This window comes from Triturus cristatus, chromosome 12, assembly GCF_964204655.1.
Source record: "Triturus cristatus chromosome 12, aTriCri1.1, whole genome shotgun sequence".
In the NCBI taxonomy this organism is placed as follows: domain Eukaryota; kingdom Metazoa; phylum Chordata; class Amphibia; order Caudata; family Salamandridae; genus Triturus; species Triturus cristatus.
The window spans coordinates 650,591,721-650,735,899 of NC_140595.1; the positions used below are offsets into that span (position 1 = coordinate 650,591,721).

The 144,179-nt window shown below is 43.1% G+C and overlaps 1 long non-coding RNA gene across 1 annotated transcript; it reads left to right on the plus strand.

The window, feature by feature from the left end:
• Nucleotides 1–21,630: 21,630 nt before the first annotated feature.
• Nucleotides 21,631–99,442, plus strand: LOC146776475 (uncharacterized). Its single transcript, XR_014972159.1, has 4 exons — nucleotides 21,631–21,815; nucleotides 71,616–71,666; nucleotides 71,764–71,867; nucleotides 98,468–99,442. It is a non-coding gene; the product is annotated as an uncharacterized LOC146776475 (long non-coding RNA).
• Nucleotides 99,443–144,179: the final 44,737 nt, after the last annotated feature.

Here is a 144,179-nt window from a genome sequence, read left to right on the forward strand (position 1 = left end):
GTAATAATATCAGCGAGAGACGATTGATCGTTGCAGCAGCATTGACCAGAGACAATCAGAATAAAGTCACCTTTAGCAGTAGCTGTCGGCAAAAAAGTGTGAGGACAAGGGTCTCCTCCAAACGAGCCTCGGTGTGAGAATGATGAATCTTCTTCCTAACTAACTAGGAACACTCATTAATATCAAATCACACAATAATGTAACAAAACTTAGTACTTGTTCAAATCTTTCCTCCAATGAAAACCGCTCATCCGATGGTATCATCAACATCCATTGCATCTTCTCCAGATTCCTACAGTAAACATTGCGTAAAGTATATCTAATTATAACAGCCTATTCATTATGAATTACAGCAAGGTTAATTGTTCTATGAATGATCTAATGTGGTGTGATCAAGCTAAGGAAACATAATCTTGAAGTTAGCACATTCTCTAGCAGGATGCTGGTGCTAGGCAAAATGTCCTAAATAAATGTCTACTTAGTTATAAGCAAAAGTTGAAAGAAAAGGCTTTTTGGCCTAAATAAAGGGTCACATTTAAGAATGATAGCCTAGTACAAAAAAAGATTCTTCACGTTATTTTCATATACATTTAAAGCAGCACATTTTCCCTACGTGTTATTTTTCTAGGTGAAAAAATTATTTCATCAAAGCTAAAATGCATTCTAAAGGGATTGTTAAACACATTTAAGCAAGCACATTTTTCCTGTGTCATTTTTGTATGTGAAAACATATCTCCAAGAGTTTAAACACATCCTAAAAGTTTAATTCTCATATGGTCTGCAAGTCGAAATTTGTGTTTTTTTACTCATTCCTTACACTGTCCAACTAATTAATAAGAACCGTAGGAGGCAAGTCTCAAATGTTGAAAGTCAATTTCATTGACTTCTGCTGGAGTGGAGTTTCCATTTTATGGCTCTTCTAAGACTCTTTATAGTGTTCAATGGACAATCAAGGGCATAAAATAAACTTCTTGAGCTGGTTGTGAATACACTATGGGCCTCATTTATGAAAAGTGACGCATCACTGCGTGAAAACAGTGATGCATCACTTTTCACTGCGCCCTCCCTGCGACTCCAATGATGCGTCATATTTACAGTATGACGCATCATGTCGCAAGGAGTCATAGATACGTCAGTATTTCTGACGTATCTGTAGGCGCAAAAGTGACGCATTGCTGGAGTGTGTCACAAAAGTGACGCAACTCCAGCAATGTGTCCTTTCACATGGGGCAAGCCCCATGTGAAAGGGCCTGCATCAGTCTTACGCCTGCTGTGAGGCAGGCGCAAGATATTGACGCATTTTCACCCTAGAAGTGGCGCAGTGAAATCTCGTAGATTTCACTGCGTCACTTCTACGATGCTTACTTACGTGGGAACGCCAACCCAGAATACATTATACCTGACGCAGGTATAATGTAGCGCAGGGGTTTACAAAGTGACGCATCTAGGTAGATGCGTCACTTTGTAAATATGGCGCATCATGGCGCATGTTTTACGCCACTGGTGCGTCACAAAAAGTGACGCACCGGTGGCGCAAAAGTGACGCAGGGGCTCATAAATGAGCCCCTATGTATTTACTTATTTCCGCAGTATTCTGATTCTAATGAGCATATTTTTGGACGAAAGGTTTCATGTTTTGGCGGTGCCTTCATGGTTTAAGCTGCCAGACTAGCTTGCATCCTAACCACCTTTGAAAAACTAAGCACTACAATTAATTTCAGAAATCCTTAAGACCTGGCTTTTCACTCTTATTAAAAGATTCACAACATAAGATGGTCCTGCACTAAAGACAATATTATATTACAAGAATCTCAGGGCAAGATGACACGAGACAGAACATTGTGGGAAACTAAGAAGTGAAACATTGATTTATCTTTTCACAAAAAGCATAATGGAAGGTTGAGAAAATCCCACCAACTAAGGTGTTAAAGCCAAAACAGATCATTAAAAAACTCTGTGATAGACCTATTGCAACATCATTAAGGTGTATTGGTAAATAAGTTGGAAAAAATAAAGGTCTGTTTGTGAAGAGCATGTAGTGGCCGCTCGTTCAAGGCATTGGCGCCTGGCCTTTGGAATTCCCTACCACTCTCTACCCGTTGCATCTCCTACCACTGGATTTTTAGAAGAACTGTAAAGACTTGGCTTTTCTCCAATCACTAAGCGGCCTCTTCTTCCCACTCTACTAGACAGTCAGCGCTGGGACGCCCCGTTGCTGGGGCAGCCTCGTGCTTTATAAATATTGTAACATAACATAACATAGTACAAGTGCAAACAAGATAGGTCTGGCAGTACTTGTTGTGAGCAAAGTCAATGTAACTTGGGACCCAGCTCTTACATGCTGTTGATGGCACTATGCAATCCTATACTGGAAAGAACAACTATAGTATCATGCCCCACCATTTCACTGGCATTATGGCAAACAACAGTTACAGCATCATTTATATCTGTGGTGTTGATCCTTTGAACTTCTCTGCAACATCAGTCTGTCATAGAAAGTGTGGAACCAAAGAATCTGGGGCATGATATAAAGTTTGACAGACTATCCTTCACCCAATTTGGAGATGAGCGAAGGCCCAGTGGTCATCTCTGTACATTGAAAGGAAATACCATTGTGACCAATGTCCGCACACCCTGGAAGTTTTCTCTCATGCTGTGTAGGTCATATATTTTTTTCCTTTCCCTTACCACCAGGTTTTTTCAGGCGGTGACTGCCAGAAAAAAAAGACATTACACATTCCATCCTTCATAGGGCAAAGATTGTAATGTCCCTCCTCTGATGGCCACTACTTCATCAGGCTTTAGGCAGAAACTTTCCATCGATGCAGACCAGTTGCTGGTGTTTCTGTATGGTCAAGCTGTATGTGCGAAGTGAGCACTCATTCATTTGTCACTATTCAATTGCCAAATATAAGTCATCTATAATCGGTATTGGCATTAAGTGCTGGTTACATTTAATTTAATCAACTGTTAATGATATTCATTTATCACAATTCCAAGTCTCAATTAATTGTAGATCACAATTCTTTTGACTAATTGACTGACAGATGTTTGGCCAAGGACAATGTAAACCCATTAAGTTTTTTCCAAAGCTGGTAAAAGACAAACATTGATAAAGTGACAACAGTCACTCATTGTCTTTTGTAACAAGAAATTCATATTATAGTAAGCTCTGTATGTACCCTGTAAAAAGTCAATTTTTTAAAACTGACAGGGGTGATCATTTACTAAATAGCGAAAGAGTAGTTACCACATATTCTGCATTATTTTAAGAAATTGTGTCTATATAAGAAGTATTATATAGGCCAACAAAAGTTGTCAAATGAGCAATAATTTTAGCCAAATATTAGATATGGTCTAAATTCTATTTAAAAGTTGTGTCTGTACAGCACAATTTGTTTAATACAAACATATATTTTTGAAGGGTCCAATGAGCCTGAACAAAAAAAGTACTATTAAAATGTAGGGCCTTTGCACCTATAAATGTTTTAATATGATATTTTGAGAATATTGCAGCAGAAGTGGGCCCAACATCGACTCCATTAACTAAGCAACTTCACTAAGATTCTATACTCTACCCACAGATGCATTGGTCCTCATCGCAGTGAGGGGTGAGAAATTAGGGTTCCAAACTGTTGCTCATCCAATGAGGACCAATAATTTGTAGCCAACTCACAGATTAGTGATCTAGTGTAAGTGCACTACTCTCAGAACCATGCTCTAGATATAGAGTATTGCAATTGGAAAACCAAACCTTCTAAAGAAGTTCAATCTAACAAGAATCATACAAATCAGTAGCTCTACTGCAGCTACACAGAACAAGAGCAAAATAACCTGATGTCCTAAAAAAGATATATGACTGTCTCTATCATGCATTAGAAATCAAATATTTGTAAGCACAGTTTCTGTGGAAAGCAAACAAGCAAGCAGCAGGCCAGCACAATGCAGCAACAAGCAGAGTGGCAGTTTCTACTCTTGATCCAGATGTTTTCTAAAAATGTGGGGTTACAAGTCCAATACTTATATGCCTTTTGGCCTTTTAAGTAGGCATACTTCAAAGGATAGTCTTTGTAGTGCACAGATCCTGCCTTGCCCTGTCTTGGTTCCAGACACACTACAGGGGTTGGAGATAGCATTGTGAGGGCAGACACAGCCATATTCAGGGGTCAGAGACAACTCCTCCCACAACTCTAGCTCAGGAAGGCCCATCAGCCTGGTGATGGACAATCAAGATATGAGGGTCACACCTCAGCTCCCTTTATGTGACTGACTAGAGTGAATGCACAAACAGCCCGACTGTCAGTCTGGATGAGACGTTGATTCCACAGGCAGACAGAGGCACAGGATAATGAAGCAAGATATTACCCAATTTCTAAAAGTGCCGTTTTTAAACACACAATTTTAAAAAACACCTTCACAGAAATATGTATTTTTAAATCCTGAGCTCAGGGAATCCAAACTCCAAATCTCTATATCTTCCCAATTGAAAGTCACACTTGTAAGGTGTTACAATGTAGCTCCAATGATGACCTATGGGAGAGATAGTCCTTGCGATAGTGAAAAACGAAATTGGCAGTATTTCATTATCAGGACATGTAAAACACACCAGTTTATTTATTACCTTTCACAAACACTGCACCCTGCCCATGGGGCTAACTTGGGCCTACCTTAGAGGTGCATTACATGTAGAAAAAGGAAAGGTTTGGGTCTGGCAAGTGGGTGCACTTGCCACGTAAACCTGACAGTTTAAAACTGAGCTCACAGACCCTGCAGTGGCAGGTCAGAGATATGTTTGCAGGGCTACTCATGTGGCTGGCACAATCATTGCTACAGGCCCACTAGCAGCATTTGATTTACAGGCTCTGGGAACACACAGCACAGTGCACTTTACTGGGAACTTACCGGCAAATCAAATATTTCAATCATGGATAACCAATCAGAATTACAACTTAGACAGAGTTCAAAAACCAGCAAAAACAAAGTCCAGCATACAGGCAAAAATATGGAAGCAGAAGCAAATCGACAGGGGAAAACACACTAAGGATGCCAGGTCTAACACTCTCCATAAGCGTGCATGTGTTTTTGAGCTGTCTCCCCGTGCATTCCTTGTCTATCTCTCACCCAGGTGCTTCCGGCCCCCACCCACGCTCATCTACCCTCTCTGGCCTGTGTGCTTCTGTTACCCCCTGTTCCTCTCATTCATCGGTAGGTGTCTGAGCTGTCCCATCACTCCATTTTGCGCTCAATCTTCTGCATGTTTTTTTGCCCCTTTGTCTCCTCCACGTCTCTCTCCTTTATTTGCGTGCCTCTCCTCCCCACCCCTCCTTATGTTGCAGGTCCCCGCTCTCCCCCGACCCACTAAGCGGGCCATATTACATTTTAAAAAAGAACAACATGGTGCCGCCGTTGGGCTGTGTCATTTTGTAGGTGCATGAATGCGTTTAACACATGCACGTTCCGGTAAAATGTCATCACTCAGCAGCTGTGTATTTGTGCCTTTTTTTGCTTTTTTTGTAACATTCTTTCATGCTGTACATTCAGCATCTGTTTTGATGATGTACAGCAAGTACAAAAGAAACTAGCAGAGCCAAAATATCTCTAAAGCAAAACGTATTGGATTTGCCAGTGCTTGTTTATAAATTATTACATTTTTTAAACTCTGCCGTTTCCAGCCCCTTCAACTTATTCTTGAGGGTCTTTTCCATCCTTGCTGTCCTCAAATGTACACTATTTATTTACATTACTCAAAGCTCATGCCTACCCAAATTACCAAATTTCTAAATAAATGTACATGAAGCAGAGGATATCATAAGCCTTTTTGAGATATCACATTCTCTGGATGTAGTTTCAAGTGTTGCCACTGAAAAGCTCAAAGCAGATTATCCATTGCCAGCATTGCTTAATTTGTAATATAAACAATAAGTGCAGAAGCACACAAGGGTTTTCTTAGGGCGGTCACTGTTGTAACTGTTGAATGCCAGAGCTTCTGAGTAGCAGGACTACCTAGTGTTGATACCACCTCATACCACTTGCTTCCACCACCAATTCCTGTCTCTTTATCTCAGTCTTGCAAGTTCTTTTTCATCCCCACTTCCCCCTTTGCCACTATTTACCTACCTGTCTCTTCCCTCTTTCTCCCTTTTCTGCCTTTCTCTCTCTTGTTCTAGGTCGAAGTCTGGGTCACAGTGTGGGAAAATGAGTGCCTGTGCTAGCGCTTGCACCCACCGGCACAAATTAAGCAGTGGGAGTGCTACAAGGATCGGTTTGGGCCAGGGGTGGCAAGAAGTAGAAGAATTTTGTGAGGCATAAAAATAAATCTATAGAAAATTCCAAATTTAGCCCAGGTAGTTGTATGCCTGACCTCCGAGTTGAACAGATGGCAGGAACTACAAGGGTGAGCCGCGAAACCTGTCTTCTGTTGCCAAGCTTTTTTTCAAATGCCTACATTTTAAAATGTTGTAATTTATTTTTGATACTGAAAACAATTTCCAAATAAAGTGCTCATGTTTCTTAACTTTAAATTGTGGTCATTGGAAAATGGCTTCCACTGAAGTGCACCTAAAATTTCAGCTGCTAATTTCTGAGTGCCTGATGACAACTCCTGATAATTTACTTTCCAATCATCTGTAGCAGGCACACTTTAATTCAGGATATTTTTAGCCTGTTGCAGCGTGGGACATTAAAAGATGGAGCATCCCACAGTGGACCAGGCCTGCAGCGTGTTTCTTATGCAGTAGGTGATGGATCTGAGAAATATGAGAAATAGGAAGAATGCTTCACTCATTTCCAGAAAATGTGCCAACTGCACATGAAGCCTTTCAACACAAATCCGTGGAACAATGTCATCGACGGAAACAACAAAACACAGCTATCACCTTTCGCATCTCAAGCTGTTTTTCCTTGGCAACAAGTTGTGCTCCATGAAACAGCAGATAGCCATTTGTGCAGAGCAAGTTTCCAGATTCTCGGCTCTGATCATCATCACCAGGAACTAGGACTAGAAATCAAAGCCTAGAGGTAAAGAGGTAGATTTTCAAACATTTTGCACTGGGTTAGCGTCACAGAAGGTTTTGGGGGGAATTTACTTTCAGGTTTTTGCCCTTGAAAGTACCCTAAAACTAGTGCAAAGCAGCATGCAGCACTGCTTTGCATTACTTAGTGCCCTGGGGACGTCACATGGGTGGTACGTGGCCGTTCTCATGGAACCACCCATGTCTTTTTCACTCAAAACTCTGTTTACAAAGAATTGTAGATAAGGTTTAGTGCCAAAAGTTAACACCACTTCAAAGGAGGTGCTAGCAGGAGAAATGTTGTGATTTCTCATCTCTTTCCAACTTTGCATGCGTGCAACACTGTGCAGCACACATACAAAGTGGGAAAAGTGTTGAAACTTGTCTTGGCATAGTATTTTGTACAGGATGGGTGGCCTTCCTGTACAAAACCTATGCTAGGCTCAGGCATGCACCTTAGCTCTATGGCGCTAAGGTGTGTGCGCGGCGCTCGGATGCTGAAATTAGCAGTGGCGCGAGGGAAAGGGGAGGAGAGAGCCATATATCTGTAGATATGGCGCTCTCCTGCTCCCACCATGCCATGCAATGCAGCGCAGCCTCTTAGGGGGCTTGGCTGAGTGCCTTTTTAAAACATCTGCCCCAAAGTCTACTCTTTGTCAAGTTAAATTAAAGTATTCTCGATTGGCAGGAGGCTCGGTTGAGGTGTTTCATTTGAGAAATACAATTCATCTGCATTTGCAAAAGGTAACTTTGAGATAGCTGCAACCTTAATTCTCTTGAGGGCATATTATCAAGGACCATGTTAAAATGCCGCTAAAGCGGCGATAATGGGCTTGATAATATGCCGCAGAGAATTCCAATAGAAGCCCATATTGACACCAGAACATGGGCTTCTATGGGAATTCTCACGGCGATAATTTTAACGCCGTTTCTTGATAATATGCCCCTAGGTTGGTATAAAAGATGTGAAGGTCAATATAGTTCAGATGGGGCTCAATGACAAACATAGACAAGAATTGGGTTGTTTACATTGTTTCTTTCTCTCTTCAAAAATATATGAGAAACTGTATGTGACTTTTCTGCCATATGACAACAAGCAGTTACCTAGGCAATAAGTTTCGTTTTTGAATAATGAAAGCGTTTTTATAAAACTTCACAAACACACACAGTAGACTGGCACAGCTTGAGCGGTAGTATTTATTGTGTCCATCACAAAGTAGCAGTGCACGATTCTTTACATGAAGACACATGTACACACACACATACACACAGGCATATATGTAAAAAATTCAGCAGGGGCACCAGCAGATTAAGGATCACAAACACACCAAAGGAGTATGTGTGTGGGTAGGCGGGTTGGGGAGAGGAGATAAGCTATACCCAGTAAGAAGAGGAGGTTGTGTTAGAACTGTACATATCACTCGTAAGTAGACATGTTGAGTAATGTGTCTAGTTCTGTGGGTCTCATTTGGAGTATTGCGTGAAGTTTAGTATGCCTCACTAGCAGCATCGCTACAACATTTGGTGGCCAAATTTGGTGTTTCATGGCCAGTTTTTCAAGTCACATTTGAAGTGCTGTGTCTGGTTCTGGACCTAACTAAATTAATCCTTTACCGTAGGGGGAGTACACTGTTTCAAGTTACTAGAATTTTGACATTGTTTCATAATTCTATAATTCAGGTGTACTGCCTAGATAAGTTATTTTGTTTTTGAACCATTTCCCTGTTCTAGGAGTACCTATTATTTACAGGGGGCCCTTATTTATACACCTGGTTCTGGACCTAACCACAGAAGTATTTTTCACATTCTAGAAGCCACCATGCATTTTGGGAACAACTGAAAATTCTAACCACCTAGGCAACTCATAGGTTAGCAAATAGCCTCTTATAGAAGTGCAAATTCACTCTTGTGATTCAGAAAGTGTGAATTTACTCTCCTAAATGGACTTTGTCGCTCGTAAAATTAAACTGGTCTGATGCAATTTAGAGAGTAAAGAAGTCTCCTGACAGGTGCATCAGTGTTTAGATCAGGCACAGCTGCAACATTTAGTGAACACCCACAAATGTGAAAGTTTGGAGATCTACACAAACCTTCTAAGCCAGTAGTTGTCCATCTTAAAAACAATCACACATTTATTGTTCTCATAGGCAGGAGAATATCCATTTTTGGGGTGCATTAGGGTTGCAAACACAGATCAGATTGCCCCATCCAATACAGTTTTATAATAAACAAAATAGTTTTTCAAAGCACAAGCGACGGGTTTGAAAACCGAGAACATATGCTGAAAGACCACATAAGAACATAAATCAACAGTGTTGATCTTCTCAACTAGAAAAATCTGAAAACGGGCATCAAAATAACAAAAAAATGTACAGCTTGGAGCTAGCACACTAGAGAGGATCAAGAAATAAACTACAACAGCATTGACTTTATTCCAACATAGGTATGATTTAGCACAGCATGTGCAAGTGGGGTTACTGTGAAATAGCATGCTACTTGCATTCAGAAAAATACCTAAACCAGATAAGGGAAAAACAATCTATTTCCTAAACCGACAAAACAGAATCAGAGAACCCTTTTGCATGTTTCAACAACACTGCAAACACCATCTGAAAGTCAGTGAGGCTACACTGAACTGCAATAAACTAGCATGAACACCCCCATTACTCCAATACATCCTCATAGGACCTCTTCGCCACTGCCAGGACCTTTCCTGTCTGTAAACCTCTGAGAAGGAAGTGCAATATATTGCTGAGCACGATGACCAATGACTGTTACTCCAATTAAATACCTTTCATGTAAAGCTGGATAATGAGGCCGCAGTTGGAGCAGAGATATGGTATATAATGTTTGCACTGGAAAGATGTACATGTATTATTCTGGAATACTGTATATGCAGTCATGCTCGTTGAAATGTTAATATGAAAAACGAGATGCCTTTAGAACTGTGCCAACATTCATGTATTCTGCAATTTCTATGCATCGTTACATGCAATAATCTTTCAATATCTTTGTTGTCAATTTTTTGGCTACGGTATTACAGAATCACAATATCACCTACTCAATAATACAGAGTAGAACCTTTCTTAAGTGGATATATCAGGACACTCCAAACAATCACAAATGTTCCAAAGACATGCTAAATTTGGGAAAGTGAGGTAATCAGGTGGGTGCAGCAGTTTGTGGAACATTAGTTTGCACCCACTTCAAGTGGACTTCACATTCTCCAGAGCCTCAATATTGGAAATGACCATCTTTTGCAGGTTTTCCACCAGACGTTTTGCCTTCTTAGGCTGAAGCTGTTTTTGCTGGCCATAGGACTCGGCACACTTTATTCCTGCTAACCAGTGGTAAAGTGCTTGTGCTCTCCCTTTTAAAGAGAATACATTTTATGTGCTTGTAAGCCCTAGTACATGGGACAACAAGTACCCAATACCTGTAAATTAAATGGTAATAGGGCATTGTAGCACTCATTGTGCTGTCCACTAAAGTAGCATTCTAAAACATGTCTACAGGTATGGCATTGCAGCCTGGGTGGGCAGTTTTAATCTGCCATTTCAACATGGCTAAATACACTTTTTGCCAGGCCCAAACCTTCCTTTTAATAATGATGTCACCCCTAAAGTAGGCCATAAATGACCATTAGTGCATGGGGCATCGTATTTACCGTAGGAAAACACTGGTTTACATTATAACAATTTATGATGCTTAATTTTGGTTTAGGAGCAGCTAGAAAAATGATCCAATGACTTAAGTTAATTGTAATTTAAAATCCAACTTAATGTTAAAGTCGGATTTATATTATTATTATTTTTTTTTTACTTTTAGAATATTGTGATTTTCCTGCCTAAGCCAAATGTTCCTTTCTGCCTGTGTCCAGTGTCCCCTGACTGTTGAATGGCTCCTCAATGGTGAGATGTGGATGTCTCCCATACAGGGGAAACAAGGATTTGATATTGAGAGGTGTTTTTCTTCCTTGAACAGTATGCCCTGGGGTTTGTGGTAAGACCATTTCTAGGCTACAATGAGTGCCCACCCAGTCACTGACAAACATAGCTCACACGTAGGTCTGCCTTCCTTGGACTTCCTAGTCAGCGTGTCTCCAACCAAGTGGGAGGGAGGAGCTGCCCCAAAACTGGTTTCGAGTGACCCCTAGGGATGGTTTGCCCATTATCATAGCCATAACTTTGGGTTGGTATAGAGACCTCTGACCAGTGGAAGAAGAACTTTACCATGTTGGATGAGATGGAGAAGGGCACTTTCGGGGAGCTTACAGTAAAACGCACACAATGACCTGCAAAACTGGGTAGAGCCACCCCTGAAAATGTTTACCCCATTGGATAGGGAGTGGTCAGGAGTTTCCCCCACCCGCAAGTTGGCACTGGGAATAAAAGTGGCATCCCCAGTACACTCCCAGAACACACCTGGAGTGGTGAAGATTCAGAAGCAGAACTGCACTGCTGTCTAAAGAACCTGAAGGAAGACTGGACCTGCTTGCCTTGAAACCAGGACCCCAGAAGTGAATCCAAGGGTCAGTTGGCTGACCTCCTGTTTGAGCTAAGGTACACAACAAGCTTCTAGAGGCCTTTCCTGTAACTGCCCAGCTGACCACTTACAACTGGACATACCCAACTGCCGGCCTCTGCTAGAGTGATCCTTGAACCTGAAGTGCTGTCCCCAAAGTCCTGAACCCTTGGCTGGTGTCAAAGTGTACTCCTCCTAAAGTTTCCTGAAACCTAGGACTTAGAAACTTTTATCCAAAGTTTGCGCTGAGACCCATTGGCTGGCTGGGCCCAACCTGTCAAGCTGATCCAACGAAGATGCATCACTGCTGCGCCAAAGATTCAGGTTGCTCCCACTACGTTCTTATCTGCAGCAACAAATCCGGTCCAGCGGAATTTCGCGGATAAGGTGTCCAGCCTTGTGGAGACCTCTTTGGCTAGAGCTTGCATTCTTGCCCCGCTGAAAGAATCTGAGTTCTAAAAAGAGATTAAGTCCAAAGATCGAAATCGTTACTGGGTGAAGGTGAGAAAAGTATCCATTTGACAAGGGACCTTCTCTGGGAGAGAAATTAAATTTCTCCCACTCGGAGCAGAAGTCAGTGGCTTCACCTCATCCAGCAGTTATCTGATAACATGGAGCCTTCTTTGGTTACAGGCTGCTGCCTTGCCCCGCTGAGGATTTTTCACTTCTATCCCAGAGATTAAGGACAAAGGTGAAACTTTTCGCTAGGATGAACCTGGTCTTTGTATCAGACCCGCGCTCCCTCACGGTTGCCCTTACATTTTGTTTTTGCCCTAGTCAAGAGCACCCAGATGACTCCAGTTGACGCTTAACTTTCTCAATATCAGAACTGTAGTGTTGTGGTACCTTGCGAGGTCAAGGTTTTTGCAAATGCAACATTTTACTGTCGAATTTAGGTGCAAGGGTAGAGAAGTAAGGAAACTGAAATATCTCTCAGTAGGTTACTTAGGCCCATCATGATTATTTGCAAACTGGCACACCCAGTAAGGAAAGAGTTCTCTCTTTGGTAAAAGTACAAGTATCGTTCCCTGTTTGTAATGATTTCTTTAAATGACAGCCCCTGAGATGCACTATTTTAGAGGCAATAGATATATGTCTATTGGACTTGTAATCATGTCTAACATGGTGCATCCCGGAATGTACATACATGTATCATGTTGCTAACTTTACAACAGTTTCACTTTTGAGTACTACGGTCTTTGTCATTGCTTATTGTAACACTAACCAAGAGGCAAGCACGGATATAATTGATTTGTACTCAGAAAGAAGTCTGTGTTTAATTTAAAATGAAATGTGTCTTACATAAAGGTTCCCAGGTATGGAATAGACCAGAAATGAGACACATAGAACCTTTGTTCTATATTTCTTATGCGATGGAGCGCATGCGCCAACGAACATGTACCACAAGAGCTGACATTGCACCAGGAAGATCTTTCATGAACAATCAATACTTGTCCATGTCCACGTCCTGTTTTAGCATCTTCCTTCCTTTTAAATATCCCGTCCTGAACTTTGCAGACAGCTCGTCAGCATACTGGCATTTAAAACGACGCGAGACATCTTTAGAATGCTGGAGGAAAGGGATCACTACAATGTATACAATTATTCCAGAGTACACTGTGTTTAAAAGCCTTGCACTTATTATCAGATTACACCTTGGTATCTAGCGCAGAATCAGATACCTTGAGAAAGTGACACAGTTATGACAAGGGCATTTCCCCTCCATCTCAGAGCCACAACCGCTCATCCTCCATTAACAAATGTAAGGAAACAAGCGCACAGAAAGGTTTCCTGCTCCTAATTACCGTGCAGAAGTTTGAATCCTGCCTCTTATCCCGATGGGACATATATGTGTAAGTGAATGAGACCAGCTGAAGACTACTTCCATTAATGAGTGAACTTAGGTCAAAAGTTACACATTAGTATTGTCTTCACCACTGTATCCGCCTGGCAATTCCTGCTGAAACCCCCTTCGGAAAATGAACTTATTTCGCAAGTGTAAGTTCTCTGGAAGGTCATGAGCAGCATTATGTATTTTTTCCTCGTGCTTGCATTTCCTTCTCGTGAAACGCATTGTCATGTGTGTATTTGAATAATCAGGGTTTTCGTTTAAGCAGTGCTTAATTTGAGCCAGTGGTTTCTGGTGCTCAGCACCAGTACTTAATTGTCAACACCGGTGCCTGTGACAGCAGTTTGCCACTAGGTGGCACTGTCTAGCTAATTGAGAGATGACCACAACAACAGTTAATTATAAGTTCAATATACATTTAAAATTACGATTACCTGTTGGCCAAGACATTCTTATAATGTTAGGAGCCTGGAATAGTACGAATTGTCACACTTCTAGGACTGTGATGGTTAGTAGTTGTATTGTTACTATCATTGGCAGCATGGCAGGGACAATGCGTGGTGCAAGCTGCAGTGGCCTCCTGATGCAAGTCCTGGCACTTATTTTTTTCTTAATTAAGCACTGTGTATAAGGTATGTATGTTATGAATTAGTTATTCTTTAGACTGTGATAGTGGGTGAGACACAATAAGGAAATGCTCACAATGACTAGATACCATAAAAGATTAGCCCATTAGGTATGAATTATGACGCACAACCACAGTGTATCACTTCCATGGGCGTAACGCAGGCCCCTGCAACCTTTGCCATGCAGGGGACTCCCAACCCTTAAGAGGGTTCCTCATCCCTTCTGGGGCGGCAGGGCATTATGCCCAAAATCAATTGATATTTGTGACATATGGGAAACTCAGGGGCCACTATCACATTCTGCAGGAGACCCGATCATATTGTGTTGCGCCACTGGCCACTACCAACGATTGCTAATGGCATGGTCCTCAAAGAGCAATTTACTTGGTAATTTAACAAAAATCCCAACTACCATGAACAACACTGGAAGATAGACAACAGTTGGCAAAGCATGCACAGCATGGATTATCATCAACAGTTACCCCACTTTTAGAGCTCTAGCCTATTTGGCAACTGTTTTTCAAAATTAAGAAAAAAAACACATTTTTGTAATACCAGCTGGAGGATTGTCCACCTTAGATTTGAGCTCAAAATAGTTACATTGAGGTTGAACACCTCTTGTATAGTGTGTAACAAATCTGAGGAGACTATTGTTCATATTGTCTGCATTTGCCCAGCTCTGCAACCTGAATGGAGAGCCATTTAAAAAAGAAATGACTCTAGACAGAGGAGATACAGTGACCATCCTCCAAGGCCTCTCTTCGGCATTTCACTGTCTCACACCCAATCCTCATTCACTGCCTACATGACATCGGAATCCAAGGACACACACTCTGTTGGATCAGGTCCTTCCTTATTAGAAGAATCCAGTCAGTCAGCCTAGCACCGTGCTCCTCAGATGCCCATGACCTCACCTGCAGAGTTCTGCAAAGAATCCTCCCTGAGCATGACCCTCTTCAACGCATACATGATCCGTCTAGACAGCATAATTTGCTCTCACTGCATCAATGTCCTCTCCTATACCGATGACCCACAACTTATTATCTCCCTCATGGACAAGACGCCCATTACTCAGATTAAGTTCAATGCCTGCGTAACTGAAATCACTCACTGGATGAAGATGAACTGTCTGAAGCTGCACAGTGACAAGACCCAAATTGTGATCTTCAGGAAGAACCCTTTGGGCAACAGAGCTGTGACCAATACTCATCTCCACTACTCATTCCAAGAAGCTTGGGACTGTCACCGACAGTAAACTTGACATTATCACACAAGTCAATGCCGTCAACACCTCATGCATCCATACCCTGAAGATGCTGAGGAAGATTTTCAAATGACTTCCAATCAGCACACGAGAAGCTCTTGCACAAATCCTTGTCACAAGCAAGCTAAACTATGGGAACATTCTCTATGCCAGGCTCAACAAAAAACTCACCAGAGGGCTGCAGACAATTCAGTGCTCAGGGGTCAGAATCACTCTCATTCTCCCACTCTGCACTCACATAACACCACACCAGAGGGATGTCTATTGGCTCCCTCTACACAAACAAGCACAACTCAAATTCCTCACCCACAGTTTCAAGGCACTCCATAACACTGGCTCAGCATACATCAGTAATCGCAACTGCTTTCACAAACCTGCCAGACACCTCCGCTCCTCTGTACTCTCACTTGCACACATCCCAAGCATATGAAAACCCAGATGGGGTGGTCAAGCCTTCTCCTACATCACACTTAAAGCATGGAATGATCTAGTGCTACACATAAGAGCCTCCTCCTCAATTCTTGAATTCTGCAAGAAGCTAAAGTACCTTGCTTTTTGAGTAGTCTCACTAGGCCCTAGGTTTGGCAAGACTCACAGCTGCTCAATGCCAGGATACTCTCCTGGGTGATACTGCATTTTACAAATCTGAGTGACATAGAATACTGGACCTCTGGCAAGACTGCTGCAATGAAACTACACCACGCAGATGCATGAGCATTCCTAGTGCAGCCAAATGCCCACAATGTGCAGCACATAAGGCGGTAAGGACAAAGGACATTGAAATAAGAAGGACTTTGATGTGATCACCCAGCAGCACTACACACCGAGTAATACCCCACTGTCTTGCGCCATATGTGGAATTCTCCACAACAGAGAGTGCAAATAAGACTCACTATTGTGAAAGATAAGGCGAGAAAAGGGGCTGCAGCCCAGACTAATATTCACAAGTACACCAGACAGCGGAGGCAGGTGGAAGATAGTCTAAGGCTGCCTCCAGCCAACCCAGACCGCACAATGGAGGACATTCTTAAAGCCATCCATGAGCCAAAAACCTCACTGGAATTTAAAATGCAAATAGACCTAAACCTTGTATGATCAGACCACCAAGCTGTTACAGAGAGGATATTCAAAGTCAAACAACAAACAGAAGACGCAGCAAATATGGTCTCTACCCTGCAGATGAAAGTGGACAATCTACTACACAGAACAAAGATTTTTGAGACTAGAGGTGATGATGCGTGAGGAAGATCGTGCAGCACTAACATGAGAATGGTGGGCCTCACAGAGCAGATGGTGGGAGAATGTTTGGAACATTATCTGAACAATTGGATTGTGAGAAAACTCAAACTAAAGGGGCTATCAAATTGACAAACTCTTTCTTGTTGGAACGAGCTTATAGAATACCCCTGGCCTCAGTGAATGGAAAGCTAAGTCCAAATTACCTGTGTGAGACCACTGTATGTTTCAAAGGTGAGCATTCAGCTTACTAAGCCATCCTGTCAGCTCTGCGACTCTCATAATATTCATTTTATCCAATGCAGTGCAGTGATTTTTTTTACGTAACCTGCACTTTAATAGTAAATATCCTTAGAAAGTTGGCATCTGTGCTTATAGAATACGTTGGCTAAGCAAATAATCGCCTTTAAAGTGAATCCCTTACATTTGAAAAGGTCAGGCTGAGGCTAAAATTAAAGTCTGGATATATTAAAAGGAGGGATAGATGGCTTGAAAATGGAACAGTAGCTTTCTCTAGAAGTTTATTTACTGCCCAGAAAATGACCCTTTTGTGCTACCTTGAAGGTAGCTGCCAACTCCCGTTTTCATATAAGTTTCCTCGCCTGGGTTCTTTCATCTCTCTATCCCCAGGTTTCTCGGATACATGCCAAGCCACATCTGCAGCAATTGACTCTGACTAGGAGGTTTCCACATTGCAGCCAGTTCAGAGAGCTGGATTGGTGTGAGGACCTGAATAAACTCATTTAATCCAAACACAAGCTCCATCTGAAAGCGGTAGCATGAAAAGGCCTCTTCATGGGGTGTTTTCAGACTCACTACTTCATGGATCCTTTAGATCAGACCTTACTTCCTGTACTAAGAATCAAAGAATCCATTCGCGGTGGTGGCATATGGGTTTATAAGGCCCCCTGCATTAATAGGGAAGGAAGCAATATTATTACATTAGTTCCCTGCAGTGCATTTGTGAAAATTGTTTGATATGAAGTAGTGCTTAATTTGTTTAAAAAAAAAAAGTGCCTGGGCCCTCATCAGGAGTCTACTGTAACTTGCACTACCCATTGCCCCTGCCAGCACTGTCAATCACAGTACCAACACAACTAGAAAGCATCACACTCCTACAAGTGTGACAGTTCAGACTATTCCAGGCCCCCAAAGCTATAAGAATGGTTGTGCGGTGAGAATTACCCAATATTAATGTATATTGAATTAATAAACAGTTGTTGTTGTGCTCATCCGTAAATTAGGCAGACAGCTCCACCATGTGGCAGCTTGTCATAAGTGCTGGTGTTGACAATTAAGTGCCAGTGCCCAGCACTGGAAACCACCGGCTCAAATTAAGCAATGATTTGAAGACTATCAAAAACATGTACTTTGAAAATTGAAATCTCAGTGCTCTGATGCACATGCATAAGATCCTCTGACAACATGATTTTAAATTGCCAACCCCTGAAAAGAAGGAAACTTCTCCTCCCACCCAATCTTTCATCACCAACAATAAGGGATCTGGACTGTCCTTTTTTGATGACATCTGGATGAGTGTAAAATCTGTTCTGACATTATTCATGAGGTGGCCTCTTTAAATAAGGGGGCCATGCTAAATGTCTTTATGCAGCTATTATAGTGAGCAAACTCTTGCTTCAAAACATCTTCCAAGTGTTTCATGGCCCATTTGCAAGTTATGCAGCAATGAGTTACTTCACAGTGTTTTGGCAAAATTGAGGGGCTGGGTACCCTCAGTGCTTGATTTGGAAAAAATGAATGCCAGTGTCCAAAGCACGCTGAATACCAAGGCTGTGTAGTCTTGAATCCACGTCTGGTCTCTTGAATACACTGCCAGACACTCCCTCCCACTTTATATCTCTCTTGCAGTTCGCGCATTCTTGGTTTTCCGTCTTTCTCTTCCGCATTTATCCCGTTTGTGCATTTTCCCATCTCTAGCCCTCTGTAAATGTCTCAAGAGGGAAAATGGTGCCGGTCCCCATAAATGAGTGCCGGTGGCTCCCTCCGGCAACCACTGGCTCAGATTAAGCACTGGTTACCCCACTTACCTGACCTCAGCTTCAGATTGACGATTTGGGCTTGAGGATAGAAGGCGGAGCACAGTTGCCCCAGGTACTTAATGCACACCCTTGCAGTGGGCACCCATCTGCGTCTCTGTCTGGCCTGGTGATGGAAGCCTGCTGATGCGACATGTTTGGGTAATAATGGATCTGTACGTGTCAATGCAAAGTAAAAAAAAAATGTTTTAAATACACGCTGTAAATTAGGAGTGAAAATGTAAATCCATGATCCACCTCTCATATTGCATGAGCACCGGGTTAAGCGTCTGCATTGCACACAGGCACATGTCTGTCCCCTGCATGCATTGCTTCCTCCGCTGTACTTGTCCAGCATTGGGATGTCTAGTGTGAAATCTACATAGAGATGGAAGTTGGTTCATGGGGGAAGATGTTAGGGACCGATTGCAGTGCATACTATTATGAAAGAGAGACACCCTTCTAACTACACCTGACAGACCTCTTTACATGACCTTAAGCACACACCTTGTGAAGGATGTCAAGATTTCTGTGCTCAACTCAATTCCCATTTTGCACACGAGCAAATCGTATATGTTATTTAGGGCTTATTTAGAGCTGAGACTCAGAACATCCCTCAAGATGCCTCCTGGGTCGGATGTATGTCGTTACAACGCACACTTTTACAACGCATGCACTTACAACGCATTTTTTACAACGCATAATCCATTACAACGCATGACATTACAACGCATGACACTACAACGCATTTTTAAAAACTACCTTTACAACGCATTTCCATTACAGCGCATACTACCTTTACAACGCATACCATTACAACGCATAATATTAAATTGCATTTAAGGTAAGTATTAGATAGTATAGGGGTAAAAGTTACTTTTCTAACTCCAGGGGGTGCAACAGTAGGGTAAGTGTTGGATAGTATAGGGGTAAAAATTACTATTCTAACTCCAGGGGGTGCAACAGTAGGGTAAGTGTTGGATGGTATAGGGGTAAAAATTACTATTCTAACTCCAGGGGGTGCAACAGTAGGGTAAGTGTTGGATGGTATAGGGGTAAAAATTACTATTCTAACTCCAGGGGGTGCAACAGTAGGGTAAGTGTTGGATAGTATAGGGGTAAAAATTACTATTCTAACTCCAGGGGGTGCAACAGTAGGGTAAGTGTTGGATAGTATAGGGGTAAAAATTACTATTCTAACTCCAGGGGGTGCAACAGTAGGGTAAGTGTTGGATAGTGTAGTGTAATATTATGCGTTGCAATGGTATGCGTTGTAATGGTAGTATGCGTTGTAATGGAATGCGTTGTAAAGGTAGTTTTTAAAAATGCGTTGTAGTGTCATGCGTTGTAATGTCATGCGTTGTAATGGATTATGCGTTGTAAAAAATGCGTTGTAAAGATAGTGCGTTGTAAAAGTTGCGTTGTAAAGGTTGTTCCCCTCCTGGGTCTAGCAAACCTGTAGGTCTTAGGCGAGGAGCCAGAGCTGCCCCCTCATTAGAAGCCCTTCCAGCACTTGGATGTTGGCTGCTGGCCTTTCAGCTTTGGAATGTCAGGACTTCTGACATTATTTTAATCTTGTTATGACCAACGTGCAGGCAAATAAAGCCGAATGTGCTGGATGAAAACCCCTGTGCATATGGGACATTCGTGTTTTCTTTTTCATTGGGGGGTGGGGGGGTCTGAACAATAAAAGGAACGGAAGGTGGGTAGCCATGAAATGGTAGCCCACTTGACTTTGCATTCTTGTCCAAGTGCTCCGACAATGTGAGTTGGAGAAAGAATATTCCCAGTAACCGCAGCACTCAACTGTAAATATGGTGGTCCCGATGTGACAGGGCGGGCAGGCCTGGGCAGCCCACCAGCAACCAAATACAGATCAGAGAACTAAGATTTGTGCTGTGGGGCCAAGTCATAAGTTTTCATCGCCACACTAAAGACAAGCATTGATAAAGCAAATAGGTTGCACTTATGAGAGCTATTGGCTTTGCCAATGTTTTGTAGTCGTGGTGTAGAGCAGTGCGGATGCAAACTAATTTAAGAAAGCGCTATGATGTAAACAGTACTAATGCGCTTTTTTGTTTTTAAAGTGCATTAGGGCTGGATGCATCACAGTCTTTATTATTATTATTTTTAGCCATGCTGCGCAGGAAAAAGTGACGTACCGCCGGCGCAAGGGGCTTGTAAATAAGCCCATTAGTTCCTCATTTTGACTGAGCTGGAAATCTCGACTGAGCATCAATTGGAGTATCCACCCAATAGGAATTGCAACTAGTGTAGTAATGCACCACTTTTTCCCTGTGTCAGTAGTCCCAATGCAAAAACGAATGAGAATTTGATGGGAAAATACCTCCCATCTTATTTTTGCAGCTTAAATCAGGGAAAACCTGTATCATCGCGATGTTATTCCCCATTTCTAATTACTGGACTTGAACTGGGAATGTAACACTTCACCCTGTGAATACTGGATACAGCAACTGGTAGTATTGCTTTTCCCCAGTTGTGGAATTACCTCCCAAAATAATGACCACCTCATCATGAGGTCTTCAGGTAGTAATGCTCGGCTGTTAAAAGACAGAAGGCTGAGGCTTTTAGAAATGCATGAAGAATAAGACAATATCAGCCCCGGATGCAACAAAACTGTGGTACACTATCGGTCCTGTATTAGTTTGAATTGCATAATGTAATTACTTTATGCATTAGTAAAATATGCAAGTTATAAAACGTGCTCGGGAGCCGCCTTTCACGAAAGAGCCCTCCTGATTTCTGCTAGACCTGCTGCGGTGCTAGTTGCAAGTTGTGCCCAGCAGCGTCACATGTCACAGGCGGAAGGACAACCTCTGTCGTATCTTGACTACCTCCCATTGCCGTCCGAGGTCTCGAGTGGGTTTGTCTGTCTGTAATGAGGGGAAAGCTTGATTTCAGTATCCTGTGAGACAGGAGCTTCAACGAGCAACGGAAAGAAGTGACAGGGCACTGCTTCCTGTGGGCTCCCCCCAGAAAAGGAAACTCCCCGCGCTGATTGACTCATTTGGCCAAGTGGCAAGTCCGGAGTCTGGGCTCGCGGCCAGGACCAGGGCTGTACGGCCTGCCGCACGAGCCCCTGTCTTAACTCTCCCTTCCATCTGGTGGCAGGTCCTTCCGGTCTGTGTCTCTGCCGCTGGGACAGTAAGGCCAGGGCAGAGTAGGGCTGCTGCTCTCTGGGAACGACAGCAGGGCCATGGCCGGAACTGGGCTACTGAATGCAACAAAGGGCCGTCACGGAGCACGTGGGTACGACATAAAACAACAAAATATGTAAATAGCTATCTGTGTTACGGGAAAAGCATGCAATACTAGTTGTATTCGCCAGGATGGAGCAAAGTTTGGATGTTCACCCTTTATAAGTCTTTTTTTTACCTTTACCAACTTTTGTAACTTACCGCAGTCATTGCTTTTTTTTTTTTACAGCAAATAAGGTGGATGAAGAATATATGCAAAACATAGCTTACAGCAGGTGAAAAAAAGCCCGAGCAAATCCCATTTTTACCAGCAGATTTTCCCCAATTTTTTGGGGGGCGGGAAAAGTCTGTTAGAGAATATCGCACAGCACAAGTCTTGTGTACTGCACGCATGTTACATAGCGCTAATTTACACGGGTTTTGTGTCTTTCACTGCAATTACAGCCCACATAATTCTGCAGCTCCGAATGGGATGCGAACGGTGCGCCTCCTCATCACTGCATCCCATATGATCAGTAGCTAGTCCGCGCGCAATCTTTTCCCTCAAAAGCGCCTGAAAAGTGATTAGCCACAACTGTCAATAATCAACATCTAGCAACAGGAGACACCATACAACTGGGCACAACACTCGCTAATTCTGTGCTACTTTTTACAGATCATTTTAATTTGGCGCTTACTTTATTTTAGTTCTTTCAGATAACCTATGCTTGACAAAGAGTATATTTCTTATATATTAATAACATCTGGGACATAAGGTGCAGTATATATATATAAAAAAAAGAAGACATGCAAGGTCTAATTGAGGTCAAATTGCAATCACCAAAATGGGACAGTGAAGTGAAACTAGAATCATTAATTGGGGCAGTATAAATAAGCACAGTTTCACACATTTAGGTTACACATTTTAACATTTTAAAGCTCATACTGATTTCCACTTTCATCATGCAAATATCATTTTGATTTGTTATGCAAAGAACAGGAAGAAGCAGCCATTCTTGCATGTACAGGTCTGTACAAAAACCCTAAATGAAGTAAACAGTTCCAGGCAAAAGTAAACCTAAATAGAACACATTTTCAAATGTCTTAAAAAACTATGAAATATTCCTTAAACTCAGCACCAAAGTGAGTAGCGCCCATAAAGATGGTGAACCAGGGTGTAACAACACCATAAAATCTGGAAATTGTTTAACTAAAAGAAAATGTAATTTCTGGAAGTTAAAGTTTTTTCAGTATGTGGTAGAGCGTGTGACATAGCCAACCAGACATCAAAGGAAAAAACTTCTCACAGAGACTATAACACAGCGTACTTTAGGTTAAATGTGTATAGTGCCCTGTGTCACAACGCTTGCTTCACGGTGCTTTTAAAGCGTAATGAAATTGATCATTAGTGGCACTTTGTATCAATCAATCAAGCAGGGTTTTGTGAAGTGTGCCACTCACCCCTAAGGGTCTCAAGGCGCTGGAGTGGAGGAGGTGGGGGGTGTGAGCAGCTCCGTTGGGGTCATTCGAAGAGCCAGGTCTTGAGGTCCTTCCTGAACTAGTGCAGTGTCAGGCTTCGTCGGAGGTGAAGGGGGAGTTCGTTCCAGGTGGATGCTAGGTAGGAAAAGGATCTTCCACCTGCTCTGGTCCTGATGAAACGAGGGACGGTGGCTAGGGCGAGGTCAGCTGAGCGGAAGTTTCTCTTGGGGGCGCGCAAGGAGAGTCGTCGATGAGAGATTGGGGTCCGGTGTTATGGAGGGCTTTGTAGGCATGTGTGAGCAGCTTGAAGGTTATTCTTCTGCCGACGGGGAGCCAGTGGAGGTCGCAGAGGTGTTGGGTGATGTGGTTGTGTCATGGGATATTGAGGATAAGTCTGGGCGCGGCGTTCTGGACGTTCAGTAGTTTGCAAAGGAGTTTTTTGTTGATTCCAGCATAGAGGGCGCTGCCATAGTCAAGTCTGTTGGTGATGAGTGCATGGGTGATGGTTTTCCTGGAGTCGGGGGGATCCACTTGAATGTCTTGCGAAATATGCGGAGGGTGTTAACGCATGCAGAGGATACGGCGTTGATCTGGCAATTCATGGTGAGTTAAAAGTAGAGGATGATGTTGAGGTTGTGTGCCTGGTCCGTTGCTTTGGGAGGGTTTCAGAGGGCGGGTGGCCCCCAGGTGTTGTCCCATGCGGAGGGTTTGGAGCCATGGATGAGCTTCTGTTTTCTCTGAGTTTAGCTTGAGGCAGCTGTTGCTCATCCAGGTCGCGACAGCTTTCATCCCTTCTCGGAAGCTGCACCTGGTGACATCGGGATTTTGGTGAGGGAGAGGATGAGTTGGGTGTCATCGGTGTAGAAGATGATGTTGAGCCTGTAGTTTCTGACAGTGGTTGCGTGGGGGGCCATGTAAACGTAGAAGAGTGTAGGGCTGAGGGAGGATCCTTGGGGTACTCCACATCTGACCTCTGTTGATTCTGAGAGGAAGGGCGGGAGTCTTGTTCTCTGTGTTCTGCCTGAGAGGAAAGATCGTATCCAGCCTAAGGCTTTTCGACGAAGGCTGCTGATAGGTCCAAGAGCATGAGGGCTGCCATGTGGCCTTGGTCAAGGAGGGCATGGATGTTGTCGGCGAGGAGGGCGATCTTGGTGCAGTGGTTGCTGTGAAATCCGGATTGATGGGTGTGTAGGATGCTGTTGGTGTCTATGAAGTGTGCTAGCTGGGTGTTGACAGCCTTTTCGCTGACTTTGGCAGCAAAATGAAGCAGTGAGATGGGCCTGAAGATGTTTAGGTTCATAGGGTCTGCGAGGACTTCTTTAGGAGGGGGTTGACTTCGGCACGCTTCCAGATGTCAGGGAATGTGGTGGCCTTGAGGGAACAGTTGATAGTTTGGCGAGACTCTTTTGGAAAATGTGCTGCGGGCAGGGGTCAGAAGGGGCTCTGAAGTGAATGCTCTTCATTGTCTTTAAGGTGTCTTCTGTGGTGAGAGGGGTCCGGGTGAGAAAGGTCTGTTGCGTGGCGTAATTGGGGGTGGGAGTTGAGGCGGTGCCGTGGCCTTGGTCGTCAAAGTTGTCATAGAGTGTCTTGATCTCGAGGTGAAAGGAGCTGAGTTTGTTGCAGAGGTCTTGGGAGGGAGGGACGTCGGTTGTTTTGCTGTTGGGCTTGGCGAATTCTTGTATGATTGTGAAGAGTTCCTTGGAGTTGTGGGCCTTGGAGAGGAATCTGTCTTGGATTAAGTTTTTATTGGTTGCTTTGATGAGTTGGTGGTGTGCTGTGATGGCTGTTTTGTAGGCGGAGCATGCTTCTGGGGTTTTGCTGTTTCTCCATGTCTTCACTAGTGATTGGCAGGAGTGCTTGGATTCTCAGAGATCTGTGGGGAACCAGTTGGCTTTCTTGTTGTGTTGTCTCGTTGTGTCCTGGAGGGGGTGAGAGTATGTAGTACATATACCACCAGTTGTATGTTTATAAACAGTTTCCTCTAGAAGTAGGGCTTGGCTGGTGTGCCCAATCTCCATTGGCCCATTCATCCACCAGCCAATCACAGTTAGAGATACCCACAGTGAGGGTGGCATTTTTGACAGAACGTACTTCCACAAACACAGCTGGAATCCATTTGGTGACAGTCTTTAATTTCGGTTCTTCGGCCATCTAATGGTGGAAAGACAGCTCTGCTGGAATTATTTTTCATAAACTCAAACTCAAAGAAGGGATTTATTTTGGAAAAACTTACAACCATAACCCCTCATGTGATGAACATTTTCTCCAAGTGTGTTGCAGATTTTGATAGCTTTTTCCTGCCTAACAGATCAGGGCAGGAAAAAGCAGCGTAGTAAGCCCTGTCATAAAAATGGCATACCTTTTGATGCCACAGAGCTGGCAGCTCTTAAATGCCTTACCTATGAGGAAGGTATTTCTGATGGTAGATCCAGTTTATCATCTGCACTTGTGAAGATAGTAGTTCCTCCTCCTCTAAATGAGATGGGGAATGGAGAGATGTGTGTGTGGGGCATCTGATAATTTATGGGTGATACCCTACTACCGCTGGCTTCTACATTGTGCCAAAGTCTAAAACTTTGGAATGAGGATCACACAGCACCTCATGATCCTCAAGATACTTTTAAAACCTTTTGGAGACCAGGGAAGCTCAATTGCTTTCCGTCATTATCACTTTGTCCTTGATAATAATGACATTCAGTGCTTAATTTGAGCTGGTGGTGGCTGGTGGGCGCCATGAGACACTATTTTTACTCATCAGATACTTACAGACAGCAAGAGGGGGAAAAACACACAATTTGGAGTGAAGGAAGAGAAAGATGAAAAGCAACAACAGAGGGAGAAAGCAGAAACATGCAATAGTGAGATAAAGGGGCATGGAGTGTCTGGTAGCGGATTAAATAGGCCTGAAGTGGGTTCAAGACAATGCAGCCTTAATTTCTGGAACACAGACATTTAATAGCACCGGCTGCACATTTCTAAACAGAGCTTTGGGCACCAACACTCATTATTTTACAACTTAAGTTCTGCTGACATGTCCTTATATAGAGCTTTATACTACCGTTCTACTTTTACGTCATTTATCAGTGCTCAGTTTATTAATCTAGGAAAGCTGGAAGGATAACTTGGTAGTATCAAGATTATCCGTACATACATGCAGATCCCTACTGCAATGAGGATTTAATACATTGAGCAACCTTGCCTGCATGATATGGCACAATGTACTTTTTATGTATAAAAAGTAAATGTTTTATGACAGTGGCTTGGTGCTAATAGGATAAGATAGTTCCAATCTTCTCTCTGGTTAGGCCTTCTCCATATTGATAAAACTCAACCACCCTGCACAGCATTGAGCCCTCTAACCCAACCTTCTCTGAAACTTAGGTCTTGATCAAAAGCAGCAGATGCTGTGGCTCTAAGTAATGCGCTTGTCTACCAAACATAAAATATCATGCTAAAACAGTGACTTATGTAATGCAAATCCTGTCTAACACTTGCTACAGGTAGAGCACCTTTGACGCTGAGATATCCATTGTGTCCTTCTGCAAAAAAAAGAAAATGTGCTAAGTTAAATAGCCCAACCAAGGTTTGTCCAATATCTAACTTGATTTACTTGGACAATTTCCTTGAAATACCAGTCACTCAATAGTGCCAGACATTGATGATACTAAATAATATCTTCAACAAAATCCAAGAGATCTGATTGGGAATGTGGAATGTTCAGTAGTGCCAGTGCTTGGCACGTCCAAGATCTTCTGTTGTAGTCGCATATTGATGTCTTCACTATCGTCCTATGGCACAAACACCAATTTCACCAAACGAATACTGGCACTAATATAACTACCGTCTTTATTTAAACACACCTAGGCTTCTGATGGTACTTCAAATTCTGGTTGTGTTACTTAGGAGATCTCGATGTTTTTCCTCCTGCTTGATGCTTACATGGGTCCACTTTCCTCTGTATTAGCAGTGTGTTGTTTCAAATACGATCAATAAGAATGAATGAATTAGTTTTTTGTGCCAGTTAATTAAATTTGACACAATTAGTCACAAAATAACAACAGCAATAGATAAAATCAGTTAAGAACATATGAACAGCAACCCCAAAATAGAACTATATTGTAAAATACATCTCTATATCAAAAAGTAAATAAATATGATTTACAAATATGGATTTTGTGACAGTGGCAGTAGTTGGAGTATTCAAGTTCTTCGCTGCCTAATGGCAGTGAAGGTCATGTTTACAAATTTCCCAAACCGTGCCAAATACATGGGAGCAGTAATAGTCATCCAAAATTCCAGTGTATCATTGCAGGAGGAAACCCCATTCGACATGAACATTGGTAAAGTGCAGCGTGCAGTTAAAAACTCTGGACAATAGCATAGCATCGCAGGTGAATTATGGACTCTCCTATATACTCGCAGAATCTGCAAGGCTTGCTGCCTGATGTTGCTGCCCACTCTGGTTGAATTCCTCAATAGCAAGGGCCACAAGTAATGCTCTAGGTATACAATGCCTGGTCTCCTTGGTTAGTGCTGACTTTAGGTACGGTTGCATTCTCATTTCCCCATATGATTTTATGATTGGGGTGGCATATGTGATGGGCTAAGTCAACTTTCGATGAAACTTGTGCAACTTGTTTCCTCAAAATTGATTTTGTGCTGGAATAAGAAACAGTGAGGGCCAGCAACATGTACAAAAGAACATCTAGATCAGATCAAGATATAGAGACCATGGATTGGTTGAAGCTGTGAAAATCACTTCAAGAGCCTTTTTAAGGTATCTGGTTTGGATTGTTGTATTGCATAATAGTACTTGAGGAAGCAGGCTTACATTCAAAGTCTTGTCCATGCAGGACAAACCTCAGGTGAAGTTGCGAGCGGCGAGTGTATTTCGAAAGGTAGAACAGCCTTCTAAAGGCATTGCAATGAGACTTATCCAGCACTGGAGAGAATGCCCTGGGGTAAGCGTGTTGACCATATGTCATATGTTGACCATATGTCAGGGAAGAGGTGTGGCGCCGTGGCCAGGGCGACTGACTCCGGAATCTGGGGATCACGGTTCGATCCCGGGCGCCGGCAGCAGATTAGCCCAGCACCATGTGACTCTGGACAATAGCTTGCTTAATCTTCCCGACGGCCCCCAGCGCCTAGAGACCCTTACGGGTGAGTGTTCGCGCTTTACAAATGTGGATATTATAAGGTTGGATAGCAACTTTGCCTGCATGATTCTCAGGACTTTCTCTGCTGAAAGGGAGTAAAGCTGGTGGTATTATTGGCGCATGGCAAATGTGACTGCCTGAACCTTCCTGCTAATAAGTTTAAGGTGTACACTTGGTTTGCTTGTGTCTATAAACCAGACGCCAAGATAATTATACTTAGATCTTTGAAAGATCGATTTGTTGCCCAGCCAGTCTCTCTTATTTGTGTGGCTTATAAAAATCATCACCTTTAGCGTGTATTTTATGGAGCTCATTAAGAGCGCACGGCAGTCAAACTCTTGTGTGATCCAATATGAGCAAGTCTTCAGCATGCTGGCTCATTGGAAGCCTAACGGGACTAATCTTTGGTGGGGTTGTGTTCACCTTTGCTAGTCAGCGAGCTATTGTTGCAGTGTGAAGGGTAAACAGCAAAGGAGCTAGAACAGACCCTTGCTTTAGGCCCCATGTGGTCAGGATTTGTTTGATCGCTGAGTTGTCCACAACAGTCTTAACACAGACCCACATTTTGAGTACAATTAAATGATTGTTCTAAGTAAAATGGTGGGTATGCCCCAATCTGCCAGCTTTGCCTAGAGTTTATTAGTATCAACACTATCAAAAGCGACAGAATAGTCCACAAAGCACGCAAATAGAGGTGGCCAAAAAGAAAGAGAAGCACTATAGGCCAAATGTGACAGGGCAACAGTATAGTCAATGGTAGAGGAATGCTGTCTGAGTCCAATTTGCTAAAAATGTACAATATTAGCTTCAGCCACCCATGCCTCAAGCTCCTGGAGCAAGATTTTAGCATAGATTTTAGCCTCTTCATTTAATAGTGTAATTAACCAATAATTTTCTGGGATAGAGTTACTCTCCTTGCTATGAATTGGTTGGAGGATGGATCCCTTCCAGGATAGTTGAACTTCTGCCGATTGAAAACAGTCCTCATACAAGGGAGAGAGGAAGTCATCCCAGAAGTCTATATTGAACTTAAAAAGTGCACTTGGTAGGCCATTGGTACCTGGGGCCCCATTGGTTCTCATGGCCTTGATGGCTTTATAAATATAATCTCATTTAGATAACATAGACCCTGTTTTCTATTCTTCAGTATCTGGGTCTGGTTCCTACCACCTGTGGGTAGCACTGTGGAGGACCAATGAATCAGGATCTGCATATAAGTTCTGTACATATTCCACCCATTTCATTGTTGGGGCGCTGTTCTCTCTGACAGCAGATTTATTATTCAGCGTACTGATCAGCAGCGGCTGCCCCTAGGGGGCACCAGAGCTTCGACCCTCTACCACTACTGCTCGGCATAGGACAGCTTTTATATGAAAACAAATGATCTCACAGATCGTTTGTTGCATGTAAAGGCTGTAATGTCAGGTTGACAGCAGAATAGGGCTCCACTACCTGTTTTGCATGTGTCAGGTGGGAGCAGTTACAGCCGGCCTCACACATACACAAAACATATCTGACATGCTGCACTAGCATCATGCAGCGCAGCATGTCGGATAAAGGGAGCTTCAGGGCTCGTCAATCACATGTCCTCTTGCCTTATCAGAAATTGGAATAGATAAAAAGGTTGTACCTTCAACCCTATTCCAGCTTCTGTTTGGTTGGGAGCTTGTGGGTCTGTCTCTGGCTGCTGCAGAGAGATGGGAGAGTCAAAAATCATGGGCCTGCCTCAGGTAAGGTTTTCTGAATAAAAATCTAGGGGGTCCATTAGGATGTAGGGCAGATCGCCACCGCCCGCGTGGCGGTGGTGATCTGCCCTACATCATTCCCCTTCCGCCACCCATTTACCCCCGCCATATTAGTATGGCAGGGGGGACTGCGGCGGACGGGAAGAATGTCTGCCGCTTTTCCGCCCGGTCGACGAGTCGACCGGGCGGAAAAGAGTTTAATATGGTGGCTGTGTCTGCTAGACACCGCCATCCATATCAGAATGCAGGCGGGGGGCAGCCTTTCCATGGCGGGAAAGGTATGCGGATCTTGAAATTGGGGGCCCGTTGCGGGCCCCCAGGATGTTGGGGGGCACATGGTAGGTACCTATGGTACCCCCCTGCATGTGCATGCACAACATGGCAGGCACTGCGCAGTGCGTGCCATGTTGTGCATGCATATGCACGACATGCATTTTTGGCATTGTGGCGGGTGATGCTGAAAGCACCGCCCGCCGCAATGTTAAAAATGCAGGATGCGCCCGCACTGTTGCGGGTGCATCCTAATCACCCCCACGGGACCACCGCACTTATGGTGGGTGGTCCCTTTTTACACCAGGATGGCATGTGGACAAAGTCTGAGTGCTGGATAGTGCTTTTGGGCTCACCACTTCCATAATGCAACAGCCACAACTAATATGAATGTAAAGCGAGAACTTATCTTGATTATTGCAAGACACAAGGGAAAAAAATGAATCCATTCCACATATTTTACCTGTGCCTTCCACAGCAGGACGCAGTGGGTTTTCCTTTTATTATTCAGCTTTTGTAAAGCCCTCTGCTTGGTTTTATCCTTACTGTATCTTTTACCAACAGCATTCAGGGCAGATATACTTAATTTTAATTCAGCAGTATATTAAAGTCCGTTCTTAAATCTGAATTTCTTAGTACTTAGTGGGTGATGGTTTCTCTGACCCTCCAGATTTCGAAATGACAAATCAGTGATAAGATCCCAGTCGCGTTGCAGATTCCCAGAGTTGACAAGTGTTATTGTCATTTGCTTCTTAAAGATGCTAAATAGATCCAGGCTTGTGTTTCCCAACTTTAGTCGCCTGACCAGAGGGGTTTTTTCCAGTCCTTTCAACCCGCCTAATATATTTAGTAGGTTGCACTTGGGAAAATCCAGGTCAAACTGTATTATGGCTGGTGAATGCTCGTTTTTTGTGCATTCCATTATAGTATAGGATTTACCTATGACCAGTAGAGACACACGTACAAAGGTGTAATCTGTCGTAGTAATGCCTCTAAATAAATGTATAGGAATATTAATAATTTTAGTGCTTGCTTGACTGTAGCGCGAGGAGGTAAGGTCATGGGTTTTTAACCAAGTTGGTATGTCCCCTGCTGAGGGGGGGCTAAAGCTGTGGTATGATTCTGCTCTAGTATCTAAATTACGTGTGTTAATCTCACCTGTTATAACTTTATTATCGATATGTAGATTGTACCCAAACCATGCTATTGATCATCAGTGGTATATTAACAACCACAGGCAGTCTATATACTTCATTTATCCCACCAAGAGGGTGCATGCATTGGTTCTGCTCTTGTGCTCGTGTTCTGTTCCTCTCACATACCCATAATGCATAGGCTTTCTGTTGCTTTCTCACCCCCCAGCTCGTCCATTGCTTAGCACACTTGTTCTCACCCTTGTGTTCTACCTCGCATCTACCCAACGCATGCCCTGTTGCTCACTCCTCCACAACTGTGTTCATTGCTTGCCCATGCCTTGATTTTTTCTATTAGATCTTTTTTTGGGGGGTGGGCGGGCGTCTGCCATTTTCTTCCAGGCTGCTCAGTTTTCAGAAAAAGCATTTTCACCCAAGTAAATATTCATGTTTTTAATTTACTGCTTCAAGTCGGGGACGCCTTCTTGGAACGGTAAATAAAAATAATAATAAAACGGGGCCTGTGTTACTCTGTAGGTGATGCTCATGCATGATAACACAGGCATATGTATGTCATCATCACTCATTGGCATACATACTGTCTGAAGCAGCCTGACACATACATTCATGTTCGTAAATAATTTTTTATTTTTTCTAAGTTGTGTCCTATTCGATAGTGCTTGCTTCACCCGAAATAATGCTTCGGAACTCTATAACAATGTAGATATGAATGCATGCAGATATTCATGTAAGTATTATGCCCACCCTCTCTGAACAGAGGCGGCTCTCAAGCTGGCACACTGAACACCAGAGGAGTCACTGTACTTGGCACCACACCGTGTGACCTTCAGCTCCGAGCACCCTGCCAGCAATTGGCGCCAGAATCTCGGCAGGGAGAGAGTCTTGGAAGAGTCTGGGATCGGGGTTTTGGTTTGGACCAGTCTTCAAAAAAAATATCTTTACCCAAAAACAAACAAGACATGGGAAGGAGAAAAATGCAGTAATTCACGTTCTTCTCTGAAATGACACCATGCAAGCGTAACAAGCAGCCACAAAATATAACTCCGCATAAGGCTAGTGCGCTGTACCTTTCCCACGGAAAATAGAGTAACGCTCTATTTTTTTATTTTTTTTTCTGTCTATTTCAGGCAATTCACCTAGTAGGACTTTTTTTCACCAGGTTTTGATATTTTTAGCAATTTTGCATTCATGTCCACGGAAATTAGACCACAGGAGCTAGGCGTGTTCCTAGGTCGAATGCGGGAAATGAGATGCACAAATAAAGGCTGTTTGGATGAAAAGGCACTGGTGATGTTCATTCGAGAGCTCAGCATGGGTGTGACGCGTCACAGTTGGGATACATATTACCGGAATGATGCTGCTGCCTTCCAGCTAGCAGTCATGTTCAGCCACAAACTGTGAGTTGATTCACGAGAAGGGAAAGTTTGTGTGATCATTGCTTCACCAAAATACATTTTCCATAAACGTCCATTCTGGCTGGCTTATTGGGAAATTTGGAAATTTCCCGAAAGGCTGGTGTCTGAGAAAGACCAGAAGCAGGGCCGGATTGGCAGTACTGGAGACAGTAAAAACCCCAGTGGGCTCAGGACTGTAGGTTGATTTTAGAGCAGGTTATCCTGAAGTACCCAAAACCCATTACAATTTGACGGCAGACATGAAGGGGAGGCATATAATGTTCTTACAAGTACATAAAACATGTCAGAAGAAGAGAAGTAAGGCTCTGTGGAAAACACCAAAAAATTCCAACATTCATGGGTCGTTCTGCCTATGAAAAATGTGGCTTTCGATTCATCGTATTTTGAAATTTGTACCGTAAAATGAATTGTGTATCTCGATGTTTAAATAGAAATGCCCCCAAACACTCATGGAGAGGAGTCAGGCTTACTCAGCATGTTCACGCAGAAGTAAAAGCGGGTATCTTACTAGGGCTATTATAGCTCCTAGTCAAGTGCATAGCAGAAGTATTGGGTCAGAGCCATTTCCATGTTAGGTGGCACGTTTACACCCTTCTATTCCTAATTAAAGCTGCGGTTGGTGCAGGTAAGCACAGTTGGGTGGTGGGGCGGTTCGGGGGCAGGGTGGGGATGGAGAGGGAAGTTGACAGACAACGGAATAGGTCAAATGAAACCTATTCCGTCATCTGTGAACCTTCCCCCCTCCCCGCCCTGCCCCGGTCCACCCCCCACTGAGCTTACCTGCATCTGTCACGACTGCTTAATAAGCGCCACTTCTGCTTTCTAATCACGCCATACTCCTGAATGAAGCGATTGAGTAAATCAAAAACATTGGCACTTATTTAGAGTCTGGTGGATGGGGTACTTTAGTCTTAAAATTGGTGGATGTCCCGTCCACTGTATTACAAGTGCGGAGTCTAGGGCACATAGAAATCAGAACACAGGATATGCTCCATGTTTTGATGGCACATCCTGTCTGCCAAACTCTAAATGAAATCCATGGGAGCATCAGCCCTGACTTGTTGACCAGACAGTTAAGTCACTTGATAGGAGGCACCATTTGTGCTTTTCATTGCATAAGGAACTTGATTCAATTTATGTCTTGTCATATTTCTAATAATTACAGAACAAAGCTGATTGTATGGCTCAGCAAACCCCTAGTGATTTTCTCGTGAATGGGGTCCCTCCTGTTGAGTATTAGAAAACCTTCGCTTTCGATGCCTCCTCCAATCACAGGTCCATGTTCTCTTTTCAACTCTTTCCTAAAATGGACAGAGATGACCAATTATCATACAGCTTATTTAGTTCTGGCCATTATTGGAAAGCCTAGGAGGCATCCTTCAGTGCCCCATAAAAGCACAAGAGTTGATGGGAACAACGAATCCCAGGCTTTATCTAATTGGTGCAGGTATTCTACCAATCAGATGAAGACTTCAGCAGTACAGCTGACCAATTGTTGCCTAGTCCTATTTGTATGTCCCTTAATTTGGATATCATCAGAAACCTTTGCTTTGGACATTTCCTTGGATTCGTGGACTGTAGCGGTTACGTGAAAAATCTCGAATATGAATGTTCTACCTCCCAGAAAAATTGTATATAGTCCTCTGGTTGCAATAGAACTGCTGAAACATGGCATCAAGAGCCTAATTCAAAATGGCCGAGAATTGCACTAATTGTGCAGTAAACCGAAAATGTCAGTTATATGGTATTTGTCATATTCTTCATCGCGTTTAATTATCACATATATAAAGCGCGGTTTACCACACTTCAAATACATCAGCACCGCAACACAACCCGGAAGTAATGTGCACATATACCACCAGCAAAAGATTGTTAGTAAGTCTGTAAAATAAATACATTTAACTTGTAAAACAGCCTTGAAATTGACTACTGTCAACAGAAGGGGCTGCAGTACAGGGATTTCATGTTCCAAAGGGAGCCTCTTAGTCTGAAGTCCTGAGCTTGTGGCAGCCTTCCAATGACACAGGAGTCTGATGAGATGTTTTTAAATTGTACACTGAAATAAAAGCCCTGCATTTTAACATTAAAGTACAATTAATGATGATAACCCGTTACTCACTGAATAGTAAATGAACTATTTAAAAAAAAATGCATATATTGAAAGAGTATACAAGTATGGGCGTGCTTTAAAAGCCTAAGGGAAATTTTTAATTACGACAGTGTAATTTGCACAATTTGGGGGATTTTGCGCAATGCTTGGTATGCAAAATTACTGACCATTAGGTCAAATTGCGTAATTATGTGACACACATTTGCGGTAAAGATTTACCACAAGTGCGGCATTTATGCTAACACTTTACCTCGAATGGACGCATACAACAGAACTCAGGTGGCTATTTACTGTGCTTTTGTATTTTGCATTGCATCACAAATTGACATTAGGACGCATTTGAGCTAGAATATAATGCAAATTATGGATTTTCATTTCACGTATTTATGTGCAATTTCACATAATTTTGCTGAAATTTTGTAATTATGTAATAGCAAATTACCCACATTTTGCTCCCCCTGCTGTGCTTGTTAGTCTGTGACAACCCTCCACTGCATGCATTGAAAATAGTATTAAATATGTATCAATTTAGGTAAAATGTTCTACATATTATGTCAGTGTATCAGATTATATCATTGTAGTCATTGTGCTGTCGACCTGCTGCTAGCTAGCCGCACCATTACTCTGGTGACACATACCCTCTCATTCGACATCTCTCTCTTACCCTTTGTGATGCTTTGTACACCCCTCATAGCTCTGTACTTTCCTTTGTGGTTCATAGCTTGATATCAAATCATTACTTTATTGCCGAAAATACTGAGGGAGTAATTTAAATGGACATTCCCTGGATATGAGCAGAAAATATTTCCCTAGAAAGTTTGCAGCCACCATTCATGTCATCTAGACATGGTACCTCGGGAGTAAATGCATTAATCTGCAATATAAAAAATAATTTAAGCATAGAGTTGTCTTTCTCCACTTCTGAAGTGTTTTTTTCTCCCTTGACTAAAAAAAGCCTTCTTTTTTGCCAATGCTAGAGATTTTTCACTTCCCATCAATTGAAATTGCAAACAGCCACTTCCTCACAACTTGTGGGCTTTGCCACAGCCCACATATTGGATTAAAATAACACAAAGCATAACTTTTTCTATCCTACCATCTCTTTATTTTTGGAATTTACCAAAAATCAAGCCTCAAGCTTATTCATCTGCCGTTCGTATACAGGGTCGCAGGGATTTGTTCATTGTATGTGGTGGACAAAAATACATTAAAATTGTGAGGCAAGAGGAGAAAGCTGAAAATGTACCAAAAGGGTGGTTAATGACACTTGGTGACCTTGGTGTCTATATTATAATGTTTGATAGTTGGGTAATAAGAGTAATGCTGTGGGCAGTCTGGGGCAGGGTTTGTAATGTTACGGTAAGTAATGTACTTGGCAGGCTAGATGAGCTATTCCTCATATCTGTCATCACTTTCTGTACTTCCATTATTGAGTTTGTTTGTGAAAAACATGGACTATATCCACTTCCTGTATGTCCCCTTATAAATTCCAATCTTTTCTGGACATTACCTCCCAAACCTGGCCCAGACCAAGAATATTTGTCAATTTTTCAAATTATGAAGTGTGTCTTTGGGAGCAAAAGGTAAAGCAGAGATTAAAGGAACCTCATAAATGTCATCTCTGGCATAGACTACGAAAAAAAGCGAATGAGGTAGTGGGTAGAGGAATCAACTAAACCAAGACTGGATGCAATACTATTACCCTGGGTTGATATACATAGGGCCTGATTACGATGTGGTCAGGAAGGCCATAGTCAGGCCTTCCAACCGACTCATACTGAGATCCGGTTTTACCAAACGACGCAGTACTATGCCCAAAACCCTTTACTTACTGAACGACTGAGTGGGATTTAACATGCATTGGATCGTGATCGTCTTTTGGGCAGCTCACTGTCGGGGCATTCGGAAAGCAATCCGGAATCAATTCAGAAGGAACGCTTTCCTAATGAGATCGAAATTGGCCCCATAGTTGGGATATAGGAGCAGAATAGAAGAACAAACATTGCCGAATGCAGTAGGTCTTGTCCATGACACCTTCTTTGCCAATGTTTGTTGTTTCTCTGAGGTCCTTGCGCTTGGAAGCACAATCGCCACCTTGGAATAGTTTTCTGAAAAAAAAGAAAAATAATTCCGAGATGGGAGCCTTGAATGAGCAGGCATGTGCAGCAGCCATCTTAGAACGAGTTTATCTCTTGCTGTTAGCAGAACCATTCAAGATGGCACCAAACAAATGTGCTCCCATTAGAAGAAGCATAGACAACGTAATGTATCATTTCATTAAGTAAACATGTATAATAATTGTATTATATCAGGAAGGTTGGCAAAATCAAAACATTTGCAGAAGTGTTGTGCTCATTACCTCAAATCAAAATGTGTGACAAGCACGTGTAGAGGCAGCAAAGGAGTTGAAGGCATAGCCAAAAATTGTCTGAGAATGTGTCCATAATGACAAAATTGTGACACCGTGGGGTGTGCTAGAGGGCTGCTTGTGTGGTATTCAAAAGGAAGGCTGAAAGTAGAGCTGCATCTTTGATAGACAGTAGATCATATGTATCATGGCTTCTAGAACATTTTAGCGGTAGTTCAGTAGAAAGAACTGATGTGTAGGGCTTCGAATGATGGCAGACTAACATCTGAATTGCCTCTTCAATGTGGTAGGACGTTGGGACCTAGACCAGAGTCAGGTGGCATGCATAGCCATCCAATGGCTACATTCATTTGTTGCACATTCAGCTACTTTTGGCCTTTTAGCATATTCCATTCTGGGACCTGTCATTTTGATTTAATAATCATTCGTATGATCTGAAAATCCCAGCATGCAAATTGTGGTTGGTCTAAGAAGCTGTGAATAGCTGAAAGTATTGCACTTGACATTGGGTTCTCAGCAGCTAATTAGACCAGTTTGGCCCCAGTGCCCTATTTCCCCTTGCAGACTGCAGCTCTAACTTGTGCAAAACTGGCTGGTTCCTGATAGAGGTTGGAAGTGAGGGCACGGTTTGTGGAAACATTAAGCTGCGAAGAGGTTGTTTCATGCATGGAGCAGGGCAGTATGCTAATATGCAAAAGGAAGTCTTACTAAGATGGGATCTACTGAGGTAGAGTAGAGCGGAAGAGGAATGCTCTTGTGGTGTAGATGCACAGGACATCTCAGCGAGATTGAGATAAGGTGCATCTCTAATACACGTGAAGGTGTGTGTCAGATGTTTGGGGATGCAACACTCCCCACAATCTGACATTGTTTCGAACAAGGCCCACTGTTACTTCTCACCCAACTATTCACACCTGTGCACCACCTGATATTCACATCTGCACATTGTCAGAGTAAGGCACACATGCCTTCACAAATCTTTATACAACCTCACACATCATAGGAGACCCATACACCTTTAATCTCCACACATACACACCACATAAACTCATATAGATCAGACACATACCCATACCTTCATGCATTTACCAACGTCAGTTCAGGCACAATTAACAACATTGGTTATGGACACTGAGCCCAGATCAATACATGATGCATTGTGTTCACTTTTACTATTATAAGACATTGTCACTCACCCACTCAATTCGTGGGCAGCGGATGAGAGAGAAAGGAGGCAACATACTGGAAGAGCCATGGCACACTTGACCAGGAAGTCCAGGCTTGGTTCAGCAGTCTGGGGGGATTGCACTGAGAAAGTGGGTTCTCTATAGTAGGCTCACAGTCAGAGAAGCTAAGTGTACAACCTCTAGGCTCCAAGAGTAACACAAACAGATCAAGAGTAGCCTGCAGTCACCAGGGCACTAAGGACACGCTCCCAAAGGAGTGTTGTCAAGAAATGCTAGCATCTTTGCATTCAAGCATCACCTTGGCATGTGCAATACAGAAGCCAGGCTGCACAGCACACTAACCTTGCACCACCCAGCAGCTATACTAAACAATATAATGTTGGAGCAATAAAGATGGCACACCCAGATAGCAAGTGATGTCACCCGCAGACCACAGAACAAAGAGCGTGCCACTGCATTGAATGCTTGGGCTTGGGTGAGGGAACTGGAAGATTAAGAGAGGCAGTTTCTTACCCAGGAGGGAGGTTTTCAATGGACCTTTATACCCCCACCTACGAGAAAGAGTAAAAGTGTCCCAGTCACCTGAAAGTTGTGAAATGTCTACAAGACTGAGTGACTCAAGGGGCATTGAAAGCCTTTTTCAATTGTGTCATTTGGCTTCCTAGTTAGGAAAAGAACAAAATCCTCAGATTGTTTTAAAGTTAGGGCCCTGAGCTCTCAGTTACATTAGGTGGCATGCTTCAATGTCAGGATCTCTCCTTACTACCAACTAAACTTGTTTCTTGGTGGGCTTACCAAGAGCTGTTTACATGAGTGGTTATGTATGTGTGAGCCCCTTGCCATCTATTATTCCGTGTTTGTATTTGTTGATGCATGGGCCTCCCTCAGTGTGTTATACTTGTACAAAGTGGTGAAATACTTTATTCAAAACCCACTCGCACAAGATTGAAAGCTAAGCTTTGGAAGGGGTTGGGGTTTTCTGTAACATCAACGTCACTATGATTCTGCCCTTTTTTGCTGCTTTATCTGTCACAGCCGTTGTTCAGGATTAGAAATAGACATTAGTTCTAGTTTTCTACTGTTTCCCTAATCTTTGTGTGTTGTGATGTTGAGGTGATAAGAAGTAAAAAAAAACGAAAAAAATATAGATGTGCCGCTGGAAACCAGTGTTGTGTAGTTCCTGTATTACCCATGCAGGACCTGCACGTTTGGATAACATAAACTGTGGGTTTGGTGGCAGACTGGTTCCGAGCACCCCCACCAAGAATGTTAACCTGTTTGCATTAGCTAGCTCACAGTGCCACAAGAATATCCTCTTATTGGGGAGATAATAGTTTCTGGCAACCTTAGACCATGACAACCCTGATCCCTCAGAATCATGGAAACGATGTACTACTTTTCGTTCAGTCACTCGTGCTCACTTATTCGGTCTCAGAGAGTTTACACAGAAGAAACAGTCGAGCGTGTTACAATAAGAATTTATTGCACAGTTGTTCTTCTAGTGTAAAATAAATGTGCTGCAACAACAGTTAGACAGTAGCAGATATATATGATCAGCAGTACAGTGAATATAAAAGGATAGTACAGTTCTACCATCTTGCAGTAATCATGAATACATACATGAATATAAAATGCATGATAAAAGGAAGCGCGTATACTCCGACGATGTCTATCTAGATGTACCTAAGTGTACCTAGCATGTGAGTAGGTGTGAAGCCAAGAATCCCTCTAGGTTTTAGTCTAACCCCATTACCTGAATTGAGAGAGTGTGCGACCCCGTCCTGGTCTCAAGTTGGAGACTTCGAAAGGGATATGTTAGACCGCTGTCAGCTGGAGCGTCTGCATGCAGGAGCCTCAGTGTCTCTGGTCATTGTTTCGGCCTGAAAGTCTCGGGTACCTTTAACTAATACTAGAAAGAGGTGCTGTATTTATACAGAAAAGTAACTAGGGTTCCTTTGTCCCTTGTTTCTTGTATTAGCCATTGTTGGGTTTGAGGATGACGTATGGGATGAACCTTGTACGTAGATATTATGCAGGTGGATGTAGCCCCTTGCCTAGTTCCCAAGAACCCATATGAATATTCATTCATACTGTGTCAGTCTAATGATGAAGTCATAGAATGCTATTGTTCGGGGAAAACCCTCCTTCTGCGTCAAGGACCAGAACTAGGTAAAGGTTCAATCCTAAAAGGCTTGTTACAGTGTAGTGTAGGGGAGGTAATGTAGGTGAACAGGTATGATATTACCCGGGCCTATATTAGGGTACCTATATGGAACATAACACCAGTGGCTCCTATTTCTACAAATTAAACATTTGTCTGGATAGCAATCAGGGGTCTCTATTTTAGGAACGTCTGTTACAGGGCATGAAGCCAGACGATGGAACAGGAATTGATCAGGGCTAATAGCCATGTTTATTTTCCATGGTTGCCACTCCTTAAACTTGTACTTCATATACCAGCCACTTCATTAGCAAATAATACGAAAGGTGAGACAAGCTATCAGCCTTTTGATGTAATTGGTGGATTGTGGGAATAGTCAGGGGGTTTGGATGTTACTTCTGCTCCTCCTAGCATTTAGGAGGTAAATTGGCGATCGTGCCAGTCCTGGGAGTCCTCCAAGCAAGAATGAAACACAGGTCTGCTTTCTATTAACATCTTAACAAGATATTCTTTAAAACAGTAAATAAGGCACTCAGTCAGACTGAAATTGGTTTATTCATATATGTAAATTGTTTAAGTCTTGCCTACAGACAGCATTGACTTTTGTTGACAAAATACCTAATGTGGACAGTGACAATATTTACAGTGGGCTTTAGGTCAGCCCATTGCTTATCATTGGTTGGCTTGCTTGTAAATCTCATTTGTTTGCTTCTTTTGTGATTGACTTCCTTCCTCCTCTTGTGTTTGTTCCTACCCTGGATCATATCTTCTTTAGCATCATTTTGATTAGATGACTTTTAGCCTTTGACAGCTCACATTCAGGGAACTACTTTTTCATTTCCTTTCAGCACTGTATCCAATTTAAGCTAACCCCAACTTCTCAGTTGGCTCCCTGTTCTCTGTTGCGCTCACCAATCTGCAACATTTACTTTTCCTATCTGCCTCCATGTTCCAGTATTGGTCCCCTTCTCCATGACAGCCTTTTAAAAAACATTTTATAACCAAGTTTATTTTGTTTATAAGGTGACACTATTCAACATTACAGCCAGAAAAAGCTGAGCATTTGGAGTCAAAACTGTACAAACAAGCATCTGCAATGCATTTACGTGAGTTTGAGCTATTGGCATTGTAAGTAACAATGCCTTTTATTTATGTTTTGAATTAAAACATAAATAAAAGGCATTGTCATTTACAATGCCAATAGCTTAAACTCTTGCAAATGCGAGACCTATTGCATTGCAGATGCTTGTTTTAAAGTATGTGTGTGGTGGGTGGGTTGCAAACAGAAGGTAGCAGAAGGAACACAGACGGGGAGAGTGATGGGAAGCAAAACTGAGGGTGCAGGTGTGGGGAAGCAAAAATGACCTGACCTCACTCCAACATGCTTCGTGCACCGTGGAACAAAATCAAGGTCTCACCTTCAGTGATGACCTAGTGACAGAAAGTCTTGGGACACCTTCACTTTTGGACCAGGATGGCGTCACAGCGGCAAGCAGTAATGGGGGCGGCTGGAACGCTATAATTTCCATGAAAATACAATTGATGAAGGTCATCATTCATGGCACAATCATGACAAAATACCTCCGAGCTAATATAGCTCCGAATGGCCTAATTGTAGCCAATGTCCCTCAGATTTTTCTAGAAGATGCCAAATTCAAGGAGGAATGGCCCTAGTTGCGCGGATATGCACTAGGGACTGGCTGGTTTTAATAATCAAAACAGACAAACGTTTGGCAGATGATCTGTTAATTAAGATCACCATAGCAGAAGGAACATTAAAAGCTAGCATTACGATCGCATCTTTTAAAACAAGATTGGCAGAAATATGCAATGAAATATCCGAAAACAAGGAATACCTGATGAAACAGAAGGTGACCAAACTCCAGAAATATGTAGCTAAATTCAGTAAAGAAAAAGTGTATCCCTATCTAAGAGAAGATTACATCTCTCACATGAAGACAATTCTTCTGAGGAGAGCCAGTCATCAAGAAAAAGGAATTCCTCCAATAGTAGCAACTTTAGCTCAGAGAGCTGGGGTACACCGCACAACAGAAAAGAACTACCTCACCTTTCAGTGAGTACTAGACGCGTAACTCATATGGAAAACCTCACCGGTAAGAATTTATTTATTTTTAGCCACAACCTGCCTTTGCTTACTCTTTTCTACACACAGGTCGTGAGTAAGCGACGCGCTCTGGTTGCATTCCCGTCAGCCTTAGACCTAACCAATGGGGGGTGAGTGCTTAATACATATTCCGTGAGGACAAAACACGGCTTTACTCACACAAATGATTCCGCAATCTGAAATCACCCAATTTAAATTTGAAGATCAGGCACTGATGATAAGATATGTTTGTGTTCTTGTGTTTCCTTGTCCGTCTATTTTATTTATTGTAACCACATAAGAATCGACTGCAATGACCACATGTATAAAATATCCACATAACCCGGGAAATACGCATTGCTGTAGTCAACCACATAGCAGCTAAAACGCAAAAATACTTAATTAAGAAAAGAAGCCATAGATGAGTAACTTGAGCACGATCCACCAGCTGTCAATGCGGTTTTAAAAAGCACGTAATTCTGTTTGTGTGTCGAAGAATTCCTCTGTGTCACTTATTTAATTTAATTTCAATTATATTTTCCCTTTCTCCACACTGTTGTTTTTTTCAAGTCTCACAACGATACAAGGTAAAAGCGAGTCTTCCAGTAGTGTAAGACAATTAAAAACGTTTCCTCTGATCAGTCCTGACGAATTGCTGATAGACCCCATAGGGGCTGAATATGGCAAGAAACATATTACCAAGATTAATAGCACGCATGCTATATAGGGCCATTATCTCCGATTAGGGCTACACTGTTTTTACTTAGGTTAGCGAGCTTCACAAATAAAGGCTTAGTAAACAGGGCTTCCCTAAACCTATTGTAAAACACTTCTATCACTCTACTACACTACTCACCACAGCCCACACACCCTCCCTCACCTTACAGCTTTATCCAAAAGTGCTCAGCTAAGGAGCCCCTTCGCGGGTGCCCGTCGGGCATTGCAGCGCCGCCCTGACGAGGAGCATGCCCAAATGATGAAGCATGACACCTCTCGGGGTGTGTGAGGGGACTTTCTCCATTGGGAGGTTATTCCACAGACCTGACTGTCACTATCTATCCTTAGGAACTGTTCACCTGTATATTTAAACTAGTGTTGTTAGGGAGTATGTGTGCTGGACCTACTAAAAAAGCTCCCGGTTCCTCTCTTTTTTGAGAAACATAAATGATGGCACAGTGGGGGAAGGGGCACGGAGGGCATAGGGAAGCAAACGATAGACAGAGCAATGTGGCGGGCAGGGGGAAAAAAGAGCAAGAGCAATGTTAAACTGGGGGTGAAAGCACACCGTTTCCAGGTAATCTGAGCCGAAGAGCAAAGAGCTGCAAGCTGCCACTTTGGAACTGGAGAACTGCTCAGTAAAGCGCTCCAATACCTTCCAGTCGGGTTCGTGCTTGTGGTTGCGGGAGAGCGTGTCCACAAAGACATTTGCAGCCAAAGAGTTTCTACTTTTTGTATCCATTTCACAGAGTAACTAATTGAGGAAGGAGGGTAAGAGCCCTTTGTTGAAGTCATGGTTTTTAGAAGGTGAGCAGAGGAGCAAACCTAAAGCATATTCATGGTTAACATAGATGTTTCTTAAAAAAATAAACATGCCAGATCTAGCGGAATTTACATCATGCACCTTTGACCTCCCTAAATGCATCGCTGAGTTGCCCCCTTCTATCTCCCATGGCCATTGAAGAGCTCACTGTTTGCTACTAGTTAAACAAGCCGGTGGTCACAACTGCATAAAAGACCCTTCTGCCCTCCTGCAGTAAGAGAAACTCATTAAAGAAAATTGTGCTTACAGACTAAAGAAGACATACCGTGTAATAACAGAGGTAAAATGGCCAGTCCTCATGGAAGGTTACAAATGAAGATAAAGCGGTACTAAGGAGGGACTAACAAGCCTAATAATGAATCAGAAGCTACCATTAATGAAGGACAATGACACAAGCCAATGACAAATATGGGCGGAGAGTGTGCGGGTCTTCAAGCACATACTCCAATATAGTATGACTCTCAGAGCAGGGCATGTGCTGCCCAGGCTTCACCTAAAAACTACCCCAAGAATTAATCTGTTCATGAGGGCAAATCATGATAGGACCATCACTTACCCCACACTTTATCATGTTTCTGGGGGCATCCCCGTGCCTCATAGATCATTTTTTCCTGCTGTGCGCAGTAGTTGACTCCTGTTCGCCACAGCTGCAATGAGGGGGGGGCAAAGGTTGCTTCCACAAGCGGGCCACATCTCGCTTGACTACAAGACAGGCCAAACCCACAGGAGCCATTCAGATCACGGACCTTCCAATTCCCCCACAAGTCCTAGCAATGCAGCTTGGGGACACAAATCAATTGGATTCCTCAGTACCTCTGTGAGATTCCATTCCACCCCCCTCCACAAGGATCTAAGCACCGTACAATCCCAGGCCATGTGGAAAAAATCAATGGCAGGGAGTGTGCAGCGTGCACATGTATCTTGGCCGGTCAGGAAAACCGTTGTATGCGACAAGGGGATAGGTAGGTCAATTGTAGATAGTTCACCTGTATCATATGCAAGCGTGCGGCTATTGCTATCTCACCGAATGCTATGGACACTTTCCTTTAGTCATCGTCATCAAGCTCATCGAAGCAGCCCTCCCACTTCCGCCGTAAGGAAGTAAAGCCGTCTGGGGCGTTAATAATCAGGGAGCATAGATATGAGAGATCGCCCTTTCCCCAGGCGCCCCATCAGGAGTTTGGCCTCGAGCGGGCTGTATTTAGGGAGCTGAGTGTGTGGGGCAATATGGGACTTCAGGGTGTGTCTCAGTTGGAGGAATTGAAAGAACTCAATGTTGGCCAAGGCATAGTGAGTCTTTAAGTCCTGGGAGGACAGCAGGCACCCTTACACATATCTCCCAGGTATGTGATTCCTATGCAGTCCCACTGATGGAAGCCCTCTAACCTCGAGAGCTGTTCAAACCTCGTACCCTGCCATAGGGGTGTCAGTTTAGTCAGCCGACGGTCCCATTGTTTAAAGCGCAATGCCACTCTCCAACAGTGTGTTGTCACTCGGGTGCGTGAGGGCAGGTGCCCTCCATACAGTTGGCAAAGGAGCCCCTCGAACCCCAGCAAATGAAGTTCCAGGTAGTAGGCAGGTTCATACCAGCCTCTAGTAAACCAGTCATTGACTGCAACTAATTGCGCTGGCAGGTAGTACAAATAGATATCCCAGACCCCCAGGCCCCCATCAAAGGGTGAATTCCATGCCAAATTGAAAGCCACCTTGTGGCCTTTCCCAACCCTAATGAAGGTAGTGAGTTTGGAAGTCAGAAATCGGAACCACCCCTCTGATATGGGATATGGGAAATTTTAGAGGTCATATAGATATCCGGGGAGGCACATCATCTTGAAGAGTGCACTATGCCCCATGGGATTGAGTGGGAGGCTGTTCCAGTGGCACAGGTCTCTATCAAGAGTCAGGGCCAGGCTGAGAAAGTTAAGGGTCCTGGTCAGGTCAGGGAGGTGAGATATGTGAATCCCTAAGTATTTAAAAGTGTTCCACTCAGCAGTGCCCTTAACCTCAACCAGGACCAGGTGTGGCCAGCACAGGTAAGAGCGGTGAGACGGGCTGGAGGGAAGTCGACAGATGACGGAATAGGAAAATTAAAATCACTTACCTTGTGCTGCCCGCATCGCCGAGTCGGCGATACAGCGAGCTCAAGGTAAGTGGTTTTCATTATTTTTTATTTTATTTTCCCTATTCTGTCGTCTCAGTTTCACCACACCCCACCCTACTCCTGCCCTGCCCCCGCGCTGCCCCACAGCCCCACTGCTCTTACCTGTACCCAGCCACGGCCGGTATAGGGCGTGTTACCGGAGCGGTGACGTGGGGCGGAGGAGGGGCAGGGTGGGGGATTGCAAAATGCGGCATACGGCCGATTTCAGCTAAGTTAAGGAAAAAAAATAATTTGCGCGCGCTGCATTGCCAAATGCGATGCAGCTCACGCAACGAAATTTGTTTTATTTATTTATTTCGTAACTTAGCTGAAATCGGCCGTATGCCGCATTTTGCAATCCCCTACCCTGCCCCTCCTCCGCCCCATGTCACCGCCCCGGTAACACGCCCGATACAGGCCGTGGCTGCCTGTACCGGCCGCGCCTGACCAGGACTAATTAACCCGCGTTATTGTGGAGGCCAGAAGCCTCACCATAGAGATGAAGAATCTCCAAGCTGCGGGGGCCCGTGGCCGGAGGGTATGAAAGGAAAAGGAGAATGTCATCTGGGTATAGTGCCACACTGTCCTCAAGTCCTCACCCCACCTCCGGCCATTTATCATTGCGTCACAGTGTATGAGGCACTCTAGTGGCTCAATAGCCAGGGCAAATTGTAAAGGGGAATGGAGCAGCCCTGGTGGGTGCCACTATTAATTCAAAAAGGAGCAGACAAGATGCCGTTTACCCGGACCTGAGCAATGGGGTTATTGTAAAGAAGTTGGACCATTCTGCAGAACGTCCTCCCAAAACCTGCTCGTAAGAGGACTGCCTCCAGAAAGTCCCATGAGACCGTGTCACAAAGCCTGTTTTTTAAAAGGGTCGATAGCTGTAATTTACTGCCAGACCGCTGCTTTATGGAAAGGCATTTGCACGCACATTTAATTTTTTTTATGTTCATCTTTCCAAAGTTTGTGTCAGCTGTGTTGGAACTGTAAATTATAAAAACAAGCATTGGCATAGCTAATAGGTCTTGCTTTTGGGACCTTATAAGTATTTAGTTATGCAGCACACTTTCCTTGGTGCAACATCAACCTATTGCATGGTTAAAAACGTATAAGGTCCCGAAGGCGAGACCTATTGGCTATGCCAATGCTTGTTTATATATCTGACTGTACTGGTGCTTCAACCTTACTCTACTTTTCAGAAATCCCCATACATTAAATGGTTACAGTGTTAAAGGCATCGGTGTAATTTCCCCAAAATCAGTTCGCAAATGCTGTAACATTACTAACGTTTTCTCTAATGCCACTGCAGGAAGTGACATCACGCCACAAGATGTCATCATCCGAAACAAAATTTCGAGGAAGCAGAATGATAATAAGTGGCAGTAAAAATCGGGTACAAATGACTAAAAGGGGCAAAAGCTATATTAAAAAGCACTTATGGAAGTTTATTTGAAGTACACTTCTTGACCCCTAGTAGTTTAAAAATGAGATCGCTGGTTAAAATTATTTAAAAGCACAAATATAACAGCAGTTAGGCACAGACAAAAGCTATGATTAACACATGAGGCACTTTCCTCGGCAGAAAGTAAATAAACAATTGTCCTTTACGGTGTCATTTAAGGGCAAAGCACACAAAACAAACATTGTTCTTTGTTCTAATCATATTCATAAAGCCAGGTAACTTCCTAGTCTTTGATTCTTGAAACCCGTGTATTTCTGATATTTTACATCCTGTGCAGAATATTTGTGGTGTGATTAAATCTGGGGGCAGCTCTCACCATACGTAGCCACGATGACGCTACTTGTAAGTAGCCGTCCATGTTTAGATATGTCTATCGATGGCGGTAAAAGTACACGTCAATATTGTGTTTTTACAAAGATAACACAGGGGAGCTATTAAATAAATGCAAGAGTGCAAAGTTTGCCTTTAAGTCAAAGAATGATAGCAGGCATGAGTGACAACATGCAGGGAAAAGGAAGTGGTGGAGGGGGGGAATCGATCAATCACTGGCAGTGTTGATATGCTCAAGACACGCTGAGGTGGGAGAGTAAAGACATGAAGCTTGAGGCGCAAAGAGATCAGTCATCTGGGGGCACGTTTCAAGCCTTGGAAGGAGTCAGGACTGCTGTGCAATGTTACACTTATATTTTATGTCGAAGCTCTCGTTCACTGGTAGGAGTCCAGAAATACAGCCGCGGGGTGCTTTCCCATGCATGTGTTACACCCCTGCCTCGCTCATCGTGATAAAAACCACAGAAATATGGCCCTGTTGCACCACAACAGGACAGAACTTCATGTCTTCAGAATGAAGGTGCAAAGTTTACGTGAAACCATAAAGCACAAGGATCAATATTATTAATATTATCAATATATTATTGTGAGGAGAGCTGTGCAGTGAAGCTGAACACTTATTTATGGCAGGAGCAGCTGGGAGCAGAGATGGCACCGAAGCTGAACAACTGCCAATGACACAGGCAGGAGAAAATAACAAGCAACAAAAAGACGTGCGGCCGTGAGACGCGCTCTGTGGTGGGGGAGGGGGAGGAGCGTTGAAGCGTGAGCAAGATGGAGAGGCAGAGCGAGGCACGCGCGCTTGTGCGCGTAACCGCACGCTCTATGCCTCACAAAATGCTGTGGTCGGCTTTTTGAAGCCCAGTAACTAAAAGTCTCGCCAGTGCGCCGCATGCGCTGGCTCAGGCGAGACCTAAAAAACTACAAAACATGATGGTTGCATCATGATGTATGTATCCATGCATGGTGACGTATGAAGGCATATACATCATCAAACTAGGCTGCTGTAAATTCCTGATGCATGAATGCGCATGTGTGATGGCAATACACTTTTTTCCTGAAGGTGTTCAGCATCATCAATACTAATTTTTTCCCTTATGTTAATACTAAACTGCATCATAAAAAAGCATTGGCACAGCCAGTAGATCTGCATTGGTAAAGCCAAAAGGCGAGACCTATTAGCTTTGCCAATACTTCTTGTATAATGGAATGCCATCAATTTCTTGTGAGCCTGAGGTGTGTCATGGAGTGATAAAGGAGGAAGAGAGTGAACAGTATCAGTGTAGACGGACTTGGGGGCAGATTTATGTGGGACTTGCGCCCCTTTTACGCCACCGTTGCGTCACTTTTGTGACGCAGCGGCGGCGTAAACCCTGCGCCACATTGCGCCCCATTTACATCATGACGCATCTATGGAGATGCGTTACGGTGTAAAGCCCTGGGCGTTTTGACACAGGGGGGGGGCGTTCCGTCGCAGGAACGCCCCTGAAAAGTGACTCAGTGAAATCTATAAGATTTCACTGAGTCACTTTCCCAACGCTGATGCGTCAAAACCCTGCGCCTGCTTGAAGCAGGCGTAAGGCTTGACGCACCATGTTAGGGATAGGGTAGGTTGGAACAGTGCTGGAGTTGCGTCGCGCTTGCGACGCAACTTCAGCACTGCGCCAACCTTACGCCGGCAGATGCGTCACGTATCTGCTTGTCCTTGCGCCACGATGCACCGCATTGTAAATGCGGCGCATCTGCGGTGGCGCAAGGGCAAACTTGCGTGACGCATCTTCCTTGGCGCATCCCTGCTGATTTGCAGGGATGCGCCAGGGAACATAAATCTGCCCCTTGGTTCTTAGCCTGGTTAGCAATGGGGTGTTTTTTCAAGTCATATTTTGGGATATTTTCTGAATTGGCAGGCTGGTGCGTGTACCTGATGTGACCTGGGAGAGTTGATCCATCTTGCATTCCATCTTGTGGAGAAATGATCTTCCAATCTGTGAGGGCTGTTTTTTTTAAAAACGTTTTTTAATAATGTCGGCAATTTCATGTACTGTTATCTACCTGGAAAATATGGAACCCACTGGTGCACCATTACAATTTTGCAGCGGCTGGAAAATGGAACAAATTGGTTACGCACTATTTCTGCTGTGTTAACCTAGTAAGAAATTGAGAAAATATGTTTTTCTTTCAATATGAGACCTGAGCTAAATTTGAGGGAAAATTAATTTGTTCCACTCTTTTTTTCTGTAAGCAGAAGAGATAATGCAAATCTGTGTGCTACATTTCTTTTTCTGTAAGTAGCAAATATAGGGTAAATATAGGGTATACTTAGTTGGCTCCATTTATAATCAAAGTTTATTCATGAACCATGGTTACTTTATTAAATCCAGCCACATTTATGTCTTATATTCTTTGCAATTATTTAATTAACCGTTTACTTTACTTTTGCATTATGCACAAATCTTTATTTAATGGGGCTCGAGCACATTTCACTTTTCATAAATCAGAAAAGTTTATGCAAAGTATATTTGCTGTGTTTTTAATGAACACAAAGGTTTCGTAACATACCAGGATGCGATGGGTAGAGGTGGATTGTTATGAAATGGTTTTCATGTGTAGATTCGACTTCAACTCCAGACTGTCTGCGGAACTCACACAGCTCTTTAACAGGGTCGTGGCTGTCTTTGTTACAGCTTTACTCACTGCTGGTGGAAGGGGAAACCCTATCTCCTCTTTTTTGTGCAGCACGTGCACACCCAGCTGCTTTTTTTCTTTTTATTTGCCGATCCAGCTCCTATAGGCAAATACAAAGCAAAAAAATGCACAAAAGTGTTTTTTTGGGAAAGCGGGTGGTGGAAAGCAACACGTGGGGAGGGGACAGAAGCAACACTGTGGTAAAGCAGGTGGGGGAACCAACATGGCAGGGGTCGCAGAAGCAATACAGGGGCTGGTTTGGGCTGAAGCAACAGCGGGAGGGGGATAAAGCATCACAAGGGTCGGGATGCAACTTGGAGAGTATGTGTCGAGGGAAGCAACACAGGGGGCGTTGGTGGGGGAGGAAACAGGTGGAGGGAGAGCAACGTGGAGTACAGAGGGTGAGGGAGAAAGGCAAACATATATATATATATTCAACATAAACAAATCTGAGATAATTTTATATTACAAGCAAAGAAACAATATATGAGTCTTCTTATGTATTCATCTTCTGATGTTTATTCTTATTTTCTTTGTAGAAATGTACATATAAGAATCACAGTGATGCCTTCTTTTTCCTTTATGTTCAGATTTACATACAAGTATCACAGTAAATCCAACACGTGTTTCGCGCACACTGCGCTTCTTCAGGGCTCAGTTAAGTAGCTAATCCCACTTCTTGCCTTGTATTTTGGAAAAAGTTCTCTCATTAGTAGAGTCTCCGATTCCTAAGTATCGGTTCCTTAATTATTCATGTATACTTGTTGCACAGCTAAAATATATCTTCATAGTCAGAGTGTATTCTTTATCAGTCCTCAGTCTACTGATCCTTGATAAGATCTCTCAACCTTTCGACGAAGAGTTGATGTTAGGTGGGATAGCCAAACTCCAGTTCGGTCTTTAGGGAACACATCATGACACGTGATAAATCACCTGGGGGAGGTAGTGGTGATAAAGGGTAGAGCAGGCTGAAAATGTTTTAAAGCAGTTGACGCTGGGAGCCAAAGGTGCGCAGGCAACACCCGAGTTGATCCGTGAAATGGCAGGGGAAAGCCTTGAAAAAAGCGGTTTATGAAAATGCTTTTAAACAGTCAATGAACATTAGTCACGGTAAGCAGAATACGGGGTTTTATGAACTGCGATACTAATGAAGGGTACAGCGTTAAACTCGGGGTCATAATGAACTCTATAGGTGTTCAGTTGTTGTAGAAATAGAGATAACGTAAAGCATTTCAGTGACAAATTATAAGCATGTAAGCATCGCAGTATGTTTAGATATCATGCATATGTTATGAGGTAGGAACGTGATAGGGTAAAAGCAAAGTGGTGTTAAAAATAAGACAAGCGTCGTAGAACTGAATAATGTTTTACAGTTAAATTAGAGGGAATAGTATTGTATCTCAAAAAGTCTTATTTGACTGATGGTTGTTAATAATCTTTTCCTAGATAACCCCTGACGAAGGGAAGTCCCGAAATGCATTGGGTGTTTGTGAATAAATCGTGACGTGTGGAAACAATTTTCTCCTGTGTTTATGTCGAAAAATGCAAATCAAGAAGTAAATGAGTAAAATAAATTGAAACAAAATAAGGATAAAACTGAAGAATGGATAGGAATACATATGGACTAAGAGTTGAATATGAATTTAATTTATTGGATTCATTTGTAAGATGGCTGTGCAGCTTGAACGGAGCCACAATTGGCTCCTCCCTGTTCGGTCTCATATTGCAGCGCAACTGGGCGGAGCGCGGAGCAAGCATGCACGCCGATAAAAGGATAAATTGGGGAAATGTAAAACATGGAGCAAGTGAAAATAGAACAGTACAGGTGTGCATCTCACCACCATTGTCTTTGATATATATCAAAATTGAGACAACTCACAAAACCAGAACTACCAAATGAATTTAAGCGAACCTTGGAACAAGGTCACCTGGTTTCAAAACACTATAAACCCCACTCTCCCTCCCATATCAAACTCACTCTGAATGCATAAAAAGGTTGGTAAAATTAGATTAACATGACACCTACCCACTTCGCTAAGCAAATCAACTGGTTGTACATCTGGGTCTAGACATTCCAATCTAAACTAACCCCACACAGAGTCGAAACATGCTTCCTCACTCTACACAGATCACGCGGGATACCAGCTAATAATCCTAAGCTAGCCCTTCCACCAATGAATACATGTTGGAATTGTCAAGCTTCAAAAGTTGATCCCACACATATGCTGTCCCTTTGCCAATACCCCAATTGAATATGGCTTGAAATTAAGACAATCCTTATTGGACTTTTCAGCACAGATATAACCCTTGACTCAGCAACTCCATGTGTGGCACTCAAGTGAGAATTAACTTACACCATCTAGCCAAACCTGGCCTCCTACAGATGGATCTAATATAAGCATAAGAGATAAAGCCATCCTCTTGGAATGGAAATCAGCAAACAAACTCTTCATTCATTCATGATGGGCATGGCTATGTTCCTACACAGTGAAAATAACATGACAATATACCAATAAAGATTTATCAACAATAATTGACCTCTATGAAATAACAATATCCCGATCAAAATAACTAGCAACACGTCAGATTGGAACTGCTACAGATACATTCTTAGTCCATCTGACCAATATATTTCAGAACTTTTAAAACTTTATTGCAATAACAAGGTGATCAATACTTCCAGAGAGAACAACCATAGCACAAAGAACCTACATACTAATAAAGACAGACTATACATTATTAATTATCTAATACATCTAAAATAATAATACCCACATTGAAGAGAAGAGACTTGGTCATCTTTAACCTCTTCAATGCCCGTGACGAGCTGGTCTCGTCATGGGCCGCGGTTGCGCTGTGCCCATGACGAGACCAGCTCGTCATAAACCCCGCCCGCTAATGAAACGGCCGGCACAGGGCGGGGAAAGGGGCGGGCACTGAAGGGGTTAAGTCTGTGTCACTCCTAAGTTCACTCTGTTCTTCCATGGCATACTATTATGTTATTTTTGTCACAGACTTTAAAATCGGAGAAAAAAGATTTGAAAGCAAAGCAATGAATTCTAATACCTCCTATCGCCACCCAGGCGCACCATCTACATCCCATATTTAAGAAAACTAGATTTGTGAAGTGATTATTGCATGGCTGCAACTAGACAATGGTATAATCTTGCACCTCATATAAAGGCAGTTTAATGCTGTCTTCATTTTTAGATCATTCTTGAGAACGTGGTTACATCCTAAGCAGTACACAAACTCTTCACATTTTGCAGTTCCCTTAAAAGCAGCCCGCCCTTCTGTGATTTATGGCTCGGACAGTGCAGAGAAGTCGAGTGGTGGTGGTCACAGCACTATCCAAAAGAACTGTTTGATTGACAAGTTGCTATTCCACAAACGAGACTTCAGTGTGTTCGTTTTAGGATCTCCAGTTGGGTGTGCTCCTATATTGGGGCCCAATCTACGTGTTTTAAGGCTTGTGGCTGGATGTGTTGTCTATTTCCTGGTGTGAGTGTGAATCTGCCAGCTGTATGTTCTACTTTCTGCATTTCCCTCCAAAGGGTTTTAGTTATAGCTTTGCTTAGAGAATCACCACAAAGGGAAATCGAAAGTGTGTGTTTGTGTGAGTGTGTGTCTCTTTGTGTTGACTTAAAAAAGCCAAATCAGGAGAGTAGTTTTACTATGAAAGTCGTGGAGGCAGAAATGGAAGGGCAAGGGAGGTGGGGGAGGTGGTAGGGGTAGGCCAGTACACAGGCTGGGACAAGGGAGTGATTACAGAAGGGGCTCACCAGTGGTTTCATGAAGTGATGAGTTGTTGCTTGAACACGCGAGTTGTCAGAATCTACCAAACCCTGAGAAGTGATGTGGGCTGCCAGGTTTGAACTGGGATGGCAACCCATTTTCAAGGCACTCGGCAAGATGCTTGGTATCAACAATTTCTTTATTTCGGTTGAAATAACCTTAAAAGAGTACAATACAATATTTAAAAACAATCATCATAAACAGGATATGCCGTTTAAGGGAAATACAGTTGGTACATGCATGGATACATAAAATCTCTACTTAGTAAAGGGTTATCTTTGAAGGGCACACAGTATATGAAGGCTTTAGAGATTCTTCCAAGCACAGTATAAATTCATCAGTCCTTTGGAGCAAAACCAATCATCCATGGGCGAGGTAATACTTATATATAAAAAATAAATATAATAGAGAAGTTAAAAATACCAGGGCATATTAAGTTAAAAAGAAGAATGTCAGAACTAATAGGTGATTGAGTCATGGTGATCTATAAAACTTTACACATATTACAAGTAATTAATGTGTAAAGGGGGCGTCCGAAAGAAGATCCCCCTTATTTAACAAATTTGCATTCAATGGATGAAACTTTAAGGCTAATATATATCAAATCAGTACTTGTCCTGATAATACCATTACATTTTTAAGCCATTTCTTTTCCTAACTATCGCTACAGCAAGAAGAAAACGACTCAGGCTGAATACTATAGTCTGTGACGTGTCGCCCTTGAACACTCTTTCCCCATCTTTAATGTGCCGAAAACCTAAGAGGAGGCAAATGGGTTTAATCCATTTTATCCTTGCCTGCAGATATGCGGGGCATATAAATAGAACATGGGCCTCATCCTCCCTAACACCCATGTCACACAATTGGCACATGTCAGATTTGGTACTGGACCCAAGTCCTTTATTACACGCCCACGTTGATATTCTAGATTTAAATTGTAAAATACCATAACGGTACTTTAGATACAATGATTTAGCTAGAGGGGGCTGAATTTCATCCATAAAGTATTCAAATTTACTTTCAATTTTTACATCTGAAAATTTAAGGGTCAATATTCCTACTGTAATAGACGATTATGAGTATATTCCCAGTACCTTGCCTTCAGCAATTTTTTAGAGGAATTGGTAAGGGAATCAGGATCTGTCCAAAAACTACGTAGGCCCAGCTTTGAAAACCAGTTTTCGATGTGCACTAACCATGCCAATCGGGTGGTGTTCTTTATTTGCATTATTTCCTTTAGTGCATCTCTGTAGTCCACTAGCTCATCGGTGGACCACAGACGAACCCAGTATAGTAGTGGGCGTAGGTAGGCATGATCATCCGAACAACGTATGTTCAAATCCCAAAATAAAGGGATTAAGGGGGTGCAGCCTGGAACAGCTAAAAGTTGTCTGAAAAAGCTGTTTTCTTGGACTGAAAAGGCATCTCTTACTACGTGGCCCCATAATTCTGCCCCATATAGGGTAGCCGATTGAGCTTTATATTTAAATAGCTCAATTGCAGGTGAAACTGCTCTAACAAGGCTATTCCTATACTTCCTAATTATGGGGGCTTGATTTCGTGTTAGTATTAACCTCAATTTTTCTATTTGTGGCTTCCAATTCATTTTAGTGTCGAGGGTAATACCCAAGTATTTGAAATTTTGTACGTGTTCAATCTTGGTATCACTTCTTCTCCTGCTTGCAGGTCCACATTTATAATCTTGAGATGCCTCAGCTATGTGCTCTGCTAGGGGTTTCCAACTTGGTTGAAATGTGTGAGGGGTGTTGGTGTTTATGACTTTGTCAATGATGCTGCCTGTTTTAATGTGATGTATACTCGCACAGGGACCCAGGGGGAAGGGGAGTTTGTTGTGCATTGGGATAATTCGATCATATTTGCAATTATATTTAATGAAAAGGATTGCAGCATGTAGAATGTTTTTTGATGGTGGCAGGTAAACAGCCAGATGGCATACCTACAATGGCCTGTACTCCCTCAGGCCACCGGAGGAAGGTTTACATCAATGGAGTAAATTTTACTCCATCAATGTAAACCTGGTGGTCCACCTGACTCAAAATTGAGTGGGTGGATGAGAGTTGGCATACTGAAAAACTCTAACTCGGGCCCTAAGTAACTAAATTGAAACACATCCATATTTTAAAGAGACACACATTTTTAAAGTCTCTTAGAGCCAAACCAGACCCCAGGCTCAGCTCTGGCTCGGGTCTCCTTATTAATTTGCCGTCTTGCCCACTTCTAAATCTGAAAAATAATCCTGGTACTCAAAATTGAGTGCCAGTGCCCATCACCTGCAACCACAGGCACAAATTAAGCACTGCTCAACCGTCATGAACTACTCAAACTGTCTTAGGTATGAGCTTATTTGTTGGTGGAATTCAAGCGTAACACCTCAGTGGAGAAGAGGGTAGTGATTCGTGGAGGCCTTCTATTGGTGCAGTGCAAAAATAACAAACAACTTTAATATCATGGCGTTGAAACAGATCTGTCAAAAAGTTCCATTGCAAAATGCAAAGGTAAAGAAAAATTCACCACATTGCGCCAAGAAGCCACATCAGTGAAGCACACTATCGAAACAATACCATAAAATAACACGATAATCGATCTAACATATTAACTGTTCAACCACAACCCCGTGTCGCATGAGATGAAAGCTTTAAACATGATACACACACTTTTTCGTGTCAATGAAACACAGCAAAAGACCTGAAAGATGCAGCATTATTAATTTAAGATTGACCCTCTCAGCAACGATGCAAATCTCTCATCTTTGTCTATCAATCACAGACCCGTTTTTCCCTCTAAAGGGCAGCTTCTCAGTGGGAATGCCTACACTAGGATATTTTGAGCCATGCGGATTTTCCTGACGTTTGTCGCTGCAGACGCGTCCTGGCGCTTTTAGACAGGAAAAGAGACAGGGTTCCTGCCAAAAGGCTAATAAAAAAACAAAACACAAATCCTTGTCATTGTTGTGGCGACAAAAACCCAAACACAACATGGGAAAGCCATTTTAGGGAAATGTTAACTGTAGGGAAATATCAACGATTTCTCAGAATGGTGTTCGCATACGTCACCATCCATCTTCACTCGTGAGGAAGCTGAAACAAGCATTTGCAATGCAATAGATCTCGCATTACTGAATGTTTGACCTATTGACGTTGCAAATAATAATGCAACACCAATAGCTCAAACTTTCAGGAATGAGAAACCTATTGCATTGCAAATGCTTGCTTTTATTTACAGATGGGATGGTGAGTTAAAGGAATCGAAATGTCACTTGTGTGAAAGTGCTTTTCTTAAGGTTGAGCAGCCGTCAGCAATTTGCTCTGTCTTTCCCAAAACAATGAAAATATATATTTTTTTAAATCAGTGAAGGGAAGGCGGACAACGGAGGAGAAAGTAGGGTGGAGCAATGGGGAGTGGCCAGGGGGAGGAAAAAAGCATCACACGATGAGGGCCCTGAATTTCAGGTATCAGGTTTTCGAAACGTGGATGTGGAGGAAAGGACATTTCACACTTTGGGGCCTCGTGTGGCCAAGTGCCTGTCACCAAGGTTTGAGTTTGATTTGCGGCCCTGAATCTGCAGCACAATATTAGCTCAACAGACTACTGCAGGTCCTTGTTTCTGGAGATTTTTCTCTGTGAGTAGATGGTTGTGGCTAGTGAATGATGCAGAAACAAAGAATTTTAATTCTACTTTCCTCTTTTAAACAACGCATGTTGCTACTAATTGGTAGATATGCTTCTATGCTGCCTTAGACACAATCATGCTCTGCATTTTAGGGCATCTTTAGCCTGCTTTGGAGTTTATAAGCAATGGCTGTTTAGAGGCGGAACCTCTAGACATATGTGATTCTGTGGTATTAGCTGCATATTTATGGATTTACCACATTTGCCACATATTCTGTTCTTACTCTCAGAAGCCGAGCCAAGGCTCGCCTCGACGGACCAAACCTACACATCCAGGGGCGGCAGTGGAGCCAATATCATGTGTAGGCATCAGCCAGTGGGGACAACCGGACAGACGCCGCACTGCTGCGGGGACCCCTCACCCACACTCCGCTATTTATTTTAAAACGCCTTGAAAAACAAACACAATAATCCAATCCGTGGTATTTGCTCAGGGGAGACCACCCGAGCACGAGACTTTGAAAAGCAGGTACAGTGAGGATTCCCGGCCCCTCTGACAACTGAAAGGATGTTTCAATACTACTCTCGTTCTCTGTACCCCGGCTCAGGTCTAGAGAGACAGCGCAACATTCAACCGGTGAACCATGCTGTGGAGGCATACGGGCGCTGCCGCCTTGGGCGAACGCATCATCAGATCTTATTTACTCAATAATTCTCTGCAAATGTCCAAGTCGTTCATCCCCGGGCATCAGGGGGTATTGGGGAGCCACTTACTTTATAGAAGATCATCTTGAGGGTGCCGTAGAAGCCCATGGTGCTGGCAGGGGTCTCTCAGAGGATGTAGATGCCCCAGTGTGTAGGTGCCCGGCAGGGTGCGCCCTGCTCAGGTAGGTCTGTCCCAGAGTCTGCAATGGACATGCTCGGGCACGTCAGAGGTGGGCGGGCGAGATGGAGCACCACAGTGAGAGCAAGGCAGCACAGGCACGGTGTGCGCAGCAGAGCTCGGGGAGGAGGCGGCGCCTGCCACAGGCTCACAGAGAATACACGGCTCAGATTACAGCCTACCTCCCACCGCCGCTGCAGTGGTGCAGTCTGGCTCCTGCCGTGCGCGCACGATTCACAGGGGCACTGGAGCAGATGGGGGAAGATGGGTCCATCTGAGGGCGTGCGTGGCAAAAGGCAGGGGGTCAGGGGAACGCAAAGAATAGAGCACTGAGGGCAGAAAAAGTGACGCACTGAGGGGACAACACGGAGTGTTTCGGGGAGGGGGTAGGTGACTGAGAAAACGCAGAGGACAGATGTCCCATGGCAAAACGCTGGGGTATGAGGGCACAATGGACTGAAGGAAAAACACAAGTGGCGCGGGTGAGAGAAAGCGCAGATGATTGGGCCGAAAGCAAGCGAGTGATAGAGCACAAGGGGGTACAATGAAGAGGAGGGGGCTGAGGGAATACAGACATGCGACAGAGAGGACTGAGTTTACAACGATTACAGAGGTGGCTATCGGAAATTACAACCTGGAGTGGGCCATGGGTGGATGGACCCAGAGCCCCAGGAGGTGGGCGGGGGTAGCACTGTGCACAGGAGAGCCGGGGCTGATGGCAGAGCACAGCACGGAGATGGAGAGGGGCAGACCACGAGAGGGGCCGAAGGGAAATTTTGGCGGTTGGGCACCAGGGGAGGTCGAGGGTTGACTGTACTGCAGGAGGGCTAAGAGCAGAACAAAGGGGGGTAAGATTTATGTACATAAATTTAGGTGGCATATACGGGAAGCAGAAGGCACAGGACAGGATGGCAGAGGAGAGTGAGAACTGTGAGCGAACACAGTAGAGTTGAGGTCATAGGGAAAGGGAGCATTGACAAGGTGGGCAAGGACACAACTGTGGACAGAGCACAAGTAAAGTCGAGGGGCAGATAAAAAGGGGTAAGCGGGTAAAGTAATGCACAGAGGACAATAAGGTAGAGCAAAGTGTCTAAGGGTACAGCATGGCAAAGGAGGGGTGACACAGAAGAGCACTGAAGCGCACGCGCCAGAACAAAAATACCCTTAAAAAAAGCGGCAGTGAAAGCGATCGCGAAAGCGATCGCTATTATAAAACAAACACGCCTGCGAGTGGTGCTCGCGCCACTGCCGGCCATGTGGTTTCAATTATCGCGCCCGTGTCTGGGCACCTTAATTGAAACCACATGGCCTTTCGTGCGCGTAATAGACACCAATGGGAATGGGCGGAGCAAAGGCGGGACATGTGCCCGCCTTTCCCAATTGCGTACCTTATTTTTGTGAAAAAAAACACGCTAAAGCCAATGACCACCGGCTAAAGCCTGACCACACGCACGACCGTGTGGTCAGCTTTCAGAACCCCGTACAAGAGGTCTCGCACTGTACGAGCAGTGTTACGCACTGCAACGCTAGTTGCGAGACCTAAAAAGAGCATACAATGTGGCTTTCCGCGTTCCTCGTATGGTATTTATCCAAAAAAGCACATTCTTTGCCGCTCACTGACATTTTCTGGGAAGGTGACAGCCTGCTGTATTGTGGCATGTGGGGCCCACGTGCCGCTGAATTTCGTCTGGGTTCGTGCCGTACAAGTACCACACACATACAGTGCAGGTGAACTGCATCAGTCCCGGGCTATTGTGAACTAGTGTCAAACAGAAATGGGGGGAGAGCGAGGAAAGGTTGGGGGACGTCCCTATCCCCAAGTTGAATGTATAAACAATGTGAACGTACCCACAAGTTGAGAAGAGGAGAAAAGTTTGGACTCACTGTAGTAATAAGCAGTGCCAAAAAACCATTAGGTTTTTATAAAAGACCCCTCACACACCAATCTGGTTGGTGTCATGCTTCATCATTGGGTTCCCAACCGGGTGGCCGAATGCCGCCCGGTTGTGCTACAATGCCTGATTACAGCGGAGCTGGTGTGGTGTATTGATGTGATGTGATAAAGTGAAGGTTAAAAATATCTCAGGAATGACTTGGGCTACTCAGCTTTTCATTTTAAACGGGCCGCGATAACGTAGGCGCCAAATAATATTCGGATGAGGTAGAGTGCTGCAGGGACACTCATTGATTGGAGGGGGCACACAACTGGTGGGCAGTGGGAATGAGACTAAAAATAGAATATACACGCCCTGGGGCATATTTGCAAGGCTGGTAATGCCGTGTTGTGGATTCATAAGGCAATAGAGAAAGTCAATCCCAGTATGATATAGGTAGCCGAAGCCTGTGTACTTGGCGGTGTTCGGGTTTACTTGCTGAGCGAGTTCCAGGGAATATTATTGTTAAGTCCAGTGAGATGGCTGGATAAGCGATAAATCCATCGCTGTTCCTTTTCCAAGAGGTGACTTTGAATGTTAGGGGTTGTCGTTTCCAGTGTTTCAATTACGACCCATCGCATGTCATTTATAGTGTGGCCCACCTCTAGGAAATGGTTTGTCATCCTAGTGGTGTTTTTCTTGCAGCGAATAGTGCTGCGGTGCTCGCAAATGCGGGTCTTTACTTTTCGGTTCGTCATGCCTATGTACATAAGGTCGCAGGGACAGATGATGCGGTAGATGGCATGTGCAGTGTTGCAGTTAGTGTGCTTTCTGATAGAGCAGATTTTTTCTGATTCCAACAATAGGCTTTTAGTTGTTTCTTTAATGTGGCAAACGCTGCAGTTTCTGCAAGGAAAATGGCCCACTATGTTGGGTAGGCCCCATGCTTTCAGAACCGTGTTGTTATGTTGAGAAGGTTGTTTTGGGCGCGTGGATACAAGGGTGTCTTTTAGGGATCTAGACCTTCTGTAAGATAGGAGGGGTTCGTCCCACTTAAGTTTTCCAGTATGCAATATGTTCCAGTTCTTTTGGATGATTTCTGACACCTTGTTAGTGACAGAGTTATGTGTGACCACACATGTGAGGGGGATGGAAACTTCAGTGCGTTCAATTGTCTCGAGCAGGCCCTCTCAGTTCTGAGTGCGGGCACGTTTTTGTGCTTTTGCTGTTATCTTTTTGGGATAGCCTCGGTGCTGTAACTTGGTACTGAGGGCTCTCGCCTGATCCTTGAAATCGTGTACATCGCTACAATTCCTACGTAAACGTAGAAATTGTCCGTAAGGGAGATTTTCCCATAGTGTTCTGGGGTGAAAGCTTGTATAGTTTAATAATGAATTGTGAGCTGTTGGTTTAAAGTGTGTTTTGCTTTGAGTGTTCCATTGTCAGCTTTAATCTCTAGATCCAAGAAAACCATGTTGTGCCGATGGATATTATGAGTAAACTTGAGGTTTGGGTCACAGGTGTTGATCCACGGGCCGAAGCATTTGAGGGTCTCTTCGTCGCCTACCCAGATGAGGAGGATGTCATCGATGTAACGTTTATAGAATGTGATCTGGGGAATTTGAGGTCTGTTGTGAAAGAAAAGATAAGTCATTTCAAAATTGTGGACATATAGTCCAGCCACACTGGGAGCTAAAAAGCTTCCCATGGAAGTTCCATATTTTTGCAGGAATATTTCGCCTTCAAATTCAAAGTAATTGTCTTTGAGTGCTAATGATACACACTCTAAGATGAATTGTTTAGGAGTGTGGTAATTCCAAGCTGTGTTGTCCAAAGCCAATTTCAGTACAGTGACTGTGTCATCTTGTGGCAAGCTGGTGTAGAGGCTCTCCACTTCCAGGCTGACAAGGAAGGAAGTTTCTGGGTTGTATGTCAGATTCTCGATCAGTCTAAGGAGGTCTTTCGTGTCCTTTAAGTAGGTGTTGGTAGACTGTACTATGGGCTGTAGGAAGAAGTCACAGTACCGGAAGAGGGGTTCCAACAGTGACCCTATACCTGAGACGATGGGATGTCACGGAGGTGGTGCCTTGTTCTTATGTATTTTGCGGACTGTGTAGAAACATGAAACTCTCCCTTCAGTGGTGGTGAGGAATTGGGCTTCTTGTCTGGTGATTTGTCCAGTGTTTTCCGCTTCATTAACCAAGTCATGGATTTTGGTCTTGAGATCCGCACTGGGATCCTTTGTGAGTCTCTAGTAGTTTTTGGTATCATTAAGAAGGCGTTTGCACTCATTGCGGTAATCTTTATTCAGGATGACAATGCCTCCACCTTTATCAGCTGATTTGATGATTATGCTCTTATTGTCTTTAAGCAATTTTATGGCCTGTCGCTCCTTATTGCTTGTGTTTTGAAAGGTGTGGTCTTCTTTCAAAGCTTCTATCTCTTTAAAGACCGCTAAGATTTCCGACAGTATGGCGCTGGGTGGTGGAATGAAGGTAGATTTTGTTTTGAAGTATGTGTCTCCTTGTTGTCTGGAATCTGTAGCCTCAGGTAGATTTTCAAATAAAGCTTTGAGTTTGAGTTTGCGGAAGAATTCCGCGAGCTCACAATGTAGCTGGAATTTATCCAATTTCGTGGTAGGTGCAAATCCTAGTCCTTTGTTGAGGATGGTTTCTTCAGTGGGGGTGAGCTCATATGAGGAAAGGTTGGTCACAAGGTTGACCTGATTTACCTGGAGCTCGGGCCTGGCTGTTGGTCCTTTGACTTGCTTCGTGTTTGGGCTCCTGACTGTTGGTTATCTTCCCACTGGACCTGGGTTTGTCGACGTCTCCTGCCGTGTCCGCGGCGGCCTCTCCCTAAAAAATGGAACCCTCTGGGAATCCTTGCCGAATGAGTTTATTTGTGGCAGCCCAGGATATATTAAATTCCAAGAGCGCAACTAGTAGAGTGGTTTGACTCGCAGTTGTCTGTAATAGGTCTACATGTTTCAGCCCAAGAAGAAATTGGGTTGGGCTTTCGTCAGGACCATGTGCAAAAAGTGAGTGAGTGGCAAAATCAAGCCACGTGAGTAATAAAATCACAACATACACACTAAGGTGTGTTGGAAAGATGGTGAGGGGAGTCGATACTTACGACCCCTCTAACGGAAACCTGTAAGGAAAAAGACAAGACAAAACATGTAGAAGAATTAAGAAGCAACATAAAATGCAATCTTTTGTGTGATCAAGTGCCTGTCTGTGTCTATGTGGTAGGCACAGCTGTGAATCCATTGGGTTTAATAGCCGAGTGGAAAAGTGTTTATGAAAAAGGATGGCATATGGCAAATTAATCGGCTATGAAATAAATGAAGTGGCATGCTGATCTGTAGAATGGTGTAAATTCTGAGCACTATGAAAAACATGCGGCATGCTGGGGAGTATATTATGTGGGGCGTGGATAGCCCATTATGACCCCCTTAGTGCGGAAATTTTCTGCAATTTAGGTAGTGTAACCGGTGTGTCGACTGACTCGATTGACTGGCAAAAATATATAGTGTAGATAATTGCAAGAGAACGTGCATATTCACAAAAAGTGCTGTAAAAATGAGAACATATTTACACTAAGATGAAGTGTTTGGCAGCGTATCGGGCCCGGGAGGGGATTCGTCTGTAGTCACACTCTGAGGCAAAGAAAAAATCGAGAGAGATTGAGAGAAAGCCATGAAAGACAACGAGGCATGGAGCGCAACTAATTACAGAAAAAGTATCCGTGTCTGAGTGTGTTAACGTTAAAGGATAAATAGGGCAATTAGCATCGCGCATTCACAAACCTTCACATCTTACTTTGTCAAAACGGATGTCCCGCTCAAACCTATTTCAGTCTCCCGTGGTCCCGGCTGCTGGGGCTGGTATCGGTGCCTGGGACTAAGTAGCGGGGACCGCAGCATGTGTGTCAGGACGCCAATTGAGAAAAGGCTGGAACGGCGGTCAGAGGGCATACTGTGGACCCCAATGATGAAGCATGACACCAACCAGGTTGGTGTGTAAGGAGTCTTTTATAAAAACCTAATGGTTTTTTTGGCACTGCTCATTACTATTGTGAACTAGTGCCAGGCAGTCACGCGCCAGCTTTGAGCATCTTTGTACTGGTGCCAGGGACAGATGAAACAATTGTTTGCAGAGACTGACGGTACAAAACGGTACCTTTGGAAATGGTCAGTCAGTGCAAATGCCGCTTTGACTAGTGGGCAAAAAACATGAAAGTCACAGCAAAACTGTTTGCCACTGGTGGTGCCATTGAAATGATCAGGGTCATGAATTGTACACGCATTGAATACAATAGTGACTTGAAAATGTCTCTTTAAGTAATAGGTTAATGATTCTTGATTTGTGCTCTTTTTTGCCACCAAAACAAGCATTGGCAAATGCAATTGGCCTGGCACATAACAGAGAGTGCCTGAATGCTTTTATCAATGCAGCCACTCATCCAGCCATGGACTCAATCACTTATCCTTGCTCTCTTGCATCTGTTCAGGCATCCAGTTATTCAATAATGCTTTCACTCACTTGTCCACCCACAATCTCTATATATACAAGCTCACCGATAAATAAAGAGGCACGTTCAGTTACAAGCCATGGCTGTAGGTTTTGTTTATACACTAAATAAGAACAAATCTGTGTTAGTAAAATGTTTGCAGACATTTACTATTACCAGTCCAATGTAAACCACTTTGGGGAAGGTGTTGGACACTAACAGGGTGAAATCTGTTATTCCCACTCCTATCAAAAACAATTTGGGGAAGATGTTTGACACTAAGGGGCCTATTACAATGTGCGTGCAGTCGGCGAATTTCCAACTCACATCGTAGGTTTCACTTCTGACCTCCTAATTATAATGTAGGCGGTCGAGAGTAAAACCGCCCATTCATTCCGGCTGTATTCTGACGGGCTCCAGGAGCCCGCTGGCTAGTCGGAGCCGGCATGTAATCCCTATAGGACGCCGTTTACGCCTTCGGGATTACGATGTTGGTTCCCAACTGTCTTTCCATGCCAGGCTTTCCGACATGGAAAGCCTGTCGGAAAGCGGTGCAGGGATTTGCACAAACTACCATTTCTCTATGGGAGCTTGTGCTATAGCTGGTTTAGGGAAATGAGAGTATAAGGAATGGGGAACCGCCGTCCCATGGTCTGGTGGATCTGGTGGATCCCACACCGATACGGTGTCGTGTGGACGCAAGTCCACCCCACATCGTAATAAGGCCCTAAATGGGTAACATTTGTTAATTTCTACAGCACATTTTTTAATTTTTTTTTTATAAATTAATGAATGGCAATATAAATAATATGAATGTTATTTACAAGAGATCATTCCAATTTAGATAAACACGCAAAAATTAATATAACACAATAAATACAATATAAAATAAAACATAACAAAATGAACAACATTTAAAAGGAAATAAAATCACACATTTATAAAATTAAAAATTCAAAAAGTCGAATATAAATAATAATATAAGTAAAATATTTGTGAACCCCATCATTTTGTTTTTCCAAAATGTTCAATGACAATGTAAATATTATAAAAATTGCAAGTAATAACTTAAATATTTACGCTACCAAACTAGAGCCAAAGGAGTGCAAAAAGCAACTTGTCACATATGCACCAAAAATCTGGAAAAACACCCTGGTATCCATCATGACCACTCCAACTCTACCCCAACTAAGGAAACAACATTACGATGCACCTCTGAAAAGAACACCAACAATGAAGGAGAAGTAGTACAAATGATGCTGTTAGAACCTAGCTACCTCCGATAATCACTCATTGATTCTATCTTTGAAACTGACCTTGTACACCACGCCACTGCCTTTTGGCTAGGTTTGCACAATGCAAATAATACACACATATATATGTTGACGTTCTCTTGGAAATATACCGGCATTCCTACCGTAGTATTTGGTAAAACAAAGACATATTGACACATACGCTGAGGATTTGTCTCTCTCCCATATGAGACCTTCTCCTTGAATACAGTCTTTGATCACAAGCTGCGTAGTCAATTTCTAAATTCAGACTAGTCTTTTAAACTTAACATGACTGCAAACTTGCTTCACCACAGATCTCCTTGCTGGTATTTACTGCTGTATATACTATGTTGTGTTCCTTCTATTGTTGTGCATACACTGCAATGCCCTTGTGGGTTATGTAAGCAAACATTCCTGTTCCTTCACTGAATTAATTTTTGGAAAGCGCTCTGTCACACTATGAAGTTTACTTTCACTACGCTAAAAACGAAACATTTGGGCCAGATGTATGACCATTCTGTTTTGCGAGTCTCAAATAGCGATTTTTTTGCAACTCGCAAATTTCGCCTTGCAAAACAGAATGTGCTAATGTGTCTTAGACACATGTAGTGATTCCCAATCGGGTCGCAAATGACCTGCCTCAAAAATATTCATGAGGCAGGTCGCAATTTGCGCCCCATTGGGAATGGGCAGGAACACAGGGATGGTAGCCTGTTGGGGACAGCAGACCCCTATGTCTGTGTTTGCTTTTTAAATAAAGCAACTTTTTATTTCCAATGCATTTAAAAGAAGAAAAAAAGAAAAGTTTTCTTTTCAGTTTTTTAAGGGCAGGCCGTGGTCCGTGGGACCACTGCCTTCTCTTAAAAAATATTTCTGCATATGTTCACAAAGGGGAAAGGGTCCCCTGGGCACCCCTTCCCGTGTGTGAACTGCTTACCACCTACTTGAAGTAGGTGGTAACTGCAATTGATGCCCTTGGCATGCCCCTTCCTAATAGCGATTCGAAAACTCTATTTTGCGAGTCGGTAATAGGTTACCGACTCGCAAAATAGGGTTTGTACATACTACAACCCTTTTTTCCATTTGTGACCGCTAAAAAGAGTGATACACCTGGCCCTAAATACTGCAAACCTCACTTTCAAAACTTTTCGTGCACCAGTGCAAAATTTACCAGCACTAGAGCTAAACTTTTGGCACTTGTTCAATTTACGATGTGTCCCAAAATATTCAATAAAGAACAAACCTCCACCTATTAAATAGTGACAGACTGTGTCTGCTTCGCTTTTCTTGAAACATTTGGTTCAAATCCTTTCCTTGAAGAAGTGAATCAAGCTCTCTTTTCCCAGTGTTCGAAGACCAGGAGGTATGAAATCAGACCACCTGATACACCGACAACAATAGCTGATGCTGCAGTTTTAACACAGACCACCGCGTTGGATGATCCGCTCTCTCCTTAAACACAAGAGCTGGACTCAGCGGAAGGCCTCAGACTACCCCTGCAGGCTGACATTCAGCTAGAGCCCTGGGATTTCACCGCTGATGTGCAGCCTCTTCTCATCCCTTTGCTAACCTCCTGCCACAGAGGTGGCTTAGAATGCAGGCAATGGAAAACTGGTTGAAACATCTGCACTGGGGGAGTTTGATATTCTTGAGTATAGAAAACAGGATTTGTGGGTGGCTGAAAGACATAAATGAAGTCTTTTGTTAATGAAAAAACAATAAACGACTGTTTCCCCTTTTACAAACAAGGGGCATTCAGCACTGCAAGAGAGTGTGGCTTTTGTATAGCACATACTGAAGTTTTTATATATAAAAGCAGGAAAATAGCAATTGCATCCCCGGTCTGATATTTTCTACTTCTATAGAAATTCTGTGGTCTTGATTCTCAAAGCCATTCGTTTTCATAATTTGCGCTCAGCTGTACAAATGGTTTGAGGAGTGTAGATTCACAAATTGTAATTAACAAAACGTGAATTTACACTTGCAAATTGATTTACTAAAACGTAACATTTCAACAGTGTGGTGTAAATTTATCTGCGAGAAAAACCTCACAGGGGATAGGAAGTGAGCGCTCTAAGGAAGGGATGCCTTGAAATGTCCGTGAACACCCAGAAATGTGCACGTTTGTGGGTATTCACACACTTTAGCAAAGTACATTCCCACCCAGGATAGGTGGGAGGGTTACTTCTCTCAGGAGCAGTCTAAGGTCCACAAATGTATGCATTCCTGGCAGTGACAAATTTATTAAATAGGCCAGGGAGCCTGTCATGAAATTAAAATGACCTGAATAACACGTTGTTCCAAAAGTGTTTGTTTTTAATCATGCCTTCATTTTCACATCCGTTCCTTTTTTGTCTCTATGAAAGCTGTATTTTTTAAGAATACGGAGTTTCAAATCAAGAATGTTTTTTTTTTGTTGCAAACTATCAAATATAATATCTTTTAGGGACTAGTACTCCTTGGTTCTTAATGTTTTATTTACGACCTGCTGCATGTTGCATGCATCATGCATTTGTTGTCCCACATTATAAAATAAAATGTGAATCAAGGATATGTGCAGGTTTTGCACCATATGAGTGTCAAGTTATTTGCTTTTGTTCAGATTAATTTGGCACTTGGAGCGGCTCTCTTTCTTAAGAAACATAGTTTTTGTTGGTTCTTTCTTCCAACAGTTTTCTCAGTTTATTATTTAAATGTAATTTGTTTGTATTATTATTGTTGCCTTAAGTATTTACATTCAGTTATTGAGCCCTGCCTTAACCCCTTCCCCGCTCATGACGGAACCACTCCGTCATGAGCCACGGTTGCCGTGTGCTCATGACGGAGCGGTTCCGTCATGCCACGACCGTTGGCGGCCTCTCCGCCCACGCGGCGCTGTTTCCCCGCCTGTGCGGGGGGACAACGCAACTGGGCGGAGTCATGACGGAACTGTTCCGTCATGAGCACAGCTCAACCGTGGCTCATGACGGAGCGGCTCCGTCATGAGCACAGCGCCACCGCGCTGCCCCCCCGCACCCCCCAGCGCTGCGGCGGAATTCCCGCCGCAGCGAAAGGGTTAAGGAACTTTACCTCATTAGCAGGGGGCCTCTTTATTTATATTAACTCTTTCTTTTCTTATACAGCAGTCGAAGAAACAGGTAAGACGTTTGCTTCATCATGTTTGTTGAGACCCAGCAATGCAAATTTATCCCATCAATTCAAGAAGAATGCCCAGTTCAGGACTTTACATTCTTGGGATCATATGCTGTAGTTAAAATATATTAACGTTCTTTAGAAACCAGTTCAGTATTTGGAGATGTATATATAACATGACGCTACTGCACCAGCGACAGGATTGTCCTATAAATCTCCAACATCTGGAAATTTTTGAAAAGGGGATCAGTAAGTAACCCAGCAACATCACCATTTTAAGCTTGTCTATATATAAAGGCTAGATAATTGTATAAAAAAATGTAAAGCCTCTGGTCTGGATGGATGTCCTACACAGGTTTTAGTTCCTCAGTTATTACATTTATTTAAACATGTTTCATCTTCCAGGAATTCCTTTGAATCCTAAACTGAAGCAGTTATTTGTCCCAATCCTAAATCAGATAAGGATGCTACTCTATGTAAAAACTTTAAACTTTATCACTCATATCACCTATAAACACAGATTGTAAGAAATAAACAAATACACAGAAATATTGGCCAGGAGATAGTAGATAGGAGCAATTTCTCCTCGTCTCGTTACAAATGAATAAAAAGGATTTATTAGAGGCAGATTATCTTCTAACAATGTTCAGGTGTTTTTGAATATGATGGCTAGGGGCTCAAAATATAAATTTCCTTTTGCAGCAGTCACATTAGATACATAAAAGGCTTTTGGCTGCCTCGGTTGTAAATATTTGTTTACAGCTCTACAAAGGGATGACATTGGATACAATTTTCTAAATGTGATTGTTTCAAGGTCTTTAATGAGTGGATACTCCCACTGGGGAAAGGGGCAAACAGAGAGATGATGTCTTTACTGTGAGTTCATCCACCGTTACTAGTTATGACCCCAAAGCCATACTTCCATCTTCTAGAGAAGGTGATGACTGTGTTCCTAAGGGCACATAAACACACAAGTTAAATTTGACCACAACACCATTGTAATCCCCCTTAACCCACTTTAAGGTAAATTCTAGTTTACCTTAATATTCCCTGTTTACCACTTTCACTAAGCTGTAATGATTAGCTTGGGGTTGTCTGGTCTCTTCTTTTCAAAGGAAAATATTCTGATGAAAGGTAAGCCTTATCAGTAAATAAATAATAAAAAAAAACACATAATCATTTCTTGTTTCTTCCAACAATATCATTTTCTAAATACCTGGAATTCCAAGCACTGGATTATTATCCTCTTGAGTTTACTAACAGGAATTAGCTCCATTCCTTGAACTCTTCAAGGAATTAGCTCCATTCTAATTTTTTTAAGATTTGGAGATTAATTTGTAGAGTATTTAATCTCTGATTCAAACAATTGTCTGGCACTTTATACTTCTGAAATATCTATGGTTGAATGTTGACATGCATGCTTCAACCTTGACTTATTTCATCCTCTCTTATTTTGTCTAGGATCAGGACACGTCAAAGAAAGAAAACGTTTTCAAGCAAAAACGGAGGATGGTAAGTTACTAAACAATTACACTTCATGTGCATACTACCACTTTAATGTACAGGCTTTTGTTGGTGTTTTGTTTCTTACTTATCACTTGTTTTTTAGTTGTCAACAAAGAGGATGGTGTGAAAAACCTCCACACGAAGCACCTCTCTCTGAGGAACAGAGGACCCAAAATACTTCCTGTCTAGTCTGAGAATGAGTAAAAGGTAATAGGCATAAAATGTTGGATGAGTGAAGATTAAGTAGCCAGCTACACCCAAAATGGCTGCTATTGTTGCGTGAGTGGAATTCAAGTGAGAACGTGGTCTCCTGAATCTGTAGAAAGAGGTTAAGCAGGGGCCAACCACCATTTCTGGATTGTGCTACTCCTCTTGGGCTAATTAATGTGGCAACCCTGGCAGTACACCCCTCCCAGTACCCCCATATTGGTATAGGTTTAGTTGGGAGTCGCAAATAAAACTGTCTTTGTAATCGGGGAGTATGCATATGACCTATATGTTCCCATGACCTGTTTTCAGGCACATATCTCTTCCAATCTATGTATTAATATAGACGTCCCCTCACCTTTTTGGAATCTAGGATGTCCTTTACCTCATACTCTGAATGACCTCCAACTTGAATCAGTGAGGGTGGAGTGTATTAATAAGGGCCTTCTTTTACAGGTTTCACTAATGGAATGTGGAACCCTGGACATATCAGTAAAGTGTCTGGCAAATCTAATTTAACTGAAACTGGATTAATCACTTGGAGGCTCTAAAAAGGTCTAGCACATTTAGGTTTGATTTTCTTTGCGACCTTTCAAACATAAGTATTTGGTGGAAATCCAAACTTGATCTCTTATTTGATACATGTTCCCAGGTCTTCTATGTTTATCTGCAAAGGTGTTGAATCTTAATTTAGCTTGTGACAGATTTTCTTGTGATGGCTTTTGAAAGTGTGTCAAATGTTCATGAAAAGTCATGTGTTGCTGGAACTCAGCCAGGCGCTTGAACCTCTGCATGTATTATTCTGGGATGCAAGCGGTAGCTACAGTAACAAGCATTTGCAATGCAATAGGTCTCGCATTTGTGAGAGTTAGAGCTATTGGCGTTGTAAATGATAATATTTTTTTACCCATGTGCTTTGGTTTGGAGTGGAGTGGATGTAGGTGGTGTGGAGTGGAATTGTGTGGGTTGAATTGGTATTGTTAGTTGTGGAATTCTATGAGGTAGAATTGTGTGGTGTGGAGTGGATTAGTGGAGTGGAATTATGTGTTATGGTGTGCAGTGGTTTTTTGTGGATAGTAAAGATGTGGTATTGAGTGCACTGGAATTATGTGGAGTGGCATTGTGCATTATGGATTGTAATTATTTGGAATGGTATTTTGTGTTCGGGAGTGGTATGTAGAGGAGTTTAAATATATGGTGTGCTGTTGATTTTTGTGGCAAGATGTGGAATTCTGTGGTATGGATTGAATGTATGTGGTGTGTTGTGTAATTGTGTTGTTGAGTTGAATGATGTGGTTTGCTGTTGAATTATGTGGTGTGGAATGGAAATGTGAAGAGTTGAATTGTGTGGTGTGGAAGTGTGTAGCACTGAGTGAAATTATGCTGATTGTATAGGGAAGAGAAGGGGGATGGAGCACGTAGTGGTAAGGGAATAAGCGCTAGACTTGGAGGGAAAAGGGAAGGGTGATGGTGGAGCGGTGAGAAATAGAAAGGATGGCGATTGCAGAAGGTGGGGGCAAAAAAATAGAAGAAAGGTAGAATCTGTAAGGAAACTGGTGCAGCTAGAGGGGGAGGGAGTGGGAGAAGCGAAGGTAAGAGAAAGTTGGGAAATGATGGATGAGACGCTGTAGGACGTGGACATGGGAGGGTAACCGAAGGAGAACGAGGAGGAAGAGAGGACAACGGAACTGGGAGACAGAAATAGTTAAGAAATATTTAGAAGTAGAAGGCAGAGACCTAGGTGCGAGAATGAAGGGATTGAGGCTTTTCTCTCTGTTGGGCCCTGTAAATCCCCAATATCGATAACTAGAATGTTAAATTATAAAAATGTTCTTATGTCCGTGTCGTGATATGTAAGCAGGGACACTGGAACAACACAGCAAGAGAACTGCAAATTATGCTCACGGTTGTTTAAATTATGTAATGAGCAAAGGCAAGTTATGTGCAATATTCTGTGATAGTATTATTTGTTTTTTTAAACTAAATTGAACACACACGAATACTATCTAGGCAAGAGTTGCACCACGTTAATATCATTTAAACACGTGAGTACTGCAAATTGCAACGGAAGGGTAACATTTTGCAAGTGGTTGGCGTCTGCCACAGAGTAACACATAGGGGCAGATTTATGTTCCCTGGCGCATCCCCGCAAATCAGCATGGATGCGCCAGGGAAGATGCGTCACGCAAGTTTGCCTTGCGCCACCGCAGATGCGCCGCATTTACAATGCGGCGCAATGACAAGCATATATGTGACGCATCTGCCGGCGTAAGGTTGGCGCAGTGCTGAAGTTGCGTCGCAAGCGCGATGCAACTCCAGCACTGTTCCAACCTACCCTATCCCTAACATGGTGCGTCAAGCCTTACGCCTGCTTCAAGCAGGTGCAGGGTTTTGACACATCAGCGTTGGGAAAGTGACTCAGTGAAATCTTATAGATTTCACTGAGTCACTTTTCAGGGGCGTTCCTGCGACGGAACGCCCTCCCTGAGTAGCAACGCCCACATGAAACCTGACGCAGGTTTCATGTGGCACAGGGCTTTACACCGTGACGCATCTCCATAGATGCGTCACGATGTAAATGGGGCGCAACATGGCGCAGGGTTTACGCCGCCGCTGCGTCACAAAAGTGACGCAACGGCGGCGTAAAAGGGGCGCAAGTCCCTCATAAATCTGACCCATAGTTTTTTTTTCAACTAAGGTAGATCTGTTTGAGCCAGAAAATAATTTGTATTTTGGTTGACACTTGGAAATCATACAGCAAAAGGTAAAATAACGAGGCAAAAATACAATACAAGGCTAGATGTACTCCGGGCTGACGGCCACACCATGGATGGATAAATAGGATTTCTACCATGCAGTGTGGTGGCACGTCTTTTTAAGGCTGGCGGCGAAAGATAGGTTGAAAGTGTGCATGTATGTCTGGTTTGAGTGACGGTAGAATGGAGTGAGAGGTGCGGTATGATTTGATTTCTCTTTATAAATTTCCTTTTTTGTTTCTCTTGATGGGGATAAGATAGATAATTACCATATCATTGAAAGTATAATCATGTGTACTGATATTCAAACTATGATATGTGCTGTTCGTATGTCTGTCTAGTTTTAAATTGTATATATGTAAAAATATTGCTTTTCACTTTATTTACAAAAATGATGCTTTATCATGTTTCATATTTTAAAAAAAGTGCACTATAGAGTAAAAATATTAAATTGATCAAAAAAGAAAAATATGTTCTGAGTAAAATATTCAAATGAAAAAATATGTTTTGAATAAAATATTTAAATGAAATCTTGTAGTAGGATTTGATCTGCACAGAATAGGAAGTCCACTGGAGATTGTGACAGCCGCAATGAAATCACTATAGGTCGTGTGGGAGTATTTTGTTGTATTTTTGTTGGTTTTCCCCTTCTCCCAGACATAGAAGTACATACAGGGGGTACCTTATCATAGATAAAAATAACGAGGCAAGCCATGTAAATCCATAATGAATGTGGGGAAATGTCAGAGACAAAGCATTGCATACCATTGTTTTGTTTGAATGAAAAGCACAAATGACTTAGTCCATTTGTGCAGCAGGTGCAGTGGCGCCGGGTTACAGAGGCCTGGAGACGCTCACCGAACCCTGAATGTTGCTGTATTATTTTATATCTCAAACAGCGACCTGGGGCCCTATTTGCTTCTTTGCACTAGGGCCCAAAACATGGCCTATGGCTACGCCGCTATTATTGCTGCAATATATGAACTAAGGCCACCCCATAAAAAGAAAACTTAAATAAACAACCTGGTCCAGGGCATGCTTGAAGAAACAGCATACATTAAGTTACGATGTTTAAAGAAGGTTGGAACCATAGATTTCCCAAACTATTACTCGGAATACAGTTGAGAAGCACTTACTCGGAAGTTGTGGCTGCTTTTACAACAGAGATGAAAGAACAGCCGGTTGTGCCAGCACGCTCGACTCTTGAGTGCCTATCCTATATTCAGCTGCACAACCTCCTTCCGTGCGAGCATAAGGCACGAAGCTCCCTTTTGCCCCCGTGGAAAAATAAATAAATAAACATGTGCGGCCGAGGGGACACGACGCAAACCCGTCAGACAAGGGGGGCTCGAGCATGACAACATGAAGAGACGCAGCGCGCATACACTGCAATCCTAGGTGAGTGGGCGGGGCCTAAGGGAGACAGGGAGGTCACCAACCCTACTTCCATAGGCACCAAACAGAAAACCAACGACAGTAGATCTCGCCAAGGTGAGCAGCGCATGCGCTGCAACGCAGGCGAGACCTAAAAAGGGGACTATCCCAATGGTTCATTTGCTTCATTATCATTTTCAAAATCAGTGTTCCATAAAGAGTCTCCCCAATTATGGCCATCTTTTATGACTAGACATCGCAAATATTGTTTAGGGCACTGATTAACCATTCAGTTTGTACTTCAATCTAAGGATATTAACAAGAGGATAACAGAACAACAATTTCCATCAAACCACAGAAGGATTTGCAGAAATGACCTATGGATTGGGAACCCCATATCAGAATGAAAGGGCTTTCATGCACATGACCAACTGCTTCAATAAATACTTCAGACAATTTTTTGCAGAGGGCAACCCTTTTAGAGGAATAAAATGAGCCATTTTAGTGACCTGATTGATAGTAATTTAAATCGTGTTGAATCCTTCTGGGGCATGGGATAACTTCACAATAAAGTTAAGTGACACTGTGTGCCATGAAGTTTGTGTCACCAGAATGGGCTAGACATCCTCGCTGATGCTCAGAGGCATTCCCTTGACCATAGACGGCTCAAGTATCCATACATTTCTTAGCATCACTATTAAGAGAGGACCTCCAAATCTGAGAGTTTACCAGATCTAATGTTTTTTCCCCCCAGATGCCCTGTTAGGCAAGATGCATGACACCAGTGCAAGGATTGTTCTTCCAAAGTGACTGTGGGAAAAAATAAAGCTTTGTTAAGGTAATACAGGCCCTTATTTTTGATGCCTGCATGCTGGTTCACTTACTCTTTGGCTTCATCATAATTCTGATTTCTTTGCAAAGTGTCATAAGTTCAGTAATACACAGACCTCTCACCAATCTGTCGGCTAGTATGATTGAAGGAGAATCAGAAGAATCTTTTTTGTGGTGCACCCATAATGCGATAAGGCACCCATCTTACCTTTATTTCTACCTGCATGAAATATGATAATATAATCATAGTCAATAAAAAAACTGTGCCCTACTAAGTTATCTAGCTGAAAGGGCTCTGGCTGATTTCAAGCACTGTATGTTTCAGTGATCAGTCATAATTGTTACGGTGTGTTGAACTCCAAGGAGCTAGTGACGGCATTCATCAAAATGTATCCTAATGGCTAATAACTCTCTTTCATCTACAGTGTAATTAACTTCTGCAAGTCTTACTTTGTGTGAGGAATGTGATACAGGATGTAATTGTCCAGTAGTTTGATCTCTCTGAGGAAGAAACCCCCCAAATGCATTCTGGGTAGCATCTTCTTCAACTATAAAGGAGTGTGCTGGATCAGGATGACAGAGGATCAGGACTGAAACATACCTAGTCTTTAGCTCTTGAAAAGCCTCTTCAGCGTTCCATGAGAATGTAATCCCCACCTTAAGTAATCGCGTTAGGGAAGTTACAGTGGCACAGAATTGGTCGAAGAATCACTAGCAAAAATTGGCGAGACCTAGACCTCAGCAGTTCTTTGACAGATTGAAGTGATTTCTAGGCTTCAATTGCTTCCACTTTCTTGGGATCCATCTGAATGCCAGGTGAAATAATGAACCCAAGAAACTCTACATTAATTCAATTTTGAGAAAAGGTTATTTTCTCTTAGTTTTTCCAAATAGATCTCATATGGGCCACATGCTTGGTCAGAGAATTCGAATAGACCAATATATCATCAATGTAAACGACTGGACATACATCAATCAATTCATGAAAAGCCTCATTAATAAAGTACTGATATGCAAATTAAGGCGCTACAAAAGCCAAAAGTCAAGATGAGAGATTTGTATAGAACGCACCTTTTTCTGAAAACGGTATTCCACTCATCACTCTTCTGGACACGTATGATATGGTATGCCCCCGAAGATACAACTTACTGTAAATTGTAGTCCCTTTAACTTGATCTTGAATTGATAATTTTTTTATTTTAGCCTTTCATTTTCATTGCTGGACAATACAAGGTTTGAGGTTTGCGCCCATCTTATCCCTTTAAGACTCGTTGCATGGACACTGGATCTGCATAATTGTTTTTCTACCAATATTCACAAACATTTTTCTCCTGTTTGACAGGCTGGGGATAGATTTTTAAAAAAGTGTTCGCCCTCCATCCCCAGTCTGCCCATCACCTGGGGGGAAGGGAAGTCGATCCACAGTCTCCCCTCATTTTGCCCAAGGGCAGGGATGGTTTATTTACTTTCTTCCTGACCTTATACTACTGTTGTGGGTATACAAGTCTTCTAGCGCTGTGCATGGATTACACCACTTAATATCTGATACTTTCAATTTGTGCGGTGCTGTTGAGGGGGAGGTACCCCCCGCTCCTCCCAAACAATCAATCCAAAGGATTGAAACAACAATTAACACAGTTCGAGGCCCACGCATTATACAATTCCCATTGTGAATATCAATTGTCTTTAAATCACACAACGATGCAGAAATGTCTTGTTCTTCTTTCTTTCCTCTTTATTTCTTTATAGCCTTGCGCCAACGCGTTTCATCGCAGTGGGAAAGTATCCCTTATGACTTCCTCAGGGCTTCTTGGCTAATTAGGTGCCAAAACCAGGAACCCTCCTACTGTTGTGTACAACCTTGGGTAGGAGTAGCTCGCTGTGGAGCTTCAATCGCTACAATTTTCTTATCTCCTTTGTATACTCAGTGATTTTTCACCTGGTGTCTACAATTGTATGTTCCGTGTCTGGTATCTCCCAAGCAACACTTATCAAGTCACTCGTTGTTGAACGGGAAGCAAAAATCTTACTCTCGATGCCTGATCCTAATGCCGTAAATATTTTCGGCTTCCGCGGTGTAACGCATCCTCCGCCGGAATACAGGTGCCGCTGAGTGTTTGCACTCCATCCCCGGTCTGCCCATCACCTGGGGGAAGGGAAGTCAATCCACAGTCTCCCCTCACTTTGCCCAAGGGCAGGGATGGTTTATTTACTTTCTTCTTGACCTTATCTAAGGGAGTAGAAAGCCACCCATGCATATTTATATCAGGTCAGCTTTTAATTGACTTGGTGGGCCCACAAGCACCCTCACATAGCAAAGAACAAGGGAGGTAAGACAAGATACTATTCACCTTCAGCTGGGGGAAGAAATAAACCCTTTCCTCCTTCCCTTACCTAAGGGTAAGGGGCCAACAATACAATATACCTCCCCTCATTGAGAGGGGTGGGAGATATGCCCCTTCTACTCTAGCTAAAGGGCAAGTGGGGCAAATACTACATGCCCTCCTTTGAAGAGCGGAGACAATTTGCTTCTTCCACTTCTCCTTTACCCAAGGTAGAGGAGGGACTTAATCAAAAACAATGGGAGTGAGTGACACTTTAGCACCAGCTCCTTTGCCATGTTAACAGTGGTGAACAGGGCACAGGAGCATGTGTGAGTTGACCTGCTCCTCCATTGCCTGCACGATGCTGCAGGTAACAGAGGAGTGGGTCACCTCACACCCACTCCTGTGCCATATTCAGCGTTATGAGAACGATGCAGGGGTATTGACAAGAAACACCTTCTTATGTGTCCCTCACCATTATGCAGGCCACAGTTAAGCAGGTCACCTCATAACCTCTCCTTTGCCATGCTCTGTACGGTAATCAGGAAACAAAGTTTTGTGACATCTGACCTTCTCCTCCCTCGCCCTTCAGTGTTGTGTAGGTCATGGAAGAGCAGATCAGATGGTACCTCCACCTCCATGGCCTGCAGCTCTGGGAGGCCTTCGGGCAGCTATGCGCTTTATAAGTCTACCAGAATAGAATAGGTCATAAAGCGGCAGCTTACCTGTCCCCAGCTGCTGCATCTTGATCACTGATACGAACAGGGTGCAAGGGCAGGTGGCACACTACCTGCTCCTCTTTGGCCCAGAGCACTACGTGGGCCATGGTGGAACAGGGCTCCAACATTCGCACCTGTACCCTGTTCAATGTTGTGAACTGGGTGCTGGAGTGGGTGCCAAGGTGCCACCTGGTACCATTTTTTTTCTCGTTATGTTTACACCATCCCTTGCGCTTGGCTCAGCAAATGGGTGAAGGGACATAATGTGCAGCCCGCCCTTGGGCAAGGTGAGGAGAGTTACAAACAAAACTCTCCCTGCTTGTTAGTGTGGTTTTGCAGAAAATTCTCCCCTCTCAACCGTGGGCATGGATGGCACATACTACCTCCAACCTTGAGCAAGGCAGTGGAAGGATTGTGATGTCTGCCTCCCTAGGGCATCCTCACCCTTGACCCTCCTAACTTTGTTGTAGCGGATGGAATTATAAATGTCATAGATAATGTTTGGGCTTCCTTTGACCATATTGCACATGCAACAGTTCCATGCACATACCCCCATGGACTGGCAAGTCTTGCTGCAAACAGTCTGTGGCTGTGCACAACAGGATTTGGTCACTGGACCTGGCCTTTTGCTAGGCCCTGTGCTCAACCTGTGACAGGTGGTAAACCACCTGTGCACAAACTTCTCTAGTCATCTGAGCAGAGAAAGAGGGTGTGGTAGACAATACATAAAATACAATTGTGTGTAAGTAATATCCGTGAATAATGGAGATGTCTCTCACCTCTGGGGTCCATCTGTGTGACTTCATGGACAACGCTTCCTTTGTGCTTGTCATCCATTTGACATCACTCAGAAGAACTTAGTAAAAGAATCTCCATTATTTACAATTATTCACCTGTAATTCTATATAGTTGCCTCATCATTTTGGGGCAAAAGATAGAAAAAAAATTAAAGATCACGTTTTCCAATGGGAGTACTGCATCTAGTGTTAGGCCTTGAGTTGATTAGCATTTTTGCCACAATGGGTTGCATTAACAACAGTACATTCTGTAAATGTCCTTTTGTTTTTATTTGGCCAGCACGTATAATACAACTTCAACATTGTTGTAGGTACCTACGTGACCTAGCAGTAAGAAAACAGTAAACTCTGCTTTCCGTAGGGTTTGTGTGGTAGATGAAAGAGGGTACATACGGGATTTGCCCAAACAAATATGGCGCCTTTTTTTTCACCATTTACCGTTTGCTGTCTTCTCAATGACCTAACTATAATCCAACATCTTTCAGTAATTACTGAAGCTCAGTCCGTCCTCTGGTTAGTGGGAACGTTTTACACATTGATGGCAATAAATCGTGGTTCGTGTGCTAACATTTGACACAGAAATGAGGAAGTCTAGAGTCCACAAAATAGCTTTGAACACCTTGAAATTCAAACACCCACCATGTTGACCTTGATAAATTACGTTTTCAGATGTGTCAGCTAATTAGAAATCTGAAAAATTAAATGTAATGAATTCAAGATGTGTTTATGCTGAACCGCCACAGATCTTGGTAATATAAACGTGTGATTCAATCAACATCTGATTACAGACCGTGAGGAATTTCCATGTGTCAGGGAAAAGACTGGAAGGCATTTTTTGAACTATTTTCTAAAATTAGACACTTAACTTGTGTGAGTCCTTCCCAGTGTTACTGCTCAGAATTGGTGGTACTTGCTTTCCAGACAATTGAGTATGACTTTCTCGTTCTATCCATTGCCATGGCCCAGCACTAGTGTAAGAATGTACACATATTTGGTACATTATATGTCAGGTTTTTTTTTTCGGACTTTAAGAGAATGCTGATGATGCCAATAGGCGTAATTCCCAGATCTGCCGATTTAGGAACTGGGGAACCAGATTCGAGTCTCGGCGTCAGCTTAACATCCTGTGATTTTGGGCAAATCGCGTAATCTCCACGTTCCTAAAAAACAAAAAAAAATCACGAATGTGTCCCTTGTAATATAGCTGGTGCTCATGTACAGCGCTGCAAAACCTTCGGGTCAAATTTGCGCTGTGAAAAAACTGCAAAAAATGAAAAAAATCTGCTGGCCAGTCAGGAATGTATGTATGAATGTTTAGCCATGGAAGATCGAGCTTGGATATGAACTAATGAAATCCAACCACCTGTACCTAAAACTACTTACAGAAGCCTTTGTACCTAAATAACACATTAGTTACATTTGTACATAGCAGTAGAAAGTCATTATTGTAATAGCCTTTGTATCAGATCATCAACAAGACCTTTTGCCAGACTCAAAATACTGGGCAATTCTAGCTTGCAAGAAACATAATCAGGCAGGTTCACACTACACCTCTGCACTGATCATCTGCTGCTGGCAACAGTGAGCTCAAAACTGTGTGCACTAGTGTCTAGAAAGGGTTCAGTAACACCCTCATGGTACTGATGAGACTTTAAGATACTTAAAATGCGTCGAGAAGAACATTATGAATCTACCAGGATGAAATGGTGCTCCTCAGGAGGAAACACTTTTACTACTCTGACTTAAAAGCTGAAACAGCCAACCTACCTCCTTAAGAAACGAAGAAATCATATATCTGTATATCTTGTTTGCGCTTCTATATGGCTAGAGATACAGCACAGGAGCTTGACACAGTCTAACCAAAAGGATACAATGTTGGTGAAGCAAGCACAGTTTATATAGGAAGGTGGGATGTCTTTGCGTTCATACTACAGGCTGAGACACAACAGTCATGTATACATAAAGATAATATGCTCCTTGAAGGGATCACTCTCCTAATCCTTCTGGAAGCAGAGATGGAGGGAGCTTGTAGGATCACCACCAGGGTGGAATTCCAGATCCTGTGTGCATTGCAGCAGAAGGATTGTCATCTAGTGTTCTTCTTGCATGTGCATGGATTGAGCTAGGCAATGCTGCGGGTGATATGCAGGCCACTTGATATCTTGAGTTTGGTCATTAACGTACAATAGAGACCTTCCATAGCAACTTTATTGTTAAAGACTCACTAGACAAATATCAGATTACCAGCAAACTTCCGCTTTATACCCTATAGTTTAAGCAGTAAACAAAAAACAATTGAATTGTATTAAATGAATAATTAAAAAGTTATTCAAAGTTCCATTGGCATAGACAAATATTCCAGTTAGTACCCTTTGGCATGCTAAAGCCACAACTAACTCCCAATCATGTGTAAAATGAAGATAGATACACAGATATGTATCATGTTCATTTCCTGGCCACAGGGTAAAGTAATGATGATTTTCTTACAATTGTGACTAGAAATCGGAATTTAATTAAAGAGGTGTTGGAAACGGCCCTTTTTGCAGGGCTATCCCCAAACTTTTTGCTTCTTCCTTCTTTATTTTTTCTAACCCGTGGTTGTTGGCAATAGGACTCTGGGCACTTTACCACTGCTGATCAGTGCTAAAGTGCATATGCTCTCTGTATAAATTGTTATAGTGATTGGTTATCCATGATTGGTATATTTGTTTCACCTGTTAGCCCCTAGTAAAGTGCACTGAGTGTGCCAGGGCTGGTGATTCAAATGCTACTAGTGGGCTGCAGCACTGATTGTGCCACCCACAGAAGTAGCGCTAAAATGAAGTCTTAGGCCTGCTTGCAGTGCCTATGTGCAGTCCAGGACTGCCATGTCGACCTGGCCAGTGCACCCACTGACCAGGCCTTATCCTTCCCTTTCTGTACATGTCAGGCATCCCTATGGTGGCCCTAGGTACCCCCCTGGGCTGGGTGCAGTGTATCTGAAAGGTAGGGCATGTACTGAGGGGTGTAACATGCCCTGGTAGTGAATTACAGCCATTTTAGTTTTTCATTGCTGAGAGGCTATCTTGCCCATAGGATAGAATGGGGGAGGCTGTTTACATGCCTATCTTCCCATAAGGGCAAGATAGAAAATCCAAGTTTGGTATCTTTGTGTTCAGAATTTAATTATACATCTTTTTAGCAAGATGGTTTTTAAATTCACTGTGCGAGAATAGCACTTTTTAGAAAGTAGCTATTCTCCTGTTTAACCTTCCTGTGTGCCTGTGTGCTGGTTGGCTGACTGGTGTCATGTGATGGGCTAGGTGGCTCCAGGAGCCTGGATGAGTCAGCAGCAGGGTGAATAGGGAGATCTGCTTTAGATTGGTGGGAGGAGTAGTCCCTGGGTTTTGAATAGGGCTGCCCCTGCCAGCACAAAGCTGGCTCCACCCCCTGCTGGCCAGGCTGAGGACTCTGCCTCTGCTGGCACAAAGAAGGCTCCACCTCCTGCTGAGCGTCTAACGACCCTGCCCCTCACTCTGAAAGGAACCAGGTGCTCCAGAGCAGAGCACACCCAGGAACCGGTTTGAGCAGGGGAATCCCCCCACTGGAACAAAGAGAGACAAAGACTTGGAGGGGTATAAGAAGAGGACCCCAGCCACCTAAAACTTTAGATCACTTTGGAACTAAGAAGGAACCTCTGCCAAGGAGAAAGCTGAAAAGGACTGAAGAGGAGAAGACTGCCTGCTTGCTGTTTTGCTTTGCTGCCAAGGAGAGGGGAAGGACTTTGCTGTGTCCCCCTTCTTTTGATTCTGATCTCCAAGGGCCTGAGAAGAGCTGGCTCCCTGTTAAGAAGTCCCAGGAACAAAAGGACTTCACCACCAGCTCCCCTGGAACTCTGCTGAGAGAGTTCTGACCTGCCTTGGAGTGCTTGCCCAGTCTTGGGGCCTCAGGAGGTCGTTTTGCTGTGTTTTGGGAGCTGGGAAGCAGAAGCGTGAAAAAGAGCAACTGGTACCCAACGCATCATCCGATTGCGTGTCGCAAGAACGAGAGTGCGTGGAAAATTTCATCGCGGCACCATCGCAACACGCAGGGTCCCCGCATCGCCGAGTGCGTCGAGCATCGCCCCGAAGCGTGAAGATTCCTGACATTGCGAGGGTCGTCGTAGAACCAGTTTGCGAGCCGCACCACTGCCGGTGCGTGAAAGTCTCCAGTCATCGGGTGCGTCGACGCAGAGTCCCGTTCCGTGGCGCATCGAGAGTTGCGGCGCCGGAAGACAACGCTGCGCCGCGCATTGTGCCACATCGAAGCGTGTCGCATCGAACCTGTGCGTGAAGCTTCCCCCTAAGAAACCTACGCAACGAAAGCCAAAGTCACCGCATCCTCCCCCTACAGATCGGAGCCGGCGCATCCACCTCTGCTGCGTGAAGCAGGGCTGCTGCAAAGCCTCCCCAGGATCTCAGGAGTATCGCATCGCCTTTGCCATCTTCCTTGTTATAGCTTTTGGGAACCTTATCGCAACTACAGGTACTGTTGGGCACGAGAGTGTCGCATTTTGTGCATTGAGGGTCGCATTGTGCAGGACACTGACTTTTACATCCTGGAGTACTTTCTGCAAGCTCTTGAACTATCTTTAAAGTAACCTTTTGAATAATATGTTGGTTTGTCTGTAGTATTTGGTCTTGTGAAGTCTTTAGTAAAGATACATTATTTTTCTAAAACTGGTGTGGAGTACATCTGTGGTGTTTTCACTGTGTTACTGTGAGTGTTGGTACAAATACTTTACACATTGCCTTTGATAGCCTAGACTGCTCAGGCCAAGCTACCTAGAGGGTGAGCAGGGGTTATCTTAACAGTGTATCCCCCTTTCCCTGACTAGAAGCAAGGGTCCCTACTTGGACAGTGGTACCTACCCTGCCAACTAGAGACCCCCAGATCTAACAAGAGGTGTGATTTATGTTCGTGCAATACAAAGAATGAAAAAATCGTCTTCAATTTATTTTTAATTTCACAAACTTCAGTGCTTTTCCACCACCTGACCACTCATCAAGGCTGAAACCCAATTGGCATATTCATACTGTATTCTGAACCACAGATTAAGTATAGTTATAAACATACAAATAAGCAACTATTTATTTAATTATTTTCCATACATGTCCATGAACCCAACCTTATCTCTTACCACCTTAACAAAAAATCAATAAGAATTTCCTTTATCGGCCTTCACTGTGAGTTGCCTGGAGTAGTATCCTCTGGGGGATACCACCCCAGGCTAATACGAGGTACCAGGTGTTTCAGGGCCCAGAATGAGCAGGTCCGCAAACTACAGCCCGATAATTCTGGTCTGGAGACACCAGGCTACACTTGCTAGAAAGGCTGTGGTGACTACTTGCAGCAGCTGAGCCCATCTCCTCTCTGCTGGTACACTACAACTTGGGGAGGTGGCAGAAAAAGCACTCTGACCTCCCCCTCAGGTCCCCACCCAATGACTGATAGTAAAGGCCCAACCGCTCCACGTAACTGGTAAATGTGCACCGGTGTAGAAAAGTGCCTGGTATCCATCACCAGGTCAGAGTGTCATTCGCCATTACTTTCAATCCCAATATATAGGTGCAGGGATATGGGAATGAATAAAACATGCTAGCCCTCTGGTAGCCCCACATCGATGTCTAGGGAACTCGTAATGAAGCCCATGGTCTACGAGTGACCTTCTAAAGATGATCACAACTTTCTGACGAGAACAATGAGACCTACAACTTCTGTTCAGTGGCGGCTCCTCGAGGGAGTGCTGTGGGGCGGTAGGGCGGGGGAGGGGCCGGGTGGGGGGTAGTAAAATCAGGCATACGGCCGAACCGAGTTAAGTACATAAATAAATAAATAAAACGAATTACATTGCGCGCTGCAACCCAATCGGTGATACAGCGGACAATGTATTTCGTTTTTATTTATTTATTAATGCACTTAATTCGGTTCGGCTGTATGCCGGATTTTACTACCGCCCAGCCTGCCCCACCCCACAGCCCCGCAGCACTCCCTCGAGGAGACGCCACTGCTTCTGTTCTGCAGAGAAGATGAAATACTACGCTGGACAGACCCTTAAATCACACAAGACTAGTGGACGTCCATCAAAAGCTGAACTGTCTTTGACTGCACAGAGGGTCTCATACACAGAAAAAAATCTCAAGGCCTCCTCCCTAGAAACAGCAATATCTCAACCCAAAAAAATGATACACAGCTCTAAAATCCTTCAAAGGGTTTATTGATAAAATAGAAACAGTTAAAAGAGGAGAAAAACTATAAACATGCCTACTCGGGTTTAAAGATCTGAAAATAAATGAAAAATTCTATTAAAAATGGTTTTACCAAAAATATTCTTATTGTATATGAGTTATAATCTATACGTAATCCTCAACTCTAGAAATCCCACTCAAACTTCCCCAAAACACCTCCAAAAACAATCCTATGTAAGAAACAACAAAAGAGGTGATTAACAAGTTACTTGTTCACGGAGCAGCAATTAAAGGGTGTTCCAGATGTTCTATTCCTTACTGCGGGTCAAGGGGGGGGGGGGGAATAAATTAAATGCATATTATATGCACATATTATTTGCCTCTGGTCTTAACATTAAATTGGAATAATTACCATATCATGCATGTCTGTTTTTAATCTTCGTGCAGGCTATCATGTCAACTATGCAGCTTTAAAGCATGTGCGTTTGCAGTTTTAGGTTTTCGGGTGTCTTCCGTGGAATATCTGTGAAATTGATTTTTCCGCATCATGGAGAAAAATATCAGAATGTCAAGGTATTCGGGGCATAATAGAAATCTATGCAAAAGCTATTTCCCAATTCAGTCCACTTCCTGTTTCCCCCTGAAGGACTTATTTATTTTTTGCTCGGTTTTGAAGTTGATGACTTGGAAAGTGTTCAAACGGACATACATTTTTTATCAGACTTTTCCCTGAAAGCAAAAGGCCTACTGGGACTGCTCGACATAGAACGAGAAGTTCCTAGGGAGGAAGTCATATAGGATAAAAAAGACCGGTGTTTGATTTCAAAGACATGCAGCGGAGAAACCCATGGATAGAAAATAGTTCCTGTGCCAACTTTTCTTTTTTTCAGTTTTGCATATTCAGCCATAAAGCCACACACTGTTTTGTTGTTGAGAAAGGTTCAATATTGCAACGCTTTGTGTGTGCTTGTATATATGGACATCAGGAGTGATTTAACATGGAGAAACCCACCAGGTCAGCTCTCACGCAGAGCGCCCCAACATGCCAGAGGGAGTAAAGTTTGAACATGAATTAGACCTCCTTTACTGACCCCAGACAGCTTGGGAAAATCCATTGTAAATGCTGGTCAGGTCACTGGGGTATTTGCGCCGCAGTCGGAACCGATCTCTTCTCCGCCACACAACAGGGAGTCCGAATTTCTTGTGGTTCCCGCCCACAGCTTGCTGTCCAATAGCAGAAGTATTATCATAATTGTTGCTGAAGCCAAAGATGAGAGCGATGTAGCATTCCTTTTAAGAGGCCCTGCCCCAGCAGTGGTTCCAGGATGAATGCCCTTGCACAGCATGATCACAGAGCAGAAAGAGCATTCTGTAGCCATATATGAGTCTTGTGTGGTGGGCGGATTTCAAGGACATAACAGAGATCAAAGATATGGGGCACATTACCGTCCCAGGAAACATTTGCATGTTACATCTTTTCTTTGTTTTTTATTTATATTTGTGGGTTGTGGTCTTTTGTCACTGGCCAAAATACCACCAGTAGGTTAAAACTGCTCTCGGTACTTTCCTAAATATCAGTGTGGGATTTTGAAGGGTGACCGGAGATGTCTCTAGAACATTATTGTACATGGGTGAGGCCACTAAGGTCCTTGCCTCTCAAGTTATGTGTCCATGTGAGATGCTGGCTGGTATCTCATAGGTGGATGCTAACAGAGATTACTGTTACGTGTTAGATGCCACCCATTGCGGGAGTAAAAGTAGTATACGGTGACACACTCTTCTGGTGGTAAACGTCTACCAACTGAGTGTTCCAGAGCTATAGCCCCTACATGTGGGGATTGCCCCTTGCAGTATCAGCGCTCTGACACCTTTTGCTATTAAAGGACCAGCAGTGGAATTAGAACCATTGCATCAAATACCATTTGAAATGGTCAGCGTTTCTCAGCCAGTATTTATAATCCTGGCATTGACTGTGGTTGTTTGACTGAATTCTAACTTCAGTGAGAGTTTCAAGAAGGAACATGAGGCCGACAGGGAGCGAAGGTGTAATTTTCTGTTTGGTCACACAGGGAACGGGTGCTATTGGTCTTATTACCCACATGCTTTGGTTGGTTAAATGCCATTTTTCCCACTATGGGCCCTCACCCTGGGCAACAATGTTTATCTGTTATGGCCACCCTGTATGGAATTTTGGCCTTCTCTAAATGAGAATCCAGTGGGGCAAAATGTGGGTCACTTTATGAATTGGGGTACACACACACACACACGCACGCACGCACGCACACACACACACACGCACACACACACACACGCACACACACACAGAGACTTATGATGGGAAACGTCAGGCCCATAGACCTGTGATTAGCTAAACAATCACACAAGGGATGCCTTGAAAAACTGGTTGCATGATAAGGTTTTCCGGCTACCGCCACGTATTAAATTCAGTGCCAACACTATTCGTGCAACAACTTGGGGGCTTCCACAGAAAGTCATTTATAATTAACATTTGCCTTTTCCTTCCTGAAAGCCACCATTCTAAGCGGATGAACGTTTTGGAGGCGAGCATTTTCTTAGGAGTCAATTAAGTAAATGAAATCCTTCTATTCAGTGGGTGAAGCACTTCCTTCCACCAGCCCTATTCATTGCTGCTAATTTGAAAACGATTCTGTGAAACGGGGTGCCCTGCTCATATCTGAAGGACCAATGAGGGATTAGGTTACATTTCTTAAACATAATGCAAACTTAGTACATTAAAGATGTACTGATACTGGCAGCTTAGTTTTATTGAAGGTTGCTCCAGGCTTATGATAATTCTGTCCTTATTAACTCCTATTGTTGTGAGCGCCTAAAACCCAGGTCTAGGTGCTTTACACAAGCTAGGCCTATCATAATCTAGCCCAAGTTAAAAAATCGTCTCTGAATCCCCCCCCCCCCACCCAGTAGAAGCCAAGTAGATGTCACATTAAATTACTGATTTCTTACTTAAAATTCAGAAGAAAATGTTCCACACACTTAGCCCTAAAACATTATCCTCAAGGGAAGGGCAGTGCAAAGCGTCTTTTTTTATTCTGCTTTATGCAAAATGAATTCCATGAAATTCTCTTACACCTAGCACAAAAGAAATAAGGCCCATGACTCAAAAACGCCCGGTTGTAGCAATTTGTGGAGTTTTCTGCAGAAAGAAGCCCAGTGCAAACCACAAAAACCACACAATGTACCATGTTTGTGTGCTTCTCACTGGACATCGCTTTGCTAAAGAGAACCACACCAAATGCATGAACCATAAAATCAACCCATTCTCCAGTTTCCATGCAGAGCAAATTAGGGTGTTTCATGTATACACACACGCATGCACATACATAGACACACACGCTTCTTTAAAAAAGTACATCCACATTGGGTTCCGCAAGTCAGGGTTCTAGCAGACTCACTGTAGGCGAAAAAAGTGAGGAGATCCCAAAAGTGGCATTTCCCATTTTAACTCCCAGAAGATTTGTTGCTCCTTGATACAGAAAAACATATCTGAACAGAATTGCACTAGATTTGCAATAGATTTAGGGCCTGATTCTGATGCAGTTAGGAAGGCCTCCTAACTGCATTTCCTCCGTCCAAATCGGATCGGGAACGTGTCTTTCCAACCGCGGGCCCGCTTACGATGCGGTTAGGAAAGCATTCCCACCTAGGGCATGATTACCATTTGGTTAGGAACATAGGCTCCCATTGAAGTCAATGGGAGTCTAACCAAATCGTGTCTGGAAGCATCCGGATGCATCATACTCGGTCGGTTGGACTCTCCCGATCAGATTCTGTTGGAACCCATGCCCAAACCCATTAGGTCGAGAAACTTTCCAAACCTCATCAGAATTGGTCCCTTAGTGTTAAAAAAGTGGTTGAATCCAGGCTTGGAGAGGTTTCATTGAAAACATATCTTTACAGTTGGAAAGGTGTATTTTTGATTTGCCTATAAATTTAGGGCTGCTTGGTGAATCTGCAATAAATTTGATGCATGCTTAGAATTTTAACGTAATGCTTAGTTTTTAAAATTTGTGCAGATTCATCAAGGAACCAAACGGCGATCGACTAATGAGCCCCAATCAGGGCAAAAAAGGTATTGGGTTGCTTGTGTTCTAGTTATGGGGATCTAGCCTGGCAGTTCAGGCTGAAATGTCCCCATTGGAGCAGGGTGAAGACTGATTTACATATGGCTTGGTCCAAACTGAGGTGACATGGTGTGCAAAATAACGATGAAATGAGATGCAGCCCACTGTAATTACCAGTGACTGAGATTAATTCAAGCATTCCATCCATCACTTTTTTGTATCCTTCAATTTATCAAGGGGCATATTTCATTAAAGGGTCAAAAAAGTGTTAATTTGATAATAACAGTGTCATCATAAGACAAATTCAAATGACGTTTGGTAGATTCGTAGCATGGTTTGTCTTCTGTGGGTCATTATCTTATTCACATTAAATTCATTCGGTAATATATCTGCATATGATCTGTTGAATTATTGAGTGTTGAATTATTAATGAAGATTATATTAATCAAAATCTGAAAAAATGCATTGAAGTTCTGGCCTTGAATGGGCCAATTCATAATCTATGTACAAGTCACAGCTAATGAAAAATAAACAGGATGCTCTTGAATGATTTCCATAAACAAATACATCTAATCCTCAATATTTTTTTTATAATTTCTGCTGCCAATCATAGTAGTCTTAATTTATGAGTTCCTTCACATGTGTTTTCATCAATTCTGTAGTTCCCAATACTTTTGTACATGTCTGGATTGCAAATATGCATCTCTTGGAAATGCAATTTAACTGGATATTTGTCATCCATAATTCTTATGGTTCTCAAATGTTCAGCCTCTCACAAGTTTAATTTCCTGACAGACCTCTTTATAAAAAACTAATCAGAGAAACAATTCAAGTCATAAACCACAACTATTGTCTTAGATGTGTTTGGTTATTTAACATTACATCTTTCCTCATAAGTTTATAGTTTCCACATTGAACGAGACTACTTCTTAAACCAGGTTTTTTTTTTAAAGGGAGCATAAGAGGTGTTATTTGTTACTCTCTCAGATTGAGTGCCCTAGTAATTGCCACTGATGCTCTTCCTAAAAACCTACTTCACATTACTGAATCTGAAAGAAGATACACAAGTTTATTATACCAGTTGTAATGTCATATTTATAAATAACAATACTGTGTTATAATGCAATTTGGCTGTTTAGATGATTCCATCTTAAGGCACCAGTCTAACAGTTCCCTCTAGAGTTAGTATTTGCTCAAACTCTTGGTCTCTCCTCAACTTAAAGTTTGGTACTCACACCAATAAAATCTTTTTGATATGTCATCCAATAAATGATCATTTTTAGTTTCATGATTGCAATTTATTCTTTCCATGAAGGGAATTTCCATGTTGCATGTTCTTAATTGTATATTTTGTATTAACTCTATTAGATTGCAGTATTGAACTCACAAAAGGAAATGTCCTAAAAAGTCAAATTCAAATGATGTTTCTTAATGTATATTTTTAGATCTACAAATTCAATACAATTCTAGCTGATGTGATAGGTGAGCTTCATGCTTAAGGGATTGCTATTAAGTATCACATGTGGAAGCCCAGATGATAAAAAGGACTCTGATGTAATGAATCCATTGTATAATATACCTGTGAATTTGTAATTGCCAAAATATAACTATATGTATAATTCCAGATGCCAATTATTACATGTGCATGTGGGGTCACAATTACTATTGCAATTCAGTTAAACAGAAAATAATTGTTTTCAACTATTTCCCTATTAATATTTAATTTGCATCTGTGCATTTTTTATATAGAATTAATCTGTTCATTGCTAGTATATCAGGTGGATACATCTGATGTAATGAATAACCTTGTTTTACCTGCAAAGCAAGCAATTGTTGTACATTTCATATACTCTTTAGAGAATGTTAGTGAAGTTATATATATTTATATGCAGTTTTATGCAGTGCACACTAAATACACTAGGGTAGTAGCACACATTACATACTTGAGTTATAGGTAATACAAAGAATCAAAAGAGTGAAAGGTATAACATCACCAAGTTTTAAGTGTTTAGCAACAGGTGAGGGAGATGTCAATTCATAGTTTATATGGTTTAGCCAGTAGAGGGGATCAGGCGTGAATTTGTAAAGGGACGTACGCTTCGTTTTAGCTACTTAAATACCATAGTGAACTCAGCAAAAGAAGGCGTACCAAACAAAAAATCAGCTTTTCATCATAATTTCCTGACTTCCACACTTGTCTTCCTAAATAATGTCAAAATAGAGTTTGATCTTGAAGAGAGGAGGTATTGAAACAGTAGAAGTTTTTCATGAAGGTGACATATGAGAAGTTAATTAAGTGATCATAAAGGTTTTCAAATAAATCGACGCGAGTCCAGTCAGTAAACCAATCCACTAATAATGGGCAGTCCCAAATGTTCAGCAAAATGTATGCATTATCAGCAAAATCTATAAAGCTGAAAAGACTTTGGGTAAAAAAATAAGATTAATTTTTAACAGTGGTTCCTTCTACTAACCACATACCAATCCTTTTGTCTATTTTACTCATGAACATTTTAGTTGATTAATATTGAATCTATAGAGTATGGCAAGGCATTCAAGAGATGATAGGTTTCACATAAAACATATTAAAATCACAATAACAGTATTAACCTCAACCATTATAGGAAGCCTTAATTACAATATAATTGTGATACAAGCCCATTACGGCTTATTTTTTTACCTTGTTAGATTGTGGGTTTATACATATAGATCTGTTTGACCCTCCCTTAATAAAGCCCTATGTGTCATGCTTAATGCTTTGAATTTGATCCTTCGCTCGTTTTGGAGCCAGTGGAGGAATTACAAAGTAATAATTTGATGTTCTTATTTTCTCAGGTTAAAACACATTTAAGCAGCCTGATTTCTAATTTATACAGTTTCCTGATCTGAATTGTTGGAAAGTCAGTAGGAATTACATTGTAGTGATCTCTGCATGAAAAGAAGATAAGTTAGTTTCACATGGTGTTGGGATGTAATGAAGACCATGGAAATACATCTCCCATTCCACTGCTTTAGTTACTGGGAATTTCAGTTACCAACACACACACTCCCTAATTGGTAACTACCTGACCTAGAACTTTGTGTTCAGAATTGAACATAAATAGGATTATCGTAGCAGTTATACTTAACACTGCTCATATCCACATAAAAGTGCATAATTTGTATATAAAATGATAAATAAGCATAGATGCTTCAAGTTTTTCTTTGTAGCCGACCACTGTTGCTGCTGAATGCAAGTGGTCTTAAATTCAAAGCCTAACTAGTCTTGATTCCACTTCATACCTCTTTCATTCACCACCCTACACTTTCTGCCTGTTTATCTCACTCGTGCGGGGTATCTGTCATCCCTCTTTTCTACCATTGTCACTATCTTTTTCTTATTTATTTTTATTTGTAGTTTTTCTGACTTTCTCTCTTGTTCTGATCAATGTCTGATGCTGAAAAATAAGACCAGCTCCCAAAACGTGAGAGCTAGAAGCCACTACCTCCAACCATGGCACAAATTAAATACTCATTATGTGTTCAAGAACTCTCAAGTTAAACACTCATTATGTGTTCAAGAACTGTGTTTAATATTTTCTAAGATGAGTTACTTATAAATCTGAGTACGTGCAATTTCTTTTAAAAATGAAATGCATATTCAAGTGTGGCTTGGAGCACCTGTCCTCTATCTAGGTGCATATATTCCAAGGAATTTAGTTGAATATCAGTTGTTACCTCGCAGTACATTACATTGTTGCCAATGCTGCTGTTCTTGAGCTTCCGTGCAGTTTTGCTTCCAGCTGTTTAAATCCTTTGAGCCCAGCATAATTATACCCCTAAAACACAGACATACAGTTGTGTATTTACTGATACCTACACACACACATATATGTATATATATTAGAAAACGTAAACTTAAAAAGTGGCACAAACTAAAAAGATTAGGGGAAACTAGAAAAACTAAAACCTTCACCCCTAGTGACCAAGACAACATCAATGTAGGGGATATTGATACCCTCATTGATATGATGCAACTTAATTACGAAGGCACTGACATGATGAGTATGGACAGCAGTGATCTAGGGCAATTTACTCAAAGCTGTGATGATCTTGGTCTCACTACCGGTACAAAAGGGGGTGGTGATGGACAGAGCATCAGAACCAATCAAACACTCACACCCAGTCAACAGATCTGGGTTTGATCCATCACCGTTCTTTAGCCCCCTCTGCCACCTCAGTTCAGACATGGCCATATGCAAATCAGTCTGACCCTGTGCCTCATGGGAAGAGTCCAGCCCGAACTGCCAAGCCATGCCTTCCCTGGACCGGAAACAAGCTTCCTAGGACCGGTTTCTGGCATTTCAGCCATCTTTAGCCAGGCTTGCTTGAATCCAGTGGCAAAGTGAGCAAGGGAATCACGTCTGAACATACCCTGCCAACTTAAGGCAAACAAAGCGGTACAAAAGGGGGTGGTGATGGACAGAGCATCAGAACCAATCAAACAATCACACCCAGTCAACAGATCTGGGTTTGATCCATCACCGTTCCTTAGCCCACTCTGCTACCCCAGTTCAGACATGGCCATATGCAAATCAGTCTGACCCTGTGCCTCATGGGAACAGTCCAGCCCGAACTGCCAAGCCATGCCTTCCCTGGACCGGAAACAAGCTTCCTAGGACCGGTTTCTGGCATTTCAGCCGTCTTCAGCCAGGCTTGCTTGAATCCAGTGGCAAAGTGAGCAAGGGACTCACGTCTGAGCATACCCTGCCAACTTAAGGCAAACAAAGCGGTACAAAAGGGGGTGGTGATGGACAGAGCATCAGAACCAATCAAACACTCACTCCCAGTCAACAGATCTGGGTTTGATCCATCACCGTTCTTTAGCCCACTCTGCCACCCCAGTTCAGACATGGCCATATGCAAATCAGTCTGACCCTGTGCCTCATGGGAACAGTCCAGCCCGAACTGCCAAGCCATGCCTTCCCTGGACCGGAAACAAGCTTCCTAGGACCGGTTTCTGGCATCTCAGCCGTCTTCAGCCAGGCTTGCTTGAATCCAGTGGCAAAGTGAGCAAGGGACTCACGTCTGAGCATACCCTGCCAACTTAAGGCAAACCAAGCGGTACAAAAGGGGGTGGTGATGGACAGAGCATCAGAACCAATCAAACACTCACACCCAGTCAACAGATCTGGGTTTGATCCATCACCATTCTTTAGCCCACTCTGCCACCCCAGTTCAGACATGGCCATATGCAAATCAGTCTGACCCTGTGCCTCATGGGAACAGTCCCGACACTACTGACAGCACTGCCCCCTCGGGTTTTAGACCTAGATCCACGTTCTATCCCACACTTCCACATGACACTATTGATACCTTCCACGAGAGTGTCAGTAAGGCATTGTGCACATTTAGACACAGGAAGAAAGACCATGTCTTTACTAACAACAATCTATCAGATTCTCAAAGACAGGCACTCAAGTCACTTATGGAAGACACTGACATTGTTATCCGTCCTGCGGACAAGGGTGGCAATGTGGTCATTATAGACAGGGACAAATATATTGCAGAAGCATATAGATAACTGAATGATACCAGATATTATGAACCCATCAGCACTGAAATATATAACAACAGTATTACTAAATTATGGGACAAACTCACTACCTGGAAAGACAAAGGTATTCTTGAATGGGAGGAATTCTGTTACCTTAAGAATGACCATCCTATACTCCCTGCCCTCTATCTACTTCCTAAACTCCACAAAGACCCCATAGATCCACCGGGGCGTCCTATAGTGCCCTCTAGAGGAAGTGTATCGGAACATGTGTCCAAATATGTCGACCACTTCCTTAGGGACAGTGTCATTCGGTCACCCAGCTATATCAGGGATACCAAAGACTTTCTCAACAAAATTGAGGGCTTGCAATGGGAAGAAGATTTTCTTCTTATTACTCTGGATGTACAATCATTGTACACCATTATTGATCACAATCAGGGACTGAAAGCATGTGAGCACTTCCTGAAAGCCAGACCAGCTTGGTTTAGGGAACATAATAAAATGATCCTAGAGATGATTGACTATAGCCTTGTAAACAAAATTTTCGTATTCAATGGTGTCATGTACAGACAAACAGTGAGCACTGCGATGGGTTCATGCTTGGCTCCCAGTTTTGCGAATCTCTTTATGGGATACTGGGAGGAAGGGGTATTTACCAGTCCTGACTTAGCAGGTGACCATGAACGGGTCACTACCTGGATGCGGTATATCGATGATCTGTTCATTGTTTGGAAAGGCAGTGAACAAGAGGCGATTCTATTAATCGAGAAACTTAATATTAACAATCACAATATTGTCCTCACCAGTCAAATCAACAAAGTCAATGCAGAATACTTGGATGTCAGACTAGAAATTTGGAACAAGAGTATTCAGACCAGTAGCCACCCAGAGACACTCAAATGGAGTATTCCATATGGGGAGCTGCTGAGGGCACGGAGGAACTGCAACACGGAAGATGCCTACCAACTAGAGAGCACTGAAATGCTAGCTCGCTTTAAGAGCAGAGAGTATCCTAATTGGGTATTATGCAGAGCTAAAGAGAGAGCAGATGCGGTGCCTAGACTATCCACTATAACTGACAAGCCAATAAATCCCTCAAACGATAGCGAGGATAATACTCGTATAATTTTGACTAACAATGCTGATTCCAACAACATCCGTAAAATCCTTGCCAAAAACTGGGACATTCTGAAGTGTGACAACATGATTGGGGAAATGATTTCCAACAGGCCTAACATCACATATAGAAAAGGCAGGAATATCAGGGACATGTTGGTTCACAGTGATGTCACTGTATATCCTGCCAGACATGAACATGGCCTAAAGGGATTTTTTCCCTGCGGCCATTGTAAAGCCTGCAAGAATAGTACCTTCATCAAAAACATCACAAATAATGGTGTCAGCAAGAATATCAGTCAATTCCTTACCTGCAGTACCACCTTTGTCATCTATGTGATTGAGTGCCCATGTAAACTCTTGTACATAGGCAGTACTACTCTTTTGGCCAAAAAATGCGTACTGGAGCATTACAGAGCAATCACTCATAATGATGAAAAATATCCAGTTGCCCGTCCCTTCAGGGACAAACATTTCTCTAACCCGGCACTTCTGAGGTTCTTCATTCTTGAACAAATTATGAACAACCCCAGGGGTGGAAACAGAGTACTCAAATTGAGACAAAGGGAGTCCAAATATATAGTGGACTTTCAGACCAAGGATCCGGGTGGTCTGCACCAAGATGAGGAACTGGCGATACATCTTAGAGAATGATAATTTCTCATGTTTCACCTTTTCTTTCTTCTATTGGAGTCTCTGTTGCTTAACATGACAGGACAAATGTGATTCCTCTTATTTCCATATTTAAGATTCATGCATAGGGTATCTTTTAATATTTTATTTGTAGTAAGAAACTTGTGGTTCATATTTCTTTTGTTTTTCATTTTATTTGCAGGAGGAAAGGAAGGTGCCTAGACACAGGCACTCACTCTACACGGGCCACCTACCCTTTTCCCCTGATCATCACTGAGCACTTTGACTGTACAAGCACGTATGATATGATATTTGTTGATTTATTTTCCTGTGGCAGAGCTTTGACCACGCTACTATGGGCACTTGCCCGATGAGTATATACATGGACAATATGACATTTATTATGGCAATGATTGAACATTAGTATATCCTTTCTCAGGGCTAGACTTGCTCCTATTACGTTGGGTATGATGCCATTTATGTTGTGACCATGTTATAAGGGATAGTTTATTTAATTTACTATCATATTTTATACTGGGATTTATGTGCAAGACATTCTAAAATATGTGCAACCACATATGCAGTTATAATCTGCTATTTTGGAAGCGTGATTCCAAAATACCTTTCAGGTTGAAATTATACTCCCAATGCTTTACGCCAACAGACAGCAATGCTGCAATGTTTATATTTAATGTATTAGTTGGGCAATACTACTGTTTCCAACATATTTGTTGTTTTGGTGATGAGCAATGTGGACAATTATCAGGAAACTTGCCCCCCATGTGACTATAGCGCAACACGCATGATATCAATATACAACTAGATTTCCTTACATTATGTTGTTACTAGGACATTTGTTTGTATTTTGCATTGTATATTAATCTGTATACTGCAGTTGATTGACAGCCTAGCTGGTTAGTTCTTAGCGGCGTATACACAACATGGTTCAAATATCAAAAACGATCGTAGCAGTTTAAACATGACTGTCAGTCATTACTCATGCTCAGCGCGTTACATATTTGGCCGAAAAACTATTGTTTTTACAAAGGATGCAAGGTCACTTTGTTTGTTTAAAACTAAGAAACTGCAACATACAGAAGCCATTTACCGTTCCAATATGTCTGCTGCTCTTGCATATTAGACTTTTGTATTTACTGCTTATGTCCTTCATTCATGTCTACTATGGAAAAACTTTATCAGTCAAGGTTTTTGTGTTCCTTGGAAGGGGGGGCACATCGGGGGAGAGGCAGGGGACAGAGGCACACTGTCATGGGGGTGGGGAGGGGTGGGAACGAGTTGGGATTAGGAGGGACGATACTCCTTTTGGACACGGGGCCACGCTGTGTAATGAACAGTAATTGTTGATTTGGAAAACAATAAAAATGTTTCAACAAAAAAAATCAGTCAAGGTTTTTGTGCACTATTTTATCACGTGAACAAGGCTTCGATGTAGACTGAAACGTGTTGTGATTAAACACCCGTTATATCCTGAATTACTGTGTGGTCCCTTTTGACTGAGAGCGCACGTTATTGTTGTTCATTGACTGGATATATATATATTACCTACTGGCGGTCGCCAGTAGGTAGTTATAGTTAGGACCTATTTTCCATAGGAAATCTGCAATATTCTATTTGGAATAACTTTGGCGCCCATTGACGAATCTTAGCGAAATGTTCATAACTTTTGGCCAGCTCCGGTCCGCTCCTATCCTGAAAGTCTTTGGATTATTCGTGTAGCGGGGGCTGAGAAAAAAGGGGGGTCCCAAAACGTGTTTTCCCCATGCAATTTTCCATAGGATCTTTAGCCGCAGCTACAGCCCGAACTGCTGAACGGAATTACACCAAATTTGGCAGAAAGATATACCTCGGTCCAGAGTCGTGCCTTTTGCTTAAATGGTGTAAATACGTTCAGTATTTCCTGAGAAAATCAAAATCACATATATATCTGGGCGGAGCCTAACCACACATCTCATAGTGAGAACTGATTGGCTGTCAGTACTTCATCCAAGAAGTGTTGGCAACCATCATGGGACCAATATACATGATAGCACCTCATTAAAAAGCATTGCAGTTAACAGAAGGTTTTAAGACTTTAGTTAAATTATAAATCATTTGTGGATGGTACCATACAAATTTTAGGAATTGTGGTGTGTTCAAAGGTGATTTTACCATCTAAAAAAGCCTTCTGCTGTGATTTCATGAATCATGTTTGAGAGAAAACTATTTTCTCATGCTTTTCCCACAGAGGTTTGGAAGGTGATCTATAAGCTAAACTGAGAGCATATTTACATTATCTTTCTCAGTCATGTGAGAATGAAGTCTGACATTCTCAGTAAAACATGTACATCCAACAAGGGCAGAGACTGTCAGTTGATTCCTTTGTGTTCTACTGCAGCTTCCCAGAGTGTTCTAAAGAACAACTAGAGCTCTAACAGTCCTACTTATGACAAACGTATTGCACACCTGAAGCCATCTTGATTGGAATAATGTGGTAACTCTTAAAACATTTAATTTAAAAAGGAACAAAATGAGGGGGTTAATTTTGCCATAGAAAGTATGATTAGTGCTGCAGAAAGAAAAATTAGGGCACATTTTGAGTGACTTCTCAAATCCTCTTCTATTTCATAAAAAAATTCTGACATGCAGACTGAAACATGCACTTTCAATACCAGCAGCAGACTTCCCTGGTGAGCAGTAGCTTTACTACAGTGATCTAATGAGCAACTAGAGTGCTAACATTCAGAATTTATGGAAAATGTGTCACAAATCTGAATGCCTTCTTGATGGAATCAAAGTAAAAAACTGAAAGTATTTCCTACTGAGGAGACTGTAGTAAATGAGGAAATTAGGAAACCTCATAACAAATAAGTCTCCCAAGATGGCCACCAGAGACAAAAGAGCCCAAATGTAGCCCAAATATCACCCAGATGTAGCCCAAGTATAGCCCAATGACAGAATGTCACAGAGTGTTCTAACGAACAACTAGAGCGCTAACAGTCTTACTTATGACAAAAGTATGGCACACCTGAAGCCATCTTGATTGGAATAAACTGGTAACACTTAAAACATTTAATTTAAAAAGGAACACAATGAGGGGGTTCATTTTACCATAGAAATTATTATTAGTGCTGAAGAAAGAAAAATTAGGGCACATTTTGAGTGACTTCTCAAATCCTCTTCTATTTCATTAAAACATTCTGACATGCACACTGAAACATGCACTTTTAATAGCAGCAGCAGACTTCCGTGGTGAGCAGTAGCTTTACTACAGTGATCTAATGAGCAACTAGAGTGCTAACATTCAGAATTTATGGCAAATGTGTGACAAATCTGAATACCTTCTTGATGGAATCAAAGTAAAAAACTGAAAGCATTTCCTACTGAGGAGACTGCAGTAAATGAGGAAATTAGGAAACTTCATAACAAATAAATCTCCCAAGATGGCCACCAGAGATAAAAGAGCCCAAATGCAGCACAAATATAACCCAGATGTAGCCCACATGTAGCCCAATGACAGAAGTGTGCAAAACACTTATTTTTTGTGTTTTTGCAGTTTTATATAGTGCAGACTTGACAGGTATTGGAGTGCTTTACATGAGCATTGGTGCTTTACATGAACATTGGTTACATCACACAAGATCAAATTCATTTTGGTTGTAGACATGGGGAGATTAAGTGATTTGACCAGAATCACAGAATGTTGAGCTGAAGCAGAAACTCCAACCTGGTTCTCCAGTTGCAAAGTCTGCAGCTCTGGAAGTAACACCACATCCTCTCCCCTAAGTGCAACATTTAATGAAGTGGTCAACTGGATAAAAAAACATAAAGATAACAAATAATTTAAAAGGGCTTTGTCGCTATTTGAAAACTCAGAAAATATGTCCTCATTTTTTTTTTTTTTTTGATGCAAATAAGACCCTTTCATATATGTAATTTCTAAAGGAAATGCTCTAGGTATTACAGTTTTGATTACATCAAGATGACGTCAGGCGTTCCACACTTTTGTAATAAATATAGAATTTTAGCAATCTAGTTGTTCATTAGGATACTGTTAAGAGGCAGAGGCCAGGGGTACGGACTCTGAAAATTGAAGGCAGGTAGGAGGGTGCAGAGGCAACAATTTGATCACACTGGGCAGGCAGGAAGTGCTGTGGCAGCACAAAAGACTATGGAGGGCAGTGGAAAGGGGGGCAGGGGCAACAAACCAACAACACAGGACTGGCAAGAGAGGCTGTGGCAATATAATAGACCATTGTTGGCAGAAGGAAGAGGCAGTGGTAGTACAACCATACATGCCAAGGAAACATCCAATGTTTTTAAGCTCAAATGGGATTTATTTGATCTTTCTCCTATCTACAATCTCCTCTTTTTCAATGTAACTCAAAGGGGAAAATCAATACACCAGTTTTTTTTCAAAATCTCCCTCTTACCAAGTTCAAAATGTTCGCAAGTATGGTACATTGGATCATGGAAGGCAGGAGGAATTGGGGTAGGGACATGGACTCGGATAACAGAGGACAGGAGGGACATGGAGAGGTGCACCAAACTGACCCTACAGGGCAGGCATCAGGGTTTGCAGCAGCACAATACACCACACAGGGCATGCAGGACGGGAGTGCAGCACAACAATCCATAGAAAGCAATAGGGAGGGGACAGGACCATGCACATGGACAACAGAGAACAGAGGGGAAAGAGGCAATGGTAGCTAGCTGACCATAATGGACAGACAGGAGAGAAAGCTACAGCATAACAGACCATAAAGGGCAGGAGGGATGGATTAGGGGCATTACAATGGAACAGACAAGCCAGGAGGGAGGGAATAGGGGTCTGCACATGGAAACAGAGGGCTGGGGTCAAGGGGGCAGGGCAGGAGCAGCAAGATGACCATGGAGGTCAGGCAGGATGGGCACTAGAAGCAAGACACACCATGGAGAGCAACAGTGAGACTATGATGGCATACACACAGACCATGGAAGGAAGGTGGGAGGTGGTCAGGGGCAGCTAGCTGACCACTCAGGGAAGGTGGGAGGGGCTGTGGCAGCACAGAAGACCATGCATGGCAAGCGGGAGGGTTAGTGGCAGCATAATGGCTATGATGGGCAAGAAGGAGGGTGCAGGGGCATGCACAAAGGACCATGGAGGACAGGACCTGGGCACAGACAAGAGAGTTCAGGGGAAGGGGCCTCACAACAGACCTCGTGGGGCAGGCAGGAGGAGCAGTTGCAGCACAACAGACCAGGGAGGGCAGAAGGATGTGGCAGTAAAATTGACCATGGAGGACAGGAGGAAGGGGATAGGGGCATGGCATGTGGACAGGTATGGTGGAGGTGGCAGGGACAGGTTACAGTCATCTGACAATGCAAGGCAGGAGGTAGGGGAGTGGCAGCTCAACAGAACACTCAGAGTAGATAGGAGTGGCAGGTCCATGGAACATGGTGGCCCAAAAGGATGGAGCAGGGGCATGCACAAAGACATCGGAGGGCAGGGGAAGGAGAATAGGGGCAGCAAGCTAAGCACAGAGGCTAAGCAGGAGGTCAATGATGGGGCATAGAATTGGGCAATGGAGGGCAGGAGAAGTGGACTGGTACATCATCCTAAATGGAGGGCAGTGGCAGCACATCAGACCATGCATGGCAGGAGGGAGGAGGCTAGTCCATGGATTCAGACAACAGAGGATAGGGAGGAGGTGGATGGGGCAGCAAGCTAACTGTTCAGAGAAGGTGGGTATTAGGATCTTTATTGTTTTTAAAATGTGTGTCTGTGCGAACTACTTCAAATATGAACAAGTATGCAGCATAATCTCACTTTTATTCAGGAAGAAGAGGACGTTTGTGACTGTGACTCCGGGCTCACTTGGCAGAAACACCCCCTGACCCTCCACCCCCATCGCAAAATGTAATGCCCGTGAAAAGGCTAGCTGAACGCAGTTTTATATAGAACATAGTCCTGAGAGCACGATTGAAAATGAAAACTAGATATAGTGTATGGTATAAACTATGCACCAAAAAGTGTGATATAAGATGAACCGGGCCGTGAAATATAATATGCAATACATTCTGCGCAATGACAGATTCATTGGAGAGCGCGAAATAGCACAGGCACTAGCGTGTGCTCTGCGATATGCGCCTTGGAGTGTAATAGGCACAGGGCAGTGTTGTGTAACCTAACTAGTCTCTAAAGTTGTAATATAAAATATGTGCTGGGGAGTGAAATGTTACAAAGATATGGTTCCCAGATTGTAATATGTATGGCATAGCGCTGTGCGTTATAACATAGGCATCGAGGAAGGCACGTTAGATGGGGCAATATAACCCGTGCGAAGGCAAGTGTGGCATGACATTCATGGGGTGGTGTTACAGTGCACATGGGCTAGAGAGTGTCATAGCATACGCACTAGCTGGTGGAATACAACACAGAGGTGTGTGGCACTCGGCGGGCACTGGTGGGTGTAACACAGCATTGGGCTCAGCCAGGAGCGCGCTGTGACTCTCAAGTGAGGTTGGTCTCCTTTCCAGAGAGTAAAATAAAAAGTATTACACATCCGGCGGTAGATGTGTGTTTTATTAACCGTGAGGGGGGTTTCTTGCATAGTTTTGGTCGAATTTTTGTAGAATCCCCTTTGAATGGCTTTGTGTGCGTGTGTCTTAAATGTGCCCGTCAATAGCTACCCATGTTTGTATAAATAAACGACAAGGGTGTCTACTTGGAGAGTACCCACTGGCGGGGGTGCCGGGATTAGGCACGGTAGGGCGTCAGACACGTCAGAGCTTCACTAGCGGTGTAAATAGATTCCATGTGGATTCATTGTATGCATAATCGCCTTTTAATGAATATCACACAAATCGTCATGGTGATAGGTACATACGGTTTGTCCAGCATGTCCTAGGTGTTTCTATAAATATATATATTTTTTAAATAATAAAAAACAAAGGCCGGCCCCGGGGGATGGGGTCCCCGGGGCCATTAGTGGCCTGAGGAGGGGGGCAACGCAGCCCCCGCCCTAAAGATTTTTTTTTTTAAAAGGCCATGCCCCGTGGGTTGGGGTCCTCGGGCCCTATTAAGGCCTTGGGAGGCAGGCCACATGGCCCCTTTCCAAATCTTTTTTTTTCAAAAAAATAAATTAGGGAGCAGGCCCTGGGGGATGGGGTCCCCAGGGCCAATAAATTAGAAAAAGAAGGGGGGCCACACAGCCCTCCTTCTTAAAAAAATAAAATAAATAAAAGACCGGCATCACGCCGGAGGCCAGGTCCCCTCCTTGCAGCACTCTGCAAACGCTCCCCCTGGCCAGTTGTAAGTTGGGGAATATTAATTCCCCTTCAATACTGAAGGTCCCTGAGGGCCAACTAGCCCAACAGGTATCTCCAGTATGCGCCAGGGAGCTGCGTTGAAGACAGGTGTTCTGAGGCCACGCCCCTTTTTACACCTCTCTGCAACGCAGATCTGTGGTGCTTACTGGAGGTACCTAGTGGGCTAGTTTGACCCTAGGGACCCTCAGGATTCAAGGGGACTTAATCTCTCAACTTAGAACGGCCACAGGGCACGTTTACACTGTGGTGAAGGGAGGGGACGTGGCCTGAGGTGACGTGTGCAAACACGCCCTGTGGCACATTTTACGTTGGGGAAATAATTCCCTTTCAATCCTGAGGGACCCTGGGAGCCAACTAGCCCACCAGGTGCTTCCAGTAAGCACAACTGCTCTGAGTTGCAGAGAGGTGGTGCATGCTGTGCCCCTTTTTACACCTCTCTGCAATGGCGCTTACTGTACGTACCTAGTGGGCTATTTTACCCCTAGGGACCCTCAGGATTCAAGGGGACTTAATCTCCCAACTTAAAATGGCCACAGGGCATGCTTACACAGTGGGGAAGGGAGGGGACGGGGCCTGAGGTGACGTGTGCAAACACGCCCTATGGCGCGTTTTAAGTTGGGGGAATAATTCCCCTTCAATCCTGAGGGCCCTTGTGGGCTAACTAGCCCAACAGGTGCTTCCAGTAAGCGCCACTGAGCTGCGTTGCAGAGAAGTGATCCAGGCCATGCCACTTTTTACATCTCTTTGCAACGCAGCTCTGTGGCGCTTACTGGCGGTACCTAGTGGTCTAGTTGGACCCTAGGGACCCTCAGGATTCAAGTGGACTTAATCTCCCAACTTAAAACGGCCACAGGGTGTGTTTACACAGTGGGGAAGGGAGGAACCGGGGCCTGAGGTGACGTGTGCAAACACACCCAGTGGCACGTTTTAAGAGGTAGTTTTAATCCCCCTGCCCTATTATATACTAGGGGCTACAGAGGAGGTCATGCTAATCACAGGGGGACCCCAACGCAAAGTGTTACCTAGTGTATGTAGGTGTTTTCACTGTATTCTGAGTGTCTTTTAACATAGCACTGGCTCTAGGACTGGTTAGTCAGACTCAGTTACCACCAGTATCCGTCTGAAAAAGTTGAGGGTACAGGATGATTTTGCAACAAGGCTTCTTTCTGCTCTTCTGTTTGTTCTTTCTGCACGTTATCCTTCTTCCTGCACTTTTCTTCGTCTTTGAGGACTTCTGTTGCTTCTTTCTGCATTTCTTTTTTTTCTTTCTGTGCGTATTTTCTCCTTTCTTCACATGTCCTATCTCTGTAGGCATAGTTAGAAATTAGCATTTAAAAAAACCTTTGAAATTCACTGAAAAAACCATAGATTTCAGGCACGTTATAGTTAGGAATTATCATTTAAAAAACCTTAGAAATTCACTGAAAAAACCATAGGTTTCAGGGGCGTTATAGTTAGCAGGACTTTTCACTCGTACAAAACCATTGAAATTCCCCCGTTATAGTTAGTTCAGCTAACTATAACTTGCGCGCCCGCAATGCACTGCTGATGATGTCACATATTACATCACTCATGACATGGTCAGTGACATCACTCATGACATCACTGATGACATCTCAAATTACATCACTGATGACATCACTGATGACATCATCCTTGTGATAGAGTGGCAGACCTCCTCTCACCCTAATATAACCTTTGATACACACATTCAAAAATAGAAACAAAAAATTTCAAAACAATGGACATACCAATACCAGTTACAACAACCTATTCAGTAATTCTAAGATCCACATACACATCCACTCATTCACCAACAGTCCTATACAGTCACTCATACATGTACTCACTCATCATATGCACTCATACACCTATACATCCTGTTACACAATGCCACTCATCCATAGAGTTACTCACACACAGTCACTCATGCTAATAAAGAATCAAACATCCATTTACTTGCATATACAGTTATACACACACCACCACACTTGCTTCTACAGAAACTTACACATACTTAGTCTTTTAAACAATCACTTATAGAAACACATACTTATTCATACAGGAACTCTTCCAATCTCTCACTCTCACATATACTCACTTATATACACCAATAGTCACATATACTAGTTTAAAACATATGTAGTTACTCATAAAGACACTATTGAGACAGTCCTTCACTCACTAACACACCCATGCACACACTCATCCACCCATACAATCCTGCACACATGCTGTCATCAACACATACAAACAGTGAGTCCCTCATTCATGCACCTATGCACTACGTAATACCCCTACCGAACCATACAGACACTCAGACACTCATACTGATGCTCAAAAAACCAACTAATAATCTATATAGACACTCATATAGCTACTCACCAACCCATGGAGCCACCTATACATAAAGTGAGAGACTGATACAGATATTTACATATTTAAACATTACTCACTAAGCCATGTATTCACTAAGATACACTTAATCAGTCAGTTATACAATCAATTTTTCAAAAACAAATCATCCATTTAGACACTTATATACCCATTTATTCTTCCATCGACCTTGAGCTATACATTTATAAAACATATTTAATTTTCAGAAAAACACACATTCACTGGATGATGTCATCAGTGATGTCATCAGTGATGTCATTTGAGATGTCATGAGCGATGTCATGAGTGATGTCACTGACCATGTCATGAGTGATGTAATATGTGGCGTCATCAGCAGTGCATTGTGGGCGCTCGAGTTATAGTTAGCTGAACTAACTATAACGGGGGAATTTCAATGGTTTTGTATGAGTGAAAAGTCCAGCTAACTATAACGCCCCTGAAACCTATGGTTTTTTCAGTGAATTTCTAAGGTTTTTTAAATGCTAATTCCTAACTGTAACGTGCCTGAAACCTATGGTTTTTTCAGTGAATATATATATACATTCTATCAATGTCCATGAATTATCTGCTCCACACAATGGAATAATTCCCTATAGAGTGGGCTTGTTATAGATTGATCTATGGTCAACATACAATCTTCAACTTATTCTGTACAGACGTGATGAATGTATTATTGGTTTGCTGACTATGCACCCCATGTCTATCAGTCAATCACTATTTACATTATAAAATAAAAAACGTACATAAGTAAGCCTGCTCTTTTATTTGTTTACTTCAGGATTTGCTTCAATCTATTGTGATGATTTTTTTGGTCTTATTGATTTGCTTTGTGTGATTAAAGCCGAGTATCGCTGTTTGGGATATTAAATACATTTATGAAGTTTACTTTCAAACCCTTTTGCAAATGATCCCCTCGGTGGCCATTTACCTTTGTACATTACATCTCGGCACAGACTTTTTACCACATATGTCTTTACATTGCAAAGTTGTTTACTCCTGTGCATTTTACTTTTAACATGTATGTCTACTTTGCAGAAATATTTTTACTTTGCATTTGTTTCTTACAGAAATTTTACTACAGTATGATTTTTCAACTGTTAAGTATATGGAATAAAAAAAATTGATAACTGCCAAAAACCACATAAAAGCAGCTTCCATCATTTTGTGCCTACTCTTCAGGTTACCTCTTTCCAGGATAGACATGTCCAACTGTTTAGAGCGACTTTCTGACAACAGTTCTGCCTATTTTCAAAACCTGGTAAGCACATATCGACATTTATCAAAATCACATTTACTATATTTGAAAACAAAAGTGTGGAATTTACCTTTCTATTTGTTTTCCCAATTTAAAACATTCCCCCCAAAAATCATACCTTGAGGAAAGCAGTTAACACTAGTGACAATGTCCGAATTTTCAGGGACATGCATAATGAATCTGATGAGAAAATACCCAATATACTTGGTGTTTCACCTCAAAAATAATTTATGAGTTGTATAGGCAATTAAAGACCTGATTTAGAGTTTGGTTGATGAGTTACTACTGATTTGAAGATACAAGTGAACATTTTGGATCAACATCCTAAAATTCCTTCAATTGCAGAAAGGGCTAAATAAGAGGAAACCAATTTGTAAGCACAACTGTTTATACAGCAAGGTAATTTTGCATACAATGTATAACATCCACAAGTCAAATTATAATTACATTCTGTAATTCTAAGCTTGTTTTTGAGTATTTTTTGTTTTATCAGACAAAACAATCCCCAAACGAAAAACTGAAACCCTGTACAGTATGTCCTCTTTAAGATGGGTAACATGCTGATGCTAAGTCATATGAGGTATGTGTATTCTAGAGAAAGAGACAGTGAGCTCAGGTTAATTGGGAGTTTTGAAGGTTCTCCCTAGCCATTACATGGGCAGGAGGAATAATTTGGAGGACGCTGTGGAAATGGCCTCAGAGCATATCCATTACATTTCTGCCTTTGATTTAGCAATGAGAACAACAGTTAAAAAAATAAAGGCAGTTGCCAGCACTTTTAGTGAGACCTCTGGTCAATCTTACGAGACATAGCTCAAAATATTCCCCAACATGTTGCTGCACAAATGTCTATCATCACTAATCTCAAAATAATTATTAATTGCAATAGATAGGTGAGTAGAGCCCTTCCACCCCAGCCAAACAGTTTCCCTGATTTTAACACACTAAAGCAACGAAATTTAACTTTCACTAACAACTCTTCCTACTTCATGATAACATGGACTTTCAAAAACCCCAAGCTAATCTTTTCCACTGAGTATACCCTACTACTTTAAAGAAGCAATGTTTGGATGACGGATGAGACTTTTAAGACTTGCTCCCATCCAATCACCCAAATATACACCATACATATTAAGATTCATGATAATAACATCCCACTGAGGAACGGTATGTTGTCTGATAAGCATTCCTCCACTTATACTGAATTTTTGTTGGTTGGACATGAAAATTCAACAATAAAAGACCTGGGAGAAATAATAATTGATTTTGAATTGATTGTGATTACAGTTTTTGAAAAATCTATCAAAACACACATCCAGGAATAATTTCGCCCGTTTTTCAACGCAATCTCCATTGCAGAGGAATACACATTAAGCAGTGAATTTTAGTTTGAAATTAAAAGAAACTATCTACTTTACCCTTTGTACCCCAATCAAGTTGCATTTTACTGCAATTGTTCATAGTCAATACTATGCTAAGAAATTACTTTGAAGATACATAGATTGGCAGTTTAAGTAGTTTAGGTAACAGAAGAGTTCCACATTTTAATAATGAATTGTGGAACTGTTATGCAACCTATTAAGAGTGGAATGCAGAGACTAACAATAGCATAGAGGATTAGCATGAACTCCAGACATTTCATCCCACACTGACTCACTCTCAACGCCAGTATTTGCACCGTGGTGATTGCAGCTTTTTAGTTTTCTTAAACAAGCATTTTCCCACCTATAACTGCAACACTATTTAATTAGTCACTGCAGTGCAGGCAGCGAAATGTCCATCAGCAAGAATAATGCAGCTCAAAGTCCTCATAATGGTTGGCATAACTTCTTTATTTCTTCAGTTGGCAAATCTTATCCTGAAATATATAATTTCTTGGACATTTTAAAGAAAACAACGTTTTCAAGAAATAGGAGAAGCACAATCATTTTGTAGTAATCTGCATCCTAATCTTTTTTTTTAAAACAAAGAAATGAATGCACAACTTCTTTCAACAGTGCATGCTTTCAGGAGTAGACTACTTGTAAAATAATACTTACATTCAAAACCACTAAAAAAGTATTAATAAAATTCCTACTCATTTACCTTGAGCATCTCCCAAAATATTTGGACAAGAACAATCCCAGGCACCTACCTTACATCCTACAAATTCCCACATAAAATTACATATTTCTAATTTCCAATATATATATTTGTTTGAATATATAAGTTACCTAAGCTATCTTCTTTCCTCGGAAATAGGGAGCATTCTCATACACCACCTCAATTTCATAGATATTCAAATTCCTTTGAGGTACAGATATCCATAATCTAAAGTCCAAAACCCGAACATACACCCGAAGTAAAGACAAAACTCTCAAGGAAGCTTAAAAAACAGGGTTACAAAATAAGTTTGTTGACCTTTACTCCCAACATCCTTACTCTAGGTGACCGAAATAAAGCGCCTTGATGCCATCCATGTCCCATCCACAATTGACAGCATTAAAACCCCCAAAATTGTATATTTCCTCCAAAAGAGCTCCATTACCAATGGAGCAACAATGAAAGGCAGGTAATTAAGCCAGGATAACATACAGCACCCCTTACCTCGAAATCAAAGTGCTTAGAATAAATAATACTCACCACCCAATTCCAAAGTCATCTAAAAGCCCAAAAACTTTCCAGTGTCAAAATAACTCAAAAAACACTCCAGAGAAACCCAAAAAATAAAGAGAAGTAGGTGTTTAAATGTGAGAGTACTCCTGATTAACACATTCTACACTCTTTTAAAAACAATGTCTCCACCAGCCAGCAGAAATAGAATCTCAAATAAATAAACTACCCAAAAAAATATGAACACAGAATTAATACACTACCCAACCTAGCCCCTAAAAAACAAATAACCGTCTCTAAACCCTTTCCCTGAACCCTAAAATATAAAGCCACACACTAATAGAATAAATTAGCCAACTACACTGAATCCTAATTTATAAACGACCACAAAACTAATACAATTTTCACCCATAACCTCAACAAATCCAACAACCCTTCCTTAAAAACCTATCCATGAACATACAAAAAATAGTACTAATCTGTATAAATTACACTTCCCTAGCACTGTGAACCTCTAAACTACACCAAAAATAATACACTAGCCACCCATAACCCCTATCAACTCAACATTCTATCCCTAAAAACGTATCTTTGCAAGGTAAATGTAGCATACCCTTTGTATATAGGATTCAGAATCATATCTCACAACCAGTATAAGAACTTTATACAATACCAAATTCCTAAAATGTATTAAATACAGCCAATAGGACAGATAGGTATATTATCATGATTAGAAATAATTGTGATACAATGCTACAGATAAATTCTATGTAAAGTGGGGATTGTTTAATGAAACATTTTGAATCATTGCACGCTGTTGAATAATGTTGAACCTAGGGGTGATCAACTTAAAGTTGGTTAACTAATAGTGTGGTTGTATGTTGGCTCTAAGGGTGGACCCCATTCTGCTAATTTCAGGAATGAGTGGATTCCCCCATTAAAGAACTTACAAGATGGCCGATTGAATGGATGCACTGCGAAGGTGCTCCGTGGCTAGGGATAGCATTCCTTGCAAAAATCCCTACTAGCCAAACAAATAATCAAGAAAGAAGGCGAGGAAAAGAAAGAACACAAAATGGAGGGAACCATACCTTATGACGAGGAATCACCAGCGGGCTACAGAGATCGAACTGCAGACTGTGGTGCATGCCGGAAGGTGAGAGATCACAGTGAGACGGGACCCGAGGCAGGACCGTGAGAGGCTCAGCTTTGCACACCAGTCCCACAAGCTCCTATTCCCAACAGGCTACAGTGGTCGAGCTGCTGCCTGTAAGCACTCATCGGATGGTGAGGATCTGATCGATGTGAGGGGGGGTCCTGAAGCAGGACTGAGAGAAGCTCTGCTCTGCGCGCCAGTCCCACAAGCTCCCATTCTACACTCTGTGTTGAAAGGTAGGACGTGGAGTCAAAAGGAAGCTGGGCGGACGAGGTGAGAAGGAGGAAGCTGCCTGGGAGTCCTACGATTGGCCAGGGACAGATCTGCAGTGGGTACTTGAAGCTAAGGCAGGAGAGAACACGAGGTTGGAGAACTAACCCCCCATCCCTCTCAGCTCACCTGGGATGCCTGGAGATATATAGAATCAAAATGCCGATTGCAGAGCTAAATCTTCTGGGTAGGGGAACTCCTAAACTGCAAAAGGAAAATAAGGAGGACCTTTCAGACATCGGCCATTTCCTTAAATCACAAAGAGACCCTCAGTCTTACAAAATGGCAGAGGCAAGCCCCAGCCACATATTAAATAGAAAGTTAAAGAAGACTTGCAATCTACAATACCAGAAACCAAAGCAGGACTGCATGAAAGTGATCACCAGCTAGAGCAAATAAGCAGCCATATTGAAATGGTGTTGAGGCCAAGGAGTTTAGTCCATTTGGTCCACCCAATTAACTATCTGGTGCTAAATCATTAGCGAACCCTGACTTATTTTATTAGACACTTAGGGAACAGTCATTATCGGGGTAAGAAGGTTGGCTGATAAATAATAATGTTTTAAAAATTAAAGAAAACCAGGAAAGCTGAAAAAAGCAGGAAGGAACTCCTAAAATATAATTTACCCCCTAACATCTCTAGAAATGCAGCCAAATCTTTTGAGAACAACTTACTGAAAACAAACATAGAGACACTAATCTCAGACCCGTACTTCAACTTAAAGAAAAGCATTTTAGTCAAAGACCTAATATTCTTCACAAATAAGCCGGCAACATGGCGTAAGACCACAACAAAGTTCCTGAACACCCAAGAAGCAAAAAACAACCCACATGGCATCAAGCTATCGATTGCCGCCTCTTGGAGGCTAAAATCTGTACTTAATATAACAATCTGTAAAACTGGTAGAATACTTATCCAAGCAAAGAATAAGGATCTAAACAAATTTGATGAATACTTTGATTCTCTGAAAGAACAAGTCTACAACATCACTAGCCTGAAAAACTAACAAAGTCCCTGCTCACAGTCAAGTGCTCTACACAATCAAGTCTCACCAAGAGCGGACCATACGAAAGCACAAGATCCCCAGAGATTGAATCCCTTCTTGACAAACTCAGCTGGGCAGATCAGGGGCTTTTTACAAATAGAGGACAAGACTCCTACAAGCACCATAAACCCTTCAACACCAAACCACAACAAAAGTCAATTCCCAACATTTTCAATCACAATGGCCTCCAAGTTTGGAGCTAGTAGTCACAATCCCCAAGAAATAGACAGAGAAAAGACGAGACAACCTGATATACCTCATAACAAAAGGATCACTCTATCACATCCACCCAACCATCACACACAGCCACTAAAACTTCTAACTCCTTGAACAGCCGGAGCTCTCCACCTAATCTAATAAATTGTCAAACAGGACCCTCAAAGGGCAGAAGTAAAGCTAGAGAAGGAAACAAGGTTGCCCCGGCGTTATCTGTCACGAAGAAAACTGATAGCGAACTACCAAACATTCAAACCTCAAGTACACAGAACTCATCCCTCTTCTTTCCTGCATCAACCAGGATCCCAGACTCCCTGAATGAACAGTCCAGCAACCAACTACATACCATCAACAAGGCTATACTAAATCTGAAGAACATTGTGCGCCTCACTGAAAACTCCCTTTCCAAAATCAAGAATATTCAAGAGAGCGTAATCTCACTACAGCATATTACAAAGATGCAACCAATGCCGCTATCAAAGAGACAACATCGGCCACGCAAACACCCTAATTATCTATCGGATGAGGAGACGCAAGCTCTACAACACTCATACATCCAAACACAGACTACATCCAATCTATCACTCAAAAGCAAGTTAAACTCAATCAGCTCAGTCCCAACCAACACATGCAGAGAACACAAACCAAGTAACAGAAAGCAAAACTCAAATAACCTGAGGAGTTTAACACTATCCACCCTGAATCTTACCTCTATCCCGGTTACTCAGAAACCGATCATAGGTCTACTAATCAACTGCCACTCAACAGTGAGACAAGCATCCGACATCGCTGATCTTATCCTGTGTCTGGAGTAGATGTAGCAATCCTAACATAAACTTGGCTCACAGAATCATCCTCATCATGTCTGGATCTATTGGTGCCCCCAAACTATAACATAGTGAGACTAGACCTGTAAAAGAGAAAAGGGGGGTATTGCATTCACTCATCGTTCCGACCTCGTGGTTACCCCATTACTGGCCGACCCTCTGGAATCATGTGAATACCTCGCAATTTCCATAAATAGCTTAGAAAAACAAGTTCAAAAGATCCATGCATTCTATCACCAACCAGGAAAGAATGAACCTTTTACCGACCAATTAATGGAGATCGTCACATATTCGTAGGGGACTTCAACCTCCACTGGAACAACACTAGCCACCCTCAGGTCAACATCTTCAAAGACTTCCTAGTGGATCAAACCCTAGCCCAAGCCTGCACCCTGCCAACTCACATGAGAGGCTCCACACTAGACTGGTTCAGCTCCAAAGAAAAAGCGGTGAACCTAACCTCAACCACGCCATGCTACTGGTCAGACCATCACCTAATAACTTTTCAAATACCAGGAATATTAAAGAAAAAAACCTGCTCAATCAACCAAAACCCAAACAATGGATAAGGGACACTAAGAGTGTGGACAACGGGAAGCTAGCCTCATTGTGCAGAAGGGATCTTCCCCCTTCAAGGAATATGACAAATGTTAGTGAGCTAACAGAACACTAAAATGCAAAGATGACAGCAATAATGGACACAATAGCTCAGTTAAAACGAATTCTGATCAAAGATAAAAAAACCCTGGTTTAGCGGAGCAGTAAACAAAGAAAGGAGTAAGCTGAGACTTGCAGAACAGAAATGGAGACAACTTCCATCTTCCCCACAGCTAAAACTGCTAAGAAAAACCAGAAAAGCCTACAATAAAAATAATCTTTAATCAAAAAAATAATATTTCAGGACAGAATTAGAGAACGCTAAAAACAGACCTAGGAAGCTTCTCGAACTGGTGAAGCATCTATCTAACAAAATGGTCAAAGCCACACAAGAAGAAACAAAATCTCAAATCAGCTGTGAAGAATTCTCTACTTTCTTCACAAGAAAGGCAAATACCTTGGAAAGTGAGCTTAAGACAGCAGCGGCATCATTGAAGGCATTGCATCAAATCAGTCCAAAAATAATCCATCAGTCAGTTCCCAAAAACGAAGCTCACTGGTCCACCTTCAAATTATACGACCACAAAGACATCTTCAAAACCTTGAAAACAACCCTTACAACGATCCACTACCAGCAAAATTTGTGTCGGCCATCAACCATTCCATCCTACCCAGCTGGAAATCGATAATCAATGCTTCCCCATCTCAGGGATCTGTCCCAGATTGCCTAAAGATGGGTCAAGTCATTCCCATCATAAAAAAACAACAGAAAATCCTGCAGACCCTAGCAATTTTAGTCTGGTATCAAACATCCCCCTATTAGAAAAAGTGATAGAAAAGTGTGTGCAGCAACAACTAAGCCAACACATATCCAAATGTAATCTACTAGACATTTTTCAATTGGGATTTAGTCCTAATCATAGTACAGAAACGGCAATACTACATATAGTAGACTATGCATTACTCGCCCTTGACCAGAACAAAATATGCCCTTTAATCCTTCTAGAACTATCTTCAGCATTCGACACACTCAACCACGAGCTGTTGCTAGATTGTCTGGATTCCAGGATGGGCTTCTCAGGGAAAGTTTTAGAATGGTTCAAGTCCTTCTTGAGGAACAGAACACAGAGATTTCCAGTGATTCATAACCTATCAGCTTCTTCCCCCACTCAGTTCGGAGTTCCACAGGCTCAACCCTCTCTCAGTCACTATTCAACCTATTCATGGAACGACTAACAGATATACTGCGCCTTGCCAACATCTCTTTCCACATGTACGCTGATGACACTCAGATTTACATGAAGGTTTCATCTGTGGAGGAGATCAAATCAATAAACGAGGCGTTAAAGGCAACAATGCTATGGTTACCCAGAAATCAGCTCAAACTAAACAAGCTAAAAACAGAATTCCTCCTTATATCCCCCACAAAAATTTTTGCCGCAGTAAAAGAATGGACCAGCTCTATCATCGCACTTAACTGCACCCCGAACATGGTGGATTCAACCAAATCAGAATTACTATTGATCAGAGCCTGAACATGAAAGCCCACATCAACTCGTTAGCTAAGAATGCCCATTTTCACTTGAATTACATTAAAAAATTGAGACAATTCATGGAAACAACAGACCTCAAGATGGCAGTCCAGGCATTAGTAATCTCGAGGATTGAATACGGATGCACTACATTTTCAGGGCTTCCCAAGATAACAACGGCTCCTCTAAAAGCCTGCCTAAATGCAGTAGCAAGGCTTATAACAGTATCAAAAAAATTTGACCACATCTCCCCTCACCTGAAGGCCCTGAACTGGCTACCATGCAAAGCCAGAATTCAACTCAAAATACCACGTATCACACACAAAGAGTTACACCTCAATACAAAAAGGTATCTAGCTCAATAACTGGTGATTTCCGGGGGTAACAGATCCACCAGTAGCGCCAGAGATCTACTACTGAAGCCACCGATGTTCCAGTAGAAAATAACATATGACAGAGCATTCTTAGGCATGGCTTCAAGAATCAGGAACTCGCTACCTCCAAGCATCAGAAGAATAACAAACGCTGCAAGATTCAAGAAAGAAACCAAGATATTTCTAATAAGCAAATTCCTCCCGTAACCTTTCCGTTCAATCTTGCAGCCTTACCTTTAAAGGCCCGCTTAATCCATGCACGTACATCTCGTACCAAGGTCCCATCCCACTTGATATTTTTAGGGGTTTACATTTAAGGATGTCAGCAAATTAATTGGCAATAGTTAGGATCCCCAAGATTTACATTCTGAGATTGTGCATGAGTCTTTGTTGCTGAATTAAGTCAATGTTACGGTTTTTGTACTGGTAAATGCTTTTATGCGAAATGTACAATAGAAACTAAGTATATATGGTTTTAATGTGAAGCGCTCTGATACCCCACGGGGTCAAGTTCACACTATATAAAACACTATAAATAAATAAATAAAGTGAATAAAGAAGAAATAGTTTTTCAGAGGGTGTTCAAAGTTGCATAAGTGGGTGACCCCACGACAGTCTATAGAGGCATTTTGTTTGGGGGTCAGGTGGATATCATTAAGATGAGGGTAAAATCCACCAAACATGGATGACAGATACGCTATGTGTGCCTCATGCTGCCAATATCAATTGATTGTTGATACAAAATCAGGCAAAGGTGTATCTTGTTTAATTACTTCCAACCCACAATGCCTAAAGAACACTGTCCCAATCATTGGATGATGCCATTGGGATTGTCATCAGTGATGTCATCAATGATGTAATTTGAGGTGTCATCTGTGATGTCATCAATGAAATTATTAAACATGTCATTAGTAATATTATTAAGTCATAAGCAGTGCATGACTGTTGGGCAAGTTATTGTTAGTGTAAAATATAACTGATTTTTTTTTTACATTTTACTGTAAAACAAGTCATATTTATTTATTTGGCACCAAGCAGCTCCGGTAGGTAACACTTAAAAGCAGTACCATGCCTAACGCGTTTCAGACAAAACGTCCTTTCTCAAAGTCTGCACGTGTGACAAAGCAGCGTAACTTCGAAATTTATCACCTATATGTATTCACTGAAAAAAAACCAAAGGTTAAAGTGGAGTTATACGAGAGGAAGGTCGCATTATTTTAATTTCCATTTAAAAAAAAAAAAAAGAACTTTGAAATTAACTAAAAAAGCACTACTATTTACAATAATTCTTGATGACAGGCAGAGGACACAAACACATATCCAGGGAGAATAAATAAAGTCAACTTCTTAAGGATTTTAGCATAAAATGCATTTGCAATCATTTAATCTAAAATAAGCTTTTTTTACATAATCAGTGGCTTTCATGTAGAACTGGTTTAGATCCAGCCCTCCACATACAACTCATCTGTATGGAACTCGATTATACAGTCAGTGACTATCATGAAAGAAAGACAAGGATCCAGCCCTCCTGGACTAACACTGGGAGTGGGAAACCTCTAAATCTAATACACACATCTGTGACAGAAGAAGGTGCTGTCTCGATAGTATAATGTTACCTGGTGTGAATGTGTTCAGATGGCATCCCTCCCCCTTCTTCTTCTGAACTGATGATTTCTTCCTTCTTTTGTAGTTTCTGTAAATAAATAACCTCAGACCTGCACAGCATCAGTGCACAACATGTTTCCAGTCTTGAGACAGCCTGCTTCTGCCTGAGATATTTGCAGTACTGTAACAAAATGACACCAGTGTTACCATTTGATTTTTCAGTGCAGATAAATGATTATGTAGCCCTAAAGCATCTGCACAACAGAACTGAGATCTGAAACATCTGTCTGTCCTACCTCCCACTGCCGAAGATTAAATGAAGGCACCTGTAGATTTATAATATTACACCTAGAAAAACTTGTAATTTGCACATAGATCCATGTTTTATGTAATGGCATAATCTGTGGAGCTTTGATTTTATAGTTTGCATATGGGAAATTATATTTTAGAATGATGTATTTACTGTTTATTCCTGGTTGATAACAACCATACAAGCACTGATTACTTTAACAATACTACAAACCTTTCAAAATAAAGGATACTTTAACAATACTACAAACCTTTCAAAATAAAGGATACATCACTCATAAATACTTTCAGCTAAATAATTAAAATAGTCAATTAATAGTAATGTCACACTATACACACGTTGCAATTCATCGTTGTTCTTGTAAAATCTGAACTTGACATTTTAAAGCTGAGAGCACATGACAACCCTCCATCTCTGATTCTTATAGAATTGACATTCCGCTACAATGTATCAGAAAGACTGGATTTTGAGTCATCAGAAGTGATGAAGGTGTCGATTTATCAAGGCTTTGCACAGGTTTATAGTCACAAAACGTCATGCAAACCAGCAGAACGTCTTCAACTATTTACTTTCCAGTGCTCCAGAAACATGGCAAAAAGTAACACAAATAGCGCTTTCCCCTACTTTGTGTTAATTTGAATCCAGGAGAGTTCCATGGGTGGGATTCTTTTAAAAGAGGAGTATGTTTGTAAGTATGTAGTGAATTTGTAAAGCGCAGGAATCACTCCTGAGGGGGTATCTCCGCGCTGTCGAAGAGTGAGAGTCCGACAGGCACGAGCTACCACAACTTAGGCTTTGAACAATTCTGTCTTAAGGAGTTTCCTGAAGCGAATGAAACTGGGGCATTTGCGCAAATTCTCTGTCAGGGTGTTCCAGTGTTTCAGAGCCAGATAGGCAACAGTTTTGCCTCCTGATCGTATTTTCCTAATGCGCGGAACCACTAGCAGCCCCTTACCTTCTGATCTGAGATGATGATTTGGACAATACATTTTGAACTTGTCTGCCAGATAGCTTGGGCTCGCACCATAAAGAGTTTTATGGGAGAGACAACAGAGCTTAAATGTTATTCACTGGCGAATAGGGAGCCAGTGGAGAAGTTTCAACAATGGCCCAGGGGACCTGCAGGCTGGTTTCTTGAGGGCCAGGAGTGCGGCCACATTCTGGACAATCTGCAATCTGCTAAGCAGTGATTCGTTCACGGCGGCCACTAGAGCATTGCAATAGTCCAGGCGACCAATTATCAAAGCCTGAATTAAGGTTCTGCATACAGAAAGGGGCAGCCATAGGAACACTCTACGCAGAAGACTCAGAGTATGGTAGCAGGTCCCTACAGTGGCCAAGATGTGTTCCTTCATAGATAGCTGTGCATCCAGCCGGACCCCTAGATTTTTGGTCACAGAGGTGGGAGAGGGAGAAGGGCCCAGCACTGTCGGCCACCAATCAGGGGACCAGGCGGTATGTGCAGTGCCAAACAGCAAGATTTCTGTTTTTGTTGCATTTAGCTATAAGAAGTGCTCCGTCATCCAATCTGATATGGCTAACATGCCCTTAGCAAAACGCTGATCAACTAACTCCGTGTCTTTGTCAAAGGACAGGAGTCGTTGCGTGTCATCCGCATAGGAGAATGGCGTAAAGCCGTACTCCCGGATGACTTTAAGAAGGGGGCCACGTAGATGTTAAACAAAGTCGGGCTCAAACAGGAGCCCTGTGGCACCCCTTTAGTAAGCTTCAGGGTTTGAGATTGGAAAGGGCCCAGGTTGATGGTCTGCGAGTGTTGATCTAAGAAGCTTACAAGCCAGTCAAGAGCTTGTCCCTGCAGACCGGCCTCTCTCAGTCGCAGTATCAATTTCTGATGAGAGACCATGACAAAGGCTGCTGTCAGATCCAACAAGACCAACAGCACAGCTTTATTATCATCCAAGGCCAGTTTGATATAATCAGTGACCCTGATGAGAGTTGTCTCCGCGTAGTGGTTGGATCTGAACCTAGACTGTGAGGGATCAAGGATACCATTGTCCTTGAGTTGGTTCATTAGTTGGGAATTAACATGACTCTCCGCCATTTTACTCAGGAGCGGAAGGAGCGAGATGAGACGGTAATTGGAGAGTACTTCGGCCGGCACCTGATCTTTCTTCTTAATAGGAAGCACTTGGGCGGCCTTCCAGTCAAGAGGAAAACTACCCTCACTTAAAGAGATGTTCACGATCTCAGCAATAGGGGCGGCTAAGAGAGGAGCGAGGAGAGCATATTTGTAGGCAGGCATTACATCCAGAGGCGATCCGGATTTAGCCATTCTTAGCATGGCTTCCACCTGCGAGACCTGAATAGGATTAAAGTAATTCAGGACTTCACCTAAGCCTTCTAGCGGTACAGATCCAGGCTTGGAAGGTAGCACATGATCAGTGTTTTGAGGAAATTGGTTATAGATTGAGTTGATTTTATCATCGAAGTACACAGATAAAATATTACAACTATCCTCATCTGTTGTAATAGTGCAGGCCAGCAATAGAACATGAGGTGAGGAGTGGCCCACCCGCCGCGCCCCTGAGGAAGAGTAAGAAGTTTCAAGGATCTTCTAACCTTTCCATACTGCCAAATAAAATTACTGAAGATGGAATCCAATGCCTTCAATATGGATCTTTCAATCTCTATGGGCAGGGACCTAAACAGATATAAAATACCTTAGGTAACATTACCATCTTAAGGATATTAGTCCTGCCAATGATCGACAAGTGCAGCACATTCATACACCTCAACTCAGAGGACATCTTGCTGATCAAAGGGTTAAAATATATCTGAGTAATTGTCTCTACCTTTAAGTTAATTTTAACCCTCAAATATGTAGCAGTGGTCACCCGCCAAATCTCCTGAAGGAGGATGTTATCTGTGCATTTTATGTGGGTTTTTGCTTTGTTCAATAAGTATCCTAATCCACGGCCATATTCTTCGGTCATGTTTTCCAGTTCCTTTATTGCAGTCTTGGGGTTAGTTTTTATTATGGTAATATCATCTGTGTATGCTAATAATTTTGTCTCGTAGCAGTTAGCAAAAACGAGAGCGACTTCCTAATTATTTATTATCTGCTCAATGAAGGGATCAATGTAGAGAGCAAATAGAATAGGGGAGCAGGGGCACCCAAGCCTGGTTCCTCTAGCCACTGTTATAATACCTGAATCTTTGCCCATTAGCTGAAATCTAGCGAACAGGTCTACTTACATTGCCTTAATAGCTGTGATCACCCTGGGACCGAATCCTTTGGCTACCAGAGTCCCCCATAGATATTTGCATGCCACCCGATCAAATGCTTTTTCAGCGTCAAGAAGTATTTTAGCCATCTGGCTGCTAGTTTCTCTGATGATATCAAATAGTGTTATGGCTCGCCTTATATAGTCAGTTGTACCCCTTCCAGGTAAAAAAACGTGCTACCATGGTGTGACCAGACAGACTTTGACCCTCCCTAGGTGAACGGCCAAGAGTTTAGAATATATTTCAGCATCCGTATTTATCAGGGAGATAGGGCAATAAGAAGTAGGCCTATCCAGAGGCTTGTCCTTCTTAGGGAAGATAACAATGTTCGTACCTCTCCAGGACTCAGGCGGCCGTCTGCTATGTTGCACTCCTAGAAACAGATCTAATAGCAGAGGGGCTAATTCTACTTGGAAGACTTTATAAAGCCCCAATGGGATCATATCTGGACTCACCGCTTTCCCCGAGGCAAGTTGATGTAGAGAGTTTTGCAAAGTGAAATATCAGCTTCTAATTCCCTGCTAGCGGCCAGATCTAACTTCCTTCCATCCCCATGCAAATACCCCCCTTGAAGAATTCCAGCTAGATCCTGACCTTCATCATAGTATAGATCCTGATAAAACTCCTGAAAGCCCCGTATTATGTCATCAGAATTCTTATACATCTTCCCAACCTTTTGTTATTGTAATTATCTAATTCCTAGATGTTTTTTGTCTTATTCGTAGAGCTAGGAGCTTCCCAGCTGCCTCTTCATACTCACAGCGCTCACCCCTATGAGTCTGATGTTCTGCTGCAACTTTATGCAGCAGAACATCAGACTCATAGTCTGATTTATCTCTACCTTAACCAGAATGATCTTGAGCTGAGTTTGTATTTCATCTACCCCTTGAATGATCCTTGCCAGATGTTCCCCCTCAATTTCAGCCAGTTTATCCAGTAATCTCCTATTCTCTAGTTCTTGTTGTTTCCTAGTATAGAAGATTAAACTAACAATCTCTCCCCTTAATCCTGCATTAAAGGCATCCCATGTCATGGCTCGAGATACACTATATCTATTAGTATAAAAGTAATTGATTATCCACTTTTTCATATGCTCAATAAAAATTGGATCAACCAATAGTTTTTTATCAAAGGTCCATTGATACTGTTGCTTAGAGCTCTGTTGGATTCTAACCTCAAGAACCAGGGGATTATGATCAGACACTAATTTCGGCAGTTTCTGTATCCCGGATTTATCCAGAATTCCCCGTGAAATTAAGAAGTAATCCAGGGGGACATATTTTATGTGTGGGCAAGAAAAGTATGTATACCCTGAATCCAAAGGATATTTAGAAACTCAAACATTGATCAAGCCATGACTAGGAATAAGTGAGGATAGAGCCCTATAAACTCTAGGTTTTCTTCCCTGTTATCCACTTGACAATGCCCTCCCCACTGCCAGATGAATATTCAGATTGCCACAAATAACCAAAGGAGTAGATCAAGATGCTAACTCCACCTCCAAATCCTTCAACACTTTGGGATTTTCCTGATTAGATCCATAGATGGTGCATACTGTTAACCCAATCTCTAACTCGACCGATGCCCATCTACCAAGTGTATCAGCAAATCTGCGTTTCACTGATCCTACTTCGTTACTGGCTAAAATGGCGACCTCTTTGATGTTGGAGCTCTGGGAAGAGCAGGCCAATAATGTATAACCTTTGACTGATATTAGTCCCCTTCTACCCCATGGGATGTGCGTCTCCTGCAGGCATATTATATCAGTTGCAATAACTCTTAAAATCTCGACGACCCTTAGCAGCTTATTTATATTGATTAATCCGCTTACGTTAACTGAACATATAGTGATTCTATCCATTTAGTACAAGAAGGCTGACCATTACAATTTTTCTCACATCCGTATCCTCACTTAGTGATAGCCTTGCATACCATCTCATAACCAAATTCCATTCAATTTTTTGCTTCTTCTCTGTTTTTTTCCCTTTATATTTTACCCCTTAGCATCCCCGCTACTCCCCCTTCCCCCACCCCTCCTACCCCTGCCCCCAGACCCTGAACCACCACCCCAACCTCCCCTACCCCAAACCCTCCACCCATTCCCTCCTCCCTCCATAGCCCGAACCCTGAGAAGTGTCCAGACCACACATCGGTCTGTGTGGAGATGGAAAGCAGCACCATAGAAATGTGAAAATACCTTGAACATACTTTATATCTGATTACCCAAAGAAAAAGAGAAAGGAGATTCCTCATTCTAACCCTGGTGTCCCTCTGACCCATTCTATTCTATCAGTCTCTAACTGAGCCCCATATAGAAGAAAGAGGGAGAGAGATAAAACACAGAGCAAATAAATGAAAAGGTGCATAATCTCCCAGTTTAAGCAGATTGTATTTTATGGTCTTGACTACATCAAAAATTCATTAGTCTTAATTTCCTAAGTGAAGAATCATGTCTGGCCTCCCCAGATCACTTTCAGGCATGCAGGATTGTATAAAAAGGCTTGGGCCCCTTTGTCCTGGAAGGGTTTAATTAATTGGTGTAATCGCCAGAGCCTTTCAACTGTAACATGACAGAAGTCGGGTCTGACGATGAACGAGACATAACCGGAATTTTGTTTAGCTTCATGTCTGGCTTTTTCAAATAGTAGCTGTCTTAAGAGGAAGTTCTCAAAAAATATTAAGATAGCCTGTGGTTTTGAGCCTTCTCTAAGAGGCTGTCTCAGAGCAATAGGAACCCTATGGGATCGCTGAACCTTCTGTACCCAGTTCTAGCCGGTAAGTTCTGGGAAAGCATTGCGTAAGAGTTCCACTGTATATGCCCTGATGTCTGCTCCTTCCTTCCCTTCGGGCACTCCCAGGATCCTCAAGTTGTTACGCTGCTGGCGATTCTCCTGTTCCACCAGTCTCCATTGAATATCAATAAATTGTGCTTCTTGTGCCTTAGTCTGGGTGCGGAAGTCGGTCAGATCTGCTTCGATACTAGTACCTCTTGTTTTGAGATCCATCAGGCATTCCCCTATAGCACTGCAGGTCTTGGCCAGCTTTTTGACTGCACCCTGCACTTATATTGTTGTATCTTGAGATTTGCAAGCATCCCGTCTTGTCTCTTCATGATGTAGCAGTATGGATTTGTCTAATGTAGGAGGGTTTGAGCTGGAGGCACCTTGAAGTGAGGCAGGTTGGATACCAGTTAGGGAGTCTGTTAGGGAATAGACCCATTTCAGGTTCTTGGACCCTGGCATCTGGCGGCCTGTTTTTTTTCCCATCTTCCGTGGTGTAATGAAAGACGGACCAACCATGTCAGGGTCACTATCATTTTCAACTGACCCTATTGAGGAGCCTGACCTGTCCACTGACCATTCCGACCCATCCGATAGAGAAAAAAGCAGTCGATAGGATCAATTTCCAGTTCGTGGTTTACTTGTACAGCCTCCAGGGGCAAGGCCATCTGGAAAGACCCCCGTCTACCACAACACTAACCTTACCTGCCCTTACATCCAGACCTGGGGAGCCCAGCTTTATTTATCCATGTGAACAGTGACTGCCTGTCATGCTTTCAGATGTCAATGTATTTGTTTCTGCCCTCAGTACAATCGGGACTGATTTGTCCAGTTATTCATCCCATTAATTCGGGATGGAGGCAGCAACCTTTGAGGTTTTTCCCAATCAGGACATCAAGCGAATTGGGCAATGGCAATGGTCCTCTGCATGCCTCAAACGCAGCATCCACCCTCAATTGATGTGAAATGCACCTTGACTCTTCCAATGCTAACTTGTCTTTTTTCTTTGTTTGTTTTAGTAGTTATGCCATTCAAGATCACATGGGCCCTAGGTCACTCCTTCATGTGGTGCACGGCTTACTGATTGCAGCAGCTCCGTAGGCCAAAGCTTGCCTGCATTGAGGACTGTCTTCTTCAGGTGGTGCAGAGTAGGAGGTCTCCAGATCCCTCAGCTATGAAAAAATGAAACAAAAGGCAGTGAGGGACTTCAGTTCCTAGACCTAATTGTCATACATTTAGGTGGTAATGACCTGATAAAGATGGGCCAGAAGGAAGTGAGGGAATCCAATCTGAGAGACTTTGCTTGGTTGGGTTGGTTGTTTCCTGAGACCTTCATTGCATGGTCCTACATAATACCTCATCGTAATGGAAGGAGGATGCTAGGCCATGGGCCAACAATATAGCTGCATGGCGACTCAACACAGAAATGGCCAAATTGTGTCTAGGGCCTTCTTGTCTCAGAAACATTCCCCATAAACTCATGAGAGGTGATCAGATTTTGACGGAGCACACTTTTCGGACTTGAGGACTGATCTCTTTATTGAGGACATTTGAACATTCATGCGGTCTCTCATTGAGGACATATGGACATTCATGCAGTCTCTCTTTTTTGGTGGGGAGGGCTTAGGATCTCATTGCCCTAGTCACCATTGTGGCGGACCAAACAACACCGATTCCTCATAGGTATAGAAAGCTTTTCTACAGAAAAATTCCTCCTAAGACAGCACTGACAGGATGGACAGCAATCCTTAGTTCTGCAAAGGGACATCCACACCAGCTTGTGGGCATAGTCCCAGGTCACCAGTGCAGAGAAAGGGGCTTCAGCCCCTGTTCTCACAGTCTGTGCATTTGACAGCTTGGTTTGCGGTAGGTGGGACTATGGCAGGTGGTACAGAGCACAAGGGCTTGGGACCGCTGCCAAGGGATATAGGGTGTTTCACCTGTGTGGTCCGGGCAAGCGTGCCAAAGAATTAGAATAGTCTGTCTATACTGTTATGACACCTCTGGGAATGGGTCACTTGTAAATAGATGCATGAGTCAATCATTTGTATTGTTAACACAATTTTCATGGAGCGATATTTTGCATCATTTCTTGTCACCTTGATAACTTTTTCTTATGGCTCTCAAAATTGTTTACAGTTTTTGTTTGGAGCTTATGCTCACCATGTTTGTGGGGGGTTGTTAATCAACATGACCTTTTTAGGTCTCGCCTGACCCAGCGCATGCGCTGGTCTGGCGAGACTTATTGAGAGGGCTCCAAAAAGTGCTACCAGGCCAGCGTAGAGCTACAGTGCATGTGCGCAGGCGCGCGTGCCGTGCTTTACCGCGATTACTTTCACTTTCGCGGCCGCTTTGATGTTTGATCGTAATCGCGATCTCTTTCACTTTCGTGGCCCCACGGCCGCTTGGCATAGCCAATAGGTCTCGCTTTTGGGACCTTATAAGTATTTAGTTATGCAACTGTTGCATGGCTTAACGCTTATAAGGTCCCAAAGGCGAGACCTATTGGCTATGCCAATGCTTGTTATCCATGGCAAGCAGTAGTGTCTTGTCGTTGACTCGTTTGGGTGGGAGGAGAGCATGGCCCAAACTGGGGTTCTCCTGTCACTTGTACCTGAGGGTATTGAAGCCAATAAGGTGGGAAGGGCTGGCAAAATATGTGCCCCTAATGCAAGGCTTCCCACGGATCTACACTGGTATAGAAGTAACTCACCATTCTAGGTGGTAAATCGGGTGGTCAGACGATTTCGCAGTAATGGGCAGATAATAATGGTTCTGACCATAAATATTGTAGGTATTGTCTGTTCCGGCAAGTGGAGTCACGCAGGGCTTGGAATACGCACAGCTTTTATTTAATTTTGGCCAAATACCAACTAAGTGGTTAAGTATTCACCCAGAGAGAAGAATCCTTTCTATACATAAATATTTTATAGATGTGGCCTCAAGGATGGTAATAAAAATGATCTCATTATTTTTGCTATTTTATTTCTGAAACTCAGAGTATTTCTACTATTTCTTACCTGTGTGTAATTATCCAGAAGATGACAGGTTACAGGAAAAAAGCCTTAGTTTTGAAGTTGTCATAAAATGCAGATATCTGCACGAAAGTCCAATATTGGATGAATCATTTTACGAGCAAAGATGTTCATGCAATGTGAAAATATAAAATTATTCTGGGGAGCACATGAATTCTGGACACACTTTAGCTAAATACCCATTTATACTCACACTTTCTACATCACACATTCAGTTTTGGTGTCGCCTGGTGCGTACTAGTTTTACTTTTTTTAAGTAAATTCAATTTTTTCAATAATTTGCTGCTGCTGAATGTTTACATTTCAATGTAAAAAAAAAGCTTTTAATTGACAATTGGACTCAACGAGGCCATTGGCATATCGTCGACCGGAATGTGACTTAGGAAATGCAAGAGTGGAAGTGAAACCGAAGCTCAGTGGCCAATTTATGAAAACTTGCTTACTTTGTGTTCTCCAAACGTTAATTAGCACAGCCCCAAGTCGTGCGTGGCACCTTCACTAGTATAAGATTTTAAGCCAGCTGTATGTGGCATTCTGGATCTTGTAGGATTCCTTTCAACACTTATCCTTTCAGGTTTAGCCAGAATTGTGAAATGCTGTTGGTTGAAAAGTCCACTATGAACCTACAAATGAGAGAGAACAGGTTCAGCATGAGAAATCAAAAACAACACCAGATCCTGATGTTTACAAGAAACATTTCTCTGTAAAATAGGTCCTTGCATCTGGATGCCACTGGACAGCCTGTCTTCAGTTAATGTAAGAGCGCATTTTGGGATCTGTATTTTTGGTAGAGGTTTATTGGAGAGATACCTCTGAAAACATTGATTTATAAAAGTGAAATTCTAAGATCGGAAAAGGTGTTTACCAGTGACTTGGTATCATCATTTCATTTGACCGTCTCGGGTGCATGTGGGGGCTGGAATTCAGCATTCTGTATTTATTGTTTATTTGTTATCTCCAACACTAGCCAATTTAAACTTGCACATCAGTTATCCCAGAGGTCTTAAGTTTCCCATGTTATCTCCTCGAGCCCAGACTTTTATTTGCATTCTGGGACTTGTAGTCCTGCGTATATCAATATATAATTACAAGAAACCCAGAATGCACTGCAAACAAAGTGGACTGGCTACGCAACTGGTCCATGGACTCGGGATGCTTCAGAGTTCTGCTTACACGAAGGTGTATTTTCCACTCTGGCTTCATAAATACAGATACCATACATAAAACTGATATATAAATCTTGCAAAGCTGTATTGGTTTAAGTTTAAGTGTTTTTTTTTTTTAAACTCTAAGCAGCTGAGAGTGAAGGTTTGAAGTTAACAGATGAAGAGAGGAACACAAAAAGGAAAACAAATGTTGACTTTGAGGGATGGTGTCAATGGTCATCAGCGGGGATCTGTGAACCAATAAAAACGGTGTTGGGCCACAGAAGGGGGCCTTTCAAGGAGCACTTTTAAAAGGGAGCAGCAAAGGGGACTTCAGAAGCCTGTCAGCTGACGTGTCAAACAGGTCTGGGAGAAGTGTGAGAAGGGGCGGGGCCTTCTTAAACACTTCCTGTTGATGCCGACGAGAGACTTGTTGATAACGGCAGCTGGAGAACATGTCCTGCACAGCTCGATACAAAGGGGGAAAAAGCCCACCTGATATTCGCATGGGAAGCTCTTGTGCCCATTAACAGGAGATTTCACCCCCAAAAACAACTCTTCGGTAAATGCTTAGGATTTGCAGCTTTTTTACGGTACAGCCTCGGCTTTAGAGTCAGTAATTCAAAAGAAAAACTCAAATTTGATTAAAGTATAAGCGTAGCTTTTTTAATTACAGATATCTCAATAATAGTTCACAATTCAGACGGATTTCACCCCTTTGTGTCACCCTGCTGAGTGTCATCGGGATAATGAAAATAAAACGTGGTAATTTGAGAGAAATTAATCTGTAACCAGTGGTGTAGCCAGTGGGCCATGGGCCCTAGTGCGAGGAAGGGAATGCCCCCCACCCCACCCTGGCTGCAGACTGAAGTTAAAAATAAAGCAATAATCAGGATTTGGAGGGCCCTCAAGCCTCTGGGCCATGGTACAACTGCACCTGCTGCACCAATAGAAGCTAGGCCCCTGTCCATGACTAGTTCCAAATCGCCAGAAAGTGGAAAGGCATATCAGTGTGTTTGGTTTTATCTATGTCTTCCCTTTTTGTCATTTTTAATGTTTAGTTTAGCAAAGCCCACAAATGGTATGTCAGGCTGCTTCAGAGCATGCCTGACACTATTTATTCAGACACGAGTCTTCCCTCTAAAATCAGATATGAGTTTTCATGTCACTTTAAAAAAAGAGCACAACATCCAACTGTTTGTAGAAGATCCATGGCTGTAGTTTGTTATTGTCTTTTGGTTCTTGCTGTTAATTTTTTCTTGTTAGAAGCCTATCACTAGAACTGTAAATACCAGAAAAGGCAAGGCTCTGTTTTATTCATGTGCCAGGAGAAAAATTTGAGGTCCCTGCCCTCAAAGGAGACACATTTGACTAAGTGAGGCACAGAGTTACATATAGACTATGCAGTGCGTTGTCCAAGATCACAGAGTGTTCAGTGACCAAAATCACTACTAGAAATAATAAACACTATTATCAGGACATTTCCAACTAGCATGTCTACTATTAATCATGTTTTGGAAATATTAGACAAAAAAGCCCTCTTTTCGACATCTTAAAATAGCCTCTAGTTATGTCTGGTACCTTCAGGCACTCATGGCTTTTTAATCCCCACCTTGTTGCCTCTGATTTTAGATTGTAATCACTCACTCTCCCTTCATCCATTTCAACGTGTCATTTGATTATACTTTATATGGATTTTTTAATTGTCTTTCCAAGATGTGCCTTCATTATAGTGGAACAGAGAGAAAAAAACCAAAAATGGCCACCACATCATGACGAATGTGTGGTGAAAAATTTGCGTGCATGAGTGGTGACACTGGGGCTATGATACATATGTACCTATGCGTCATAGTGCTTTGTTTTGCCAATGTTATTTGCCATCGGCAACAGCTATGGGTGTTTTCTGATGCTGAATGGCATTGGCAAAGTCAGTAGATCAGCGCTGGTAAAAGTCAAAAGGTGATGCCAATTGGCTTTGTCAATTGTTGATTTAGATCATATGGGAATGAAACAGAAGAAAATCAGAACTGAATAAGCAAGGTCAAAACTAGCGACCACATTGGGTCTGTGTTTCCGGTACATGTTATAATCCACCATCAAATTCAATATTGTATATTTAATTTTCACTGGTGCTTTTGTACCTGGATGTTCCTTATCTTGCCAGTCAGGTCTCAATGATCACATACATGTTGCATTGTACAAGTAGGTGGAATGCCTGCTTTAAACAGCGCGGGTATTCCGAAGCTCTGAAGTCCTGTAAAGAGCGGACTGCCATTCACGGCTTTCCCAATGGCACAGCTCCCAGAAGTTTCACCAAGGTATTTCTGCCTACTACACCACTTCTGCATGAAGTAGGGGTACTGCAAGCTTAGTGGAGTGGCAGAACCAGGGCTTAATTTGAGCCAATGTTTGCTGGCTGGAGCCACCAGCACTCTATTTTGGGGACCAGCACTTCAAGTCAAATAAGCTTTATTCATAATCACATAAAGAATCATAAAAGATACAAAAATATAACAATGTCTAAGTTAAAAAGAATAAAGGATAAAAAATGTATAGGTAAAAACAGACAAATGCATCCTCCTGTTTTCAATAAGATTTCTACAGCAGCTTCCTACATCTGATAACAGCCAGTAAAAAGCGTGACAATACAGCACATATATACAGACTCGGGAGGGGTTGCAGGTAGATAAAAGCTGGTCGGCATTGCACAAAACCAAGCGGTTTTAACAGAGGCCTAATTAAACGGTTCCCCAGGTCTGAGTAATATTTACAGAAAAAAAAGGATTTGTATGGTACTCTGCATGAATGCTTTGTCACATGGGCATTTCACTGGTTCATGCAGCCAGTTGTTAATGGTAGGAAAACTTGTTAAATGGTAGAAGATGTCCAGCCAAAACCGTGTCAAAACAAATCTATGGTGCAGATTATTTACATTGGCTAGATATGGTTGCATGTCATAGCTGGTCAGGATCAATTGACTCTCCAAAGCAGAAGGTTTGTTAATCTCAGAGGATAACCTCAATTCCTTGAGTACCAAGTTACATTTCAGTTTTAGAGCTTTCTTTGGGATACTGATCGAAAGCTCTGGGTGGTCAAAATATTCAGGATGACCGATGCCGGCCAGAAGGTCACAGACAAATTTGAGCCAGGGAACTTTAAATGCAGATGCAGATCTGAGGCAATCCTCTACAAGGGAACGGTAAAGCTCCGTTGTGAGAAGTTGGCCTGGTATATGATGTTCACTAGTTAAAGTGACCACCTTGTACCATGCCAAGCAACCCTTATGGTGTGGTTGTAAGTCAACCTTTTCGGACTAGCTGCCCTAGTGGTAGCGTAGGCTAAGCAGTCTTTGAGGCTAAACTCGTTAAAGCATGTTAAGCAGGCTGTTTTACCATATGTAACCCCCTTTTATACCAATGAAAGGACACCACACAGATATATATTCAAAATATATATGTATTTATTACTCAAAGTATCCCCTAGACTCTTTATGAGCACAGGAGCACAAATCGTTAAACAAGACAATGTTATAATATACAGAAGTTGCACTTTATATGGATGGGCCCTGGTGGCCACTCAAACCATATACTAAAATAGTGGTATTAGTACCACGAACAGGAAAGGGAAAAGGCCTAGGGCCTCTAGAATCGCTGGGCCTACAAGGAGCTAACTTCAGTTAGTGACCAGGAGGTCCACGGGTCGCGTGTGCAGGGAGTAAAGTTACACGCGTGCTCCCATAGGTTTTCAATGGGTGCGTAAAAGTTACAAAGTTACTGCAGAAAGGATCTTCTGGGTGGACTACGATCTTAAGATTTGAAACACAGACACTAGAGATGATTCTCTACACTTGGGCACCGGAGTGCCAGCTTTACCTCACCCACAGGAAGCGGGTGCATAGGTCTCGAAGTGCGTCGGGTTTCTTCTATCGATTCAATGGAGCCTGATGACAAAGATGCTGCAGGCGGTCGGTCCAGAAGAGATGCGTTGGATCCAAGGGTGGATCGGAGTTGTAGAAGACCTGAAAGCAGAGGGGACAGTGTTCACAGTCACTAGCCAGTGACCGGCGTGGCACCAGGTAGGTACCAGGCGATGTCGGGTGCAATAAGGTGATGAGGGGTAGCTTGTCTCCGCAGCCACGTGGTCCCTGAAGGTCGACGACATCCAGGAGTCGGCTCACGAGCTGTCCCACGCAGGCTCTCGCTGTTGGTGGTATTGGGGACTCGATGGAAGCAAACAAGCCTTGGCAAAAGCAGAAGTTGTGAAGAATGAAGAAAGCTGATTACTCTGACCAGCAAGGTCAGAGGGGCTGCTCCTTTGGAGGGAAGCAGGGGCCAGTCTGGAGCAACCAGACCAGCATTGTAGGTTTCAAGGTTCGTCGCCAAAATGGCCACTAGCCAACGGGCCAGGGACCGGGCAGGCGCGTCGAGATGCAAAATGCAGAGGGGCCCCACGCAGATTGTGGAGATGCTGGAGGGCTCACCTTTGGTGCAGATGCTGCTCGTATGTTGGGCTTCTCAGGACCCAAAGCACAACTTGGAGGGAGCGTCTGTCGTTGCGCTTGCAGCTTGTCGTCGGTCTTCCAAGATGGCTGGCTCCACGTGTCTCGGTGCCTCCACGGGTTCCTTCTTTGCAGGGACTGTAGATCGGGCGGTGAGAGGTCTGGAGGTCCAGTTCTTGTCGGGCTCTGGGCTCGGGCTCTGGCTGGAGGCGGCGGCAAAGCAGACATTGGATAGCTGGTTGGTGCTTGCGTTAGCAAGATGGTCACTCCCTGACCATAGGGGAGATTTCCTTCAGTCCTCTGTGCAGCAGAGCGTCGAAGTTCCCGTCTTCTTCTTGTGGTTAAGTTGATTCCAGGATGTCTGAAGTCTTAGGACACAGCTCCTACCTTTAAGCGGATTCTAGGGGCCGGACTACCTGCTAGGTCCCTCGCTATGGGTGGGACCAGGAAGGGGGGTGGTTACACCCCCAATCCTTTGTCCAGCTCGTCCCAGGTCCGGGGCTGGTGTACCCCAGGACCGTTTTGAACTGGCATATGCACCGAGGCTCCTTGTGAGCCTCAGGCATGTCTCATTCTATTCAAGCCCTACCTGACCAATACACAAAATCCTGTCTGGGGTGGTGCATGCACCTCCCCTGGCAGGAAACCCTTTGTCCACGTCTCCCAAGCTGGAAGGACTCCCAGCAGCAGGAGGGCAGACTTGTGTCTGTGGTGGCAGCATCCATTTTGTGGAGCTGAGGCTATGTCTGATTTTACCCGGGTTTCAGGTACTGTACATGTCGTGTCCCTCTAGAAGGGTGGAATGCTAACCCCGTCGCCAGAATTGGCGAGGGGTTAGTATTCCAATTCGTATGACACCTTACTCGACATGTTTTGATAAAGCCAAACCAAAGATAGCATTTAACCGCGAGGTTCATAATGCACTTAAGAGTATATGGTATGGCGATATCTGGAAACAGTAAAAGGATGTGGTTCCGATCACTGCAGACAGGCTCAGCTCATGCCAGAGCACCATCTCACATGAAACCAAGCACTCTGCCTTCAGGATTGTTAAGGCCTGCCATAGGAGTGACTTATAGGTTAATATGTGTCCCATTTAAGGTTAGGTATAGGTATGCTACACCTAAGTAAGAGGTGATTACACCAACTTACCCCAGCTGAGTGATCAGCCAGTTGTGTCAAATTGTTAGGCCAGGCCAGGGGTGGCATAATACATGCTTCAGCCCCTGGTAGGCCTTAGATACACCAATGCCCTGGGTACCTAGTGTACACTGGTACAAGGGGCTCACAGGGTGATCTAGTTCCAATTGGTTATGCACCTATAGTGCATAGTGTTAATTTAGTAGAGAGAACAGCAGGCTGGGGGTCTGATTAGCAGGCCCACAGCCTCAATATGTCAAAAACCAGTGAAGCAAAAAGCAAACATTTGGGGTGACCATAGGATAGCAGACCCTACTCTCCTACACAACCCCCCCCCAAACGCAGGGACATTAAACTAGCCTTGACCAGTCTCGTCTTCATGTCCTAAGTGGAAGTACCTGGAGAGACCATCTGCATTCCCATGGTCTGTACCTGGCCGGTGCTCCACTGTAAAGTCCATCCCCTGTAGGGAAATGGACCACCTAAGCAGTTTGGGGTTTTCACCCTTCTTCTGATTTAGCCACAAGAGGGGCTTATGGTCGGTCTGAATCTTGAAGTGAGTGCCAAACAAGTATGGCCTCAGCTTCTTCAGGGCCCACACCACAGCAAAGGCCTCCCTCTCAATAGCTGACCAATTCTTCTCTCTGGGGGTCAACCTTCTGCTAATAAAAGCAATGGGTTGGTCTTGACCATCTACATTAAGTTGTGACAGCACAGCTCCCACACCCAACTCAGAAGCATCTGTTTGGACAATAAACTCTTTGGAGTAGTCAGGACTTTTCAGGATAGGTGCAGAGCACATGGCCTTCTTCAGGTCATCAAATGCCTTTTGACAGCTTACTGTCTACTGAACCTTTTTGGGCATCTTCTTGGATGTCAGATCATTAAGAGGAGTCACAATGGACCCATAGTTCTTAACAAACTTCCTGTAGTACCCAGTCAAGCCCAAGAAAGCTCGAACTTGAGTCTGGGTGGTTGGAGGGGACCAGTCCTTGATGGATTGTATCTTACTCTCCAGTGGTTGAACTTGGCCTCCACCTACAAGGTGGCCCAAGTACACAACCTTACTCTGCCCTATCTGGCACTTAGTAGCCTTGATAGTGAGGCCTGCCTTTTGCAGAGCCTCAAGTACCTTCTTCAGGTGGATCAGGTGATCCTCCCAGGTGGAGCTAAAGACAGCAATGTCATCAAGATATGCTGCACACAAGTCATCCAACCCAGTAAGGACTTGATTCACCAGCCTTTGGAAGGTGGCAGGTGCATTCTTCAGACCAAAGGGCATCACCAAAAATTGATAGTGCCCACCTGGGGTTGAGAATGCTGTTTTGGCCTTGGACTCCTCAGCTAACCTGATTTGCCAATAGCCAGCTGTCAAGTCAAATGTGCTCAAAAACTTAGCAGAAGCTAGTTTGTCTATGAGCTCATCTGCCCTTGGAATAGGATGTGCATCTGTCCTAGTGACAGCATTGAGTCCTCTGTAATCCACACAAAACCTCATCTCTCTCTTGCCATCTTTGGTGTGAGGTTTGGGGACCAGAACCACTTGGCTAGCCCAGGGGCTCACTGAGGGTTCAATGACACCCAGTTCCAGCATTTTTTGTACCTCAGCCTTTATACAGTCCCTGACGTGGTCAGGTTGTCTGTAAAGTTTGTTCTTTACAGGCAGACTGTCACCAGTGTCCACCACATGGGTACACTAGTCAGTTTGACTAGGTATTAAGGAAAACATGTGTTGAAATGATTGTAGAACCTGTCTACATTCAATCTGCTGATGCTCAGTGAGGTTGCCTCCAAGGGTCTCTCCTTCAACTGAACCATCTTCAGGGTTCTGAGACAACAGGTCTGGGAGAGGGTCACTCTCTTCCTCCTGTCCCTCATCTGTAGCCATGAGCAAGCCCATGTCTGCCCTGTCAATATATGCTTTTAACCTGTTAACATGGAGTACCCTGTGGGGGTTCCTGGGAGTTCCTAGGTCCACCAAGTAGGTAACCTCTCCCTTCTTTTCCAGGATTGTATGGGGTCCAGACCATTTGTCTTGGAGTGCTGCTGGGGCCACTGGCTCCAACACCCATACCTTCTGTCCTGGCTGAAACTCAACCAAGACAGCCTTTTGGTCATGCCAAGCTTTCTGTAAGGCCTGGCTTGCCTCAAGGTTTTTGGATGCCTTCTCCATATACTCAGCCATCCTGGAGCGGAGACCAAGTACATAGTCCACTATGTCTTGTTTAGGCTTTTTGAGAGGTAACTCCCATCCTTCCTTCACCAAACACAGTGGGCCTCTTACAGGGTGCCCAAACAACAATTCAAAGGGGCTGTAGCCAACTCCTTTTTGTGGGACCTCTCTGTAAGCAAACAGAAGGCAGGGTAGAAGGATGTCCCATCTTCGCCTGAGCTTTTCAGGTAATCCTTTGATCATACCCTTTAGGGTCTTGTTGAATCTCTCAACAAGCCCATTGCATTGTGGGTGATAAGGAGTGGTGAACTTGTAGTTGACACCACACTCCTTCCACATAGCTGTCAAGTATCCTGACATGAAGTTGGTACCTCTGTCAGAAACCACCTCCTTAGGAAACCCCACTCTGGAGAATACTCCCAGCAGGGCCCTGGCCACAACAGGAGCTGTAGTGGTCCTAAGGGGAATTGCCTCTGGATACCTGGTGGCATGATCCACTACCACCAGTATAAATCTGTGCCCAGATGCAGTGGGAGGATCCATGGGACCCACTATATCTATTCCCACTCTTTCCAAGGGGACCCCCACCACAGGTAGTGGTATCAGGGGGGCCTTTGTTGTGCCACCTGATTTGCCACTGGCTTGGCAGGTCATACAGGAGCGATAAAACTCCTTTGTATCTTCATTCATGTGAGGCCAGTGAAAGTGAGGGACAAGCCTGTCCCAAGTCTTGTTCTGGCCTAAGTGTCCTGCTAGAGGAATATCATGGGCCAAGGTAAGAAGGAAGCCCCTAAATTGCAGATGTATAACCAACCTCCTGGTTGCACCAGGCTTGGGGTCTCTAGCCTCTGAATAAAGGAGCCCATCATCCCAATACACTTTATGGGTACCTTGAGCATTCCCAGCAGCCTCAGCAGCAGCCAGCTGTCTGAGGGGTTCAAGAGAGGGACAGGATAACTGAGCCTGCCCCAAGTCTGCCCTAGAAGGTCCCCCTATCCCCAGAAACTCAACCTGGTCAGGTTCAAGCTCTTCAGGGACAGTTCCTTTAAGGGTCTCGAGTTCATCTTCCTGGGAAGTCTGATCCACACTTGTAGGCAGGGGGGAAGGCACAGCCTTGACCCTCCTGTTCTTCTTCTTGGAAGGTGCTTGGTCCATTGTTCCAGGATCCAAGACCTGAGGTTCAGTGAGGCACTTTTTGGCCTGTGACCTGGTCACAGCAAGGACATGTGATGATATACCTAACATCTCTGCATGATGAGTGGGGTCCGGCCTCCCCTGGGGGGCTTCACCATGGGCTTTCAGTGTTCTTGCCTTGCTGGGGTTTGTTGTGTGTTTTTTGTGTTTACTTAAAATTGAACCTTTGCACTTCTCCTTTCACGGTACTGGGGACGCATCTCTGTTTCTATATATCGATGCTGCCGAACCTCTGGGATGTCGGCTGAATAGCTGTGTCCTGACTTTTGAAAATAAAGGTTTTTAAAAAAAAAAAAAAAAAAAAAAACATCTCTGCATGAGTCCTGTACTCCACTTCTGACCATAGAGAACTCTCTAGGTCATTGCCCAACAAACATTCTACTGGGAGGTCTGCACTAACCACAACCCTTTTGAGGCCAGTTACCCCTCCCCATGAGAAGTTAACAACTGCCACACTATGTGAAGTAGTGGCATTGCTGGCATTGGTCACCAGGTAATTCTCACCTGGTATGTACTGTCCAGGGTCCACAAAGCCTGGTGTCACCATAGTGACACTGGCACATGTGTCCTTGTAGGCTTGAGCCACTTTTTCATTAATTAAAGGAGTCTGTCTGTACTTGCCCAGGTTACTGGGGCTCACAGTCAGGGACAAATCTATGTCCCCATCACAGATCAAGACTGCCTGTGTAAGGGTTCTGTCTAATTCAGAATCTCCTTCAGTTCCCATAGTGATTCCCACTACACCCTTTGTCTGGGGACCAACACTGCTAACAGTAGTACTGGGAGCAGGTGCCTTAGGGGCAACAGTGTTGGGGGCTCCACCCTTCTTACAATCACTAGTCCAGTGAGTTGTATTCTTGCAATGATTGCACCAGGGTTTCTTTTGACCTTCTTTCTTCTTTCCCTTGGATTGTTGTTGGGACCCACCCTCCTTAGCAGTAGTTTGGGGCCCTGTTGAAGAATTCTGGTCTTTAGATTTCTGATCTCCACCCTTCTGGTCTGTTTTATTCTGATCACCCCCTTGGCCCTGGTTCTGGTTCTTTTGCTTAACCCTGGTTCTGACCCATTTGTCTGCCTTCTTTCCCAATTCTTGGGGAGAGGTCAGATCTAAGTCAACCAAGTGTTGATGCAATTGCTGGTTCTGACAGTTATTTAAAATCTGTTCTCTCATCATCAAATTGTACAATCCTGTATAATCAGATACCTTACTTCCCAGCAACCAACCCTCCAAAGCCTTAGTGGCACATTCAATGTATTCAGACCAGTCCCGAGTCTGTGTCTTCTGGGTGTCTCTGAACATTAACCTGTACTGTTCAGTGGTTAAGCCTAACCCATCAACTAGGACACTCTTCAGGACTCTGTAGTTTCTGACGTCCTCCTCCCTAACAGTGAGGAGTCTATCTCTGCCTCTTCCTTCAAAGGAGAGCCATAAGATTGCTGCCCACTGGTCTTCAGGAACCTGCTGCACTTTGCAGGCTCTCTCAAGAGCAGTCATCCATTTGTGGATGTCATCCCCACTTTTGTAGGGGGGCACAATCTTGGACAGGTTCCTATTGTCAAAGACCCTATCTTTGTCCTTAGGGACAATGCTGCCACCAGTGGGTATAGACCCACTCTCTTTAGGTTGCCTAGCCTTGTTCAGTTTCTCTTCCATCAGGGCTACCTCTAGCTCCTGCTTCCTGATCCTCAGCTGGGCTTCCTGCATTCTGGCCTCATGCTCCCTCCTCTGAGGGGTGGTCATCCTTCTCCTGGAGTGACCTTGAGAGCCTCTAGAGGCATGAGAAGCATTAGAGTCACCTGAGTGATTCCTTTGCCTCCCAAGCCCCTGGTTAAGTCCACTGGGGAGATCCAATGGGGTGATTCCATTGTCAGTCCCCAATAGCCTTAGCTTAGCTGGGCCAAGTATAACACTTGGCACTGGGCTATTTCTCCCTTCATCCTCACTACCATCTGTATCCTTATCACTTTCATCCTCTGTAGTATGAATCTCATCTAAGGGGTGACTATTGGAAAGGGGTACCTCAGTAGCATCTTCAGAAGGGGGGCCTCCTGTTCCAGTCCCTAAGGGGCCTAACTGGGAGGCTTTCTTGAGAGCTTTCTGATCTTCATCAGCTTGCAAAAGCTCTCTGAGTTTAGCAGAAGTAGGGTTCTTGGGCTGTTTAAGGCCCCTGATATTTGCCAACTGCCTGAGCTCATTTTGATTTAGGGTAGCAAAGAGAGTTGGTGCACTCTCGACAGAGATGGGTACCTTGGACCCCTCTGCCCCCTCCATTGCTCTTAAGTGTGGGTGGATGTGTTGCAATCTACCTACACTTGGGTTTACCTACTAAATCTAGTAGTTGTAGTCAGGATGTGCTACTCCCTTTGCTCTACAACAACTAATTTCAGTAGAACTTAAGTATATCTATCTTGTTTTATATGTACCTACAGGTACCTATGTGATCTTTCAATTGGTAACCAAGAGATTACAATGGTAAAACACAGCAAGCTCAAATCCAACCGCTGCTCACCAATGTGAGAAGTTGGCCTGGTATATGATGTTCACTAGTTAAAGTGACCACCTTGTACCATGCCAAGCAACCCTTATGGTGTGGTTGTAAGTCAACCTTTTCGGACTAGCTGCCCTAGTGGTAGCGTAGGCTAAGCAGTCTTTGAGGCTAAACTCGTTAAAGCGTGTTAAGCAGGCTGTTTTACCATATGTAACCCCCTTTTATACCAATGAAAGGACACCACACAGATATATATTCAAAATATATATGTATTTATTACTCAAAGTATCCCCTAGACTCTTTATGAGCACAGGAGCACAAATCGTTAAACAAGACAATGTTATAAGTTGCACTTTATATGGATGGGCCCTGGTGGCCACTCAAACCATATACTAAAATAGTGGTATATGTACCACGAACAGGAAAGGGAAAAGGCCTAGGGCCTCTAGAATCGCTGGGCCTACAAGGAGCTAACTTCAGTTAGTGACCAGGAGGTCCACGGGTCGCGTGTGCAGTGAGTAAAGTCACACGCGCGCTCCCATAGGTTTTCAATGGGTGCGTAAAAGTTACAAAGTTACTGCAGAAAGGATCTTCTGGGCGGACTACGATCTTAAGATTTGAAACACAGACACTAGAGATGATTCTCTACACTTGGGCACCGGAGTGCCAGCTTTACCTCACCCACAGGAAGCGGGTGCATAGGTCTCGAAGTGCGTCGGGTTTCTTCTATCGATTCAATGGAGCCTGATGACAAAGATGCTGCAGGCGGTCGGTCCAGAAGAGATGCGTTGGATCAAAGGGTGGATCGGAGTTGTAGAAGACCTGAAAGCAGAGGGGACAGTGTTCACAGTCACTAGCCAGTGACCGGCGTGGCACCAGGTAGGTACCAGGCGATGTCGGGTGCAAACAGGTGATGAGGGGTAGCTTGTCTCCGCAGCCACGTGGTCCCTGAAGGTTGACGACGTCCAGGAGTCGGCTCACGAGCTGTCCCACGCAGGCTCTCGCTGTCGGCGGTAACGGCGACTCGATGGAAGCAAACAAGCCTTGGCAAAAGCAGAAGTCATGAAGAATGAAGAAAGCTGATTACTCTGACCAGCAAGGTCAGAGGGTCTGCTCCTTTGGAGGGAAGCAGGAACCAGTCTGATGCAACCAGACCAGCATCATAGGTTTCAAGGTTCATCGCCAAAATGGCCACTAGCCAACGGGCCAGGGACCGGGCAGGCGCGTCGAGATGCAAAATGCAGAGGGGCCCCACGCAGATCGTGGAGATGCTGGAGGGCTCACCTTTGGTGCAGATGCTGCTCGTATGTTGGGCTTCTCAGGACCCAAAGCACAACCTGGAGGGATCCTCTGTCGTTGCGCTTGCAGCTTGTCATCGGTCTTCCAAGATGGCTGGCTCCACGTGTCTCGGTGCCTCCACGGGTTCCTTCTTTGCAGGGACTGTGGATCGGGCGGTGAGAGGTCTGGAGGTCCAGTTCTTGTCGGGCTCTGGGCTCGGGCTCCGGCTGGAGGTGGCGGCAAAGCAGACGTTGGATAGCTGGTTGGTGCTTGCGTTAGCAAGATGGTCACTCCCTGACCATAGGGGAGATTTCCTTCAGTCCTCTGTGCAGCAGAGCGTCGAAGTTCCCGTCTTCTTCTTGTGGTTAAGTTTATTCCAGGATGTCTGAAGTCTTAGGACACAGCTCCTACCTTTAAGCGGATTCTAGGGGCCGGACTACCTGCTAGGTCCCTCCCTATGGGTGGGACCAGGAAGGGGGGTGGTTACACCCCCAATCCTTTGTCCAGCTCGCCCCAGGTCTGGGGCTGGTGTGCCCCAGGACCAGTTTGAACTGGCATATGCACCGAGGCTCCTTGTGAGCCTCAGGCATGTCTCATTCTATTCAAGCCCTACCTGACCAATACACAAAATCCTGTCTGGGGTGGTGCATGCACCTCCCCAGGCAGGAAACCCTTTGTCCACGTCTCCCAAGCTGGAAGGACTCCCAGCAGCAGGAGGGCAGACTTGTGTCTGTGGTGGCAGCATCCATTTTGTGGAGCTGAGGCTATGTCTGATTTTACCCGGGTTTCAGGTACTGTACATGTCGTGTCCCTCTAGAAGGGTGGAATGCTAACCCCGTCGCCAGAATTGGCGAGGGGTTAGTATTCCAATTCGTATGACACCTTACTCGACATGTTTTGATAAAGCCAAACCAAAGATAGCATTTAACTGCGAGGTTCATAATGCACTTAAGAGTATATGGTATGGCGATATCTGGAAACAGTAAAAGGAAGTGGTTCCGATCACTGCAGACAGGCTCAGCTCATGCCAGAGCACCATCTCACATGAAACCAAGCACTCTGCCTTCAGGATTGTTAAGGCCTGCCATAGGAGTGACTTATAGGTTAATATGTGTCCCATTTAAGGTTAGGTATAGGTATACTACACCTAAGTAAGAGGTGATTACACCAACTTACCCCAGCTGAGTGATCAGTGTTGGAAAGGCGTTCGCCGGAGGGGGGTTCGATGCCCGTCTTGCCCACCCCTTTGACCCACCTCTCCCACGTAGGCCGAACTAGGCGCGCACACCCTGATATACACTACGAACAGAGTGACACCACACGTATTCTTTGTAGGACGATAGGTTCTTTTATCGATGATTTTCAAGGGATCTTTATGATCCAAGATGCAAGTAGTACAGCAGTGGCACAAAGTACCACAAATCAGTCGTGGGGAATGGGGGTAGCGGGAC